The sequence below is a fragment of the Scleropages formosus genome, chromosome 23 (genome assembly GCF_900964775.1).
Source record: "Scleropages formosus chromosome 23, fSclFor1.1, whole genome shotgun sequence".
Classification (NCBI taxonomy): Eukaryota; Metazoa; Chordata; class Actinopteri; order Osteoglossiformes; family Osteoglossidae; genus Scleropages; species Scleropages formosus.
The window spans coordinates 18,161,023-18,305,201 of NC_041828.1; the positions used below are offsets into that span (position 1 = coordinate 18,161,023).

At 42.7% G+C, this 144,179-nt stretch overlaps 6 protein-coding genes and 1 long non-coding RNA gene across 16 annotated transcripts; all 7 read right to left on the minus strand.

Moving 5' to 3' along the window:
- Positions 1-14,137: 14,137 nt before the first annotated feature.
- On the minus strand, positions 14,138-23,950 carry LOC108919237 (uncharacterized). The gene is made up of 3 exons (XR_001964901.2): positions 23,521-23,950; positions 22,077-22,287; positions 14,138-14,441 (listed from the first exon to the last, which is right to left on the minus strand). It is a non-coding gene; the product is annotated as an uncharacterized LOC108919237 (long non-coding RNA).
- A 13,427-nt stretch (positions 23,951-37,377) lies between these two features.
- On the minus strand, positions 37,378-57,320 carry e2f3 (E2F transcription factor 3). Its single transcript, XM_018727132.1, has 7 exons — positions 56,836-57,320; positions 46,515-46,626; positions 44,052-44,271; positions 41,976-42,134; positions 40,813-40,927; positions 39,441-39,570; positions 37,378-38,541 (listed from the first exon to the last, which is right to left on the minus strand). Exons 1-7 carry the CDS (start codon positions 57,109-57,111, stop codon positions 38,282-38,284), a joined length of 1,272 nt encoding a protein of 423 aa, XP_018582648.1. The 5' UTR covers positions 57,112-57,320; the 3' UTR covers positions 37,378-38,281.
- Positions 57,321-59,447: 2,127 nt separating this feature from the next.
- srfbp1 (serum response factor binding protein 1) lies at positions 59,448-61,748 on the minus strand. Of its 3 annotated transcripts, none has more exons than XM_018727144.2 (3): positions 61,668-61,748; positions 60,833-61,322; positions 59,448-60,640 (listed from the first exon to the last, which is right to left on the minus strand). In XM_018727144.2, exons 2-3 carry the CDS (start codon positions 61,293-61,295, stop codon positions 59,706-59,708), a joined length of 1,398 nt encoding a protein of 465 aa, XP_018582660.2. In that variant the 5' UTR covers positions 61,296-61,322; positions 61,668-61,748; the 3' UTR covers positions 59,448-59,705. The 3 variants fall into 3 exon arrangements, with proteins under 3 accessions (XP_018582660.2, XP_029104244.1, XP_018582659.2); XM_029248411.1 differs by having other exon boundaries at positions 59,448-60,643; positions 60,833-61,347; XM_018727143.2 differs by having other exon boundaries at positions 59,449-60,643.
- A 6,940-nt stretch (positions 61,749-68,688) lies between these two features.
- On the minus strand, positions 68,689-88,378 carry tmem65 (transmembrane protein 65). 2 transcript variants are annotated; one of them, XM_029248443.1, is made up of 9 exons: positions 88,285-88,378; positions 88,035-88,200; positions 87,057-87,374; positions 80,633-80,677; positions 79,063-79,130; positions 78,566-78,620; positions 73,589-73,631; positions 70,984-71,089; positions 68,689-70,285 (listed from the first exon to the last, which is right to left on the minus strand). In XM_029248443.1, the coding sequence occupies exons 3-9, from the start codon at positions 87,331-87,333 to the stop codon at positions 70,169-70,171; spliced, it is 711 nt and encodes a 236-aa protein (XP_029104276.1). In that variant the 5' UTR covers positions 87,334-87,374; positions 88,035-88,200; positions 88,285-88,378; the 3' UTR covers positions 68,689-70,168. The 2 variants fall into 2 exon arrangements, with proteins under 2 accessions (XP_029104276.1, XP_029104275.1); XM_029248442.1 differs by having other exon boundaries at positions 88,035-88,378.
- A 3,228-nt stretch (positions 88,379-91,606) lies between these two features.
- Positions 91,607-96,432, minus strand: rnf139 (ring finger protein 139). Its single transcript, XM_018727133.2, has 2 exons — positions 96,138-96,432; positions 91,607-93,703 (listed from the first exon to the last, which is right to left on the minus strand). The coding sequence occupies exons 1-2, from the start codon at positions 96,301-96,303 to the stop codon at positions 91,851-91,853; spliced, it is 2,019 nt and encodes a 672-aa protein (XP_018582649.1). The 5' UTR covers positions 96,304-96,432; the 3' UTR covers positions 91,607-91,850.
- An 813-nt stretch (positions 96,433-97,245) lies between these two features.
- Positions 97,246-103,754, minus strand: tatdn1 (TatD DNase domain containing 1). The gene is made up of 12 exons (XM_018727125.1): positions 103,678-103,754; positions 103,269-103,334; positions 102,864-102,913; positions 102,096-102,159; positions 100,556-100,699; positions 100,153-100,195; positions 98,984-99,069; positions 98,844-98,884; positions 98,596-98,672; positions 98,356-98,426; positions 97,795-97,921; positions 97,246-97,452 (listed from the first exon to the last, which is right to left on the minus strand). Exons 1-12 carry the CDS (start codon positions 103,709-103,711, stop codon positions 97,350-97,352), a joined length of 906 nt encoding a protein of 301 aa, XP_018582641.1. The 5' UTR covers positions 103,712-103,754; the 3' UTR covers positions 97,246-97,349.
- Positions 103,755-106,125: 2,371 nt separating this feature from the next.
- Positions 106,126-143,238, minus strand: LOC108919309 (protein MTSS 1-like). Of its 7 annotated transcripts, none has more exons than XM_018727217.2 (14): positions 142,774-143,238; positions 139,640-139,701; positions 137,769-137,842; positions 119,216-119,300; positions 118,471-118,562; positions 118,253-118,327; positions 114,353-114,510; positions 113,962-114,069; positions 113,696-113,793; positions 112,821-113,031; positions 110,321-110,551; positions 110,004-110,168; positions 109,479-109,659; positions 106,126-109,291 (listed from the first exon to the last, which is right to left on the minus strand). In XM_018727217.2, the coding sequence occupies exons 1-14, from the start codon at positions 142,843-142,845 to the stop codon at positions 108,774-108,776; spliced, it is 2,130 nt and encodes a 709-aa protein (XP_018582733.1). In that variant the 5' UTR covers positions 142,846-143,238; the 3' UTR covers positions 106,126-108,773. The 7 variants fall into 7 exon arrangements, with proteins under 7 accessions (XP_018582733.1, XP_018582728.1, XP_018582729.1 ...); XM_018727212.2 differs by having other exon boundaries at positions 109,479-109,662; XM_018727213.2 differs by having other exon boundaries at positions 112,821-113,034.
- Positions 143,239-144,179: the final 941 nt, after the last annotated feature.

Below are 144,179 nucleotides of genomic sequence, written 5' to 3' on the forward strand. Positions count from 1 at the left end.
AGGGTGTTTCGGAGCTCAATTTACAGCAATAAAAGGAGGGGCTACAGTTTAATTCTTCAGTTGTCCCGGCAGGGGTCCTAGCTCACTTTTTCATGAAGAGCCACATGACAGGAGAGTCAAGCTTTCTGAAGCAGGGACACTCAACAGCACCCGTCACAGAGGAATGGCAGTCAGACCGGAGGTCTCTTTCCACTCTAATTGGACCTTCGCACCGGCTGCCTTTAGCAGACGATAAATTCCTTGCCAAGGTTTCACCAGGTGGGCGCGTTTCAACAGCAGACATGTCATAAATACTGCAGTACAACATCCAGTAACGGTCTGTCTAGCTGCAGTAAAGAGGGCACTGACGTTTCTACATTTACATTTATTTATTTAGCAGACGCTTTTCTCCAAAGCGACTTCCAACGAACTCTATGTAGTGTTATCAGCCCACCCACCTTATTCACCGTGGTGACTTACACTGCTAGATACACTACTTACACTAGTTCACTTATCCATACATCAGTGGAACACACTCTCTACATCACTCTCTCTCTCTCACACACACACACACACTGTGGGTGAACCTGAACAGCAGGTCTTTGGAGTGTGGGAGGAAACCAGAGCACCTGGAGGAAACTGACACAGACACGGGGAGACCATGCAAACTCTACACAGTTTCTTTAATAAAATCTTTGTACTTGGAATGACTGCCATGACTGATTGTGGCCACCGGCACTGATGACCCTAGCGAAGGAGATAAAACTAGAGGGCTGAAGTCAGGTAGGGCGCTAAGACTTTCAGCACCCCAAGATATGAAATCAGTGCAGCACCCCTTAGATTTCCACCACTGCATTAACAATAGGTACACTTAGCTATGTATGACAAATTACTCTTATTTTAGATACAGAGAGCCATACAGATGATGATGAAGAGAAAAATTGATTTGTAATTTAAATGTTGTTTATTATAACATGATTGTGATAATAGATGCAGAGAACACAAATTACATCTTAACAATAATAGGCTGAAAACTACAGCTATTTTCGACACTAAAGTTGGTCGAGGGAACAAATGGTTATACATTATTTACCGTGAGGAACCATGCTTTGTTTCAAATAAAATTTTACCTACAAAGCTGCAGGGTTGCGAAGACACGGGGCATCAGTGTCTCATGTGGTGTTTAAATAACGTACAGTATAAGGTGGCAGGTCTTCTAATAAAACTGTCTTTATTATGCAAGTTTTTTTTTTTTTTTTTTTTAATTAATTTCTTCCAAGATTATAATTTCTTTTTTATTTGAGTAGCACAATTTGGTGCCTGTGGGGTCTCGCCAGGACCAGTGAAGTTACAATAGAGAGTTCCAGCAAACGTAACAGAGAGAGGACAGCCCTCACTCCCCCTTTGCACGTGGCAAACTCTCTAAAGCTGGGGGGCTTATTAAGAGCAAACAATTTCGAACGGCTGCCCCACCCTCTTTTTCCTGAATGCCCCCCTTTGAAGAGGAGTACCTTCTCATCCCTTCTCATCCCAGCTCCTCAGCTATATGAACAGAATTCATTCACAGATCTTGCAGGAACACAAAGAGACACAAAACACTGTCCGCTGTCAAAATGCTGTCAATTAATGACTAAAACAGAACTTTCCCCCCCTTCAGAATGGCGGAGTGACAATTAAAAACAGCTCAAGCAAAAGGTTGCTGCCAATCGTGAAAATTATTTCCTTCGAACTTGACAACAGGGAGGTTTTAATAAAGATGAACGATTTCAGAGAACATACTCATGAGAAGCGAGGATGTTGCTCTTGGATTAAAGTGTTTCCTCTTCTTTTGTTATCCGACAGTTGTAGCACGTATTTCTTTTCAACGTTTTGTCTGGGAAGATCCGTTTGATGAAATATTCAAGGGACACAACAACTGCCTGAAAGCCCTTGTTCGGTCTGTGGTGTTTCGAGATTGCAAAGGCCAAGGATTCATGAGACCTTCCACGTGAGTGTTAGGACAATTGACCGGCTTTTTTTTTTTTCCCCCCAACAGAAACGGAGCCAAAAACACAAACGTAAGATCTAAAATATCTAAAACAAGACTACTGAATGTACGTTTGTCCGTCTTCAATGGATATTTGAAAGAAAATGACAGTGATCTAGTCTGAGAAATAAATATATATTTTATTTTTGATAACTCAGTAGTAATAACGACAGCTACCATTCATCAGATTAATACAAGTGTTGTTTTTTTCAGAGGAAGAAGGTCTTTCTTTCGATGGCTGTATTTCAAAGACAGGTGTGATATTGAAACTTTTGTTACCAACATATAGAAAATGTCAGTTATATTCTTATAAGGGCATTCGAAACAGTACCCGTATCAGTTAGTCATAATATATTACATTTATTTATTTAGCAGACACTGTTGTCCAAAGTAATTTCCAATGAACTCTATGTAGTGTTATGAGCTCACACACCTTATTCAGCAAGGTGACTTACACTGCTAGATACACTACTTACAATGGGTCACTCATCTACACATCAGTGGAACACACTCCCTCTGTCACTCACACACTATGGGGAACCTGAAGAGCATACCTTTGGACTGTGGGAGGAAACCAGAGTACCCAGGGGAAACCCACGCAGACACAGAGAGAACATGCAAACTCCAGACAGACCGAGTGGGGATTGAACCCATGTCCTCTCACCCCACCCAGGCACTGCGAGACAGCAGTGCTACTCACTGTGCCACCCAGATTAACCAGTATGCAGCCTTTGTGTAGCATTGGATGAGAGCCTCTTTAATCCCTCTTGCATCTGCTTTTACGATAAGAACAATGTCTGAAACATTCAGGTAAGTGGCATTGGGTTCATATTTAGGTAGATATACATAGCTGAAAAATCAAAATCATAATTATATAACAAAATGATTGGCATATTAGAAATCATGACATTAAAAAAAAAAAAAATTAAGCTACACTGCAATTTGTCATTTGTCAAATAACTGAACACAAAGTTCCTGTTAAACAACAAGCCTGTCGTCTGTATTTAGTCCTCTGCCAAAAATGACTAGCAAAACATTCTGTAATGTTTTCTGCATTCTGGTCCTTCCAGCTCTCTCTTTGTCCAGGCAGAATTTTTCTAGGTTATTCATACACTTTGCTTTGATTTTATGGACTTTACTGCTGGGCTTGAGCCTCACTGCTGGGTCAAAATGTTTGTTTTGTGTTGTTGTGATTTCTGTAGCATTGGATGAGAGCTTTGCTTCATGTCCACGTTGTACTGTCCATTTCTGGGGCAGCGTGAGTTTATTGGTAAAGGGAAACCAGTTATTAGCTCACATTTCCTGGAACGTGATGAAGTTTATGATTCCCCGTCTCTTAACAAGTACTGCAGGACCCGACAGCGCAGAAACATTCCAAAAAATAATGAGGCCCAAGTTACATTTTATTGTTTCCATGGGTGTTTTCTCACCATGAGCGCGAATATATATATATATATATTTATAACAAATGTTACTGTTCTCTGTGCAATGATATTGAAATGACAGCTTTTTTGCGTTGTAACTTTATCTTGCATGTCATTTACTCGGTGATAGAGGTAGGGTCAAGGATGCTTTGCTGATTTCCTCATTAGGAATAACAGACACATACTATGTGGTACTAAGTGATTTTAAGTTGAGGGTTTCAGCTAAATTTCACACTTTGCAGTGCACTGAGAAGTTGGCTTTAGAAAATTTCCCTACTACTGGATGAGATTTAAATGTAGACACTTGCCACCTGAGCAACTTCTGAAATTGTTTTATATCCACTTCTCATCCACCCACATCGTGCTTCTAAGCCAAGATTATATGCAAATTCACTTTTTTTTTTTTAAATTAAAAAATACTGCAGGATGAAGCCTGAGAAATCCAAGGGGTGTGTATTAAATGGTACCACCCAGTTTTATACAGCTTTTTATTTGTGGGAGCAAGATGTGTATATATCACATGTACCATACTGTATGTGGAAGAATAGTCCACACATGGTATATATAATATGAATATCTAGGCAGCTTTTACTGTATTTATTTACTTATGCTCCTCTTTTGCCTGTCATGTTTGGCATTTATAGTATCACATCACTACTTCTCTGTGCTAGAGAAAATTGTAACACTCTGGTACAGTTTCAGGGAGTGGCATTAATAATAATAATAATAACAAGAACAACAACAATAATACTGTTCAGGAAGGCAATCTTCTCAGCACCAAATTTCTTTCTCTTATAACTCCCTAATGCCAGCAACAGTTTTTTCCACTATCTCAAATCAGTATTTGTTTCAAAATCCTCCATCTGTCCTGTTGAAAACTGTATTGGAAAAAAAAGTGGTAAAAAAAAAAATCACAGCCATTTTTGTGTCATTATTTCAGCCTGCCTTATTTGGGGGTATTTACTGGACTAGCAGATGCAAAAAAAAGATGAAAATTCACTTTCATTTAAAAAAGGATACTACATATGCAGTTTTCTCATATTAGATTTTTCTCCATTCGAGGTCATGCTCCCATTATATCAGTTCAATATCAGTTTCAAAAATATCAGTACAATATCTGTTTCAGACCTCTGCCTGCCTGCAGCTTACAAAGAACAAATTCAGCTCATCTACAAATTCAATATTTAGTCCACCAAAGAGCGAGGATGCTCATGACCTCAAACCACTTCTGACATCAACAGCACAACAGCATTGCATAGTAGCCTGTGGTCTCTGTGTGAAATGCTGAGGTTTTTCTCTGATCCTGTGGTGTATTTGTTCTTGTAACTTGAGCATAACATGACACATTGCCACAAAAACACATTTAACTGACACATTACAACACCACCAATGTGCAAACAACAAGTTTGCACTATTCTAACTGCCTTATGGAAACACAGAAGCTACAATAATCTTTAGATAAAGCTGTCATAACAGCATTATTATTCTTATTATTATTATTATTATTATTATAGTAAAATCACCATCAAAGCTTTCACTTTGCTAACCCAGCAGGACATTCCTTCCGCAACAGAAGGTACATTTGCACATTTCTAATGAAAAGTAGTCCCTTTCATTGACACCAAACGTCACTGAAAGCAGATGTGCGGCCAGTGATTTTCCAGACACTTTTTCACTTTACAGTGAAAATTAGTTGATTATACCAAAGTGGGCCAAAATTGGGCCAAGAGAAAAGTAAGGATTTTGCTGTCTAGATCATACCCACCCTGCTTTGTGTGCCTAATTATTTAAACACAGAAGAAAAAAATTAGAAATAAATGGGCTTTTGAGAAATCTATGTCCTGTAGAAGGCCCAGAGCATTTAATTTTCTGTTGTTCTAAAGACAGACTAGATGAGATCTTCACCTCAAGACCCCAGGCATCCAAATGCTCTCATACTCTTTTCTACTGATTGTCCAGGCCTGCTGGCTCCACTCAGCTAATTCTTCAACTTCTTTTCTCCACAAATTTGAGAAGTTTCAGCCAAACCCCCATCCGTTTTTTCTCAGTCTGAGACCATCAGTTGCACCAAGTCTAAACAGAAGTTCCCTCATTTCTTCTATTCCACATTCTTTTCAGTATTCATTGGTGGAAGAGCAGAGGCAGAAATAAATCACTTGAAAGCCATCTTGCCAGAGTCTATAGAGATTCAGCATGAAGCAGAAAACCTGCACCATGTTCTGTCTACAAAGATCATGAACACATCCCTCAGACTTATACCGTAGGGTCCAGGCATTGAGTTGATACTCACAACGGCTCACGGACCATTACAGTAGCAAAACCAACAACTTCAACGTTAACATCTCATTAAAGATTAAGACAAATCCTTGAGCAGACGTCTGCAGGTTTGACATTTGCTCTTCCAAAAAGCCTTTTTTTTTAACCACTTTAAACATTTACTGATGTGATTTGCTTTTTTTTGCTCTTGGTTTCCTTCTCAGATTATGGGCATGACATTAAGTAAACCATCTGAGCTGTACATGTAGGACACTGACTGGCTGATCCAGAATCAATTTCAAACAAATCCACTTACACGTCCAACTAGCCATCTAATTTGACCGGGAAGTTTGGCAACTGAAAGGGTGAGACGAGGAGTTAACCAACCTCATAAACAGGTTCATATCCATCTTTTATTGCTTTATATTTACTAATTTACTTGACATTTCTCTCCAAAACAGCTTACAATTTCAACCTACTTACAATTATAAAGCTATTTATACAGCTTCGCTTTCAGGGTAAGTACCTTCCTGATGGGTACCTCAACAAAAGGTGGCATTCAAGTATGCAACCTTCAAGCCCAGGGCTGAAGCTCTAACCACCCACTGCACAATCCTCTGATTCAGAAGCAGATTTTCTTCTTCCACCTTTTGTAGGATGCCACGCACATAGGTGAATCTTCCCTGCAATACTTGCCCCCTTACATGAAGAAATATTTTGTGCCGGTCAGTCTACTCGTACATCTCCCATCCACCCATAACCTCTCACTCTGTTATGTTTACAGTGCAACAAATTCCTTTTTTTTGATTGATCATTCCATTTGTTGAAGCAAATCTTACTTACAGTGTACATAAAACAGACAGGACGTTAAGGTTATGTTTTCATTTTTTTTCCTCAGCCACTCTAATCACCTTATGAAATATTATGAATCAAATTCTCCATCGTGTTTTAAGGTCGGATTTCAGTCCATTTTTCACAGAATGAGCTACCAAAATGGTTCCGCTTCAAGTGAGAGAAACTTTGAGCGAGGCAAGACCCGCTGGCACCCTCGTGTCGGCGATTTCTCAGCACATGGACAGTTTGATGCCACCAGCGACGTTCACACCTAAAGTGTGAAAACACAGCCTCTTTAGAAAACCAACTGCTCTGTTCCTGAAGACAAATAATCAATCTGTGCTGCAAGACAGAGCTTGAGTCACCGTCTTCAAAAGACCCACTTTGTGATTACAGATAAAAGTCTGCAAGAGGGAAAAGTCGACAAATGATATCCAGAAAAAAAAAAAAAAAAAGTTGTTTTTTTTTAAAAAAAAAATCTAAAGTTTCTTAGTATTTATAATACTGTTTACTTTATATGTTCAACAAGAGTTGGCTGAGGTTAAGTCAATGTACTGCACTATGAGTTCATTATTTAAATCATCATACTGCTCACATTGCCAACACTGAGGAGAAATATCCTCTAAATGACCTGGGCGTCACAACAAAAGGTTGTCATTTCAAGTTCCAAAGTACATTATATAGTGCAACATTAAGGTGCAACAAATAAACCCAATTACATTTTGAATTCACTGGTAATGCTTATTATTATCATCATTAACAACCTTTGTTTAGCTTTGTCCAAAGGCAATTTCCCATGTTAGATAAGCAACCTTACAAATAACTACAATTATTTATTATAAAACGTGTACAAATGCAGGGTATTCAAGGAAAAACATTGGCAAATCCACTAAATTATAATGAGTCTTTCTCATCTCTCTTGCAGTTTCCTTGTTCAGTTTTGCCTGAGGCTCAAACTTAATCAGTGCTGACTCTGAAGAATATTAAAGTTAAAGTGCTAGGCCTGGAGACCTTAACAAAAATGGATGTTTAAACTGACAGGAGACTGATATGCACAAATAATGTGAAAAATAAGCATATGATGTTCGACATATTATTATTCAGTTCATGAGAAACTAATCGAAATAACATTTAAGGACATACAGCAAATTGGGACACGCCAGCGTGTTCATGGAAAGCTGCTCTTTCACAAGCCGGTCCAAAACCACAGGCTTTTGGCTTGCAGTGGCACCGAGGCGCGTTTGTAGGATGCAGGGAGAGGGCTGGGAACATACACGGCTTCTTGAAACAAAATATAAGCACTCAGAGGGAAGCTGTAGGATTTAGTGAAAGCTTTGCTTTGGAAGATTTGAGTTTTTCATGTTTTTTTTAAATATTCCTATGGTCTGTCTTCTGTACCCATGACAGGCCTTCTACAACGTGCTGAGATCAGTAACCTAGCAATCAAACGCACTCGTAAAGGAGGGAAAACATCACTTTGAAATGAAGCAAGATGAACTGTCTCTGCTGGCACTGAGGTGTGAACAGAGAACGCCCGGTGAACATAAACAGAAAGGTTTGCAATGCCGTCGTAGGTGTCAGCCAACTGGAAAGCAACGCATGTCCAGAGCAGAGGAAGGCTGATCTGCCATCCCACCCGAGGTGCCATCTCTCACTACTGTCCTCCCACCCTTGCATAATGACAGCCGCCCCTGGCACCTCACAAACGCTTCCGTAACATTCTGCAACCAATAGGCCACGAGGGAGCAACTCCTCTCCCAGCACACCCCACAGTCCTCAGCACGTGCTTCCAAAAGTACAAAATAGCATTCAGTAAATAATCGCTGTATCACTTTCAATGAGAAGGCAGTATAGGAACCCTAAACAAAAGCATCATTATTTCACTTTGACATTTTTTCAAGAGTTTATTTTTGCAATTCCCAATCCAAAAGATCAAAATCCAAATAAAAATTGAGTTCCAATGCTTCATTTTAAGTGGCCCTGAGAGCCAGGGGTGAAGAATAATGAAAGAACCATTAAAGGGCACGCGAAGCATCATTCATGAGATAAACACAAGTCCACCATATTGCAACATGTGTACATTCAGATCAGCCAGAACAGTGTAGATAATATTTGTGAATTTACAGAATAAATAATAAAGCTTTTAACTGTTTATTTATTTTGCACACTCTTTTCGCCAAAGCAACATACAACTACTATTATGTAATATTTAGCTGGCACTAAGGTGTCAAGGTGACTTACAGTGCTCAGTACCCTAGAGCAAACTGCCTACAGGCATTCTCAGCATAACCCACACACACTCACAACAGCAGCAGTTTACAGTTACCAATTCGCCTGAAACACACGTCTTTGGACTGTGGGAGGAAACCAGAGCACCTGGGGGAAACCCACATAAACACAGGGCAAAGAAGGATCTCCACATAGAGCGAGCAGGAAGCAAACTCCACACCCAGGCACTGAAAAGTAGCTGAAGTATCCACTGCACCATTTTTTTTCTGTAATGGGGTCCAAGCACTAGTGTAAGAATAAAAAGATTTAGAAGACACAGGGAGTTTTTAAATCAAGGGTATGGCTGCATCAGAATACATGCCATAATTTCCATCAGTAAATTCAGTGGATGAAGTTATAGACATACAGGAAATGTGTGAGGTGCTGACTTTCCTTAATAGGCTAACAAAAGGAAAAGGAAAAAGTAAAAATGCCTAGCGAACAACATCAGACATCACAACATATCAAAGGGAACAAACACTGTGCCAGCAGCAGGCATAAAAAAATTCAGAGGGAACTTTGAAGCATGTGAGGTCTTGCTTGAAAAAGGGAAGCTGCAAAGCTGGAAGCTTCATGGAACTTGGACTTGCAGAAGTGCCATGACGCGGCTGAGCACCGTGTTCCATAATTTCAGCTATTCCCTTCATCCAGATACAACCTCATAGTCCAGAGATGTTCCCAGGGGTTCAGCATGTAGATCTGCTAGGACCTGGTGAGACTCCACCAACACAAGCTGCAACAGCAGAAGCCATAGAGGCTTAGAGGAGCACCAGGGCAGTGCATGTGGCCAGGTGCTGAGCAAGATACTACAGCTCATTTGCATGGCAGCTAGACATTCACTCATCCGAGCTTCCTTTTGTTGGAATTTTGCCTCATGTACTGAATCGTATTGTTATTCAGAGGCACTATTTCCATATTCTCCACTGTTTATGCAAATGTGCTACCACTGCTGTGTTCTAGTGCCTTTCGCTTCAATCAAAAGGTACAAGACGGTAGGAGCATGTCATTCTGAAAATGATATTCAGACCCTCTTGGGAAATGAACAGATGGGAAGCCTTTTACTTTGAAATCAGGTAGACCGCAGCCACCTCCTTCCGAATCCCATAGGCAGAGGTATTGATATATTTAGATCAAGACATTGGGGATTACGATCAACTTGATCACAGTCTGGCACAGTTCATTATTCTTGGGGATAACAGAAATATGACATTCGTGAGGCAACAGGCTAAGTCATTTCTATGGATGCAGCCTTAACTTGAAGACACTTAATCATTTCCAATTAGCAGATCCCCGGTAAAAGGATTACTGTCAGAACCTAAAGAGATTACTGAAACTTTCAGAACAATCCATTTTTATTTAAGCACTTCTTCCCTTAATCGCCAACCCTGAACAATCTGAACCCTTGGACAATCTGGATGTCCACCAACTCTTGAACCAAGAGCCAGTTTTGTGCAAAGGAAGGAATTCCAATGGCTTAGAGACAAAAGATGTCCTTAAGTAATGAGCAAGGTGAAGCCCTGGGCACTGACTGGTCACTCTTTAGCTGGTTTTTGCCGATTTGGGATCAACACAGACAAATTATTCTTGACACACAACAAGCTGCCGTTGAGAAAGGATTAGTTCATCATGACCTTAATCTGGCTTTATTTCTTTAATCCTCAAACGGGAGAGACCTCATAGAACGTGTTCACTTTTCATCATCCTTTTGGATTGACTCCAGTATTTGAACTTCATGCTAAAAGCCTTGTGGTGCTGCCTTACAGAGGTGTACATGTATGCATCCTGATAAACAGGCTTTTTGAGAAGCTGTCACACACCTGATAATATAGGTCACACTGCACATTTTGGCGCATGGTGTGTGCTTAAAACAAGTACTTTATCAGCATTAACCAGGTTTTTATGATATAGTAATTCATCAGAGGCTCTGGGAAATAGAGAAGAGTTAACTGTTGCTTGTCCACCAACCATTGTGAGTTGTCTTTATTTCCTTAACATAAATTCCCATGAATACACCAAAAAAAAAAAAACAAAAAAAAAAAAACGCTCAACTGGTATCATGGGGAGGGGTGCGGTGGCGCAGTGGGTTGGACCGCAGTCCTGCTCTCCGGTGGGTCTGGGGTTCAAGTTCCGCTTGGGGTGCCTTGCGGCGGACTGGCGTCCCGTCCTGGGTGTGTCCCCTTCCCCCTCCGGCCTTACGCCCTGTGTTGCCGGGTAGGCTCCGGTTCCCCGTGACCCCGTACGGGACAAGCGGTTCTGAAAATGTGTGTGTGTGTGTGGTATCATGGGATTGGACTTGTTTGCACTTACATTTATTCATTTAGCAGATGCTTTTCTCCAAAGCAACAGATATCTCAGAGAAAATACAATTTGTGTATTACATTAGGAGAAAAAGACGTAGTTGCAGACGTCTGATTCTTAAATAAACTTAGTTTCTTTCCACTTTATGTACCGATGTTCATCACGCAAGTAGGTGCACAAACATTTGCGTACAATACAGGAGTAGCGGCTGTGTAAAGGCTTATCTGGGCATGATCATAAAGTTACGGCGCATGAACATTTACACCATACATGAACTTAAGAGATGATGGGCAAAGTGAGTCTGGAAGAGATGAGTTTTCAGACCCTTTTTTTTAATGTGAACAGAGATTCAGGAGTTCTGAGTAAGAGGGGGAGGTCGTTCCACTACAAAGGAGCCAGAACCGAGAACCTCCGTGCTTTACCTTTCGTGCGCGGGACCACCAAGTGGGCAGATGTGGAGGAGTGAAGCGGTCTGGTTGGGGTGTAGCGGTTGATCAAATCTTGTAGACATCTGGGAGCAGATCTGTTGATGGGTTTGACAGCCATAACCAGGGTCTTAAATTTGATCCGAGCAGCTACAGGAAGCCAGTGCGGAGAAACGAGTAGAGGAGATACATGGGAACGCTTTGGCAAATCAAACACAACTCGTGCAGCAGCGCTCTGTATCAGCTGTAGAGGTTTGATGGCAGTAGCAGGAGGACCAGACAGGAGAGAGCTGCAGTAGTCCAGAGGGGATGTCACCGTGGCCTGGACTGTTAGGATACTATCAATGTGTGCTCATGCATCCTTTCGCATACAAACATTTACGTGTGCACAGATGGAGGCTGGATGTTTGTGCTGCGTCCTGCTATCCCCCAGTTCTTTGCACATTGCAGAACTAGAAGTTTCAGTATCCCACCTCTGAATCCACAAGAACTAGTGCAAAGGGTATAGGACAACAAGGCTGTTACAAGAATAATGGGGAAGCAGGGAAGAAGAGCATGGTATGATTATTGTTCCTACTACAGAAAGCTGTTTCCACTATGGGGGCAGCAGGTAATGGTTAGAGCTGCTGTTCTTGAACTAAGAGCATAGGTTTGAATCCCTGCTGTTGTAGCACCCGCAATCAAGGTACTTACCTTAAAATGCTTATGTAAAATGTATCCAGCTGTGTAAATGAGTAAATCATTGCGAACTGCTTTGGAGAGAAGTGTCAGCTAAATAAATAAATAAATTTAAAGCACTTTTAACAGTTTTTGAAAAGCACAAAAAAAAACTCATTCAGTACAGAGTAAACAAAAACGAAGTCAGCAAAACAGAAGGAATTGCTAAATAAATAAATAAATAAATAAATAAATGAAGAAATTCAAGCATGAAGGTCAGTTTACCAGGCAGCAAAGATTTATCTGATTCACCCAAAAAGATGTAAGACAAGTTCTCTCAGCATCTCCTCCTCAAAATAAGACACAGGAATAAACAAGCAGAAGAAGGAACTCTCAGGCACTCACCTCGAATGACTCAGAATTGCTTCCATCCTCTACCCGGCAGTGTTTACTTCATGGGCAAACCACACGTGCCATGCTGCACGAAGAGCAGCACAAGTTAGCGAAATGACAACAACAACAAGAAAAATAACCGGAGGGGAGGAATACAGACAGGATTCTGGTAAATTCTCATCACAAAGCCCTAGAAATCAGTAGGCCTCATTGTAAGCAATAATGACAATGAGACCATACACTGATGTTAGCAAACGTGTGGAAAATCCCATGAGTCACTTGTGTTTGAAAATTATGCAGAAAAAAGTCCAGTTGGAAGATCAAAGCTAAAGATCCAGTTATAATTTATTTGTGTGTTCATTATTAAACGGCAGTGGGTATCACGATGCCATAGGACTAAAGGACATAAAGTTAATCCCATGAGGATGTCGTACCCAGCAAACTGTTCTAGAACATCCGGGAGTATGTAAGGGTACAGTTACGGCTCCTTGGGTGAATGTCAACGAAACAACAAAATAATTTATTTATGCTTTAGAAAACGATCGGGGTGATTGATGCAGCAAATGAATCACAGTGTCTTTTCTTTTGAAGGAAAATATGATTTACACAATTGTTAGACAAATGTTGGACAAACTACCCAGGAAAAGCAACTGTATAAGTACTTTCATGTGTGATCAACAACCACTAGATCAGTTAACTTTTCTAAGGGAGGTAGTGTTGTGGCCTCCATACGAATTGATGTTTATGCCATGGCCGGGCCGCTTCAGGGTACCTCCCACACAGAAAATACCAATAGCTCTCAAACTGGAATAAGATGATTGACAGTGGGTGTAATTTTGTGGATTTCAATCTATTATTTATTTCCTCCAAAGATGTTTCAGTTCAGACCAGCAGACCTTACGACTGTCTGGAGGCGATCTGAGGAACCACCAGGAACGACCGTCAATGAGACGCAGGCCTACAGCTCACATGTGTTCGTTCATGCAGCAGAGGGAGATGTAGTATCCTGTGTAGCTTCGCTGATGGAGTGTCAGAAGATTGAGGGAGGAAAAGTATACTCAGATTCATAAACGCTGAGTGTCAATGAAAGCTGTGGTACGTTTATCCACCAGCCTGGGAAAGACAGCATGTTTTTCTGCCTTAGAACATTGCGTCAGAAGAAAAGCAAAAAAAAAAAAATGTTAAGGCGTCAACATGATCTGGAATTTTGAGTTCACTCCAAAGGGTGTTGATGTGATTCATTTGCTGCATCAAACAGCAACGCCAATTTCCACAATGAGTACAAAACAGCGCTCAAAACAAAGTGATGTAAGTATGTGGCATTAAATTTCACACTGGTGCCATAATTAAGTACTTGTCTCGATAAATACAAAAAAAATGTCACCCTTCAAGAACTGAAGAACCTGTTATAATACATCATGGATGGTCCCTATCAACACCCAGACGCTGATGTTAGTCCTGAAGGCTCCCTGCTGTGACCCCTCGGCAGCGCAGAGATCAGATAGCTTCTTTACAGCTTTGCAGAGTCGTGAGCATGTCACCGTAACTCAACGAGACTGCTTACACACATTGGTTGGAAGGACACCCTCGATCAAAGTCACAGCAGCACAACAACCATATGAAGTAGGGGTGGGTGGTGGAGGGGGGAGACAAACCTCCTGGATTCTGTCCCAGCTACCAGGCCCATCAGTCCTCAAAAACCTCCAGTGAGGGGATCAGTCGGCCAGCCTGCCGTAGATCACCTAGCTCAGCAAAACAAGGCGCACAAACACCTCCCAGCTGTTGCCGTCAAACGTTCCGGAGAGGTCCAGCTGGCACGTTGCAGGACGCGAGGGTAGCAGGACTAACAGTAGTCAATGACATGGTCCACGGGTACAGGGGCTGTGCAAAGAGACAGATGTAGCATGGGAATAAATAGGAAACAGCAGAAAAGTAGGGAACATGACTTCGACTGTCTTTTGATGATGATCATGATGAATGGTCATCTATGTGAGCTAAAGTCTTCCCTGTATGTACTTCCAATCAGCTTCCAGGAACAAACCCTGAGGCTCATTCACAGAATCTGCTTCACTCCACTCTGTCTTCACAGGATGCTGCTGGGGACATTTCCAGCACTTTGTATTCTAGTATATGTGCGTGTGTGTATATATATATATATATATCTCAGAAAAACAAATACTAGGAAGGCGCTCAGGAATGAGGGGGGTGCGGTAGTGCAGTGGTTTGGCCGAATCCTGCTCTCTGGTAAGTCTGGGGTTCAAGTCCTGTTCAGAGTGCCTTGCAATGGACTGGCGTCCCATCCTGGGTGTGTCCCCTCTAGCCTTGCACCCTGTGCTGCCGGGTTAGGCTCCGGTTCATCGCGTGTGAGATCAGGAATCAACAATATTTGGATAAAGTCTTATGCAGCTACTCATGTGATGAACATTGGTTCATATGGTAAAAAGAAACTAACTGCACTTAAGAATCTGCATCTAAGTGTCTCTTCCTGCTAATGTAATGAACACACTGCATTTTCTATGAGATGTGCGTCGCTTTGGAGAAAAGCTTCAATAAATGAATACACGTAAAAGTAAATGGTACTGAGATAAGATACGAGCTCAGTGGAAGAGGGTTCACTCAACCTTTCAAAACACCTTTAACTAAAAGTTCAGTTTGTTCCCATATATTTTCTTATTACAACCCAAACTCCTTCTCTGATGGTGTCATGGAACTTGGTTTAAATGTTCATACATACACAACAAGGAAACATATTTTCATGGTACGGTCTCCTCCCAAAAGTTCTCTCTGTAAATATGCAAAATGTTCAACAATCTTCTGCAAGAAGGATTAACATTTGATCTGCATAATTCAAATCAATTCCAGAATGTCTGGACTGCCGTGCTGGAATTTTTTTAATGCAATGCGAGCAGATCTGTGAAGTATTGTAACCTTTTGACCCTTGACTCTTGTTTTATGCATGTGGACATACTTTAAATTTCTCACTGGACTGTCTCTGCGTGACTCAGCGCCGTTCATAAAACCAAAAAAAAAAAAAAAAAAAAAAAAAAAAATTAAAGTATGGTTCCACGCTCGTGCTGTTGCACTCGGAAAGTCCCTGCGCCTGTTCTCTGAACCTTTCCCTGACTGCGGGGAGGAAGAAACTCTTGATTTACATCCTCTACAGAGAAAAAGTCACTGTCCTGCCAGGTTCTTATGGTTTCCTTGGGGAATTTTATATTTTGCCCTGTTTTGTTAACTCGGTGTGTTCTCTTGGCTCATGCCCAACGTGTGACTCAGGCACAAACAGTAACTGGTAAATTATCTCGAGAAGCAGATAAAAACGGGTCCGAATGGCTTGCATCAGCCTAACGATCTCAACAGAAAGTCGTTCCCTGGTTATTTACATTACATCGACGTTCACGCACGTTTAACAGTCACTTTTCTCCAAAGTGACAGCGATGATTAGTTACCCGAATTCAGTTGACACTCGCCCAGGTGACTTACAGTGTAAGATACACTCCAGCAATGTAACACACTCACTCGCATATTCAGCTGTGCAAGCATGTCATGTCGAAACTCCTTCTGGCCAACCGTAACCCCTGAACAGAAACAGAAGAGCATTTCTGAGAGTCAAGGACACCACCCATCCCCAACCTGGTGGGTCTATGAAGCTACTTACCCTAACCGCTAACCCCAACCCCTAACCACCAGCCAGTTAATGCGTCTCCCCCTCGGTCAAACCATTTCTAATTTGTTCTGTCCCCAGGCAACCACTCCCAGACCACCAAGCAGCAAACCGCACCGTCCTAATTTGACTTGTGATCTGATCCCCGATCAGCTTCTACTCAAGAAGAATGCCTTAGTCAACTGGGAAACTTGTCCACCCCCCATCAAAAGATTTTCAGTTGAGGTCACTGTGTTAGTTTCCAGAATTATTGTAAGCAAGTCATGATTTGCAAATCGCTCCAGGAAAAATTATCCAGTTCTATGACTGAGTAATTCATTGTAAGTAGCTTACATCTGTAAGTTGCTTTGAAGAAAGGCATCGCATAAATTATCAAATGTGCATGTAAAGATGTTTACATGTTCCCCCAATGTTTGCATGCATTTTAGGTGAATTGGTGAGTTTCAATTGCTATTATTGTGTGTGTGTGTCTTTTTTTTTCTGTATGAAGGGGTAATGTAAGGAGTTGAGCATAGTGTAGTCTAGTATTCTAAGTTGGTGGCTTTTCTGAACATCACAAATGATCTGCGCATCTAAAACAAAGGTTTTGTGCTTGCTTCTCATTTACACTTAACAGAAAGGTTGCTTGGACCCCAGAAGAGACCGTGTTCTATAAAATCCTTCAGCAGAATATAAACGGAAAGGCATCTGAAATATCCAGCGATGCGAAAACACGGAACTCTTCAGCTATTCAAGCTTGCTGGAAAAATATACCTAAATTAGAAGGGATGAAGAGCTTGGAATCACCCTGAAAAGCCAGAGGTACCTGTGGATCATTTACTCACACAGGTACTCATTTGCCTGGGAGCACTGGCAGTAACGTGCCTCTGAACACGCAGACTAGCCGGAACAGGACCTCTCAGGACCTGGTTACCTCATCATGCTGGCGGCCCTCCACCGAAGCCCAGTAGTGACAGATTGATCCAGCCTTGTCCTCCCAGAACGTCTCTCAAGCTGGCCTAGACTGTGTGACCTTGGACTATAGCTCCAAATGTGATATCGACACTCCCCCCCATCCAAAACAGAGGATCAGATTTCACAGTGTCTGCATCACAAACACCTTAACCCCAGTTTTTTTACCTAACTTTTAGAACAGTTTGCAGACTCCTTCTTGGGACTTCAGGGGAAAAAAAAAAAAAAAAAAAAACTCATGTGATGACAGCTAGGAGCCATACTCCAGCTAAGAACATCTTCTACCCACCGCAGATGGAAGGGAGAACCTGATTTGTGACCAAACGCGTGTGTGGTCCGTCGGTCCCGGCCCTGACCCTCCGACGACACGTTCGTGATTTTAGACCGAAGCAAAAGTGAGTACGCACACAACACGAGAACAAAGAGTAAGGCGGATTGCTTCTGTTGTGTTTCCACGGCATTATCATTTCAAAGCCGGATCATCGTCCGGTCGACAAGGTTAACGCCATAAATGATTCCCCCGCATCAAGGACGTCCGTCTCATTAAACCGCCAACATTCCTCAACGCGATTAGCGCCCGAATGCATCCTCCCATAGTAAATGTTTTAATAAGCCCTAACGAGTAAGTAAATGTTCGTTAGTCGGCTTATGTTTACAAAATGCAGATTGAATTTGAAAATGCCACTTTCATTCGCCAGCCTGGAATGAGCCCACAGAAAAGGGCCCAAATGAGATAATCGCACTTTTTAAAAAAGCCACTTAAGGGACTTTTAATGAGTCTGAAGGAACAATTTGCGATCAAAACAATAAGCTTTTTTCTTCTTGTTAACCCTGGCAACTATTTTACAGTTTTTCTTTTTTTTTTTTTTTTTCTTCCCCTGAACACTGCACTTTTTGAAAACTTTAGGTCAACTTCTGATTTATGGCAAATTCTTACAACATAGTAGTTTTAATATTTAATTAAATTGTTAGTGCTCTCCTGTAATTTTGGTGCTGCGTACAAATTGAGAAACCAGGTGATATTGTTGATATAAGAGATTATGCTTTAAAACTTTTGAACAAATACTAGTATGGTACAATGTGAAACTGATAGTACAGACCCTACATACTATTGTTAAGGGCTATTTGGATGGATATGTAAGTTTTGAAGTATTACAGTGTAATACCAGGGGGTGTGGTGGGTCCTGCTCTCTGGCAGGTCTGGGGTTCGAGTCCTGCTTGGGGTGCCTTGTGATGGACTTGTGTCCCATCCTGGGTGTGTCCCCTCCAGCCCTGTGCCCTGTCCTGCTGGGTTACCCTCCGGTTTGTTGGGACAAGTGGTTTTAGACTGTGTGTATGTGTGTATATTGTAATAGTGGGTGGCACAGCAAGTGCGGAGTTCGCATTTTTTTTCTTATATCCACATAGGTTTCCACCCATCTGAAGACGTGCAGTTCAGGTGAACTGGTGATGCCTATTTGCCCATAGTGTGTGAATGGGTCAGTGAGTGTGTGTACAATGACCCAGCTGTATAAATGAGCATATAATTACAAATAGCTGAATATTCTAGGCTGCTCAGGAGAAAAGGGCAAACCAAATCGATGAATGTACTTCATCTAAGACATCGATGTGATCGCTACCCTGTACTCTCAACTAAATGAATAACATCAGAGTGAGGGCATCCCAGTCTACATTATTTTGCTGTTTGTTTGCTTGGGCCCAACCCAGGTGCAGTCAGACACGACTTCACACTCTGCTGTGAAAAAAAGCTCGTGCTGCTGTGTGGGTCACTTGCTGACAGCGAGTTAGGATTAGGGACTGGGTTAGTTTCTGAAAATTTTAAATCTCCCAGCATACATACACGGTCATTTGGAGGGGCTATATGCATGCTGCATGATGCACAGTTGACAATGCATGGTTTTTCCCCACCCCGAATACAGATAATTCCAGTTAATACTCCAGTTATTACAATTTCCCCGTTATCTGCTGAACGCACGCCACTATTGAGGGAACGTAAATTGAATGAAAATTCACATTGCGCTGCAGAAGGCGCGTGCCACTCTTCAAGGCAGCTGACGGTGTTCGCCCGCGTGACGTCGATTCGACTGCTGGTAAGGAGCCGGTCCGTTGACTGTGACAAATTGGTTCATTTGCTTCACGTTACCTTAAATTGTCAGTACAAGACAAATGCTAAAAGGCCGAGATCCATAAGGATCATGGGAATACCTATTAAACTTTACTGCTTTTGCTGACAGACTGCAAAACGCCACCTGTTCAACAAAAACCCATTAACCCCAGATAGTAGCGACACCGTTTATCAAAGACGGCGATAACGCTGTTTACATTTTTTGATAAAGTCGTGACAACAATGTTGGGGGTTTGAATACTAAGCAGAGAAAGCCGAGACATTGCTGACAAATATCTAAATGCTGTTTCGAAGCCATTTAAAGACATTGCCAGCTGGTCTTGCCGTTACACCGGTGATTAAGTTTTTATTTGCAGCCCATTGACAGCTTTATTCAGTGTCTGGAGTGATTTGAATGAAAGGCGCACCTGTCGGTTAGCTGGATAAACAGAGCACGCATTACATAAGGAGCCCAGCTGTTGCCCAGCAAAGCCGGTACACCCAGCGGCTGGAAGTGTTGGCAGGAGGCCTTGAAGTATTTATTATTGATGATGCTTTTCTGCAGCCATTTTTCCATTGCCCCATCAAAGGGATCCATGGCAAAGCAATATAATAGCTCACCAAAGGCTTGGTCTGTAAAAACTCATTATCATTATGCCATCACGTCCACCGATACTCTGACCTTCAAAGTTAATATTTTCCTTGTACGAAACAAAGGTGCACTGTCGTGTTTGGTAGCTTAGTAGCGGAAGGCCAAGGCTGGATTTTCTTGTTCATAGGCCTAGGCGTTTTCACTTCAGAATGTGCAAAAAGAGGGATAAATGCCAATTCAATTACTTTATATTTATGTGATGCACTTTTAACTATTCTGAAGTTAGACTTTATGACTGATGGAAAAGCAGAAGAAAAATCTGAAAAAAAGAAAAAAAGAAGGAAATGCCTAGAAATTCTGAAAACACATTTTTTAAATGGGTGCGGTAGCGATGCGGGTTCAGCTGGTGCCCGCAGGGTGGTGGGGCTCGGCTTTGAGCCCTGCTTTGGGTGCCTTGCAACGGACTAGCATCCCATCCTGGGTGTGTCGCCTCCAACTTTGGCCTTGCACCCTGTATTGTCGTGTGGGCTCTGCCTTGCCTCGGAACAAGCGGTTGTTGACGATGGATCTTTCTTAAATGCGATTTTGAAGTTTTGGTTGCATTAGCAGCTAAGCAATATGGAACCCTAAATGTCCAGCACTTGCAGTTGAATTTTTGTTTTTTTTTTCCCCCCTCTCCTTCAAAGCCCTAAAAACTTAAGAAGCACTGCACTTAAAGTGTCTAATAGATAATCTGCCACTGCAAAGGGTTTGTAACCAGAAGACTGCAGTTAAAACCCTAGGCCCTGGTATTTTTGTGTTACCATTGAGGAAGATACTTTCCCTATAATGGTTTAACTTCAAAGACCCAGTTTTATCACTGGGTGAAATACTTTAAGCTTCTTTGGTCTTGAAGTCTTTAAGCAACTGAGCACAGTGGTAAATTACTGGTACTTGTGGCCTAAGGGTTGCAGGTCTGAATGGGGTGAGGGGAGGTCAACACTTTATTGCCCAGTAATAGCGTAGTTCCCTCCACACCAGTCTTTGGAGGGTGCACAGAGGGCAGCAGGCCCCAGGTTATTCATGAGGAGCCGAGACCCTACAGAGGAGCCTCTCGCTCTCGACGTTCCTGCGGCCTCCGGTGGAAATCTGATCTGAATGACTGGGCAGCTCGGTTCCCGTGGCAAAGGAGAAGGGATAACACCACCTTCCGTGGGTAACATTACCAGCAGGTGCTTCATGGACTCCCTATTGAAGCAGAAAAACCGTTGGCCACCTGATACCTGGCCATGCCCAGGCTGCTCAGATAAGCTGCACTGTGGTTAACCTCCAGAAAGTGTGACTCATTTCTCTCAGTCAGAGCTTTGTCAGTTTAGGGCTCATTTAATTACAAGAAGAGCTGAATAGGCAGGACCAGGAAGTGCAATAGACCAGAAAGTAAAAGCAACTCAAGACATAACCAAACAAGTGAAAAAAACAAAATAGAAATTAAAAGCATTGTAAAAAAGACCACTATGTACAATGGCAATAATTTAAAAAACTGGGAAAAAAAAAAAAATTCTGCCAAATTCCATCATTGTTATTCAAACTGTTGAAAAAAAAAGACTATTTTAAAAAAAAAAAAAAAAGACAAATTAGGGTGTCTATCAGGAAGGATGAAGCAACTTTAATCCCCCATATTTGCATAACTGAGTACCATTGCTAATATTTTTACATTTATTCACTTAGCTGATACCCTTCTCTAAAGTGACTTACAATGTTAAGATAGAATAATTTGCCAGATTATGCAGCAGAGAATTTTTTTCGCTTCTTAAAAATAACTTAAATTGTACTTCTCTGAACATTTCTGTGTGGAAAAATCTAATGATTTCTATGTGAAAAAAACACAAGCAGTCAGTTATGAAGGTAAATATTTGAGTGCCGTTTCTCCTCCCTAGACACGGGTGACACAGCAACATAACAGAAGTCTGGTCTGAAACCCTGTGCAGCACTCGACACGGTGTAAAGGGTTCCCTGTGCCCAAGTACAGCTTCAACTTGAGAGGCCAGCATGAGCGCCTATTTACCGCTGTACCACAGTGGTACCACAGAGAGCAGAAAGCAAGGCAAGAAGAGTATATACTTTGCATTGCCATGGCTTCTCAAGTTGCGACGGCCTGCTCAGAGTAGTTTTCAGCACTTTAAATTCATTTCAACATAATCGTACATGTACATTTCAGTCTTTTACCTCTATTACCCAGTTTTGATGTTTTCTATATTTTCCACGGGGAGGCGCAGTGGAGCGGCGGATTTGGCTGGGTCCTGCTCTCTGGCGGGTCTGGGGTTCGAGTCCCGCTTGGGGTGCCGTGTGATGGACTGGCGCCCTGTCCTTGGCGTGTCCCCTTCTCCATCAGCCTTATGCCCTGTGTTGCCTGGTTAGGCTCCAGCTCGCTGCGACCCTGCTTGGGACAAGCGGTTTGAGACAGTGTGTGTATTTTTTCCATTAAATGGAACAACACTACACCTCTTTGCGAGTGGGAAATGCACAGATGAATAAAAAACGTGGACAGATGGTTTACAAATCATAAGCACATATACAAATACCACAGCTTCTTATAGTCTGTTTAAAATGTATCACATATAAGAAATTACTCATTGGACTGATAAAGGCTGGAGAATAGGTTTGAATGGAAAAGGCCTACAGGCTCTTCAAGCTCTTCTGCCCTACAGAGAAAGACGACCAAAGGTCAGTAGATGACTCCTGCCGCGCTCCCCCGGTTCTGCCTGGGAACTGACCCCTTGGCCTTCACACACTCAGAACTTGGCCTCAAAGACGGGATGCTTCAGAAGGCAACATTCTTCCATTCGTCCATCCATCGTCGACAACTTAAAATGCTATATTGGCTCGAGACGTTATGGATAATTCTTTGATAAGTGCGTTAAGTCAGATTAACTGTACCGTAAGAGGTCATCTTACTAAGGGAGCATTCAAGCCACACAGTCACGTGTGCAAAATGCACCGTGGCCCCATCTTCATGTGCCGTATATCAGCGCTGAATGTTGTCCAGCTCCTCTGAAAAGTCATTCTGGCTGAAAGCCGCCAGTACAGGAAATACCACAACCACGTCTGTTCGGCGCACAGTTTTGAAGCTAGAAAAATAACGTACATCCTTGTTCATTTAATATCTCAGAGTATTTATGATCATGTCAAAATTTACATAATTTAATTAATAATAATCAGGAGTTGCTCTGAGTTCACTGGAATGAAAGCAATTAAGGTCACCTAACCCTTCTCCCTAGACATGCAGTTCCCATGCAAATAAGATGCAAATTGGGCAAAACTGAAAACTAGTAATTTTAGCCTCTTGGCATTCCAAATGCCTTTAGGGCACTTATGCAAATTGAATTCAAATGCCCCACGCTACATTTATTTCTACATAAGGGGGCTTCAGCTCCCCAAACATTTGAGATTTGCATGCACTGCAAGAAATGGAGCAGGCACGCAATCTAGCAAATTCCACCAGGTCAGCCCGCCAGCGGGGCAGGGGGCTTCGGCTGACAATTGAGCTCGGGGCTCCGGAGGACCTGCTCACTTCTCCAAGATTCTCCATCAAAATCCTTTAAATCCATCAGAGTGCTTCTACAAGCAGGGCTCCGTGTTGTTCGGCGTGTGTCCCGTCCCCGGCCCTCACCTCTAGCGCTGCGCAGTCCACGCAACCGTCCCACCTCAGCAAGCATGAAACTTCTGGGAAAGGGAAGTCGTTTAAAGCTCTTTGAGAGATCAGGTTTTACTGTAAACAGCTATTGTGAACAGCAATTATCCTAGTAGGATGGCAACCGTTGCAGAAAAGCGAAGGGAGAGAAAAAAAGCTGAGCAAACAGTCAATGATTAAGGAGAAACGAGAAACTAAGGTGACCTTAGGCTGTGGCTGGCTGGCTGGCTGGCTGGATTAACCTCACCTTTCGTTTGGCAGCCGACACCTTCGAATTTGATGACGGCATTTACCGTCTGCTTGTTGAGATCCTGCCACGTACCTTAACGAGAGAGGAAATTTCAGCACCGAGTTGGGAACCGACTGCTGCTACAGATCTGCGTTCCCAGCCAGATTCTACCATTCGTGATGTTTGTTTAGTCTCGACGCACGTGTCCAACCCCCGCACAGCCCAGAGAACATCGTATTCTATGAGCAAGGAGAGCCAGAGCTCAGGATGTGAAAAACAAACACCACGCAGCAACAGTTGGCCTCTTGCATAATCACACTTATACCGCAGCAGCACCCGCCAATATTTTGAAAATATTTTGTTTCGGTTTCAAAAGGACAACTTTTGTCAGCATCTGTTTTAGCCATCACTGAAAATAAACAGCAGGGACTCCCGTGAGCCTGCACCGAATAGGTGGTATGACAGTCGATGTTCCAGTTTCAGCCCCAACAAGGTTGTTTGTGCATTCGAAGGATATAGCCTCCACAGCTTCACTTGAGTGGAATATATTCTAATTCTTACACTGACTCACAATTATAATCAGGCATGAGACTATAAAACCAATATATTCTGATCGCAGAGTCCAAGAGGTTTGTGTCCCAACCCTCTTCAACTGACTTTCTTTGCTGAACCTATTTAATACCCTTTCTGAACTCTTAATTGTGTAGGGGCAGTAGAGGGCAGAACGGTTAATGTTGCAAGTCGCTGTAGAGAAAAGCATGAGCTAAATAAATAAATGTGAATGTGTAAAAGGAACTGGAAGATGTGCTGTTCACACTATAATGCTTAAGGGTGGTGGCAGTCACTGGTCCTAGGGTCCCCAGAGGTTTGTTTTCCTCCTTACCTTTGCAGGTGGGCTTTTTGTTTTCATCTCCTCAGCTGCCAGCTGACTCATTCTATAATTCATTATAATTGCTGTAACTAATATTGGTTAATTTGCTGTAACTTTGTTCAGCCTTCAGGGTAACCGTTGAGAAGAGTACGCTATAAAAATAACCCTCTTAGAGCATGAGCTGAATAGCCTTGGGCAAGGAGAAAGATTTACACACCTTTTTAAGCTTTTCGTATAGTTTATATATATATGTGAAGAAGAGAATTTTGCCTCTAAAATTGTCCTGAGTGGTTGAGTGGACACAAGAGGGGGACTGAGGGAAAGTAAGCGGTTAAGGGGCTTGCTATTCAACACAGCACTGCGTGTTAAAACGGGGCCATGCTCAGAGAGGTAAAAAGGAGCCTGCCCAAGCTCCCCGAGAGACAGTCTCTAACAACAGGTTTCATCTTGCCCAAGGAAATACAAACTGATTAGTCCAAAGCACAGCTGGAAACAGTATCTGCTCTCCCGTGCCGTTAACAAGCAGGATTTTAACGTCCTGTTCCACCACTCCAACTTAATGCATATTTAAAAAAAAAAAAAAAAAAAACAAAAACACAAGAAAACAGACTCACATTCCATGATGCACTTCAGCTGTTAGAAACCGCAGATGGCACACCACCCTGTGGCATGACAATTGATGCTGACCTTTCATTCAATGTGTGTTTTTTTTTTCCCCTGCTGCAAAACCCAGATGGAGAAGATAATTGTCGCTGACTACAACTGAATTCTAATACGGCTCCAGTAAAAGGGCTGTTTCAGTTCGGAAACAAAAGCTGCGTTACTTATGATAGCCCGTGGTAGCTTCCTCCGCAGACTATGGAGAAAGGGCAAGGGCTGCACTAAGACCACTAGAGAAAAAGCAGTTAGTTGGAGATAAGAAATTTGTGCTGTGAATGCATCTGCTCAGTCCACTGAGCAAAGGCACGGTAAAAACTTTTATTCATAAATCTGTCAGCGTTTTACACAACGAGGAAGCTGGGTGATACCGGGTGACAGATCAAATCACGGGGGGGAAATATCACTGATGCCATTGTCGTTCTCGCTCCGTTAATAGTAGTCTGGAGCCTCTACTGACATATATACAGGCCAACATAGAGTGAGTCATTGTAGTGTTAAATTGGGTACGGGGGCCCCAGGTGGGGGCAGAGCTGGGTAGCTGGCACTAGGTGGTGAGGCAAGGTTGAGCAGAGATGAGCCGAGTCTCTTGGCTAATATGGTGATAACTTCCACTTAGCTCCAGATGGATGCCTTGACAACATGAAACCCTAAAGGCCCAGTACTCCATTGACTGACTGTGTATTGTCTTCCCCAAAAGGGTTGTTGGTTTCAATGTCCCAGAATGGTATGCAGTAGGAACAGGCGTCGAGCAAGGCAGGAAGGTAGAGCAGATGGAGGGTCAATTTTGGCTCCTCTGACACCGCTTGTTTCAGTCACGTTTCAGCCTAAACCAGAGTTTCTTGCTTCTCTCACTCTGCTTCTTCAGAAACACAAAAGACCTGATGTGAAGCTGTGAATGTAGCCAGGTATCAGTCATTAGACTGTAAAGCAGAGCTTAACCGGGGGTCCATAGCCCCATTGGGGGTTTGTGAAGGAAGAACATAAACGTCTAAATAAAAACTTTACATAAAAAATATTACAAGGCAACAGCAATCAAACGTTTCATCTCATACTTGAAGAGCATGGGTTCGAGTCCTTGTTCCTGCTATAGTATTGGGAAAGTACTTACCCTAAGTGGCTCAAAAAAACATCCAACTGTAAAAAACAGGCAAACAATTTTAAGCAGCTTTGAAGAAAATTCTAGCTAAATGAATAAATAATTACTAGTCTGTTACCATATGTGAAAATAATCACATATGAGGGCAATCAAATTTCTGCGAAGTTTACCTGTTACGATATTTTCTCCCATTTATTTATGGACATTTTTCCATGAGGGGGTTCTTAGCTTTCATCAAATTCTTAAAGGAAACCATGGCTTATAAAAGGTTGAGGACCTCAGCTGTAAGAAGTCATAACACCAAAGAGAGACGCAGCAGTAGTACTGTAACAAAGCTGGCTAGATGGGGCTCCAGGGTTTAAGCACTCATTAGGACTATATCACCTCATGCATGGGTTCAAGAAGGTGCTGTGGTGTCAGAAATAAATGTAGACATTTTAATGTTGCATGTTTCGGAACTTCAGCTATGACAGGACAATAGCTGATAAATCTATTCATCCACCCTCCGGTGCTGTCTGCTCATCCAACCCGGATCAGGGTGATGATCCAAAAACCAATCCCTTTAGTCCAAAGCCGTGATGCAGGCTGCATCCTGGCCAGAAAGCCTGGGAGATAATACAAAAGCGAGAAATCAGGGACATCAAAAATTCATTCTACAGACATTTTTATCAGAGGAGCAACAGAATGTGGGTCCAGCTTGCATGACCAACACCCTCCTGAAGGAAGAACATAGCATAGAGATTCTGAACTACAGTTCCTGCTGTCTGCTTACAAGTCATACAACTCATTCCTTTCATTCCTCTCTCCCCTCTGGCTGCTCTGCATCGGCTTTTAAAACTGCCCAAATCTTACCGCTGTTAAAGAAGCCTTCTCTCGACCCAAAACTGGTCCAGAATTACAGGCTGGTCTCTATTCTTTTCCTTTACAAAACTCTGCAGTATGCATCTTACAAAATGCTATCTACGTACTCTGCCCAGAATGATCTCCTTTATCAGTCTGGATGCAAGATTGATCATTCCACCAAGATTTCCCTCCTTGCAGGGTCACAAGTTCTAAGAGCAGCCATCCCAGGTAAGCCCCCTTACATTGCAGCTTGCCTCTCAGACATCGCTGCTTGGATGACTGACCATCATCACAGATCTAAGACCACGATCCTCCATCTTCCAGCAGGTTTATCCATTTGTTTGGAATGGTCAAACTGGACAATTTGTTCAGTTTATCTGCTTCATCAGTCAAGAGCATGAAGTAACAAGCGGGAGTTACAAGCCTCAAGTCTCTGCTTCCCCAAACACTTTCAAGCTATAACCTGATCCTGCAGATACCTCCTGTAGAACATCAGCAGGATCCACCCTTATCGCCAACTCAATCAGCACAACTTCTGGTCCAGGCCATGGGGGTATCCCACCTGGACAACTCCCTTCTGTCTGGTCTTCCATCTGCTTCCATTCCAGTAATCCAGAATATCACTGGATGAGTGGCGTTTGACCTGCTAAAGCATTCCCAGGCATGTCTCCTATAAGTTTTTCTCCACTACCTTCTTGTATTTGCCTGTACCAAGTTCAAGACTCTAGTTAAGGCCTACAAAAACATCAACAGATCTACTCCCTGATCACTCTCTACATCCCAGGAAGAGCATTATGCTCCTCCACCTCTGACCACTTGATGGTCCCACACACAAGAGGTCCAAAATCAAAAGTCTGTATGTTCTCAGTTTTGTCTCCACCGTAGTGCAAGGAGGACCCCCTCAGAACTGCTGCATCCTTTCTAGCACTCAAGAAGGGTCTAAGAATGCATCTCTTTCAGACCCACCTCTGTACTGAGCTGACATCAGCCAAATCATTTTGCAATCCACCATCTGTCACCACTGGAGAAAAGTGTCTGCTGAATGGATGAATGCAAACATAAATGCGCAGTGTACATAATGTCCATGTGAGGGAAATTAACTGTAAGTATTTTCATAGAAATGAGTGGTGTGCTGCCCCAACGCGAGACCAGGAAATCACTCAGCGTGTTAAATTAGTCAGTAAAGCCTATCTGTTGAGCTGTACATGTCTACTAACATAACTTCCAATCAATATTTTATTTCCTCTGCTGCATTTCCTTTCTCATGCTTCCCGCAGTGCTTCGGAACATTTAAAGCGCTTATTTAGAACATTTACAATTCTCCTCACATGTGGATGCGAGCAGAAAACTCACCTGGAGTGCAGTCATATCTTATCGCACCTTCTGCACGTCCATTTCCGGACAAGAGATGGATTTTTACGATTATTGTGGCCACTGATCAAAAATATTGACTGCCCCCGGAGCTTCTCCGTCAGCACTATTGCTGCCTCGGCATTTTCCTGACTGCTCTTTAGAGAAAATACCAGTGCCAAGATAAAAGCAGTCATATTAACGTAATGCTACACATTTGTGTTTGCGGGAGGGGGGGGGACTCCTCCATTAGCTTTGGAAAGAGCCAAAGGAGACAAGTTTAATGGGAGCCCAGTATGAAGTGAAGTAGGTTTACAAGGGAATTAATTTGACAAAAGCCTCCGAATGACAGTGGCATTATGGTGCGGCAGAGCCTGGGCCCGTCGAGTAATGAGGCCTCGCGTTTAGTGCCGAATCTCAAGATGCGGGTCATTACAGCAACTGTAAATGTCAGGGAGGAAGGCGGCGAAAGCCAGTCCCCAACACTTACCCGGCTCGCCTGCGGTGGGAGATCCGAGAGACGCCGTAAAATCTGGCAAAGCCAAAACTACTTCTCACGAGGAAGGAGGATGTTTACTTAACGGTGACGGGAGGGCATGCTTTGCGAACATTTCAAATAAGAGCGGTCGGTCAGGCAAGATTTACGGTACGATAAAGTATTGAGGCCCGACTGAGCCGCGACTGCAGCATGCGAAACGAGCGAAAACGAAATAGCTGTGACATTCCAATGTTCTCCTACAGAACATACTAGGCTCAAAAAACAGCGTTCGTCCCATTTCCGGCCAGCGGAATACTCATTCCATACCATATCGAAGCACGGTGTGGAGACCAGGATGGTAAGTTCTAAGTGGCAGCATCCATCACTGGACAGCGTTCAAGTCTCGCAGAGGAGCAGAGGAAGCCTCTCCAATGTACCGCCCAGTTTGAGGCATCATTCCAACCCTTCATTAATAAACGAGTTTTTTTCCGCTTTGCCTGAAAGATGGAGTCATTAAGCGGTCACAAGCGGCCAGGTTTTGGTGTCTGAAACTGGAAGAAAAAAGAAAAAAAAAAAAACAGCTTTGGAATCATATCCTTTCTTGGAATCCACCGTCTACAATGTGTCAGGTAAGTGTTCGAGAACAGTGAACGAAGGCACTTGCAGCCAGGAGGTCCAAGCCTTTCTCGTACCCCTGGGCCACCACCCAGGCTCTAGGCAAATTCAACAGCTCTTTGGCTGCGAGCCATGCTGAGATGAACAGCTTCCATTGTGGCCACACCGTGATCGTGTTTCGCTGCAGGTGGCGTCTGTCACTGTATGTTATATAATGCCAAAAGATCAGCTTTTACAGAGTTGATTAAAAAGGAACTGCTCCAAATAGTCATCGGACGTGTTCTGCGCTGCAACTTTGGGGCCCATCATTTTTGCTCCTTTTTTTTGGCATCTCGCTTTTACACGGTACATGGAACTCCAGAGGACAAAATACCCTCAACTCTGATAATCGGAATCGTGCCGTTACAGCATCCGCATTTTAACTTTGTGTCTCAGATGACAGAAATAAATAGTAAATTTAATTAAAAAAAAAAAAAAAAAAAGTTTCATATCTAAGCTAAGCACAAAATAGTAATTTTGATGCTGCAGATGAACAACAGCGTTTATTTCCTGTTATGCAATAGACACGCTGCGAGAAACGTTACATGTCACCACTAACTTTCTGTAGAGAAGATGCACACACGCTAGCAGACGCACCACACAGGGACCACCCTGTACGGACAAACTCCTCGTTCCTTTCGCAAAAAAGCCATAAGAAAACGAGAGGCAACCGTGGTCCAATCCAGCACTGGGAAGTGCAGCGCTACTCCTCTTGAACGCAGCCGTCAAAGCAGCTGCAGCCACAAGCTCCTGGGGGGGGTGAGGCCTCCACAGCACACCATACTGCATCTGCTGTACCATCGAGGGGTCGTCTTCACTCCATCGAAGACGAGGGGGCACGCGGCTCTCTGGCTCCTCCTACAGAGGCCTGCCTCTACGCTATTTCCTCTCCCAGGCCCCCTCACTCACTCGTCTTCCATCGTCGGCAGCTGGGGATGCAATGCGTGAGGTACCTGGCGCCGGGAGGCAAGCTTGGGGAGAACGCATAGCGAGCGCTCCCATTGGTCGGCCCCGCAGCCTGCGCAGCCTGCCCCTCAGCCACTCCGCTCTGTCCGACGCCACCTTTTTATGAATGAGTTGCAATGCTTCTGCAAGGTGTGCGCCTGCGCGCATTTAAAACACCGATCCTGTAACGCAAGGGCTCCTCTCTCAATGAACTCCCTGCTTCACTGCCACCGCTGTTGCTGGCCACGTGTCTCGGGGAAAGGGAGTCGGGCACGCACAGATACCGATATACTAAACCAGCTGAGAATGAAAACCTTACAGGAGGTTTTCTAGTAAAAATGCAGCACAAAGCATTTAATATATGGGGGGGGGGAGACACACATCCTGAGTACATGCTGGGTTCCAAAGGACAATCCACACCTATTATACCTCCAGAGTTGTACAAATCTACAGTCAAGGTGAATTTAACATTGAGCAGAAGCATTAATAGTAGCCTGATACTAATCTAATATGCAAGGTTCTCAATATGGAAAATAAAATACTGGTAAATCAATAACAACATTGCAGGCTTTGTTATGAACTTTTTTCTTCTGCCAGGAAAAGTAGGGAAATAGGTTAACCTTTCTAGTATCTTTTTTTATTGAACAGTGACATCTATGGACAGATAGTGGAACTGCACCAAAACTACATTACAACATCCATGGGCAAAGACTGTTCTACTGTATTCATAACAAAGAGCAATCGGTTATCAAGTCGTACTACCTTAAAACAGCTCCCCAAAAGAAGAGAAAACTGTATTCTTTGAATTAAGCTATGACAATTATGACATTTTTCATTTGTGATGCTGCCTCCCGCTGTGGTTAACTATGATAAAAGAAGATCAACGGCCAACCAGTGCAGTTTGCATGTGAATTCGGGGCGAGTGAAACATGCTAGTTTGTCACTGCAAAGCCTGAAGAGGAAAGGTCGGGGTTCTAGAAATCAGACAAATGAGCCATTTTTAAATGCCTTAAAAGCAGAAGCTTTGCAACCTGGGCCACTGATTGTTTCGGGACCTCAAGCTATGTTTGCCTGTGTTCCTCCACCTGCCCTTGACAACAGAACAATTCCTCCCCCCTGGCAACAGTAAAAGTTTCCTGCCGTTTAAAAAATCTGACATCATCCGATTCAGATGAGTTGTAAAATATTGAGAAATACTTCTCAAAATCATTAACTGTTTGTGTGGAAGTATGGATGCCTTCCTGGACTGCGAGTCAACAGTGCCACCTATTGTCCATATTGTGACATTTCATGTAAAGGTAAAGAAGGTTTCTAAATTCTTTTCCCCTCTTGGGTGTTCCTCATGCAATAAATACATTTAAATTAAAGGTTTCACTAATGTGTAGTTCGGCTGCGAACTGCTGCCAGGACAGACAAAATTATTTTCTTCTTGTTGCAAACAAAAACAACTGTCTTGCCATCTTCATGTGCCGAATGCCTGGCTTCTTGCTGAATCTCTATTCTTTGGCCAGTGAAGACCCACAGCGCAGTCATGCTCAGTTAAGCGAGTAATTACATGGTAATTACCACCACCACCACTTTCCTTTCACTCTCCTCTTATCCCGCGTCTTCCAATTATGAGGTTTGGTGCTGAAAGTCAGCTGGCGAAAACTCAAAGGGTGTATATTTTCAAATGCATATTTCATGAAAGTTCAGGCCAAAGGTATCTAAAGACACTTTTAAAAATCTGAAAGGAAGACCCACTTACTAGATTCAGGGGTTTCTTGGAATCTCCAAGAATCTCAGTCTTTGAAAGGCATCTCAACAGGAAGCCCAAATCTTCAAGGATGTCCATAAGTCACCTTCCCGTACCTCATCCAAGTGTTTGTTCCAACCTGTCACCATGGTCTTCTCCCCCACCCCCACCTGTTGGTACCTTCCTACTAAGTCTGAGGCTTCCCATCTCCTCCTTTAACCTAAAAAAAAGTTTTTAAACAACCACAGTTCTTGTTGAGAGGCCTGCTTCTTTATACTTGCAACAACCATAACTACCTTGAACAGGGTCATTTTGGAGCCCATGTTTCCGACTGCCTTCCGAATGCAAAAAAGCTCCTCGCTTCACAAAGTCGGCATCATTGCAAACTAGAACCTCTACTAGGTGCTCCCAGGATGCCATTAATACTTTCTAGAGCCATTCTGGTCTGTTTGGCTGTCTCTCCAGTAGCCTGATATAACTCCTGGTGTCGATCAGACAGTACCTTTCTTTACCTGATTAGTCACAGCATACAGCCTTCAGTGAGACGGCATCTACATTTACATTTATTCATTTAGCAGACACTTTTGTCCAAAGCGACGTATATCTCAGCAAAAGTATAATTTATGCATTACATTAAGAGGAGACATAGCTGCAGACACGAAAGTCTCAAGCAAACCTAATCTGTTCCCTACCACTTGCTGCACCGAGGTTCATCGTTCACGTAAGTGCATAAGACACAGGATAGGCAAATCCCGATACCCACACAAATGTTTTTTTATTAAATATTATAAGATGCACAAATGAGCAGTACAATACCAGAGTAATGGCTGAATAAAGGTTGTATGTGGGGATGCTTCCGGAGTTACGATGCATGAACAGTTACACCATAGGTGAGCTGTAGAGATCTTGGGCGAAGTGGATCTGGAAAATGTGGGTTTTCAGACCCTTCTTGAAAACAGACAGAGTTTCCGCAGTTCTGAGTGACAGGGGAAGGTCATTCCACCACAACGGACCCGGAACCGAGAACCTCCGAGCTTTGCCTTTCGTGCGCGGGACCACCAAGCGAGCAGAAGCAGGTGAGCGAAGGGGCCTGGCTGGGGTGTAGCGGTTGATCAAGTCCTGTCTACAAAGCCAACCGCTGGTCTAAGGTACCTCTCTGGTACCAAGACCGAGCTACTTTGTGCTTAAACATGTTTGTTACGGCCAATTTGTGACCAGCAGATGTCCAATAACCGCACTTGGGTTCCAATCAGGATGGCCATTTCTCCCCATTCCATCCGACCAGATTTCTGCATTCCCGCATTATCCATGCGTGCCACGAAATCTAGCTCCCACACGAACTCCGGCACCTTCCCACACACCTACCAGTGTGGTGACAACCAATACCCCCCAAGCCACACTCATTTGCATTTGTCTCAGCCATCGACAGCTGTCTCACCCTTTCAGTTTCCCTTGAAAAGTTCCACTTTGCAAGAGACTTGAATCACTGCATTCAAAATAAGGTTGAACGTTGGGAAACTGCTCTCCCGCCCGCCAAACTCATATACTAAATAACGTGGGGTGAATTTTCCGCCACCCAGAGATTTAGAGCTCCAGATGAAAGTTACTTTTTTTATTGAACAAATAAATGCACAATGGGGAGCAAGTTTTCTCAGCGTTAAATCTGCGTAACAACTGCGGGCACAGTCGTCCTGACAAGTCACGACGCTCTACTTCAGTGACGCCACCAGCAGGTTTTCGGATAACGTCCGCTACTGAACATTTTTGACTGCGCTACCATGGTACTCTAGTTAGTGTTACCAGATGATCTCACAACTAGGTTTCCCCATCAGCAGCGCTGGATATTCAGCAAAAAAAAAATAAAAAAAATCACTGCCTGCGTCATTATCTGTGTCTAAAGAATCCTATTCTGAAACATGCCTAATTTCAAATTCAACATGTGAAACATCCCTACCATCTTACACCCGATCCGCAGTATGTTTTGCAGCTTCTGCGGCACAAAACCGTAGGTCTACGGCCCATCAGTCAATGACCATGTATCAAAAAGGACATCGATAAATACAAAAAAAAAAAAAAAAAAAAAAAACTGAGACACGTAGATATGAAATGAAATTGTTCAGTTATGAAGCTGTGTGGGGGGGGGCGGATATTGGAAAAACTGGCACTGGGGTGTGAGCCCACCATAACTCCCATGTTAGGATATTTGAACCTGCACCCTTCCAGTAGATTGAGGTTATGGTTTTATCAGGACTACATGGAACAGGACAGGAAGCTCAGGCGTTTCTAGAGGGATCCAAATTAATGATCATCTCTGCCTGGCAGATATAGTACAAGCAGAGAAAAAGCAGCCCACTGTCAGTCTGGTCTTTCAAGCTTAAGCACCATGACAGAATTGAACGTTCTCCATGAAGGTCACTTGCTGGAACACCTCTCCTCTTCTCCTTGAGCTTTGGGTGAAGAGGAACCCATGAGGACAGAAAAACATGAAAACCAGACTATTGCACTTATTGAGGTGTCGAAGGCACGAGAAGACATCCAAAGGACAGTGTTTTGGAGCCACGGGGAACTGAATTTTACCATCTTCCCATCCAACACCAGGTGAACTTGGGGCCACCAGCAGCAACCTCTGGAACCCTTTACAGACTGGTCCCCCCACATCCCATCATCAACAGAAAAAAATGAAAAGGCTGAGGAACACACACTGGAAAGCTAGATTACATTTTTATTAAACAATTTAAACTATGTACAGGTCACACACAAAATTAACATTTTTTTCCCCAACATTCACTGAACAAAAAAAAAATAAAAGAAAAAGCTATTTCTTCCATGCATACAATCACATCAAAAAAAACAAACAAAACAAAAAAAAAAAAAAAAAACACAAACACACCCAGGTTTATTTCCTTTGGAGAAATGGTTTGAACTTCAGTACTCACTGGCAGTATTGAGTTTTCTTTTTCTTGAGGGGGTGAACTAAAAAACCTAAATCAAAGAGCCATAAAATTTGCTTTAAAGTACAGCGAACGGTTCAACCAAGGATTCTCACAATCCTGAACCCAGAGCATGTGGGGAAAATTTGGAGGGGGGGGGGACTCATTGGATGGGGCTAATATTTCAATTTTACTACTGTCTCCTGTTGTAAAAGTTGTCCAATACTTTTTGCACTGACAGTATATAGTGTTGGTATTTTATGCATATAAAAAATGTACATAAATACATTGCAAAAAAAAAAAAAAAAATTCAAAAGGCAGAATTTCACATCAGTGCAAAATAGTTCCCTCTCCACAAAGGACCTTACAGTGATCCAAGTAAGAGAGGCCTCTAAAAATCCTGGGGTGGGGTTCTGGACAGTGGCACAACTGAGCAGAGTCATGGACAGCAAAGGTTTGAAACAAATGCTTCATCAAGCGGTCGTCCAGAGCGAAAGAGCGACGATTCGCTCTGGAGTCTCGGCAGCGTCGCCGCACACGGATATTGAGATGCCGTTGCAATGCTGCAGAAGAGGTGACGGTGGATTAGAAAAATCAGTTACAAAACATTTAATAAAACCATCCTCGATATAAAACGGGACACGGCGAGTCCCCGGACACCCGCCTTCCTACCGTGTGCGCGATAAAAACATTAAAAGGGCAGAAGTGACTCGAAACGGGCCACGGCTGATGCGCTCAGGGAACCAAAGCGGGAACGTGGAAGCAAGGTGCGAAGCTGAAAGACGGATTTGCTTCCATCAAGAAGCAACAGCATAGTTCAGAACCAGACAGACATCATCTACGAAGTCCGCGAAACAGGAACACCTGTCAAGTGTTGCATCGCCCAGAGGTCGTACCCTATGTGTAGAGCGCGCACCCATGTCCTTTGACAGCTGCTTCAGATTTCAACTCGATCAGTGGAAATCTAAAGTTCCACCAGGGAAGGAAGAACCAAGTCACTGTAGGATCCACAAGGTAAAGTTGATCTTGGTGATCTGATGCTGACCCTACGATCACACTTGCGTTGCAGAGTCCTAGAAGTTCTCACAAAAGGGTCCAACCATCTCACGGTGCAGCCAGCTCCCATCACCTCTCAAACTTCCCAGAAGAACTCCTGGAAACCCTGTGTCAATCCAACATCTTCAAGCAATTCAGAGCTTAAAGAAACACTAAAAGCAAGCAAGCGCAGCAAGGGCGATGAGGAAAGTAAAAGCAGGGCGTGCTGCGTTCGCTCAAAACACCACATACGTGGTCGAGGCCGGTCAGCTCATCCTGGCCAGGACTTCTTTGAGAGCACTGAACACGGAGCAACCCGAAACAGTCCAGTCCACATTAGGGTCTGACCGAAGTTCAAACTCTAATACTCATAAGCGCTTTCATTCTTTCACCACTATGAAACTGAGATGATGGCCTCCTTCAGCCACACCATACCATCCCGCGTGTCTCATTCAAGATAGACGTGTTCAATGCAGACCAAGCAAAATCTAGCTTCACCTTATTTACGGTCAAAAGACATACATAATTACTTCTCAGCATTTCATGGAACGATGGGGGGGGATTTGTGCAAAAAAAAAAAAAAAAAAAAAGTGCAGCATGGTACATATCCCAGGAGTGCATCCATGCTAAATACTCATGTTCCACAGCCTTTTTAAAGGCTAAGCAATGAAGTTTTGTTGTGTCGGTCACAGTCCACTGATGGAACATGCTCACTTAACTGATGGGGTAAGACAGTATGATTTAATAAGATGTAAAGTGTAATATGGCAAAAATGGACGGTGGCAGCCAAAAACGAGTCACCTCACCCGGCGCGTAACCCGAGTAAGGACCCTTTCAACACCAGTCCTGAATGATGGCACCCTAACTAAGATGGATTTCTTATAAACCATCAAGAGCCAACTATAAATTATCTAGAGCTGAGGAAGGGCAAATTCAAATATTGGAAAACATTACTCACTATTACTTACAAATTAGCTATAAATAACTCTTCAAAACATGAAGAAGGGGGAAAAAAATTAAAAACTGTAAGGCTAATTTTCACAGGGTTCAAACAGTCACTGATGCAGGAATTCATTTAAAGCGAGAGCTTTTCGTGAAGTCTTTCCGCTTCGTACGCAAAAGTAGGCCACGGTAAGGTTTACGTGTGTGGATGTCGGTTTACTACAAAACGCGTAGGATTAAAAGTGCAGAGGGGAAGAAACACATTTTTACAAAAAAAAGATTCATCACACATACAAACGTCAGCCACACTTCATAACCCCCCCCGAAGAGGTTTCTTCTCTCGTTTCCATTTTTCTATTACAACTAGAAAAATGGCAGTTAACAGCTGTGGTGCAACACCAGTTTGTAAGTCCCGTAAAGTTTTCAGTTGTCAGCTAAAGTCTAGCATACAACACTTGTGTGTATTGTGCTACTATGGGTCCGAGGACTGGTTCTTGAGGAACACCTCGATCAGAGCAGACCCCCCGGAAACACCTAACGAGCACTCGTAAGGCCCCCCAGCAGTGGCGCAAACCTCGTACCGCTTTTCCATCTTCACGCAGCCTCTCCGTCATCAGATTACAGGGCCGCACCTCGAAAACACACAACGGCATACAAATACACGGCACGGTTTCTCCCCATGCCACCTCCGCAGAAAACACTCCCCTTAACTGCCACCGCGCGCTTCCAGCCGTCTGCCGACAAACCAGAAGAACCTGAATTTATACATTTACCTGCTTGGTAAGGCAGCTCATACATGGTTGGAGAAAACAAAAAGCAAATCAGGTGCAAGGCAACCCATTCGGCCCACGCAGATCCAAAGGGACCTGGGATGAGGCGCATCCAGATGCCCCTCTGTGAACCCAGAGAGCTGCCCCACCACCCCTGCACGGACAGCCTTTCCCTCCAGGCAGGACGCCGTCCCTATGAGTTTCACAGCACATCCTCCAGGGGCAGATGGTCCAAATCGTAGGCATCGAAGAGGTCGCAGATTCCTTCCTCATCGCCTAGACTCAACATGTAGTCCTCGTTGAGGAGTGGAGGTGACAAGCTGATGAGGGGACCCTCCAGCGCCGAGGGGAACTGGTCCTCTGTCTGCTGCAGGAGGCCCGTGAGGGGGGATGTGAGGGGCGAGATGTTCGTAACTGTCACAGGGCAGTCGGGAATATTGGAAACATCGCTGCTGGTGCCCTCTGGGGAACGGGGAGGAACGAGAAAAAGCGTTAAAGTGGCAATGTATTACCAAAGGACATCAGGCACCTATAAATACCATGTTTCATCAGTACAGGTGGTCCTCGCATTACGACACACGTGACTTACGCCACCCGGACTTAAGGAAAGCGGTTCCGCTACCTTTATTTAGTTTCGAGTCCTGACTGAGTCATAACCTCTAATGACGATCGCGGCATCTGCTGTACGACATCGTCAACTCGTTGCACTGGCCCAGGTCATCGTATCTTATCGTTTGGGTCTCTTCAGCATTTGGATTTACATCACCGAGTGCGTCCTTTACATTTTGTGTGCAATTCGTGATTTCCCTCAAGTTACCTTTCATTTAAAATAGCGAGCAAGCAAAAAAACTTGCGTTCTAGTTAAGAGGAAGAAAATAGACGTAGAAAGAAAAGTGGAAATAGTGCAGCATAAAAATAATTCTGTACTGTTCCTATACTATCTTTTTAATGGGAATACTCTGAAATTAAGGGGAAAAAAATATAGTAAAGGCCTGTTAATGTACCTGTTAATTGTTTATGTATCCTTATGGCTCATACAATATACAGCAAGGTAATTTTTGACTAGGTCGACTGACAGGGTCATCAGAACGGGAACCCATCGTTACCCAAGGACCCCCCGTAAAGCCCAAGTCTCAAAGCTGCTCTGCTACTGGAGAAGAACTTTAAAGAGCACAGAAGCAACCTTGACATTAACCAACACTAAGAATATTTTTTTTTTTTTTTTTTTTTTTTTTAAAGAAGTTTTCAAAAGCAAACTATTGATTTTTCAAATTAATGCAAGGAAACACCGCAAACCACACGGTCACTCGGTAATATCACTTCAGCAGAGGTTTTACACCATTTCTGGCGCACAAGACCACCTTGTAAGACTCTGACGAAGGGCGAGCCGTTTCCATTGACGTTTTTCGTGGGGCTGCTGGGTACGTTCTCGTCGGGACACAGGAAGACGTCTATGGGCCCCTGAGTGCTGGTCAGGTGAACCTGTAAACTCTGCACACGAGAAGAGTTCCTTCCGTCACTTACAAGGCCTGTGGAGGACAAGCCAACATCTCGGTGTTTCAGTCAGAGGTGTGGGCAACACCACGAGTCATCGGGCCACCACCCTCTAAACCCAAGAGTCTTACGTTCAAACTCAGGTATGCCACTGAAACTTGGAGAAACTTCCCTAGCTGCGCGTGACCAAACTGTCACAACCTGCAACGCCGTGAACTGGCTGCTCAGCTTACAAACAGTTGGGACCACAGGGCTGTTCATTAGGGAGCACAGTGGTTACAGCTGCCACCTTCGGATGCAAAGGTTGCAGGTTCGAATCCCACCTGCTGCTGTGGCGCCCTTGAACCAGGTATTTATCTTACAAATATACAGAACCAGGTATTCATCCTTTTTTTTAACCGTTAAAAAAAAACCTTTCTGTATAAAGGGGTTAATCACTGTATGAAGCTTAACATTAAGTCAATTTGGAGAAAAGCATCAGCTAAATGAGTAAAGGTCATGTAATTTATTGGTGGGTTGTGCTCTATAAAAGTCTGACCATGAACTTGTATTACTAATCCAACAGCATTAAAACTTAACTGGAAATGGATATTCGGTTATAAATGGATAAACTCCTATTCGGTGCGGGATGTTGTCCAATAGCATCATTTACTGACATGTACCGGCTCAGCACAAATGCAGGTGGCCTTTAAGTTTAGGAAAAGCGATTTAAAATAAACTGGCAATTGACTGGATATCTGAGATTTCAAAATGTGTCCATCTGTAACACAAGGAGTCGGAGTATTATTTAAAAGCCACCCAAACGTCGACTGGGCGCAAGGCCGGAGGGGGAGTGGATACACCCAGGACAGGACACCAGTCCGTCGCAAGGCATCCCAAGCGGGACTCGAACCCCAGACCCACCGAAGAGCAGGACCCGGTCAAACCCGCTGCGCCGCCGCACCCCCTCAAGTATAACATACTAGTAATCTAATTATTATAGTATTTATCATACTATGATAGAGCTTTTACTCTAACAGCAGCTGCAACACCAGTTAAAAGATGAGTGCAAGCTGAAATACAAGGAAGGTCAGAACCATTCGGTTTATCCCAATGGCGACAAATTCATTTTTAAGTCACAGCTTTTTCACAATTGTCATTTTCGCTAGAATATGGCTCAGCTATTTGGCTGGCGCAGCGAGCTGCGGGTCTAAAAGCTAAGCAATCCCATAATGCCGCAAGTGCGCTCCCTCCACTCACTTCCTGGGGGTCAGGCACTTCGAGTTTAGTGTCAGCTGGCGCTTTCACCACGATCACCGTCTGATCCTGGAGGCCCCGGATCTTCCGCAAGTCTTGGTACGTCACGTAGGCAAACGTGAGGGAGCGCAGTTAAGGAAACGAAGCCGCAGAGATACTCCCCCCCCCCCACTTCTTAATATGAACAAAAAGTCTGAAACACTACAAATCTGCTGCTCAACTTGGTACTGACCCCCAAAACGACCTGTGAACACCGTGGCAGCGAGTTGAACGAAAGCGGTCCGACACCCGAAAACCCCTTCCATTTGTTCTCGTTAAATTTCAAAAAAACGGAACAGCGAAGAAAACGCAATAAACCGTGAAAACGTTTGCATATTCAAAAATATGTAAAATGGGTGTAACGCGAGGTGCCAGGGTAATGAAAACGAAAGCAAGTCAACTTCTTCAAGCCGAGACCTCGACATTAAAACAAACTGCCTTCTACGCTGGACGCAGAACTTTCCGGAACCGCTAAAAGTATTACACGTGGAAATCCTGACGCGCAAAGGCAGCCCAGGAGGAGCGAAGAGGGAGGCAGGCAGGCAAACGCCAGGATACGGCCGCTGGCTCACTGCTGCACGCTCTCCAGTGCGATGCTTGGCACACACCACCCCTCCTCCCACACACCACCACACTCCCCAGAGAAACATAACAGAAAAAGCAACCAACTGTCACAGAAACAAAGTTTGAATTAGTTAACGAAGGGTTAAACCGGGGGATGCCCGACCCTTTCTGACCAAGGCTCACAATCACTACGGTAAACTGGTCCGAGATCCGCGCGTGTAAAAACCAACGTGACATATTGAACCTTAACCGCCTAAACTGAAAAAATTTTCCCCCCCCCCAACTGCATTTTATTTAGGTGCAGTGTGTGTTCAAGTGCGTATCAACAGAAATACTATTACGTGATTGACGAGGAAACACTGGCACATCCTCATATTAATCATTTTAAAAATGTTCTTGAGGGCCTCATTCTGTGGAACAGCGAGCAACACACAGCCCCCAGGGAAGACGCCGGACACGCCGGGGTTAAACGGTTCCCTAAGAAAATCACTGACTAAACCCAGAACTATAAAAAAAAAAAAAGGTGGAGGCAGTAGACACGTGGGCTGAGCTGCGAAGGATATTTTTGGTTGTGCGACTCTTCCGTCATCTGCTTCACATCCTGGGTGCAGCTTTTGATCAGCTCGTCCAACTTCTTCTCCTGCTGGCCCAGTTCCATCACCTGGCGGCCCAGGCTCTGGCACTGGTTGACGGCGGTGCCGTCCTCCGACAGGCTGCAACCCCTGGAGACACACACACACACACACACACACACACACACACACACACACGCGGTCAGATGCCTTGGAGATCCCAGAGCAACGCAAATAAAAATAATATAGGTGATACCACAGCGGCAGGAATAAAAATAACGTTACTGCACAATAAAATCACCACAATCCAGCCTGTGTACCCTGAAGAGCAACACTGGCAAAACTACTCTTCACTCTCGCACATAACGCGCTCCACTGATCTCAGGTCTTGCTATACTTCTCTTAAAAAGAGTCGAGAAAATATAAAAATTTCAGATCATAAAAAACGACTATGCGTAACACGCAGGTTCACTTCAAGGTTTCGCTCCACTACAACCAGCCTAGTAGAGCTATAATAACATTTAAAATGATATTTCTGATTTAAATACAGTTTTTCATAACCAAAATTTAGCAGTTTATGCAAAGCCATTAAGTCTTGATGTGCGGTTGCTGCAGCAGAAAAATTCAAGACAATAAAATTATGCTGAAGCCAACAGGAACAGGGCAGCAATACATGAATTTCAGAACACATTCTATGCCAGATGACTTCAGTAACCATTTCGTTACACAGTTGACCATTGAACAAGACGGGGGTTAGGGGCGCCGACCCCCCCGCGCAGTCAAAATCCGCGTATCACTTCTCTCCCCCCCCCCCCCGCAAAAAAAAAAAAAAAAAAAAATTGCTTGTTGTGCGGAAGCCTTACCGACAAGTCGATTAACACATATTTATGTTGTATGTATTATAGCTTACTGTATTACCACAAAGTAAAGGCAGAGAAAAGAACATGCTATTAAGAAAATCATGAGGAAGAGAAAAAAAATGTACTGTATTTATCGATATCGTAAGTTTACGTTGTCTGTTTACAAGATCAATCTCTATGTCAGTCCCTACATCAATATTGTCTTATATGACACAAAACACTGTAGATGTTATACGTATTACTAACACTAGACATCAAAAATGAAGAGATAATGTGAAAAAGAAAGTCAAATTTATTTACAGGTATAACGATTCATGCATTGATAACGAAGCGGCAGCAATTTGATCGATTGCTTCACGGTAGCTCAGCCTACACACTAAAGAATGAATTGTTATAAAATGTATGGCATACAGTATTAGTCATATTCATTATACATATATTTTATTTTATGCATTCATGACACAGCCTTTTCTTAAATTTTTCGATGTTTCTAAGCTATGCGGTTCACCTGCGAGTTTTTTTCCAACTGTCACAAATCTCAAATATTTTCCAATATATTTACTGAAGGGGGAAAAAAAAAAAAAAAAAAAAAACGCATAAGTGGACCCATGCATATATATATATATATATATATATATATATATATATATATATATATAAAGACTTATTTTAGATACTCTAATTTATGCAAACAGCTAAATTTCCTGTCCAATGTTACACCTTGATTTTTACAACCACAAGAAGGGCTGTGTCTGTTAAAATTAAGGAGACACAAACTAAATTTAAGGAGGCATATCTTAAAATTGTTTGCATTTATAAATAACCACACCACAAATATAAAAAAAAAAGATTCAGCCTTGCCAGCACGTAGCGGCAAAGCGACATTCACACGGTCAGCAACCACACTCTTTCCACCCAACAGTTCTGGAAAACGGTATCCTATTTATAGTGCGTACCTAGAATTTATAATTTGAATTTAAAAAAAAGTTATAAAAAAAACTGCAAATCATATACACAATTTTACAGTGTCGGAGGGGGGGGAAAAAAAAAAAAAATAAAAAAACAACTTGGACCCAAGGCTGTGTTTATTTATGAGAACATAACCAAAAGCCTAGTGTAAGTGCACCGGGGACAAAGAGGAGGGAAGACGGGGTGTGCGAGTGCGTGAGCCGTGACGTTCTCCGTCATTACGGCAACAAACACCTACATCCACTGGATGTTGTTCTTGGACTTCTTCTTGATGAGGTGGACCCCCTCCAGCACGTTGGTGATGTCATACAGGCGCCTCTTTTGGACCTTGAGAACCTCGGCGGCCCTGTTCAGGTCCACCACGCCGTCGGAGGACTGTCCCAGGAGCTGTACGAACTTCTTGGTGAGGAGGCCCAGCGAGGTGTCGTAGCGCGTCTTCTCCGAGGGCGACTTGGGTGCTGCGCAGGAAGGGAGAGGACATGGACTTTCCTCGGTTGGATGGAAGAGGATGATGTCATTTCCCACAAACCTGCCAGATTCCAGCCCCTCCCCACCTCCAGCTGTAATACCCTTGAGCAAGGTACTTACCACACACTGCTAGGTAAATTATTATAAGTAGCTAAACACTAAGTTGCTTGGAAAAAACCATCAATGTACAAATGTAGATATAGGACAGCGCAACTGGACATGGGTTTAATCCCCCAGGAGTTTGCATGCTCATCCCTGTGTTGATGTGAGTTTCCTCCAGGTGCTCTGGTTTCCTCACACATTCCAAAGATACGTTTCGCGTGGACTGGTGATTGTAAATCACCCGTAGTGTGCGCAAACGTGCGTTAAACTGCTCTACTGTGTAAATGTGTGAATCGTTGAAGTTAACTGTAGGGTATCTGACACCAAATCACCTTATATAAATAAATCATCGCATGTCACTTTGGAGGGGAAAAAATTGCTAAACGTAAATAAATGCAGCAGAAAATGTTGGCAGTGTCGCTTTTACGCAAATTTGCATTTATTAAAAGGACGTCTCCAATGACAACATGAGCTCAGCCTGCAGCAGAAGCAAACGCCCCCTCTTTTAGCCACATCTTTCGGCGCTTTTCCATTCGTCAACTTCATTTTAGCTGCGTTTTATTCGTTTGTCCATTTTAGAAAATGTTTGCCGCGCAGCAAATGTCACCTGCGCTCTCACAAAGCACTTAGCAATACCGCACATCCAGAGGAGGCATTAATGCTGCTCGCTCTAACTAGTCACTTCTCTCACCTACTGTCAGGATTGACTGGTACCGATCTGGTGATTTTGACTTCTGCTTCTCAACAATTTGAGAAACACTACCTATTTATGAAAAGAATCATCAACAAATCGGCATACAGTAATTTGCGAAGACAATCGGTGCTGTGGAGTCAGTCGGAAGTAACTGAGTTACTGGAGTCGGTAAAAACGTACCGACTCCGACTAAATGTACCGTATATGCTGGCGTACAAGCCGATCCATCATAAGCCGATCTCCAGAAATTAGAGGTGCAATATAGGTTTACGGTTATAGTCGCCGGGTAAGTCGACCCCCAAAATAATGTGCAACTTTTAGGCAGCGCCGTGGAGTCGGAAGCAATTATTCGGTTACTGGAATCGGAAAAAATGTACCGACTCCGACTAAATGTAGAGTACATACCGGGCGTGTAAATCGACCCCCAAAAATTAGAGGTGTAATGCAGGTTTAGGTCAATATTCGCCAGATAAGTCGACCCCCAAAATAATGTGCAACTTTTGGGCAGCACTGTGGAGTCGGAGTCATGGAACTGGAGTCGGAAGCATCTATTGGGTTACCGGAGTCGGTAAAAACTGTACCGACTCCAACTAAACGTACCATATATGCTGGCGTACAAGTTGATCCATTATATGTCCATCTTCTGAAATTAGAGGTGTAATATAAGTTTAGGCCTATATTCGCCGGACAAGTCGACCCCCAAAATAACGTGCAACTTTTTGGGCAGCGCCGTGGAGTCGGAAGCAGTTATTGGGTTACCGGAGTCGAAGGTTTTGTGCACCGACTCCACAGCCCTGAAGACAACGTTAAATATTTTCAGTCGTTTTCAATTAAACTTCGCTACAGTGCCGAGAGTATTAACGCGCACACATTACGGCTATATCCAAGACTTTTACAGAACCTACTCGGAGAATAAATCAAGGTCATTGTAATAGCAGGCGTTTTATCGAGACCAATTCATCATAGCTTCATCGGAAGTTTTTACCTCTTCCATGAATAAAACTAAGGGACAAGTGCATTATTAAGTATTCATAGATCGTGACATAGCAGCCACATTTACAAACTTACCTCCGGTCCCGACAGCGTTCATAAGTTGAGGATCCAGCGTACGTTATTTATCGAGCGCGATTCTCCAAGACGACAACGCTTACGTTTGTATACTAAGCTACGTACCATTATTCACCCAGCCATACAGCCGGTTCACTTCCCTGGAGCGATTTAGGGTAACTACCATGTTCTGGGGCAACTACAAGAGAAGCAGGGTCATCAGCTGCAAAGCAACGGCACTAACCGCTACGCCACCTGCTGCCTCAGGAACTGGGCTTGAGGTTCGGATGCTTTCTACAGCGAAAGGAAGAGATGAGGATGCAACTGGGAAGACACGCTACACTAAAACGTGCATCAGTCAGGGAAACCGCACAGAATATGAAGACTTACTTTTGGGACTCTTAAGGTTGGGGGCGGACACGGCACCCTTGCCCCGTGGGGTCTTTGCTCCTTCGCTGATATACTGGTGGTCGGTGCCATCCAGCTCCAGCCGCCGCTTTGCCTGGTAGAAAGGAAGAGATGGAAAGGTTCACATCCCTTTCCACGGTCGAACCCGTTTAACTCACGGACTGGAAGTTCACCACCGTTTGACACAACCGATAGACTCCCTTTAATAGAAAGTACTCAACCCCCCCATTAGTCGTCCTTCCAACGTCCGGTTTTTTTCACATGTCCAGTTCAAGATTAACACAACTTATCACAAACTGGTCCTGACTGTAACTTATTTGGTCTGCTGTGTGCCTTTCAACCTAGTCTAGGCAAACTATTGGCATAAGTTCACTTTTTGAATTTTTTTTTTTTTTGAAGTCTTTATCCAATTTCTCCATTAACTTGGAATTTGCAGTAGAATAAAAGGAAGTCAAACTATAAAGAAATACAACAGAAATTCACTGTATATACTTCCATTCCCAATGGAGAATTCAAAATTGAAATTAAAAAAAAAAAAAAAAACCCCAGAGAACGGCAAGGAAGCTCTCGAGACAGATTGCTACTACAACCATTCTCACTCACTCACTCACTCACTCACACACACACACACACACACACACACACACACACACACACACACACACACAGAGGCTGAAGCCACTTGTCCCAAGTGGGATTGTGGTGAACCAGAGCTCAACCTAGCAACACTGGGCGTAAGGCTGGGAGGAGGGGACACACCCAGGATGGGACGCCAGCCCGTCACAAGGCACTTTAAGTGGGACTCAAACCCCAGACCCGCCGGAGAGCAGGACCCAGCCAAACCTGCCACCCCCCCCCCAACCATTCACATTATTCAAAAAAAAAAAACAAAAAAACACACACACACTTTCAGAACCACTTGTCCCAGACGGTCACGGGGAACCGGAGCCTACCCGGCAACACAGGGCGTAAGGCCGGAGGGGGAAGGGGACACACCCAGGACGGGACGCCAGTCCATCGCAAGGCACCCCAAGCGGGACTTGAACCCCAGACCCACCGGAGAGCAGGACTGTGGTCCAACCCACTGCGCCACCACACCCCCGACTATTCAAAAACATTTTTTATAAAAAAAAAAAAAAATTTATTTTTTACAGGGAACAAACCATTAAAATGTTGAAATTTTAGTTTTATGCAATACGCTTTTCTTCTTTTCACATTTGTCATTTCGGGGAATTTTGGAAGGAATGGATGGAATTTTCCCCCATAAGGAATGAAGAGATAAGTTATTTTCATTTTCCCGATGTTGAAGATGCAGTTGGTTTTCAGGAAAAAAATTAAGACTGATTAACAGGGAATAAGCGTAAGGGCAGGCACCGAATGTCCGGCTACAAACTGCAGTAAACCTCCAGTTTCCGGCCATCAGTAAATTCTCTTCTCTAAAATCAAGGAGGCTCTACATCGGCTCTTTCGAGAAGCGAACAACTACAAGAGAAAAAGACGACGCGAATCCATTAGGGCTTCAAATTTACAGCCGCTCTAGTGCGGCACCTTGGACCTGAGCAGCGTTATAGGTGGAGCATGCGAACCCTACGAACCCAGCTCAAGTTGGGGAGATGTCCCCTACAAACCGGCGTGACGGTAATATGCCTCCTTTTCATAGAGTTGCTATTAGGGAGCTCTCCGCCACTTCCGAAGGAACGCAGCCGAAGACGCTCCCGAACAAGACGAACCGCAGGCATCTTCATCTCAGCATCGAAGACCGCAAGACTCCCTTCCGTCCGCGCTCATGTGCCGCCACGTCCCACGGCGGACCGACGCGGTACGCTGCACGCCCAGATCTGTCGGGGCCCCTCGCCGCAGCTCCCACGCCAACAGTCAAATGAATCGTGAAACCCGTCACCGTAAGCCTCTTCGAGCTCCTTTCAGTGCAAGAATTGCACTGTAACCAACCAAGTGAAGAAACCAAGGCAAAAGCATGCCAACAACAAGTATCAAAAAACTAAAAGAATGTAAACATGAGATTAAAGGGCACGGAAGTTTGCATGTACAAGGAATGGTGGGCACATCTAAAATACAGAGGAATTAATGGCAGGGTAGCTGCAAAATTTGAAGGTGAAATAAATCACATACAATATTATTTATGGCTTCAAATTACTGATTTTTCTTTTTTTTTTTTTTTTTTTTTTTTAAAGCATCTACAAAAGCTCCCATTCAATCGTTCTGACCCATGCCTGGTGTTCTTTAGCTTTGGGTCACTTTGAGCTTTATTATCCAAACAATTAATAAAAATAAATCAGGGCATTGGTTGTAAGAGTTATGCAACAGTCTTGAATATGGCTATAGAACATTTAAAAAAATAAAAAAAAGGGCCTCATTTTTTTACATTTTTATTAACTGAGCTATATCAAAATTTAAACATCCAAAATCATCAAAATACCTTCTGCATACAATTTACAAAAGGCACAGTACAATCATTCACACGGATGAACATTATCTAAACAACGTGGACACATATATTAATATAGTATTAATGTTATTAAGTATTAAAATATATTAATACTGTACATTATTTCAGGCAATACACTTACCAGTACAAACTTCAACCGTTTCAAAATTATTTTATAGCGGGAAGCTGTCAGTAGAACCTTGATGTTCATTCAATTGTGAATATGGATAAGGCCACATTTTTAAAAATAAATAAATAAATAAATAAATAAATAAATTGCAGTTCCCAAACCCGGTTGACCCTATTGATTCTTTTTGGCAGCGGACAGGAGTTTTTTTTCCCCATTTTGGACAAAATTTACATAATAAAAATCGAACATTTGCCTGCAATTTCTTAAGTGATAATTACATATCAACGGAACACTTGTGGCAAGGAGTACGTGTTTTATACGCCCACGTGCATCATAAGCAACAACAATGTTGGAAAGAGCTGAGTTCATGTCAATAATTTAATGAAAAATAAACTCACTCAATTTTTCACGTTAAAGCGAATTTGATAGGGTTCAATTCCCTTATTGCTCATACTAATTCTTCTATGCTGTTGATAAAATACACTCATGCGTTAATCAAAGAAACCATTTGTATATAAGAATGTTTCGTAGGAAAGTATTGTTAATATCATTGAAGTTAAGGCTGGCTGTTCCATCACATAGCTACTATTGCCAAACACTTTGCCGACATCCAACAAGGACCCAGCATATTAATAAAATATTCTGGTGGTGGCACAGAAAAGGAACACCTGTTTAATAGTTTTTAAAATTGATATTTTAACAATTAACGCCCTAAAAAGAAAACCGTTTTACCTACCCACCTAGACACCCTAATTTTTCAGCCATGTTACTGAAACCTCGACATTTTTTTTTTTTGGCCTTGTAATGTGCACATAAATTTATTTATTTAAATCAAACCTTAATTAAAAAAACACTCACTTGTTACATGTATTAGTTTAGGGGACATTCTCCAAAGCAGCTTACAAGTACTTACAATGATTTACTCTTTCATACAGCCAAGTCATTTTTATTGGAGCAAATTAGGGTGCGGGATCTTAAGAGGCGAAAGCTATAACCGTTACGTCACATTAACATAGTGCGCACGACACGTCGAATACAAAAAACCGAGCCTTGAAAATATTCAACGGCAAATTCCGAAATATCGAAGAGCCTTTTCCAGCCAATCCAGGAACTGCTTGTGCGCTCTACCGTTTCGCTCTAACCCAGACCTGAAAGCAGTCCCCAAACTGCAACACCATTGTTTCACAAGCAACGGAGCACTTTTTTATGTGGCGTTTCAACCGGAAAAGCTTGATTTCATAGTTTATTCAAAGATCCAACCGCCAACTTCCGACAAAACCTGTACCGTTTTATGTCCTTCCACCCGGGCAGGATAGGAGAAACTGGAAAATGCCACCTGTCTTGCCGTAACTATTTAGTTTATTTTAGTGCTCTTCTCACAAAGTGCACGGTACAACATGGAGATACAATACAGAAAAGCAGCAGCAGTCCTAGGAAACTTTTAGGAGACGCCAGCTGGCAGCTGAGGAGAGGAAAACAAAAGAACTCCCACTCAAAAGAGAGAAATGCCGGCCTACGCCGCTATCCGCCCTTCCGCTATCAGCATTTCTAGCATAACGCCTCTTGAAAATAAGTGCTTTTCTATGCTCTCCATCCTGCACCATCCTGCTATAACATCTTTTTGTCAGAGGGTCTGAAGAAAGATAAAAAAATGGCTCGCCCATAATGTAGATGTAAATACCTGTAGACATACCATTGTGGGGAATTAATGACTCCCGTGTTGTTCTGTGGTTCGATAGCTTATGGTGGTGGTGGTGGGGGGGGGGGGGGGGGGGGGGTGCACACTCACCGAGTGCTGCCGTCTAAGAATACGGAGGCACAATAAAACTCCTGTTTCCCGAGGCGTCTTTCTGTAACACCGCTGACAACGCGGTGAAGCCAGGTTGACATAGTATTTCTGGGTAACTTAAATATTGCTTAGTGTTCCGATGTACTTTATTACGATTCTTTTCATTTATCGTCCGAAGCGTATCGTTTTTAGAGGCATTTGTGAAAGTTAGTCAGGGTTTAAGGGATGCGATCGGAAGCGAGTGCACGGGTGGGGTTACGTTACGCGAAACTCAACGTTGAGTCGAAACTAAATCAAAAACACATTTAATACACCCAACCTACCGAACATCATAGTCTAGCATACATGGCTATGATCTTTGGTAGGTTAGGTGTACTACATGCATTTTTGCAGGTATTTTAGGTGTATTTTTTTTTACATTGCAGGGCTTGACGCCTTCATGATGGGCAAAATTATCTTGAGTTTCTCCCCCAAGACTAATTGCCCTCCTCTTCTTCTTCCCACCAGTAGCAGGTGACACCGATGGGCGTTTGTGACATTACGGATGCACGAAACACGACCGCGTGACCGACCGGGAGATGAGGAGCGCTGCCGCTGGCCAGCATCACGAGAGAGTATCGCTCCGTGCATCACTTGCTTGGGAAAGGAGGTGGAGGAGAAAAGGGAGGAGAGAGAGGAGAGGAAAAAAAAAAATCAAAAATGCAAAGTACAGTTTCCACTGAATGCCTATCGCCAGCTCACCATCGTAAAGCCGAAAAATCGTAAAGTCGAACCATCGTAAGCGGAGGAGCATCTGCAATACCTCCCATAAGGAACGGTGGGACCGGGCTCCCGCCAACGCCCTTTTCGTCGCCCACCCCGTTTTCGGGAACGCATTAAGCACGGATAGCGGGGCACGTTTGCGTAAACCTCAGGGGGGGGTTCAAGTATAAATTGCTACCGAGCCCTCCCGGGAATTCTAACGTGGTCACGGGAAAAATGTGTCGACGGGTCTAACGGACAAAGAGCCGACGGAGGCCGACGGCGCCAACGGAAGAGGTCAAGTCGAGAGCTCGCGCGCCAGCCGAGGAAGGAGCGGCTTCGCAGGACCAAGCGAAACGGTCTAGTCTTGAAAGTCCTCAAGCATCTAGCTGCAGCTGGTGCATCGCACTCGGAGGTCGTACGCTTCGTCGTAGCGGTTCATAGCGTTTCCTATCAACAAAACCTCATTGTGACGAGTCTCATTATTCACATCTTATGGAACCCGCATAAGACAAACGCACTTTCCCACAGTGCGACGGCACGAAATCTATACGTTGGCACAAAAATCTGCGGGTGGGGGTTTCAAGTAACAGTATATTTTATCATTTCCTATCATTTTGTTTAGAGCTTTGTGCAGAATTTCAGCTTTTTTTTTTTTTTTTTTAAAAAACTGTTTGAAATGTGGTTTGACAAGTATGGCATTTGTGCGATTTCTATTTTACATGTGATTCGTAAAGACCTTAGAATATATCTTATTAAACACTACATTGTGTTGTACTTAATTGATCATTTTAAATAAAGAATTTGATGTATAACCCATTGGCAATCTCAGTACTGATGGTTGTTTCAGATAAATATGCAGGACTCCAAATTATATTCAAACTTCGAGTGGACTGTGTTAAATCTGAGTATTAATTCTGAATATGAATTTACAGCAACTGCTTTTCAATGTGTGTTATACCATAACAGCTGGGGGGGGGGGGTATTGAAGGCGTTAAGCAATTTTTCAAATGTGCCACCGCTGCGGGTTCGAGGGAACATGCGAATGTGCACAGCTGAGGCCACACGTCACCAAAGTGCATCGGTGCCAAAACCACCGGACTTGCAAGACACTGCAGAAATGCAGCAGCAAGAAGAGCAACCCGCAGCCCCAGGGCCCACGGCCTGCCTGGATACACGACAAAGCACGAAAACAACTGCCGAACTTAATTCGTTAACGTTTTAAGTCGAGGCCTTTAATATTTGTCTTTTTAAGATATCGTACGAAAGGTGCGAGGTCTCGGCTGAAACACAAATTCTGTTCACTCGTTCCAAGCGAACTTTGCGAGAAATTAACTAACTACTAAAACTCACCCTCAAGGCTCACAACTGCTGTTCGATACTATGCAATTATGGCTTTTTAATTACAAAATCCAGATGTATTTTGAAGAGAAATCCTATTAACGTGATTCTACCTGACCTGCATTAATATCCAGCTCAACTTATATTAGCTGTCAAGAGTACCTTAGTAAAACTGTTTACATTTATTCATTTAGCCGATTCTTTAAAGTGACTCATGTTTCGATACCTACATTTACATTTATTTAGCAGACACTTTTCTCCAAAGCGACTTCCAATGAACTCTATGTAGTGTTATCAGCTCACACACCTTATTCACCGTGGTGACTTACACTGCTAGATACACTCCTTACACTGGATCACTCATCCATACATCACTGGAACACACTGTCACTCACACTATGGGGGAACCTGAACAGCATGTCTTTCGAGGGTGGGAGGAAACCAGAGCACCTGGAAGAAATCCACCCAGACACAGGGAGAACATGCAGACTCTATACAGACTGAGCAGGGATCAAACCCACATCCTCTCACACCACCCAGGCGCTCTGAGAGAGCAGCGCTACTCACTGTGCCACCGTGCCACCCAATAACTGACCCATTTACTACACTGCTGGGTAATTTTACATTAACAATTCAGGGTAAGGACCTTGCTTGGGGGCACTAGTTAAAGGTGAAACTCAAACCTGCATCCTTCAGGTCCAAAGACAGTAGGTCTAACTACTACACTACCAGCTGCCAACAATGAATTTGTCCATCACACAGACTGTTAGATGCACTGGTTCTAAATCCTGGACCCAAGCAGCTATAGCTGGTGCAGGATTTTGAGCCATCTTTAAAAACACAAAAAAGTACCGCAGCAATAGGAGAGTCTAAAGAAGACCACTCGGTGGTCCCACTAAAATCAGCAACAGTCCTAGTTCCAATAGGGTGGAATTATCTCCCCCTGCCCCTCAGAACTGCTGAATTCCTCACAACACCCAAGAAGGGTCTCAAAACACCTTTTAGACCCACTTCTCTCCTGATCCAACTTCCGCATAAAATTTTCACGATATTATGCAGATAAAAAAAAAAAAATGCACTTCCACCAGTTCTGTATGCATCTACTCATGTAATGTATGCTGGGGAAAAACAGCGGAACTGTACTAGTTGAGTGCAATTCAAAAACTGAGTCGACATTCCATCTCTCCATCTGCTGGCAAAACGCACTTCTAGTTACTCTGAACTGGACATCACTTTGGAGAAAAGCATCTGCTAAATGAATAAATGAGAAACTGTCCCACTGCAGCCTTCCAGGACCAATCCTGAGGATTTAAATGATTTAGCAGACGCTTTTCTCCAAAGCGACTTCCAATGAACTCTATGTAGTGTTATCAGCTCACACACCTTATTCACCGTGGTGACTTACACTGCTAGATACACTACTTACACAGGATCACTCATCCATACATCACTGGAACACACTGTCACTCACACTATGGGGGAACCTGAACAGCATATTTTTGGACCACTATACCAGGTGTACACCAGGGCTCCATCCTTTGACCCCCCAAGAGACCCAGACCACCTCATCCAAACTCCATGCAGCAAAAACATGGTTGAGGGAAAGCCAAGAGTTATACATGCCAGGTATCCCTACTGGGTAATATAGAACTACTCAGACTCATATTCATCAAACATGATAATAACTAATGTAACGTGACAAATAAGCTAAAATTAATTTTTTAAAAAAAATCATTTTTTTAAAAACAACTGGGAGCATAGTGGTTAGAGCTGCTACCTTCGAACCCAAAGGGCGCAGGTTTGATTGCCCGGTCCAGCTGTAGTACCCTTGAGCAAGGTACTTACCCTAAATTGCTCCAGTAAAAAAATACCCAGCTGTACAAATGGGTAAATATTAAGTACCTTAATATCATAAGTTGCTTCAGAGAAAAACACCAGCTAAATTAATAAGAGTAAAATGCATAGCTTTATATGACAAGAACAACAACCACTGTGCTTTGCATAAGTTGATCTTAAATGTGTTTATTGTAGCATATGGATACTGTTTGTTATTTTAACTGGAGCATGTGTTACGTTCCTGATGTACTGAATTATAAATTGTCATCTTTAGGTATCATTGAAATTTCCATCATATCAAATAATCTGTTTTGCTGCTGTATTTGGTTTTTTAAAAGACAAGTGATGAACACTTATAAACTTACCCCAAGCATAAGTGCTTTTGAAAGTGTGTGAACGGCATTTTATTTCAACCAGTGCAAGTGTTTCGTATTCAAAACATACTAATGTGCAGCATCTCCAATGCAAAAAAAAAACACTCCTGCACACTTTTGCACAACTCCAGAAGGAGCAATTTTCTTTCTTCCTTATAGGCAGATCAGCAGGTATTGTAAAAAGCTGGAAAATCCACGCTTATGGCTAGAAGCATGTCTCTCATGCTCACCAAAAGAGAGAACTTATGCAAGTGTGGCGTGAAATAGCGGGCAGCGGCATTTCTCAGGTTGCTCCAGCCTAACGTGACGCTGACGGCCTCGGGTTCGAACCCAGTTCCTGCTGCAGCACTCAAGGTACCCACCCTCCATGGACACAGGAACAAGACCCTGCTTTATAAATGGGACCCGCGGAGATGGACACGATGACACAGTTCCCTCCAATGACCGGTTAGTGTGTTGGCACACATGTGCACCTTCAGAAACTGCACTTTGAGGAAGCGGCAGAAGACTGAACAAACGCCGTGTGCGGGAAAATGAAAGCAAAGTCACTGGAGGAGGGTATTTCAGAATCACTTCATCACGACATCTGGGAACAGGACTAATCAACCAATGTACCATTACTATTACCATCACTTACCTTCATTAAATCGGACACCTTGTGACTCAGTGGTAGCTGGCCCTGATTTACCCCTTTATACGTTGCCCATCAACCGCGGTCAAGCGCCTTGATCGAGAGTACTAAAGCAGGAGCAGGATTCGAACCCACGTCCTTCTGATTAGACGGCAGAGCGCAAAAGCGAGCGGCACGTGACCGACCTGCACCGGGACACGTTGTCGCGCCTTCGCTTCAACAGTCTCCATATCGGCGCGCTCATGTGCGACTCGAGCCCGACCAATGTGGCCCCTTTTGCACAGAAGCAGCGCTGAAGCTGCGGGATGCGACGTGCGACGCGCAGGCGGGGCCTCGAGAGGCGTCTGCTTCGTCGCGTTTTGTCCACTCGCTCAACTTTGCGGGCCGTTTCCGCGGTGACAGCGGAGCCGCCGCTTGAGCTCCTTCTTTCCCCGGCGGGAGCGGCTCTCCGGCCGGCCGCTGGAGGGGGGAGTCACTGGGCGAGAGCAGGGTGTCTTTCCGGCGGGCGACACTGGGAGACTAAAGACTAAGAGGCCGCGTAGGACGTGTCCCGGACCCGTGTCCCCCCCCCAAAAAAAAACACACACCGACAGCGAGGCCTGCGGTCCTCCAGCCCGCCACGGTCACAAACACGGCTCGCTGTTTAACCCTCCCTGCCCGGTGCTCCCGCCCGGATCGGCGCGGTGTTGCGTCCCGCTGAACAAGCCGAGTGCAGCGCAGCCCAGCCGAACTGAACCGAACCGGCCGGGTGCCTGACAGCCCCGCTCCCCTCCACCTCCGAAGGCCCCCCCGGGGGGTGGAAAAGTTGCACAAACCTCAAGCCCCCCAGCAGAGCCACCACGCTGAAGCCGAGCAGCGGCGTTAGCCGAGTAGCTTAGTTAGCTCACCTGCAGCGCCGCCGGCCAAGTTCCTGCAAAACTACGAGTACTAACTGAGCGATCGGTCACCACTAACCACGAACCACCAACAGCAGCAGGCACCACAGCTTCAGCGCCGGACCCCGGCGGCTCATTACCGGAGGACGTCCGAGCGCAGGTCGCGGCGCCGATCCGAGCGCCGATCCGTGCGGAGTGGAGTAAAGGAGACTGTGCGCCGGGGGCTCGGGCACGCACACATCGGCGCTTTGGCTCCCGCAGGACGCAGGGCTGAAGATGTGGATGTAGGTGGCTGTCGGGAAATTGGAAGTGAGGCGATCGGACAGCGCCGTGAGAACGGTGGTTTTGTCCACGGTGGAGCCCCCGACCCCTGCTATGATCACTTTATCCGGGGCCGAGGAGATCCCTTTTCTCATCTTTAGAGGCTCCGGTGCCCTTTGTCCCTGCTTCACTTTGGAGTCGCTTTTCTCCAAATCCTGCGATATATGGTCCAAAATACTTACAAAAAGTGTTAGATAAGGGTTTAAACTATCGATACATCCGGTTCCGACTCTATATTAATCGAGAATAAAACCAGATGCAACGGATTAAAACCTGAAGCGGACGCTCGTCTCGCTGGCTGAAAATGGCTCCAGGAAGCTGACAATGAATGAAGGGATATAGTTTACGCGCGAAAGGCCCTCCCGCGAAACTCAGATTTCCCGCGAACTTTTCAAACCGGATTAGCATATGGCACTCTATTGGTCTTTCAGTTTGCCAATCGCTACCCTGACTTTGTCGCGCGCGTCTGCTCGTTCACCAATCAGAGTAGAAATACGCCAGCGAAAATAATAATTGGTTTGCACATAAACACAGCTGCCAATAGAAAAAGACCCCAGCACTTGCATATTTAATAACCTCCGCCGAATATCATTGGTTGACCCCTCTGGGATTCCCTTGTTTTGTAGTTGAACAGTCACAGTGTCTTTTCACTGTATTCGTTTGATACACCGAAAGGGTTTTTACTAAAAAAGCATGTAAATTTGGCACATTAAAATGTAGCCGGGAGGAGATTAGTCACGTTTAGTTACATTTGTTTTAGCTACGTCGGTTAACTTTTTAGCTTGCGCAGCAAAAACTGAAATAATTATGTGAAAAGAACTACTGTTTACGCGCGACTTGATGATGTCATAACAGCCTAGTGTGATCGAATGTGAAAAGTATCGATTTATTATTATTCTTATTATTATTGTTGTTGTTGTTTTTAATTTGTTTGTCTTAGTGATATGCATACTTTTAATTTAGTAAAAAACGAAGGTAACAGCAGTACCGGAGACTCAAGAGATTTAATTTAACGCTCAAACTAAAACGATCGCTTCGTCCGTTGTCGGGATAGCGCTGTGCTTGCGATGCCTTTCTTATACTGCGCAAAAGGAAATAAGTAGGTGAAGAGGTGTGCATTTCAAGAGTCTCGCTGCAAAGAAACGTTGAGTAAAACGCGGGTCCTTTTACCATCGGCGTATTTCCCTGCCCGGATGTCGGATGATGAGCAGCGACGCTGAGCGCAGGAGACACGTGGGAGGCCGCGGCACGTGGCCGGGTGTCAACCGGGAGCGCAGTGATCCATCACTTCTCAGTTTCTTTCCTCTACATATCAAGATATTGTGCAGTCCTATTCTTTTAATTATTGCAGACTTCCTAACAGATTTCTTTCTTTTGTTTGATGCAGATCCCATCTGTAACTAGTCATGATGGGTTAAATCATGATGTCATTCTTTGGTTTAAAATATACTTTGTACCCCTATTAATACAACTGTAATGTAATTGTTCATACTTTCAGTATTGACACACTGTGGAGCTACAGTGTAACTTGAGGATTTTGTTGTTTTGATATAGGTAATAATCCAAGGATGCACTGTCATTTGCTCATTTTTCATGCTGCTGCAAGTGAGGACAAACAAGACTAAATGCTCTAACATCTCACACACCCATTGACTGTAACTGCTTGTCCCAAGCGGGGTCGGGGCAAGCCGGAACCTAGCCCAGCAATGCAGGGGGCAGGGCTGGAGGGGACACACCCAGGATAGGACGCCAGTCCATTACAAGGTACCCTAAGCAGGACTCAAACCCCATATTATTGAACCCTTGGTGAAGGTATAAGTGCCATTCAAACCAGGAACCTGCAGAAGTAGTGCAACAGGAGCAGGGATTCAGGTGCGCAAATTAATAAAATCCCTAAGCACTAAAGTAACTGCTGTCCAACTTTACGAGGAGTAAAAGTTCACCTGAAGTAGATCTCTTGTTTACAACATTTAAAAGCTGCTGACTTAAAATGAAGTATCTATAATGAGTATGGAAGAAGAAAGTGTTCAATTAATTTTAACCTACAAGGTTATTCCGCAAACAGGTTTATCTACTTGTTATATCAAACTCTAATGTGTCTTAATTCCTCCTGTGTCAGCCTGGTAGAGGATCAAAAATATTAAGGGTAACTAGCTCTATTTTCTAATTATTTCTTTCAATTTATTAAAAAAAACTCACCAATATGATACATGGGACCAGAAAGCTGTATAATAAGAGTTAGTTAAAACATTCAATAAAGGTGAAAATTGTCAAAATTAAAACATGCACAACAAAGCAAAAGAAAAAAAAAAAAAAAAACCCAATGAGACCTAAGGAATTAAGACATCTTTAAAAGGATACAGTGTGTTAATAATTTGCAGCTCAAATACATTAACACTTAAGTAAATTCTGTTTGGACTGGTTTAAAATGTCTTTCAGGAAATACAAACATGTCTTTCAAAGTCATACAAAAACAGAGGAAAGACAAAACTAAGTGATTTTTGGTTTTCACTGCAAAAAAACAAAAAAAAAAAAAAAAACCACAAAAAAATAATTTTAACTGGTTAATTATTCATGTATAAAGTTGAACACGATGCAGCTATATATCTAATTTTTTTTTTTAAACCAAGAGTACTGATCGTTACAATTTTGACAAATTCCACAATAAATCAGCTCTTTTAGAAGGCCGTTAGTCATCATCAAACTTTATTTTCTTTCCTTGAAAGGCCATAATTTGGGCCTGCTGTTCCTTCCGTCGCTTGCTGGCCTCCCACGATGGATGCAGAACCTGCTGTGCATTCTGGGAAGGAGCCACACCCTTTCCTGCTGGTGCTCTGTGGCCCTGAGGATTCCCAAACTGTGCTCTCCCCTTACCTCGCTGTTGATCACTGTCCCACTGGTTTGTGGACAGTGCCAGTTTTCTGTTTAATGCGCCTGTCCTTGATCCCTGAAACCTGGAGGGTTTTGAACCTCCCCGAGCCGCTCCCAGGGGGGCCTGTCTGGAACCTGACAGACTCCTACAAAACACTGTTTCCAGCTTCACTGCCTTACCGTCCTGTTTCTCCTTCCCTTTGTATCCACCTGCTTCGTTCGTTTCTGCCAGCAGCTCAGCTGCCGAGGGGATGGAGTCGGACTGCTCTGGATCTGACTGCGTCCTCCTCTTCTTCTTGCCCTTGCTCACTTTTCCCAGGAAGAAATCGTCATCGCTGTCCTCGGACTGAGACGACTGCCTGTAGAAGCGCTCCTCTGTACTGTCATCAAAGTACTCCTTCACTTCCTCGTCATCAGATGGTTCAAGGTCACTCTCCTCATCCTTCTTGTTCTCAGGCTCTTTCACTGCTTTCACAGCAGGAAATGATGTCTTTTTAAGGTCAAACTGGTTTTCTGCAGGTACCTCTTTGCCTTTCTTGGGAAGTGCTTGGCAATTCCTCAGAGCGGCGGAGGTTTCACCGTTCCTCTGCTTGGCTTTGGAGTCAGAACTTCCTTCCAGCGGGACTGTGACCTTTATTTCGTCCAAGGGAGACAGACCTTCCTCTCGTGAAGATGTTTCAACGGTGACATTGCAGGTGCTCTTTGCTCCTTCTTCTGTGAGACTCTGGTCTTGCGTAGCTGCATCGCACATATCTGCTTTAGAATAGGATAGGACAATATTTCATTTATGACTCCAGGGAAACTGACAAACAGCAGCTCAACATGACACAGGACGACAAAGTGCAGTTCTACCAACAAAGATTAAAAATGGCAAAAATCAACATTTCAAAGCGGCAGATATTCAAGTGTCAAAATGAGAACGATCAAACCAGTGCAACAACTCACTGTCACGGTCCCCTGTTGCCAAGTTTTTCGGTTTTCCAACATCCTCCCCAGTGTGTTTCACAGGCTTCCCTGGGCCCTGGGTCTTCTTCCGCTCGTCATTAAATGCCTTGACGGCAGCTTTTAGCTCTTCGATCCGCTTGCTGATCTGCGGGTGTGAGGCGATCCGAGCCGTGGCCCGCTCCACCAGGGTAGACTTTGGGTCTTTGCAAACCTTTTCAAAGCAGAGGTTCTTCTGCAGCGCTTCCTTCGTGACGTGGTCGGGCTTCAAGTTCTTCATCTGGTTGATCTCCTCCAGAAGCCTGGCCACCCTCCTCTGGTTCTTCTGCACCTCGCTCTCACAGCCCTTCTTCTGCTTGAGCGCGGAGATCTGTCGGCTCACTTTCCGAATGATCAGCGCCCGGGCCTTCTTCACCTCCTTCCTCATCTTCACCACCTCGTTGTTTAAGTTTAAAACCTCAGCCATCTTTTTCAGAATAAGGGACTTATGAGCCTGAAGAGATCACATGAGAGTCAGTCTGCAACAGAATGATGAAGATAGGAAAAACCAACATTTGCTGCACACATCAGGAGGATGATCTGTTTAGTGTCTCGCTAGTAACATAGGAAACTATGTAACAACTGCAGTCAGAGAAACTTGTAAATAAGTCAACAACAATTCATTTAAAAATGAATGAAAGTTGAGGTGCCACACACGACACGTGTCGTGAGAAGCACGAGAACGTAAATACCGAATGTCGCAGTTCCAAAAGGGCGCGTTCGGTTTCTTAAACGCACTTTAACATGCGTATTTAACAAACGAACGAAATACAAGCAGAAAAAAAAACATTTTACAGACCTTAAAACAGAACTGCTACACCTTAAATGACAATTTAGTGCGGACCGGTTGCGCTAAAGGGCGCCGCCATCTTTGAACGTGTGAACGCGCACGCCGCCGTAAGTCACGTGACGAACGCGTGCGTGAGGGAACGCGCTCGTCCGTTAGCGATGGGCCTTTCAGAGAGAATCACCTGCACCGTCGTGCGCTTTTGTAACTTTTTGGCCAATACAAAGAATAAGAGTATTTAGTAGCTAAATAATTTGATAGCTATTATTGCATCGCCCTTTTGTGGTAAAAGCTGTAATATTGGATATGGGCAGCAGGGGGTACTGTAAACATACCGTTCTCTGCCTTCACTGTCTACAGAATTGTCCTTTCAAAATGTACAGTACAATATAGTATAGTACAGTCGTTCAAAATCAGATTTACTGCTGTAGTGATGCCAAGTGTGGGCCCTTTTGTACTTTTTCTACGATGCAGTAATAAACACTTAGACTATAACACTGTGATGAACATGGTACCTCAGAGATAAACTGGACAGTTGGCAAATGTGTTACTTACTGGTGTTTAATACATTGATATGCCCGTCCTGGGTGTGTCCCCTCCCCCTCCCTCCAGGCTTGCGCTGTGTTGCTGGGATAGGCTCCGGTTTGCTGCGACCCCGCTTGGGACAAGTGGTTTCAGACAGTGTGTGTGTGTGTGTGTGTGTGTACATTGATAAGGATACAGTACAAATGGTCAATGTGTGAAAAAAAAAAAATATATATATATATAAAATGCAGCACAAATCCTTAGGAAATGTAAGAATTCCCACCTGTGTTCATATACTGCACACAGTCCCTCTTTATTCAGGGAGACTGCACTGTACACCCTTGTTCAGATCAAACTTTCTTGGGATGTACATTGTTTTTACCTTGTAAATACATATATTGTGTTATTGGCTATTAAGATGTTGTATTAACAACAATGGGATGTGCAGTGTGAAACCTGAATAGATCTTGGGGATATCCACAGGATGAGAACTACCAACATCAACTTGTCCCAAGCAGGGTTGCAGTGAGCTGGAGCTTATCCAGGAAACACAGGGCACTAGGCTGAAGGGGCAGCGGAAACACCTTGGACGGGACGCCAGTCCATCACAGGGCACCCCAAGCAGGACTCAAACCCTGGAGCCATCACTCAGCGGGCACCAGCCAAACCCACTGCGCCACCACATCCTGTTGATAAGCCCCAATTCTGTTCAAAATTGTCCACTGACTTTTTTAATATGAAGAGGGGAAAATAATATTTTATTATCAACATACTTACTTATTTGGGGGTGTGCATCAAGGATAATTTATTTCAGAGATATATCTACAGTCAGAAATCTGGGCCAAACTAAAATTAGTCCAGCAGGCTCTCCAGTGCCCTGACCTCATATGGTTTTTACCATGGTGGTTACCTGTGTGAGTGAAACTGCTGCGGGCAAGGAGACCACAAACCAGCCTGATCTTATCAAATGCGATCATCCCATTAGGGAAGAATGTCTTTATTCTTGTCTTGTGGTCCTGGGTGCCCACAGCTTTTTATTCCCACTCCTTCGTAATGGATTTCAAACAATCCAGAAGCCTAACGTATCATCTGTACCAGATATTTAATAAAAAAAGAGTTCCGTTTTTTCCTTCCCTTGCTTTTTTCCCTCCTCAAATTCTGAAATTTACAGAACAGCTGAGAAGAAAATTTAGATGACATCCTCCAGATAAATCCTAGCTCCTTCTATCTAGGAGAGATGATCTCCTGCAGAGATGTTCTCCTGTGTCACATGAACTGCGGATCCAAGAAAAAGCATTCCCATGTATTTCTCCTCCTTATCTAGTAACACAGTTAAAGCTGTACCTGTAAAACCCAAATGTTGCTGGTTCAAATCTCAGCTGTAGTACCCTTGAGTAATGTACTTACTAAATTACACACACACACACATTTTCAGAACCGCTTGTCCCATACGGGGTCGCGGGGAACCGGAGCCTAACCCGGTAACACGTAAAATTAGCTACTGCATAAATGGGTAAATGATGCTCTGCTGCATGATACCATGCACAAAAGGTTCAAAAGAACAAAATCTTTCCAGGTCTGGCTTTTCACATGATGGAACAACCTCTCCCTCAGAACTGCTGAATCTCTCTCTCTCTACATTTAAGAAGGGTCTCAAAATTCACCTTTTTCTCACTCCCTTCTTCCCTGATCACATCAGTGATGAATGAACTTGTACTTGTTATGTTTTATAACTTTTAACAATTTGTTTAATAATGGAAAAGCCTATATGCAGTTATCCCTGTGATGTATACTAGTTGATATGGTGGTATGCGACAAATTAACTGCACTCAAGAATCACGTGTCTGCATCCAAAGCTCTGCTTCAGTTGATGCACTTTTGTATTGTTCTCTGATATTGTCATCGCTTTGGAGAAAAGCATCTGCTAAATTAATATATGCAAATGTTAATGTAGAGTTGCTGAGAGCCATTAAAGTCTTAGGCAGTTGTATCAAGGTCTACGTTTCTTCACCGCATTGCAGAAACCATCCCGGCCATTTCGATGCGACAAACAGACAGCAAAATTTTCATAGGATATTTATATTCGACTAGTAAAAAATGCCTCTGGTTATATAAATAAACCATTCCCTATTTTACATCACATTTTGTAATGCTTGCTCACGCTTAAAAATAAACATAAAACTAACAGATGGTGAAACGGATTATGTAAACGTCTGGGTCACACAGCTATGTTCAAGTAGCTGCTTTTAAAATAGCTGGGGAAAATATGTGTAAAGTTCTCTGCAGCAACACTGAATTTCCCTGATATTTGAAATCACTGTGTTTGAAAACCTATATGGAAAATTGGTTCATGTTCAGATTTAAAAAACTTCTGGAGCTGCAATAACTATAGAGAGAGTGAAGGAAAGTATTTAGAAATAAAAAAAGATTCCCAACCCTGAGTGATGTTCAGATGCAGAATGACAGGTATGGTCTCATCACTTTTTAACAAATCCTTGTACAAACATGCAACAATTTTTTTTTTTCTTCCAAACATGTAAGAATTTATAATTGTAAAACTGTACTTTTACCTTGACTTTGGGATGTGCCTGCAATGTGAGGACAAGGACCTGGTTACCACTGCTTGGTCATGCAGATCAGTATTCCTTAAATTTAAAAAAAAAATTACCCAGCTGTATAATTATATATATAATTATAATTCAATTAAATAACTAGAAGTAGCTTAACACCGTGAGTCAATCCGAAGAAAAGTGTCAGCTAAATAAATAAACGTAAACACAATTATTATATTAAGGTTGCAGGAAGCCAAACAATCGCTGAGAAATTTCAGAATGCAGCCCAGTGTGTTCAAAGCCTCACAAAGCCCACATAAATGTCCATTAATGACACTGGAATTACAAACCCATTAATAACAATATTGACCTCAATTAAAATTTCAACCGGAAAATTCAACGATGAAGTAACAAACACCCTCGCAAAAATATTTTTAATGTGCTGGAAATCTTAGATCGATAGATAGATAGATAGATAGATAGATAGATGACACTTTAAATTATTCACATGACATTCGCGGTGGAGAAATGTTGGGTATGGAATTAATGGAGCCAATTTTTGGCTGCTCAAAATGCAGAGATCCGGAAAGGGAAGATTTGCATCTTGCTTTTATTGCATTTATGTTGAAGGAAACGTTCACGTGGGATTCATCTCCTGCCAAGATCTTCCACATCTTTGATTTCAGCTGTCAGCGTAGAGGATGCCGAGATGCTGCCTTTGGCCACTAGTTATTTTCGGAAAAGCTGATATCAGGATATAATGAGGAGTTCTTTGGATGGCCTCCTTTAGTTCTGCTTCCAGGCCTGTTCATATTCATAATTCCACATTTGGGAGGCATTCTCGTCACCAAATATGCAAACCCAATTCCACAACGGTTTGCGTATTTGGTGGCAAGAATGCCACTCAAGGATGGAATTATGGTCGCGAACACGCCTCGAACCATCACCACACTTCACGCTATTAACAGATAGCGGACAAAAACGGATGAGTTTAATTATTTAAACACACTTTCCACTTCTCAATAGGAAACGCTATATGCCCTGCAGTGAAAAAGTCGTCACACTCTCCCCGCTATTATATGGCTGGACTACATTAATATGCATGAGTAAACTCTATGCTGCAACTGTGTGTGTGAAATTAAGTGCAATGAACAAAGCTGGTGACACAAATTACTATTTTCTCCCACAGCAGAGTTATCGCTTCTAGGGTTTGTATTCCACTGATTTATTATAATAAATATAATCATTTGTTGTGTTTGTTTATTGCAGATCCTCTCAGTCAAACTGATGTGGTTTCTTTTATGGCTTGTTCTTAATTACAAACCCGAATTAATAAGCCCAAAATTAAAAAAAAGAACTGTCTGTTGTATGTATAACATTATATTCCCAGGGATGATGACATATTGAAAACCCAGCAATGAAAAGGAGCTGGAATTTGGAACTCATAATCGCAAAGCCATATACACAGCTGGGAGTTACTGCTGTGCTATGGCACAAGGAGAGGGGAAAAAAAAAAAAAAAAATCAATATGCCATGCCATACTGCCATGTGAATGTATAAAAGTGCTTTATTTTAAAACACTTATTTACAAGCAGACGCATTCATATCAAATTTGAACACATAAGTAACAATCCGCACTCACACTTGTAACAGGCATTTGGAAAAGGTGCAACCGTAGTGTCTTTTTCAAGTGACGTCCATCTCGTTTTTGCATTGTCAATATTGGATCTGGAAACATCCTTAAAGCATATAACCTGTACATTTCAATCAGCTGAGCGAAAAATATACACTCCAGCATCGGTGCAACATTGATCTTTAAGCTATCTGACACAGCAATATGGACCCATATGCCATTGTGTCTTTTTTGTGTTACAAGTTACCACGTTTGGGTGCAGATGCACATCACGAAAACACAATATCAGCCACATTCGTGCTGACGGCTGAGCTAAAGTATCACAAGTTTCAAAAAAAAAAAAAAAAAAAAAAGAAGAGGTAAAATAATATACTCGAGACTTGCTTCAGAAAGGGGCCGCTTTATGAAAGAGCTGTTGCTAGGATACAAACCGGTACGGTCTCCTGTTAAAGAGGTGGAGGAACTGGACAATCTGGCACAAAACATGTTACGTATTGTACATTCTATATTGCATTTTACCCACACTGAGATTGCTCCTAGGATATTTTTATTCTTTTACAGTCATTCCCCAAGTACTTGAAAAGGCAATAAATTAGAAAATAAATTTAAAAAAGTATAATAGCATATCTTCTAGACAACTTAAATCAGTAATAAGACATTTTCGGATTTGGTGATCCGAGCACTGTCTAAAAGATAATCTTCATCAGATCACTTGTATCTCGTTAAAGTATGAGGAATATTGCTATGACCACAAAGGTTTGATCTTCTGCTAAACATGCTTAATTTCATAAGCTTCTAATAATAAAAAAAAAATTAAAAATTCTGAAACAATTTGCCAGTACATGCAAAGAACCTCTATTAATCTGCATTAATGTTAAATGAGAACATGCACTGAAAAATCACCTGGCTCCAGGTGCAAACGCTTAAGCAATGATGTCGTGTAATCGCAAGCACTCTCCAAGTACAACATAAATTCCTTAGACAAAGTGCAAAATACTGTTTTCCCAATTTTTTTTAGATCCCACATTTAGAAAACTGCAAGAAATGAGGGCACCAAAAAAAAAAAAAAAAAATTAACATACATCATTTCCTGGATGGTCCACTTGAAAAATGTTCAGAGTTTAAAAAACATAAAATAAGTGCACATAAGAGATGTCATCCTTCTATCTGATAAATTTTTGATTTGCCCTTGCAATACACAAAACATTGCTTATTAAAACCATCTAAGTCAGCGAAAACACTTTTTGCTGTTAGAAGTAAAATCCACATGCTATTTGCCAGTTTTGATGCTGCTCTGTGTAAAGAGGAAGGGGTTCGACCCCCCTGTGGTACGTGGTCTGGGCACTACATAGAGCAGCTTGTGAAATACAGAAATGCCTCGATTTACAAACTTTTTGTATCTTAAATGTCTGTGTAAAGGCTCTTGGGTTTTGATACCCAATTTTGAATTTCCAGAACTTAAAAAAAAAAAAAAAATCAATCAAGAATCACGAAATTTCTTGGAAGCATAGCCAAAAAAAATAAAAAAAGTCGCACATAGTGTGAGTGGAGCTGAAGTCTAGCATACTGTCGCTGGTACTAGTGTACGATGAGATGTTTTCTGTTGGTTTCCTGTCTTTTTGCTTTGGTTTGATGCGTTTGTGGAGAGGCAGTGCAAGAATGACTGCCAAGAATTTTCCCTCCTCCACCCACCACAACTCGCAACCAACTGTTCTCACCACTCCGAGTGTAAAGTTTGTTGCGGTAAACTGCCTTGTTTGTATATTTTGCTATCTGCACTTATTTGTACATAAATGCCATTAATGAATGTCCGTCGGTATTTACTAGATATGAGGAAAACTGATTTTGTCTCCAAAGCATACTATCTAGAAACATAGCGATTAATGACCACCTCACAAAGTGTTTGATGATGATAAAGTGATTCATGTGCATGCATCCAGATCGCTGCCTGTTGGAGTTGATGCACATTTGTATTTTTCCTGAGATGAACGTCACTTTGGAGAAAAACGTCTACAAAATGAAAACACGTAAATGTGTTTTATACAATTCTGAAATAATGGTCTGATATTTTTGCAGGTGTGTACAGTGCTTTAGCGAAATCTGGAAAAATTATTTTAGGGTTTTCAAATGGGATGGGAACACATTATTTTTTCCCCCCCATTTAAAATAATGGGAAATAGGCTTTTGGTATCCACGCCATTTTCAGGAACAGGTTAATTTTGTAAATCGAGAGATTGCTGTATTACAAAATGATACTGAATTAGCACAGTTATACAAAAAAAATCTAAAGTTCTCTCCCAAATGTGGTTCTTCAATTCTGCATCCTCCATCTCCTTCTAACATTAGACACACAAGTAGCCAAAAGTGCTTCATTTTAAACAACACATTCGGTATCTCAACCCAAGAAATACCGGTTAATTAAATCTGGTGTTATAAATCTTTAATTTTAGGTTTCAAGTCTCCAGAAGGTAACAAATGACCTAAACCCTGCTGTTATTAATATAGAATTAATTAAAATAGCTACTTGGCAGGATTATAGAATACAATAAAGAAATCTGAATGCATCACAGCACCACAACATCAGCAGCATGGCGGTACCTGGAGGGAGGGTCCTCCAGAAACAGGTGAGACTTATCTAAACCAGCTATCTATCTAAACTACCACTATGCCGACATCTTCACGGTCAAAACCACAAAAGCGGTTAGTGCAGTTGAACAAATCCAAGGATTGCTCATTTTTTAATGCAAACAGTCATTCTAACAAAATGTAAAAAAATGTAACACAGGCATCATCAGAGTACATGCTTCTGTTAATATGTACACTCATCCCTCGTTAATGGGTCGCCAGATATCCACGTTTTTAAACATCCGCTCGGACACGATTAATGCCACTTCCGGTTAATCGCTCCGAGCTTTCAAGTATCTGGTCTCGCGCATTTGGTCCAGCACGATAAGCTGAGACCACATCTGAAAATTGTGCAGAGCAGCTGTGTGAGAAAGAGACCCACTGTGCTTTAATTTTCTCATTATTCATTTATTTAAATGTGACATGTTGCTTTTGTCTTCCTCCAGCCAGTCCACACACACTATCACTGTAAGTTTACTCGAAATCTCCCAGACTATAAAATCAGTTTTTTTTTTTTTTCCTGTTTTATGTACATTATATCATATTATGAATGACATTTCTGCAAATAGCTCACTTTTGGAATGTGTGCTTTACAGGTGCCTCGTGATACCTTCATGATCAGCACCAGCAAGGGGGGAGGAAGAACATCTAAAAGTACTAACTATAAAATAACAAATTAACCAATTGCCATATTTATTCAGAATTTAAAAGTAGATGAAAAAACAATGAACGAAAAAGAAAATTCATTGTTCTTACCTCTTTTTCAAATGTAGACTTGAAAAAGTTTAAATAGTGAGGACGCTTTTTAGAGGCAGGCCCATAATTCTGTCTTATTCTATTAGTTCCTAATGATATTAAGCATCATTTAGAGGGATTTTGGAGTGAACTTGGAATGGGGTTGGAACAAACTGGTATTTTTGCCGATACAAAAACAGTGGATGGAATAAGTAATTTCGTTGTCCAGTTTTTCGAAATTGAGTTGGATTTCAGGAACGAATGAGGACCGGTTAGCGAGGGATCAGCGTACTGTTAATAACTCAGTTTACCTTGGTCTCTCAGAGCAGAGACAAACTGACTCGTAGTAAGCTGGAGCACTTCTGTAGTGAAAGTTTTCCCATCAATAGCACTTTCCCTTAAAAGCATCCGTTCGAAATCAAATGCTGGCGGGAGGGAGCAGTTCAATCTCCGCCGGCTTCTGAGGACTTGCTCTTCTGTTCCTCTTCATCGTTGTCATTCAAGAACAGCAGCGGGAACATTCCCAGGAGACAGCCGATAGTGACCCCAACAGCTTTGCCCTTTCAGACGAGGAAAACGTCAATACAGGTTGGCAAAAACATGAATCGCACGTGTCACTCTTACACTATCTGCAGCACAAACTAATTATTTCTACATGTTGAAAATTGTTCTGGAGAGACACTACATCTAAGTCTCTTTCTGTTGACGCAATGCACTCGTCGTACTTTTCTGCAAGATGTACGGCGTTTTGGAGAAAAGCACCCGCTAAAAGAACAAATGTAAATAATATATACATCAGATTTGATTATTGATGTATGTTGTACATTGGATTGCACACACACACACACACACACACACACACACACATTTTCAGAACCGCTTGTCCCATACGGGGTCACAGGGAACCGGAGCCTAACCCGGCAACACAGGGCGTAAGGCCGGAGGGGGAGGGGACACACCCAGGACGGGACGCCAGTCCATCGCAAGGCACCCCAAGCGGGACTCGAACCCCAGACCCACCGGAGAGCAGGACCAGGTCCAACCCACTGCGCCACTGCACCCCCCCATTGGATTGCAGCTGCAATCAAAGTGAATTTCTAACAGGGATTAATAAAGATCTATCAATTCATTTATTCAGTCATCCATTCTTTCAAAATGGGAAAGAAAAGTCCAAAACGGAGACTAACGCGCTTCAGCTGTGCTATATGACACGTATGCCAATGATGTGGAGGAGGAGGGGAATGAGAGGGTCACTCACCATGTGTGAACTGACTCGCGTCTGCCACATGTCAGCCTGTTTGGGTGTCAGGTCTGGGATCTGCATGCCCAGCCTGGAGGCCAGGGCTTCGACGTAACCTGCAAGCCTGGTCACGTCACCAGAGGAAAACCGTTACAAAATCACGATAAGGCTCATGCAAGTCTGCAGCACCGTATCACAGGGGCCCATGCTAGAAATATCCAAATTATAACTTATTCAATGAGCGTGAATTCATTTGCACAGTTTTTACTGATTTTTTCTGTCTTTACTGCTCTAATTTTTGCATTAAAGGTTGAATTCGTACATAAACAGAGTATCATATGTATATACAGTATGTACTGTATGCTTTGTTTGAGAGCGTTAAGTGTGTGGCATATGATGGCTACAAAAAAGCTCAACAAGAGCAGGCTGACATACAGTATTATAGAGAAATTAATGAAGGGAAACAGCACTGTTATACTGTTATGATAACTAATGTTAATTACTGAAGCAACTGTGTCTATTTTAATGGATTCGGTGACATTTTGGCATAAACTGCACAGCCGGTAACAAATGTCGCACGGTCACATCCCACCTCCAGCTGTAAAATCCTTGAGAAAGGAACGTACCCTAAAATTAGACCAGTAAAATTGCCCAGCAATATTTTGGTAACGAATTTTAGGTAGATTAACACTTTAAGTCACTTTGAAGCAAAGCACAGGGTAGTTTTGGGAGCTCAAGAATGCACACCAATTCTTACAATCGAAACCAATGGTAATAATCGCGAGTTATGGGAATCCGCCTCACGAAGGGTATTTCAGGAATGCGTTATTTCTGTAAGGTGGGGGCAAACTATATGCATTTATTAAGCTTCTACCTACCTGACTGGATAGAGGTGTAAATGAAAATTAAAAATTAAAATACTAATACGGAATTAACACGTAACTAATACGGAAAATTACTATTGCGCTTTACCTAAACCATCAAAATATGAAGAAAGAACCGAATGCCGAGTGACTGCCTGAACGCGACTGGTTTAACAAGACCGCACCATGCATCAACTTGGAGCGAGCAGGCGGGAATGTTATTGCAGGCAGCCCCGCCGCATTAGGCTTTGGCACGTTAAGTGCTGACTGTGACAGGATGCTGGCAGTCAGAGACAATCTGTCCCTCAGGACGGGGGATACGAGGTGTCAGTGTAAACGACCTAAACACTAACACATTTAGGATGATAAATGCATCACCACTTGCCAAACTGCTGCATTTTGAACCAAAGAATCGCAACTCTAACGTTCAAAACATAATTTCACCTACATTTACATTTATTTATTTAGCAGATGCTTTTCTCCAAAGCGACTTCCAGTGAACTCTGTGTAGTGTTATCAGCCCACACACCTTATTCACTGTGGTGAATTACACTGCTAGATACACTACTTACACTGGGTCACTCATCCATACATCAGTGGAACACACTCTCTCTGTCACTCACACACTATGGGGGAACCTGAACAGCATGTCTTTGGAGTGTGGGTGGAAACCAGAGCACCCAAACACTTACACTGCTAGATACACTACGTACACTGGGTCACTCATCCATACATCAGTGGAACACACTCTCTCTGTCACTCACACACTATGGGGGAACCTGAACAGCATGTCTTTGGAGTGTGGGTGGAAACCAGAGCACCCAAACACTTACACTGCTAGATACACTACTTACACTGGGTCACTCATCCATACATCAGTGGAACACACTCTCTCTGTCACTCACACACTATGGGGGAACCTGAACAGCATGTCTTTGGAGTGTGGGTGGAAACCAGAGCACCCAAACACTTACACTGCTAGATACACTACTTACACTGGGTCACTCATCCATACATCAGTGGAACACACACTCTTTGTCACTCATACACACCTATACAAACGATGACAGTCTGATCTCATGTTATGTGTTAAACCAAAGAACAGTTTTACGTTTAAAATATAACAATTTCATCAATACAAACTTCGTTTATTCCAGCACAGGGACTGGGAGCACTAATCCTGGAGAGCTGCAGTTCTACAGACTTCAGGATGTGTTGTTAATTGGTATTTATCCTGGCATTTATCAACGTTTGCAAATATCGGAGACCAGAAATACCCTCCGAGGAGCGGCGACTTACCACGCAAATAATTTCTTTGATAAAAGCAACTACACACGTTCTGTACACTTGAGGACGGAAACTGCCCAGTTGTGGTCTAAGGACATGGTCAATAAGTGTCCTTCGCATTACACTTTTTGAGGGTGGATCTAAAATTGTTTAAAGATATACTGGTGGTTTAAAAATATCGTGGTTTGTTTATAGAAACAATTGTTTTTGTTAAGTGAATCAGTCCATTTCCTGGTGAATGACTGATAATAACTGGCCCCCTAATTAACACATGGGCAGAAGACGTTCGCACTTTTGATTTCCTGTTACTTTCAAGCTCAGTCTGGGTCCTTCCTGTAGAACCCAAATAATGTTGACATTAAAGACATTTATTTGCCTAGAGCTGCAGCCAAATTACCCCAGGTTCTGAAAGACACCTGCAAGAACTCTACAACTTTGAGGCAGTGAGACAGAAAGGTAAAGGAGGTTCTCACCCAAGTCCAGCCAGGTCGGAGACCAGGTTCCCCAGGGCAGCCGCTGCAAACAACAACAAAAAAAAAAATATCTCCACTGTTGTCTAAACTCCACAAGTATTCTACAGGGCAAACCAATGTAAAATGGGGTCAGTCCAGCTAAATTAAGAACTTAAGGTCTCAACAGATAATCACGTATGATCAATTGAAAATGGGTGCTTAAATCATCTATTGGCATTTCACAACCTACGGCGACTTCTGCGAAGGAGACGTCCATGATGGACCTCCAGATGCTGTCCACGTGTGTGGGGATCGAAGTGATCCGAGCACTGAACCTGCCAGCGTAAATCAAACTCGGAGCTTTTTTGGGACTTCCTAAAACTGAGAAATAACTGGGTGAAAAACTGGTTTGTGGGACAAGAGGACACTGATTCAAGGATTCCGGATTCTATAGTCTTAGTCTGGATGAGGTGTCCGAAAGGAATCAGAACGGTTGATATCCGGTCCTTCTCAGTCTCTCACTCCTAGGCAAGTCCCTTCTCACGGTCAAACAGGAGCTTAAATATGGGAGTCGTGGCAACTAGGTGTTTGTTAATGATTGCCATATGTGAAACAGCTGGATATGGTAATGCATTATGCTGCACATTGGGATGCTCAGATATTTTCTACATATGTTTGTGGTTTGCCTTCCTGTATGCCACAAACTGTTAATGAATTAACACGTTAAAAATGACCACTGATATTTAAGGGAGCAGCTGACAGCACGGTAGTTAGAGCTGCTGCTCTTAGACCCAAAAGCCCACAGGTTTGAGTCCCACCTCAAGCTGTAGTACCTTCGAGCAAGGCACTTTTTTTGAATTTACCCAGCTGTATAAATGGGTAAATAAATGTGGGTAGCTTAACAGTGGAAGTTGCTCTGGAGAAAAGAGACAAATGAACGAAGGTAACATCTGGTTCAACGGTTAAGGTCTCAGTGCTGTTGGCGAAACAGAGGTGAACTGTGATCTCACAGATGAAAATATAGACTTACTCAGTCACTTAGATGGATGTAAAAGTTGATGTGACTGCCACACCAACTAAGCTTCCAGCAAACAGGCCACTTACTTGGCAAGTTACATTTGCATTTATTCATTTAGCAGATGCTTTTCTCCAAAGCGACTTACAATGGATACTATGTAGCATTCTCAGCCCACACACCTTATTCACCAAGGTGACTTACACTGGGTCACTCATCCATACATCAGTGGAACACACTCTCTGTCATTCACACAGTATGGGGGAACCTGAACGGCATGTCTTTGGAGTGTGGGAGGAAACCAGAGCAGGCATGGGGAGAACATGCAAACTCCACACAGACCGAGCAGGGATCGAACCCACATCCTCTCGCACCACCCAGGTGCTGTGAGAAAGTAGCGCTACTTGCTGTGCCACCATGCTGCCCTAGTTGTGGTGGCTTTACATGATGTGTCAAGAGTTGCGCAATCCCGTGGCCCCAAGTGGCTATTTTGTAAACATACTGTACATGGCCAACCAACCTAGGTGAATGAAATGAACATATCTGAAAATTTTCTGATTACTGTAACAGTGTACATTGTAAGATTGTTTATTAGATTTTTGCACGCCTTAAAAAAAGCAACACCTCAAAAATGCAAAGTGCTGCAGTGACAAGCTTTTTAGTCAGTGCACCTTTTTGTATTGTTTGCTTTTTATTAGTTACACCCTTTATGCCAAAGCACTACAAGATGAAAATGTTGCAATGTTAAATAATATGCAGCATAATATGAGCAAAACTTTAGTTTTTCATGAGGTGAAATGCCTCTAAGTACGGTTTTACTAGCACTGATGTAATAAGCTGCAGCTAATACTGACAAAACTGTAATATATTAACTTTGTCATCCCTTTTTCAGACATGGATCAGTCTGTGATAAGAACTGGGAAAATTTTGTTTTCTGTCAAGTTCAAGCCTTGGTATTTATATTTGACATTGAATGTCATTCAAGTTGGGGGGTGCGGTGGCGCAGTGGGTTGAACCACGGTCCTGCTCTCCAGTGGGTCTGGGGTTCAAGTCCCGCTTGGGGTTTCTTGCGACGGACTGGCGTCCCGTCCTGGGTGTGTCCCCTCCCCCTCCGGCCTTACGCCCTGTGTTACCGGGTTGGGCTCCGGTTCCCCGTGACCCCGTATGGGGCAAGCGGTTCTGAAAATGTGTGTGTGTGTGTCATTCAAGTTCTGAAATAAATTTCTCTAAATAGGTGTGGATATTAGTTGACTGGCCACAGAAACGGACAGGGAAAACTGGTTGCTCACCTCTGACGTACACGTAATGAAGCAGACAGTGTTTTGAAATAGTTTAAACGCACAAGCCTGGTGAAAATGCAGGTCATTCTCAACAGATGACCCTCGCAGACAAAGAAAATACACCCTAAAGAGCGCTGCATGTTGAACTGATAACTGGGGGGAAAAAAAAAAAAAATCTTCATCTACATCGAGTAAGAAATATATAAATAACACAAAAAACAAATAAATGCTACATCAAATAAGATTTTTTTTATTGTTGGATTAACTTCTCCAAGCAGAACTATTTAAACCATTATTAAGGTTTTTAATATCGAAACATAGCACCGATCATAGTAGGGATCAGCACGTTACACAAACGCATGACTGTTGCTGCCAGTACCGCCCCTACGTGTTGGACCAACTCCATTAACCGGCCCTTCTCTTATCAAATACAGCAAGACAAAACACAGTAAAAAGTAACCCTGCCAGCCTTCTGCTATTCAGTGGCTGCCGCTACCTTATGTTCCCTTGGACTGGCCAAAAATAGATCAGCTGCAGTCTTGCGATGACAGCCATAGTGCGGTTAACACTGTTCATGTTTCTGTTCACAGCACAGGCCAAAGGCACAATGCCTCCAAGCTATAAGTATCACATCAGTATTTCAGCAAATAATGGGCCAAACTGCCAGTGAAAAGTTGCAGGAAGCTCACTGAATGCTATAGGAAGCACTTGATTGCAGTTTCTTTGACCAAATACTGTACGACCAAACAATGAGTCTGTGGTGCCAATAATTTTGTCAATGCCATTTCTTTTTACTTTCTGATTTAAAGGGATATATTAAGTTCTGAATTTAAAGCAAAGTTTCCATAATATTAACATTAAAATAAAGAATTGTTGAAATTGACCAACGTATTCCACAATTTTTAGAGATATTTGCGAGTCATCTGTAGAAAGTGCAAGGGTGTCAATATTTTCGTTCATCTCCGTATGTTCAGGACAGACTCTGACAGAAGAATTGGAAAAATACATCCTTTAGGTTAGACAACTGCTTTAAAAATTGTGTGCGCAGCTTTGTGGCACCCTTCCTGGATTGGGGCCTTGTTGTGGCAGAAGGGTTTGACTGATCAAGGGACCTCCAGAGCTTTATCGTTGGGAGAAGTATGCTCCTGGTAGAGTGAAGATCCAGACTAACACGATCCAAAAAACCCCTATGGCGAACCTGAACAAGTCAACATTTACCCTGCTCGGAATAGGGTCACCAGGACCTACCCCTGGAGCCAGGCCTGGGGGTAGTGCTTCTAGGCAAGCGCCTGGTGGCCGGGCAGCCCACGTAACCCGGCCGGGCTCAGCACGAAAAGGCAACGTAGGGGGGTCATGTGGGCCCACCACCCGCAAGGTCTAACATGGGGGTCTGGTACAATGCCTTTCAGGCAGCAGGAGGGGGCAGGGTGCCGCATGGCGTGACGGACTCTTGTGGCAGAAACCGGCTCTTGGCACATGGAATGTAATCTCACTGGGGGAAAGGAGTCGGAACTAGTGCAGGAGGTTGAAAGATACCAGTTAGATTTAGTTGGGCTCACCTACACTCACATTGTATTGTTTGCTTTGGAACCAAACGCTTGGATAGGGGGTGGTCTCTCTCCTACTCAGCAGTTGCACGGGGTAAGAGGCACTGGGCGGGTGTGGGGATACTTAGTGCGACTTATGAGAGGGAAAACTCTTGACTGTTGTGTGTGCTCATGCACCAAACAGCAGTTCAGAGTATTCAGCCTTCTTGGGGAAGGTGGGAGGGGTTCTGGACAGGGCCCCACCTATAGACTCCATAGTCCTGCTGGGAGACTTCAACGCTTACGGTGGCAATGACTGAGAAACCTGGAGTGGGCTGACTGGGAAGAATGGCTTGCCCAATCTAAACTCGAAAGGTTAAATGTTACTGGACTTCTGTGCTAGCTATGGTTTGTCCATGACTAACACTATGTTCAAACACAAGGATGTTCATAAGTGTACTTGGTACCAGAGCTCCTTGGGCCAAAGGTCAATGATCGACTTTGTAGTTGTTTCATTGACTTGAGGCCACATGTTCTCGATACTCAGGTGAAGAGAGGTGCTGAGCTGCCAGCCGATCACCATCTGGTGGTGAGCTGGATCAGATGGCAGGGAAAACTGACAAGACAGATCTGGTAGGCCCAGGCATTTAATGAGGGTATGCTGGTATCGACTGTCGGAGGACCTTGTCCAGAATGATTTTAACTCCCACCTCCATGACAACTTCTCCCATGTCCCGGAGGAGGTAGGGGACATGAAGTCTGAATGGACCCTGTTCAAAACCTCCCTTGTGGAAGCAGTCAGGTGCAGCTGTGGCCAAAAGCTTGTTGGTTTCAGTCACAGCGGCAACCCAAGAGCCCGCTGGTGGATACCAGTGGTGAGGGAAGGTGTCAAGCTGAAGAAGGAGGCCCTTAGGGCTTGGTTGGGTCTGGGGACTCCTGACTCAGCAGTGACTGCAGTGGATGAAGCAAATCCAGAGCACAGAAGGAGTTTAGAGAAGCCATGGAAAATTACTTTTGGTCGGCCTCAAAGAGATTCCGGAGAACCATTCAATGGCTCAGGAGGGATTGGCGGAGCTTTGCTCAAGCTGTGCTCAGCAAAGGTGGAGAAACTCTGACCTCAAATGAGGACACTGTCAGGACACCTCCCATCAACCATCCAAATCAGAGTTGTACATACCTGCCATGGTTGATATTCCAAACACCACCCCTATGGACAATTCAATCTGTGTTCCCTGCACACAGGAACAAAAATGTTACTTTTCTTTGAGCATCATAAACTGCAATTAATTTAAAAAAAAAAAACTTGTAATATTTTTGCCAAAACAGACCAATGTAGTCTTATTTCATGAGAAAACAACAGTAGTGACTGAATTATAACTTGTCATCTTATGAGGCCCTGTTTCTGCACTCAAGAGCCATAATAAACATACCTCCATCAGTATTCTGATGAAACAATCATTTTAAAACTTTCATTTCAGATCAATCCTGGTTGTCACCAAATCGAAAATTTTAGGTAATGTTTCAAAAGGAAAAATAAGACTTGTGCACCAAATAACATACAATAAATCACTTCAAAATCAGCAGATGATTCCTCCTCCTTCAATTGGTAATGGAAAATAAGAACACCCATCAGGGCTGAGATAACCACACAAAAACTGCTCTCTTCTTACTTACTGCAGCAATCATGATGGCGTTGTCCAGGAAGCCAAAGCCGACGAAGGGAATCGCATTATGTAAAAGCACTGCAAGAGCAACATGAAATCAGAGTACAGCAACTCAGGGAAAAACAGAGTAAGCTAATGTTTTATGTAAAACATACAGCATGATCATTAAATGTGCTTCTTCAGGCATTGAGAGGAATCAAAATAGTTTAACACTGACATGAAGCTGCAAAGACAAAAAACAAACTATATATGCAATACATAATATGTTAATGTTAGCAATAATAGAGTATAGTAATATGTTAGTGATAAATTGCAATTTCTGGTCACAGGATTAAAGAAGCAATAATTCTCTTGGTGGGTAACAAGGTGTGCAGGGAATGCAGCTGGTTTCATAATTAATCAAACCTAATAAATTGCCCAAGGATGGGAAAATTTGGAGGTGCCACAGTAAAACTGAAAAAAAAATTGTAACGCTGGAAAAAGTTAACAAAAAACCAAGCGTAATAAAAAAGAAATAGTTTAATATACACTATACATATATACAGTGCTGCTTGAAAGTATGTGAACCCTATAGGGATGGTTGTTATTCTCATATTAAAATGAGCACATACAATCTAAATCTTAAAATAAGTGTTTAAAATGAATAAATGATTGTGATTTATGAACCTGATTCTACTTACCTACTTGGCTTAACCAGTACAACTCGGGATTCACTTAATTATGCCCCTGCACTACTTCCGTGTTTCTACCGCATACATGATTTTGTGGTAAAACTAAAAGACATGAGGTTCTCATATTTTCAAGGAGCACTATATGTATGGGTGTGTGTTCACCTTTATTAATCTAGAGAGGGAAGTCTAAGGGGTGCCAAGTGATTCTCGCTGAGAGATGCCAAAGAGCTGAGCACCGGCCCTGGCAGGAGGTTCTGCTGGTGCCTCTTAAGGCTTCGGGCTCGGTCTGTGAGGAGTCTGCATGTTCTCCTTGCGTTCATGTGGGTTTCCACTAGGTGCTCTGCTCTCCTCCCACAATCCAAAGACACGTATCTCAGGAGGGCTGCGTGAGTGAGTGTTAGCGGGTGTGACTGGTCCAAGTGTACCCTGCCTCACGTCCTGCGTTCTCCAGGATTGGCACTAGACCGACGCAACCCCGCACTGGAAAAGCGCTTCTGAAAAATCAGTAGATGGGGCAGCATTCCTCCCCCTGCTTCTTAAAATATTTGCAACGCCGAAGTCCGAGCGAAAGCGAGAGAGCAGCTTGAGTCAGCCCTGAATCGGAGGCGCTGACGCACCTCTCGGTATACAGGTACACCTGCAACCGTTCTGCTGTTTTTGGTGTGGGTGTCTAACTAAAGCTGTAATTTAATCATGAAATTTAATAGAATTTATTGTATTTATAGTACATACAGTACATATTTTACAATGTTTTTGCAGGCTTAATTACGTGAAACATCGGGCTGCATGTCGGACCCCCCCCCCCCCGCCCCGCCCCGGTTTATAGCGTGGGCTGAGAGTTCAGATGACTGCATTCCAAGGAGACGGGACTGAAAAGATCGGACCTGAAGACAAGGGCCACAATCTCACCGTATCTCAGCTGAGCAGCAGTCGGTGGGGCCACTTCCAGTTTCTCTGGAAGACAAAAAAAAAAAAAAAAAAAAAAAAACACTGGGGTAAGTGTGAGGGTTTAGCGGCTGGTGCAGTTGGTGCGGCCTATCGGAGGACCTGTTACCCATCTGGACATTTCATGAGATGTCTAACACAGTGGACACAAGCTGATACTGCACAGTTCTGTGGTCTCTGGGTATGTGATGCTGCCATAACTATGAGATGCAGTCAGAAAACCTCCCCGTGTCTGCAGCAGAGATGACGAACAACCTCTGTCTAAATTGAGTGCTGCAGATAATCCCAAATAAATGCCTGGGGGGGGGGGGTGAAAAAACCTCTCTCACGCTTTCATTCGAGGCAATAAACTGGCTTTTCCGACTGAAGCACGATCGGTTTCAATAACACGGAAATTCTCCCGAGGAAAAAAAAAAATGACTTTGCGATTTTCCTGCTGACAAACAGCCAGTACGACTTTGGCAAGGATGTTTATTTCTCAGCAGGATTTCCATATGAATAAGCAAAAATCCAGGCTTGCTGTTGAGCAGCGCATTCATCACCGGCGCTCTGCGTTTCAGCCCCCTGGCCGACACCGAGTAGGCTGCACTACACATCTTCTACACACATCCCACTACCTGTATCCATATAATCATAAGAAAAAAAAAAAAAAAGAACAAAGGAATTGAACGTTAGCTATATTTCTGGTTGCAAACTTCATCACGAGTAAATGTTACAATAACTCTTCGAACAGCAAACGTGACATTGGAAATTAATCAACCACAAATTCTTGACGTGAAACGATTATAATCATTCGAAACGGAAACAAGATCTTCGTTTTCAACGTTGGAAGATTGTTTCGAACTATTTCAGGTTCGAGGTCTATTTCAGCGACAGGTGGGAACGGAAGGTCTAACGGTAAAGCAGAAATTAAACTGTGTCTTAAAGCTGCGTAAACAGTGAGGGGTCAGTAGCGTAGATGTGGGGACGGGCCAGTAGATGGCGTAGCGGTTAGAGCTGCCACACAGGTTACAGGTTCAAATCCCACCTCCTGCCGTCCCTTGATCAAGGTACTCACCCTGACTTGATACAGTAAAAATTACCGAGCTGAATAAACGGATGAATTGCTCTCCGTAGCTTAATACCGTAAGTGGCTTTGGAGAAAAGTGTCTGAGATAAATGTAAAGCTAAACGAAACGGAAGATGAAGAAGTGGTTTACTGCCGTCCCCTTCCACGCTCTTGGGAGGCAGTAAACCTGGGGAGAAACTTGTAGACTCCACACACCCCGAGCAGCATCTCAACGACCATCTCCAGAACTGTGACCCACAGGCGTTACCCGCTGCACCATGGTGCTGTTTACCAAGTGCAAAACAGTGTGTTGCATCATTCTGCCTCTAAATAATAATCACCAAAATACTAAAGAGTGATCTTCATAGGAACAGACTTTTTTTGGACACCAAAAAAAAAAAAAAACCCCAAAAGTGATGCATTCCAGTGTCTGCAGGTTAACTACAGCAAGGATGAAAATTCTTTGTCCTGAACGCCTTTTGCAATGATCTGTCTGCAGACAGGCTGCTGAGGACCCTGTATGCTGAGCAAAGCTGCACAGAGCTGCTGCAGCAAAAAAATTAATTAATTTTAAAAAAATCCCACACGCTCCTTGCCGGTTCCATCGCACACCAGCAAAACCCGTCACCCCCAGCAATCGAAACATTAACCGACGGCCTCCGAAACGCTCCGCTCGCGGTTCGAAAAACAGCAGAGCTGTCGCTGCCAACCTTTTATCCGAATATCAGTGAAAGAGCATTTCCTGCCAATCTATTTTTCTTCTTATTTATAATTTTGGTTAGACATGTATTTATACACATATATGTACATGTCGTATGCTGTTGAAACTAAAGTGCATTTCCCTTCTGGGATTTATACAGGAATTAAAATAACTTGTACAACTTTTAATACTAAAATCTAAGCGTTATGTACGTTTTGATGGTAAAGAAAAGCACTGAATCACAGCCCAATATGTCTTCTTAATGTTCAGCACGTGATTTTATATTTATTAATTTAGATGCTTTTCTCCAAAGCAACTTACAAGATTAAGCTATCTATAAATATTTATCCATTTATACATTTGGGTAATTTTACTGGAGTAATTTAGGGTGGGTACCTTGCTGTTTGATGGATATGGGGTCGAAGCCCCGCTCAAGGAGCGCAGCAATTGCATGTTTCTCCCTGCATGTACCTCCCATAACAGAACTGAAGACAGAACTGGTACCCCCTCTGTTCCTCCCTTGCCATGAAAACCACGCGGGTGGTCACTGTGGGTCAGGCTTTACTTGATGGCATCAACAACAACAACAACCTTGCTGAAGGGTACTACATCTGGAGGTTTTGATTTTTTGGGATTTGAATCTGTGACCATTAGGTCCAAAGGCAGCAGCTCCATCCACTATGCTACCAGCTGCCCATCACCCCTCCCCAAGGCCATATTCATATTTACACAGTAGACAGGGTGCTAACGGGTTAAATTAAGCACAAAAACACGGCAGTACGGGGTAAGTACAGCGTTACTGAAGCTGCGTGGCGAAAAGCAGCTGTATCACTCAGACTTCATGCTGGTCAGAAGCGGGGATGCGATCGCAAGTCACGCAGACGGGCACAGAACACAGACAGGCAGGAGGAATACGGGGCCACCGGGGCCTAGTGAAGCACCCTGCTGCGTGGCCTGTTCACCCGCCGCTGACGATGGGGACTCAGGGGACCTGTCCACAGAGACCAGGGATCGAGTGTACCGGGACTTCTGGGATGCTGGAAGGTCAAGCACACAGTTGCTCACAGGAAAGCAGAGGAGAAGGTCACTGAAAGAGACACGACGAATGTCTTTCCTGGAAATTAAACGTGCCAACATGGATGAGTGAGCCTATAATGCAGAAATAAAAATAGACAAGGTGTCGCGAATACAAGGAGCGTGGAGAGAGAACAACAAATCACTGTAACGTTTGGCACAGTTAATGGTAGCGTGAAGAACCCCGTTGTTATAACGAACCTCAGAAAAGTGACTGAGTGCTTGTTTATTTCTTTACGAAATTCCTGGGAAGAGAATCCTTCCTAATGCCCTGTTTACTACAGACATCGGACTGAAAAGGGAGAAGACGGAGACCGGTGTGCAGCGGTAACCCTGAACACGGTACCGTGAGGTGGACGTCCCAATGTAGAGCTGAAGGACAGAAAGGTTGATGGGCGTTTCCAACTGGACGAATCGCACGACAGCACCAAATCCCAGAGAGCGATAAAAATTATTTTGATTAAATTCATTGGGGGGGGGCGCAGTGGGTTGGACTGGGTCTTGCCCTCCGGTGGGTCTGGGGTTCGAGTCCCGCTTGGGGTGCCTTGCGATGGACTGGCGTCCCATCCTGGGTGTGTCCCTTCCCCCTCCAGCCTTACGCCCTGTGTTTCCGAGTAAGACTCCGGCTCCCCGCGACCCCGTATGGGACAAGCAGTTTCAGATGGTGTGTGTGTAAATTCATTTGGAAAAAAAGGCCTAAATTGCTTTGTTGACCACCTCTTTTTTTCTTTTTCCTTTATAAAAAGAAAAGAAAAAAAAAAATTAAACAAAACAAAACAAAATTAACGATGTTCTCTGAAACATCATTAGACAATAGGTGGTCCTCAAATTACAACAAATGACATATGCAGTCAACAAGCACCTGGACTTACGACAGCTGTCCCATCAACGTTATTATATTATCAGCGGTAACGTCCAAGGACAGCCGCTCCACATGTCGCACGATAACGTCACCAGTCGTCGTTTGGGAGTCCGGCAGCAACTGCATTTTGGTTACAGAATTTCTCATGTGTGATTCCGTTTCATTTGCTTTTTATTTGAAAAAACCAGCGAGTGAAAAAGTAAGTGTTCATTACTCATGAGTACTGTTCAGTATTAACGACAGTATTAAGCTGTACTGTGTATCTTTTTTATAATTACCTTGCTGTATATTATCATCGTACATTAGTACTGTTTTAAAATCCAAAGCATACGATGCAGCGCTCACGGTACAGTTAACGGGAGGGTTATGAGAGCGGAACCCTGTTGTAAGTGGAGGGCCTCCAGTAATCGGGTGGACCGAGTTAAGGATAGTTAATGAAATGAGTATCGTTGGATTAGATGTGGTGTCAGTTACCATGGAGATCCTCACCCCCTTTTGACAGCCTGCGGTACAGTAACCAAATATCCACAGGTCCTGTATGTCAGGGGCTAAAAATACACCCGGTGTTGAGGAGCGCTCTGATCCCGACCCAAAGCGGCCAACGCCAAACTGTTTCAGTAGGCCGATACGAGCTGGCAGCGCGGGGCCTCGGTCTGATGACTCACCACAGCTGGATGGAGAACCTTAGTCAGACAGAGGGTTAGGAGCTGTCTGCACATGACGCCCAAGTTCAACACGTACACGTGACTCACATGACAGACTGATGGGAACGATCTCTGCAAGGAGGCAAATTCTGAGACGAAACTTGCAAAGTCAGAGCCATGGACAGAGGACAGAGCACACCGAAAACTGCCCAGTAAAGGGGTTCAAATCCTAAATTCCACAAAAGGAGACAGGTGACACGTCTCACTGAACAACACAACAGACCAACAATCAAATATGAAAAAACCCCAAACTGTGCACGAGGAGGTCACAGGTTCGAATCCCAGCTCCTGCTGTGAAACAACTGAGCAAGGTACTTATCCTAAATTACACCAGTCAAAAAAAGTGGAAGTGTACACTGGGAAATGTAGTTCCTCACGCTTCTGGATTAAAAACACACATTACTTCCGGACAGAAACTGAAATACTGCAAAAATATAAGCTATAAAATTTAAACTGGGGGGCAGCTGCTGGCGTAAAGGTAAGAGCCACCAGTTCGAATCCCACCCAGCTGTATGAATGGATAAACCATTGCAAGAAAGTGAACGTACTAATATTATACATTAAAATTAATGTACAGGTGGCCCACAATTTATCATGGCTCGACTTACGATTTTTTTAAACTTCACGATAGTGAGCTGGTGACAGACATTCAGTAGAAACCGTACTTCGAATTTTGATTTTTTTCCCCGGGCAAGCGATTTGCAGAGCGATACTCTCTCGCGATGCTGGGCAGAGGTGTGTATTAGGTGTATTAAATGCATTTTCGACTTATGACGGGGTTACGTTTTGCGAAACCCATCGTAAATCAGGGACCACCTGTATGCTTAAATCGCAGCTAAAGTAAAAATCCATCCAGCTATTCATAACAGTAAAATAATGAGATATTTTTACATTCAAATTTATTCATTAAACAGATTATTTTCTCCAAAGTGACGTGCATCTCAGAGAACGATACAAAAAGTACATCAGCAGAAGGAAAGATTCGGATGCAGATATGTGACTCTAAAGCACAGTTAATTTGCCACGTTCCACCATACGTATGAACCAGTATACATCACACCAGTAGCTGCATAAACGTTTATCCATTATTCAGCAATTTCTATTTCTAATTATTTTTAATCACAACATAAACAATTATATGTTTACCATATGCAACATATTTTACTTCCACAGACACAGTAAATAGTGCTGCATCCTGAGACAAAGGCATTTGCCCAAGTGTCTGAGACTTTGCCGGCACACAGAGTAGGGTTCTGTTCCAATGATTTTTAATTTGCTATAAGTCGCAAATTACCCTATACTGTATCATATGATGGGGGGTGCGATGGTGCAGTGGGTTTGGACGGGTCTTACTCTTCGGTGGGTCTGGGGTTCGAGTCCTGCTTGGGGTGCCTTGCGATGGACTGGCGTCCCATCCGGGGTGTATCCCCTCCCACTCTAGCCTTACACCCCCACGACCGGTTTCAGACAATGTGTGTGTGTGTGTGTGTGTATTATATGAGCCACGAGTATACATAAACAACTACCATGCATATTTGCTACGTTGTATAATAAGGCTTTGTTAAAATCTTCACCAACTTCACACATTATTAATGCCAAAATAATAGTAATACAGAACACTAAAAAAATGTACAGTGCAGGATTACAATTATACTTTTGTGCTGCACAATAACTTTCACTTCCATTTCTCAGTCTTATTTTTTGCTTTTTCTTTTCAGCAACACCAGAACGCTCACTTTTTTTTTTTTTTTTTGGCTTGAGAACCATTTGAAACAAAAAAGCGACTTGAATGGAATCTCAAACAAAAAGCTCTGCAAATAAAAGCCAAAGATTAACAGACACGGGAGCTTCATAGCAGCACGGCGAGTCGGTGTTACCGTACAGCAGGTGGAGCATTCAAGTCAGACATCGACCACAGCCGGACTCAGAAACAATACATCACGGTTTACGGGGCAGCCTTTGTCAGCTGAAGAGCATCGGCCTTCGCTTGAAGCCCCTACCTTGAGCAATGGCCATGGATTCGAAGCGGTGCAGCTCCTTGAGGAGGCAGCTGCGCTCACTGGGGTGCAGGCTATAGATGAAGTCCCTGGCCCCCCGCGGAGAATTTAGCGGCTCCATGGGCTCCTTGTGAGGATGTGTCCCCAGGCGACGGCTCAGCACAAACGTCAGGGGCAGAGGCGCGCGCGCTGTACTTGGCTCCCCTCGAACCCTCACCCGGGATACCCGGGGCGTCATCACGAAGGCGCACCGCATGGCTTTTCGCAAACTAGGCAGCATCGTTCTGGAGATGGACGAAAAGCCGGCATGGACCAGAAAACCTACAAATTACAAACAGGTACAAATTAAAGAACGCTACATAATGTCTTCAGACAGTAAACTCTGCACTTTAAGGTCTTCTTTATACTCTCAGTCTGGACTGATCACATGGCTGGTAAATACCACTGATAAATAAAAATCTCATTTCTTTTCTTCCTATTCATTCATGAGTAATGTACAGTATTACCTACAGTATTTGTAGTTAAGTTGTACTGTATTTCTTTTTATAAAGCAACTTTCAGCAGAAACACCCCCTCCCCCCCATCAATCATATGCCTTCCACTAAGACAGGACTAATGGAATAAGACTGCAGTTTCTGAAGTGAACATCTGCAACTGCATTTTTTCCCCTCCAGCTACTGCTGTAGGCTTGCAATGACTATCTGGGTTAGGGCTGCCATTCTGAAGGCTGATGGTTCGAATCCCACTGCTGCTGTAGGACCCCTGATGATCAAAGGACTTAGCCTAACTGACAGAGTAAAAAAAAAAAAAAAAAAAACTACTCCGATGGAATGAGGAAATCTCCACGATGTGATAATCTATATCAGAAGCTGTTAGAAGGGGTCCGATATATTATATTTAAATTATACTGCGGCAGAACACGCGATCCGATCGTGCGGAGAACTTCAGTTCAGGACTTGACGCATCGCATCCCGTACAAACCTCCAGGTGGACGAACTCCACAAGTACTGTACAGGTTGACAGCTTCTCGTACTGGGTCGTAATAAATAAGAACGCCGTCCGGGCTGATCGGGCTCTGACCGCGATCGTAAACACTTCTTCTTCGAGCCGCGTCTGGCAGCCACTGCTTCCACCGCACGAGCTCCTTCTGAAAAAAGTGACAGCGATTTTATCGCGTCCAGTTACTCTATACAGCCACTCACTATAATGTCTTTTTTGTTTTATTTTTTACCAATATTCGTTCTTAACTTCGGCAATGTTCTTCCACTAGTGTAACGTCAAGCGTGACCATTCCCGCAACACGAGCTATAACCGCAGCGAAGCGTTCAAACACGCCCAAAGTCGAAAATGTAGAGGAGTTCTAGGAGTTGTAGTCTTACATGTCCGTATCTCGAATAGCTCACGGTAAAACAAGTCTCTTAAAAAAAACTACACTTCCCAAAAGACATCTAAAACGAGCCGGAAGTGCACACTTGGAAATGTAGTTCCCCCAATCACTATATCGTATACAACATAATCATTATTATGGCGTACAAAACATGCTATTTCTGGGTGGAGGGTGAAAGTTGTCCAAAAAATATGAAAAGTTATGAAAAAAGTACGCGATATAAAACTAAATTCACCAGTCTCTCAACAAGAGCCATACCGATTTTAAACTCAGCGGGAGACTTGGTGCAATGGAAGTGATTTCCTGCCATCTTCTGGTGAACACAGGAACTTAGCACATCTCCGCGTCAAAAGCTTAGCACGTTTTCTGTACTTCCTAATTTAAAGCTAAAGCTTAGTTGCTTCCTCTCATTTTGATTTAATTCACTGCGCTCCAAACTAGTCATTGTACACCCCAGACGACACACCAGTCTATCGCTGCATAGCCACACAGACAATTCACCTGAACATCATGTCTTCGGACTATGGGCGGAAACCAGAGCACCTGGAGGAAACCCACACAATTAAGGGCAGAACATGTGAACTCCACATAGACTGAGCCAGATTCAAACCTACGCCTGGACAGCCCAGATGCTTCGAGACAGAAGGGCCAGCTGCTACGCCATTCAGTTCAGGTCCCTTCCCAACACAATGCTGCAGAGCATTTGCCAGAGAACCCATACACATCTGGTAGCGAACAACAACAGGAGCGTTCAAAGCCAGACCAGAAAAATCCAGAACAATACAGTGGAAAGGGGTGGGTGGGGATCTTCTTGGGGTCCAAGCCCAGCCGGCTGCCCACCCCAGCACTATGTACAATTAAGACAGCATCCGTTCTACGAGTCGCTTGGGCGCTAGTCAGATGGTCAACCGGACACCCTGTTTGGTCAGCAGGTCATCTTCGGTGGTTCATCCAGTACAAGCCAGGAGTATCAAATACCTTCAGCTCTACAAACAGAAACACAGCGCAGATGTAACACACCCGTTTTCACATTCAATAGAGTGGAACATTCTTCCCACACAAGCACCAGGTGGACTTCATGGAAAAATGAAAATGCTTTTTTATCTATGTAATATGTGATGCCTAACAACTAATCACCGTTATACGGATCTGAAGAGCCCAGTGTTCACATAACCTTTATCAACTTCAACTCACACTTTCTCCCTCTGTCATATACCGTACTGTGCACTTGGTTGGGGGGAAAAGGCTGTAAAGTGAGAATGCTTCCAAAAATAATGCTCTTAATAAACTTGCTACAAAGCTTAGTGACCATCCATCATCAACAGCTGTTTGTCTCGAGTGGGGTCGCGGTGGGTCTGGGGTTCTGATCGGGGTGCCTTGCGATGGAGTGGAGTCTCGTCATGGGTGTGTCCCGTCATAGGTGTGTCCCCTCCCCCTCCCGTCTTGCACCCAGTGTTGCCCGGTTAGTTTCTGGTTCACCACGACTCCGTTTGGGATAAGTACTTTCAGTGTGTGTGTGTGTGTGTGTGTGTGTGTACTTTGTCTTTAACGACATACAAAACCCTTACTGTAATACTGCAACTTTTTGCAAAGGGAATGCTTGGAAATCTAAAATACGCTCTTTCCCACTGCCACTAATGCAGAACAAATTAACCATCTAGAATATTTTTGTGAAACATCTCAATGCCTCAGACTTTTGCACAGTACTGTACATACATACAGTATATATCACACGCACGCAAAATCAAAAATCTAAAATGACATCTAACACATTAAACTTCGGATCTATATCTACTGTAACACACTGGCTGCATATGCAATTGTATTTGATTTGTAACTAATTTAAAACGTAAGCAAAAACCATTACTTTAAGATATTTAAGAAAAATTAAGTCATACAAAAAGTGATGCGTCCGATGATTGTGTATAAAGCCTTCCTTAATGCCCAAATAATGACAAATTAAATGAGACATTGCCGTTATCATCTGGGAAAATAATCTGTACTTATTTTTTATTATTAATCAATTTTTAAATAACAGTCTACAAAATTATACTTTTGATCTTGTCACATAATTAAATATTACTCACAAATCAACTATCTACATTACAGTTTACTTTCAACATTTTACAAAATTGTCACTTTAATGTAACATGACATTTAAAGCATGATCTGAGATTTTGGAATAGCTAAATTCCAACTTCTAAGAACAAAAAAAAAAAAAAAAAAGAAAAAAGAAAAAAGAAAAGACCTTTGTGTATATAACCCTTCAAGATATATATGCGATGCTCAACATCTGGTGAGTTTGAACCATCAACTTAAATACTTAGCATGGCATCAAAAGAGAATCACCACGAGATGATTTTATTTACATAAACTTTAAACCAAGACAAAACAATTAAAAACCATATCTAATAATTACAATCCTTCATTTCAAAAGAAGAAACAAAAAGCATGCTTATTCCCTGATTTGAGTAACCCAATCATAGGGGGTACCGTCATTTCTTATTATAAAAATATACCTTTTGAACGTACTTTAGTAGCATATATATTATTTTCAGGAACCACCTCTAGAAACATGTAAATTTAGAAGACTTCAGCTTTTGGACCAAATACTTCACATATTAGGTCAAGTGCCACTCTACAGCAAAACCTTCATGTCTATCAGGAACAAATCAGGTATTCTATTCAAAGTGCCAAAACTACGAACCAATAAACACACTGCCTTGACAACCAGACGACCCACGAGGCTGCCGAGGGTTAATGACCCACCACTTTAGCTCTGCAAAACCCCCTCCAGATGTGTTTATCCTTTTCAAAACACTCAGCTGAGTAACACCTTTCTTTAAAGGAAACTGTAGTTTATTACATGTACAATAATGTACACAATCTCAGAAAGGTCGCACAAGAGACCAGTAGTAATCATGAGAGGTATATATGTGGTTACAGTAGCACATCACATCAAGTTAAACCTTAAACCCAGACACTGAGTTCATCATCTGCCATATTTCACAATGTGCTCATTTCTCTAAATACTCAAGAAGAACCTGCAAAGAACACATTGATTTCATTTTCAAAAGGAAAAGCTCAATGACCAACAAGTTCATAATTAATGTACAACTTCTCAAAATATACATTTTTCTCCCATAATCTCAGCAAACTGGCGGGGGGAGGGGGGGGGCGACAGCATCCCTATATGCTGCAGGAATGTCGCTCGCGCTGGACACTGTCAGCCATCCTTTCACACACTTGTAACACAAACATGTTCATAATAGTTATATTGTAACTTCTAAAAGCCCTTGGAAAATAAACCAATTTAAAAAATAAAAAAAAAAAAATCAAAATGTGGGGGGGAAAAATCCCTGATGTTAATCTTTTTTTTTTTTAATTATTTTTTAACAAAAACACTATGGTCAATCCTCACTGGAGTCCGTGTCATCGTTAATGTATTCCTCCTCTATAGGTGTGCCAGCGTTCTGAGTGCCCCATTCGTCCTCATCGTACTCAATACTGTCGTTGTCCTCCAAGAGTTCGTTCTCTAACTCGGGACCCCCGGCAGCGGCGGCGACGTCGGCTCGACCCGCTTCACCAAACTCGCCGGCATTTGCGTTGGGCGCCACGTAGCCGTTGTTGTTAGAAAAGGAGGCGCTGTCCCTAGAGTCCTCCTCGATGTAGACTTTCTGGTGGCACATGGGACACGTGTCCTGGATGTACAGCCACTTGCGCAGGCAAAGGGCGTGGAAGTAGTGGTGGCACGGCGTGATGCGCGCAGACGTGGCAAACTCCTGGTAACAGATGGCGCACACGTCCTCGATGCTACGCAGCTGGCTGCCGTTCACCTCCGGTAGCGAGTTGATCTTCTTCACCGCAGTCCGTCGGTTAATGAACGTCTTCCAGCCATTCTTGGCCTGCAGGTAGATGTTGAAGTAGGCATGGAGGCACATCATGCATGCCCGGATCTTGCTCCCCGACTCGAACATCATGGTGTAAGCGCCGTTCCCGAACATGATGACTCCGAAGATGAACTCGATGATGTTGCCGGTGGAGCGGACGTAGTACACGTAGTCGTCCAGCTTCTCCCACAGCACACCGTAGTAGCTGTCCACCATGAAGAGTCCGTAGACGGTTAAGGAGACGACGACCTTGAGGCAGAGCTCCACGCAGAAGGCGGTGACAGCAAACAGCCAGGTAGTGAGCTCGTAGTGATTCCACAGCACGATGCTCAGCAGGACGGGCAGCACGAAAAGACAGAGCGACACCAGGAGGACGGGGAAGTGCCGTCTGAAGGACGATATGTGGGAGGCACTGAGAGACATGAGGACCGGATCCGTCATCCCGTGGATGAAGTGCAGGATAGCCGTGAGCAGAAGGCACATATTGCGGCTGAGGCGTACCAGCCTCTCCTCCGGTTCCAGGCCGCTCAGACCAGTCTGGAGAGCAAGGATGAAGAAGAGGACGGGCGCCACGAAGCCCAGCCTCTTGTCCTCCTCCTCTGTGGAGCCGATGAAGGCCAAGATGCTCAGACCTAAGTAATGTGCTATCGAAGAGATGACCGCGCTCATGCCAAGAACGGTCAGTGTCGAGTCACAGCCGCTGATGATCAAGTTACTGAACAAGTCCCAGAATACATCCCAGGTTATGTAATTTTGGTCTCCGGTTTCATTGCTCACCACCTTGACCACGTAGACCAGAATGATGGCCTGGGCGGTCATTCGTGTCAGCCAGAAGACCCGGAGCACGTCCGGAAATCGGATCCTCTTCCACGTGTCCTCCACCAGGAGCTGGATGCCGTAGATGCGGTACATGTGGCGCAACAGCAGGTAGACGTAGCGGCAGGAGTAGTAGAACCACTTGAGCTTCAGGGTGAGGTACACAGCAGTGTTCATGGCCAGCAAGAGCCCGGAGGCAACAGCCACCATCTGCCGCGTGTCAGCGGGCAACTCAACAATCAGCCCCCAGATAGGGATCAGGACATCAAGGACGACCAGCACAGCACACACGGAATGGATGTTGAGCAGGACCACGTACCCAATGCCAAACATGAGCTGCACCATAGCCATGGCGAGCCATAAAGTGGGTCCGTTCTTGGGCAACAACCTGAAGCCGAGGGCTGCCCGGTAGTAAGCGCTGTAGAAGTCTATGTGTGATGTGGCGTAGTAATTGACGAGCACAGACGCCGCCCCCAGCAGCACTGCAAAGAAGAGCGTGTAGAATCGGAAGAGCGCCTTCTGAGACAAGACCAGCACGACACCGGACAACAGGACACCTGCAGGTGAGTGAGAGCACAAAAAAAAAAAAAAAAAATTAATTATTCGTATTTTAAATATCATTCCTTTCCAGGAGACATGTGAAGGAGACTATATAGCGCAGGTACCAAGTACGGGTGGTCCCGTCCCAATGACCCCGTCATAAGTTGAAAATCCACCTATACTATCAGAGCATTTAAGATACTATATAAGCAATTAATGTGCATGAATGACATGTTGTATAATAGGGCTTTGTTATACTTTTTGCACTAATCTCATACATTATTCATGTTAAAATAACACTAAGATTAATAATACGGTACAGTATAATTGTGTTTTCATTCTGCACTATATTCGCTTTCAGGTCTATACCCATTTTCTTTTGCTTTTTTTTCCCGTACCACCAGAATATTCACTTTTTCAGTTGTTAGCTGTCGTAAAAAAGTAACCGAACATCGGGACTCAAAATAACAAGATTGATGGGTCAGCTGTCCTAAGTTCGGGTGCCCCTGAGTCGAGGACAATCTGTACAGTACATTGTAATGTTTATTGTTCTTTAATGTCCTTATTATAATTATTATGTCTTTATTCATTCATCTGACACTTTCCTAGAAAGTGACTTACAATGTCAGGCTTTTACAGTAAGCTACTTACAATTTACCTGTTAATACAGCAGGGTATTTTTATTGTATCAATTTAGGCTAATGACCCTGATCAAGAATAACACAGCAGGAGGTGGGATTCAAACCAAGGTCTTCCAGCTGCAACATCACAGCTCTAACCTGTGCTGCTAGCTTATGATTTACATTACACCCACATCATTTTGTATGTATACAAGGGTAAATCAAAGTAAGGAGCTTGCTGTAGAAAACCAACTCATTTGCTTTAGAGACAAACATACAAACATAACAATGTACACACCCAGCAGTGTGTCTTTTGCTCCACTCAGGACAGTGAGACTGGTGTATGCAAAAACAGAGTAAGAAAGCACTCTCCACAACTGCTTCTCAGTCTCTTTCTAATAAAGTTGGGGACAACCAGCAGCACAGCATTTAGCGCTACCGCCTTTAGACCCAAAGGGTGCAGGTTTGAGTCCCACCTCCAGCTGTTGTACCATTGAGAAAAGTACTTAAATTGCTCCAGTAAAACTACCCAGCTGTATAAATAGCTAAATAAATGTTTGGACCTTAACACTGTAAGTTGCTCTGGAGAAAAGCATCAGCTAAATTAATGAATGTAAGAAGTGTGTAAAGTTAGTGTCCTGCCTCGGGGCTGCTGCTTTTCAGCCTGAAGGTTTCTGGTTCAAATGCCACTCCTGACACCATAGGGTACATCATTCTGAAAACTGGACAGGTAATTGTGGTGATACAAAACAGACTGCTTACCACTTCAACAACTTCACAATGACTTGGAGGTACATTATTATTATCATCATCATCATCATCATCATCGGTAACAACCTTTTTTAGCAGACACCTTTGTCCAGAGTGACTTGGCATGATTGTTAACTTTACAGCGATTCGCCTGTTGATACATTAGGGTAGCCTTACTGTATCACAGGAGAGATTGTTGACCTGTCCAAAATCCTCAAAATGATCTGGAAATACATAATAATAACAATGTTGTTATAATGATCATCATCAACAACATTTTTGCAGAGACGTTTTTCCAGGGTGACTTACATTTACATTTCATTCAGCTGATGCTTTTCTCAAAAGCAAACTACAATGTTGAGCTACTTACAATTATTTACCAATTTACAGCTGGGTTATTTTCCTGGTGCAATTTAAAGTAAGTACCTTGTTCAAGGGTATTGCAGCTGCCAGGGTATGGAACCTGTAACCTTTGGGTCCGAAGACAGCAGCTCCAACCACTACGCTCCCTGCTGTCCCCACAGCTTAAGGTATCAGTTAACTTTAGAGTGATTTACTAATTGATACATCAGGGTTTCCTTTAACTTAGTGTATCGGTTCTGGGTCGAAGGAACAACAGCAGGAGTGGGATCCAAACTGGGAACCTTCCGTTTCCAAGGCGATCATAGCCCCCTGACCAGCATGCCACCAAAGCACTGCCAAAAAACTGCCCTCTTCCAGAAGGCATGAAACACACAGCAGGGTAGGAAGGGGCTGGACAGGTAGTTGGGCAGGGGCAGGGCAGGGCAGGGGCAGATCCAGTCAACTACTGGTGCTGGAGCACCACTGGCTCGGTGACGACTACAGAGGAGGGCAGGACAGGAGGGAAAGGAAAGGACAGGAGAGGAGCCGTGAACAGCACGGATGGGCTCAGTGAGTGACGACTGACCACACACACTCACTGACTGACTGACTCACACTGCGCGCCTGTGCGGGACGGTGCGGTGGCGGACAGCCGCTGAAACGCCGAGCGACCTGGTTTGGGCAAGACAGCCGGCTAGCAAACAGCGCTTAACAGCGAACACATGCGCAGTCGCCTTACCGACAAATCTGAACAAGATCCTGGCAGCAGCCTCGGCCCAGCCGGACATGGGGTCGTAGTAGTAAGAGTTAAAAATGGCGTCGATGATGAAGATACAGGGCACTCGGAATACTACATCCAACACAGCCAGGGCCTGCTGGGTGATTCGGGTGTAAGGGGACGCCATGGCAGCGCAGCTGGAGGACTCGGTCTGCCCGCACGGGATTCAAACCCTCCGCTCCCACACTTGTTAGCTGCTTAAATCGCAGTGCTACTTCACGGGTTCCGCGAATTCCGCCATATTCACTCTCCTCCCGTCGGTATGCTGGGAACGCGGAAGTAAAAGGAGCTCTAACACGTCATCACGCCTCACGTCACCCAATGCGTCACGCTACGTTACGTTTAAGATTACATGTCAGTGTAGTATTTTGTCTCAGTGGCGCCGTCTCGCTTAGTTTTGCTCAGTTTACATGCGGATTTTTAAAACTATTTAGTATATAGTTTTAAAGCATTCATTTCTACCAAGGGCTGAAAAACATTTTCTGTAAATAGCGTAGTGGTTAGAGTTGCTGCCTTTAGACCTAAAAATCACAGGTTCAATTCCCACCTCCAGCTGTAGTCACCCTGAGGGAGGTACTTACCCTAAAAATGAGTTTATGCACCCACTTGTGTGAGGAACATCGATGCAATGCATAAAGTGGAAAGAACCACAGTGTTTACTTAATCACATCTGCAACTATGTCTCGCTTTCTCCTAATGTAATGCACAAATTGTATTTCTTTATATTCAATGTAAATATAAATTGCTCTAGTAAAATTACCCAGCTGTATGAATGGGTAAATAATAGGAGGTAATAATATTGTAAGTTGCTTTGGAAAAAACGGTCAGCTAAATGAATAAATGTAAATGAATCCACTTCCTGATCCCTGAATAATATTTACATGTGGCTTATGTAGCAGTATTGGGCAGTATGTCAAATATTTATGTATCCTTCATTAGCCATTTTGTAATTTAAGCTTCATTATACTAAAGATAAAATACACAGAGACAGTAAAAATATGTATCAAAAATGTTTATTAATGCTTTCAAGAAACTATCCAGGTACAGACCCGAATGAACATACTGCGAGCCATTTCACTACGATGCCAGAATTAAGGTTGTCATAAAACAAACAGGTCCGGTAAACAATAAAATATCAGAGTGCACTACACTTTGACAGCGAGTGTAGTAAAATTAACTTCCAGGGAAGAAAACTTTCATAGTGTTATTGAAAATAGTGTCTGCCAGCTCCAAAGGGTCCTCATCTCGAGCTGCAGCCATGACTTCTAACACTTGACTGCAAGGAAAAAAGACAAATTAATATGCCTTTTTGATAAGATTACACTAATACAAGCAAACGGCCAATTTTCTTTTGTGTGTGTGTGTGTGTGTGTGTGTGTGTGTGTGTGTGTGTGTGTGTGTGGTATATATCTACACACAAACACACACACAGGCTATTTAATTGGACACAGATAACATTTATGTAATTCTCAAGCTGTAAAATGACAGCTTGATCCCTGTTTGTTGTTATTTATTTGTGACGGGGTCAAGGACTTTCAGAGCAGTTCTTCACTACATATGTTCGAGATTGTGGTCGTGGACTATTTGAATGCAAGGAAAACGAGTGCTCATAACATACATGATGTGACAGGGTTCATTCCTGTCCTTCAGACAATGACCTGCCTCCCATTTCTTCTTGGTGGGAAATGTCGTTCTGACATATTTGGAGCCAGTGTGTGTGTTCTTGATCCCGCACCATGGAGCATCTTGCAGAAAAAGGAGACGTTCACAATGCAACCACATCTCAAGGACGGGCTTTTTTTTCCACATACTCTTCCCATAATAATGCTGTCCATCTGACATAACATATTCATGCTATTGACAGCTATACCTCAGATAATAGTCTTCCCGAAAGACATATGTACCATGTGAACACACATTCATCATATCTATCAATCAATGAACGTAAGAAGAAACTCAATGTACGTCACCAATAAAAACAAGAAATACCATCCCAGCTGAAAAACTGATAAATGTACATAACTATTAAAATGAGATTCAGTTCAAAAGTTATTCCAGGTAGGCATATTGAAACTTAACACCTATATGGAAATATTGTCAACAGTCTATAATACTGTAACTATCATTTCTGTTTAAACAATAAATTTACAACTGGCTGTTATGATGTGCATGAACACACCTGTTTCAATCATCAGCCTCTCGCTTGGAATGGACGTCATTACATCAAGATTTTCCGCTGTTTTTAAGGAGCTGAAATAAATTGAAATGACTGTCGGGGTCCCTTATTATGATCATAATTGTTTAATAATAAAAAAAATTAGGGCATTAAAAAAAAGCAGAGAAAGTGAAAAAATACTGTTACTATTATTAAACTTGTAAATGAACCCCCCCGGAGATAAACAAACACACCAAAACGCACCATCCATTGATGCCAATATAAAGGTCTAAGTCAATAATCGCCGCAGCATCCTCTTTGCTTCCATCAAATGAATGCACCTGTGATATTACAGAATGATAATCTGTGTGAAAAATCTGCGGTCACAGAACCAAGACTACAATCAATCTGGATAGAGAATATCATACTGTGCACTAGTTCATATTGTGATGTAAAGAAACTTCTGCTATCATCCAGAAATATCACAATATAATGAATTCAGAAAATCTTACCACCCCACCAACACATCTGTCTCTGTTCCTTTTCATGATATCTGTCAAAAGGACAAAAAGTTGAATGGCTAAAGTCTAATCTTAACACTCACAGGAACCACAGCCATATTCTTTACACAAATTCCACGTTGAGGACTTACCCAAAAACTCCTTATGTGAGTTTCTGCAGTGAAGGAACATGGGCAACTTAGTCTCCTCAGCCAAATCAAACTGCTTCTCAAAAAATCTGTGAAATAAAAGCACAGCTGATATAGACCAGTCATACATTTAAAAAAGATCAATTAAAAATTAATGCCTCAAGTCCGGTTGTTAAGGCATTCAGTGATTTCTCTAGAGATTGTATCAGAGATATAGAATAAGCCTAGAAAGAAGCCTATCGATGGACAATTGTACACCCATCCCTCTCCTAAGAGGTTAAGAAATCAAATTCCCACTGTGAGGGGTTCACAGTAACATTATTTCTTCTGACAAAAAATTATCTGTTCCCAGATTTACAAAAATAGTGTCACTCAAAATTATTTAAAAGGGTAGAAAAAAATGATTAAAGGTAAAAAAAGTAATAAAAGGTAGTCTGATGCAAGTCAAGGACACCCGCAACATATTTATAATATTCCATCAAAAATGATCATTCAAAGCATGTCATTTAATGGTTTAATTCATTCATTAATTATCAATAACCTCTTCTCCAGTGCTGGGCCGTGGTCATCCAGAGCTGACCTCACGAGCACAGGGGCGACACAAGACGACACTTCATAATTTGGCTGTTTATTATAACGTTAATGTATATGATATAAAGAGATAAAATTCGCAACGTCACCATCTCAATCACTCTGCAAAGCACACGGACACGACGAGCTACTAACAAATGTGTGATGCCAGACAATCGTCATTTCATTGCGATATTAAGGCTTTACTTTCGCTGGTTATTAAAGCTGTGTTTGTGGCTGTGCTTTCCATGGGCACGCAAAAATGTGGCTGTAATGGAATTATAAAGGCACTGTGTGAAACCGGAGTACAACATATACTTTCGCAGCCATTATATTGATTTTTCATTGTATAACATCCCCTTATGTGAGGGATGGGTGTACTCTCCTGGATACGAGTAAAAAATTTAAAGCAAGGTGAGAAATTAACTTCCATACAAGTGGCTCCCAGCAGCTGGAGGATTAAATGCCAGCTGGGGTGGTCCTTCTCTCGCCGAAATCAGCGTTAAAACAGGCACAAACCCCCACAAAAATGTTCCTCGTGGCATTCTGTGCTCATGTACATTTCATGCATTTTGAGTAAGAAGCACAGTCAATGTTCTCACGTAAGCTGAGTCTCTTTCGGACAAAACTCCAATCTGTCAAAATCTGAAAAATTAAAGGAGAAAAGTGTGAGACAGGGCTCTAAACACTGTGATTCAACAGCAAGGAAATTAAAACACGAATTACATGTATTCATTCAGCTGATGCTTTTCTCCAAAGCGACATACATCTCGTAGAAAATACAATGTGTTCGTTACATTACGAGAGAGATGGATTCGGATGCAGACACATGATTCTTGAGTACAGCGAATTTATGACATATCACCATATGAACCCGTGCACATCACACGAGTAGCTGCATATCGACTTTTCCATTATGAAACAAACTGTTATCGACAATTATTAAGCGTAAACACTGACAAGTTTATCATGCGCTTAAGAGAAGAGGAGAGAAGTGAGTGCTACCTAGGCCGCATTCCCCTACTGCCACCACTTTGCTCTTGTTCGAAACGGCCAGCTCTCTCAGGGCTCTCAAGTACTGTTCCGGCCCGTTTTGCTCAAACTCGCCGCAGCGTGTCGGGTGGCAGCCCACCGTGCTGAAGAACTCATCTGAAAATGGAAATTAAGTTCAGCATCTGTTGCGCGACTGAAGGACACGGATGAAGTCATCGTTCACTTTCCTAATGGGGGTCACCACGGTGGAGCAGAGCGGAGCAGGCAGAGCGAGACCAAGCCCTTGAGGGATAGAAACCTCCGAGGCATCATTCCTCCCAGTGGGGCGTGCCCTGTGCAGCTCCAGTGGCCATTCTCACGACACGACTAAAGCACCTCCACCCACTCCTGCAAGGACCTCCCACGTCACTGGACCCCATGAGACAGAGCGAACCCAGGGATCCCAGGGAGAATCCTCCTTTTGCGGCCCTTGAGCCACGATCCCCTCCATTCAGTCTCCACGTCTGTTCATTTATGTGACGCTTCTCTCCGAAGAAACTCGCAATGTGAAGCTACAATTACATACTCGTTTAGACAGCGGTGTCATTTTTACGAGAGAAACGTAGAGTAAGCGTCATGGTAAGAAGATGTAAACCCCCACCCCTCTGATCTGAAGGCAAAAGCTGTAAGGACCAAGCCATCAGGTATAGTAAGCGGGGGGGGGGGGGGGGGGGGTGACGTACCGCACTGTGTTCCTGTTTTCTTGGCTTTTGCACCTTTTTCACAGTAAATTTAAAGGTACCACAGAGCACGGTACACATATATGCGAGTGTGATGACACACACTGCCCCCTATTTCATTTACTGCTGCTCCTATGGCTCACACCACTGTCTCTAGACTACCGTAGTGTTTTACTGTCTATAATGCTACAGTGTAAATGACATGTCCTGTACACTTTCCTTTTTTGTATTGTATATTATGTGTACATCTTTTTTAGTATTGTGTATACAGTATTGTGTGTGTATCTTGAACATGGTGTACATTATTTCCAAACTCTGGCCTGTGTCCTGTGCTGTCCTGTATACTATATGTAATATGTGACATGGGGCTCCAGGAGAGAGGAAATTTTGTGGTCCTGTAGGTGTCACTAACCTCTAGGTGCAATGGCAATAAAGTTCCCTTTGACTTTCAGAGTAACTACTGTGTTATTACTGGTTACTCTGTAATTACTGTATGTCTGATCAGTATTTCTTGAGCACCCCCACATTCCTAGAGCCCGTTCCCATGACCAGGGTCCAATCCGTCCACGTCCCTGTCACTTATGCCTGCTGGGACTGCACTGGACCCCATCACTCACCTGGCAGCTGGTGGACCCACAGACATCTCCTCAAGGTGGATCATCACCTTGATGGCTAAAAGAAGGGCCGAGCTGACACCTTGAGATGACCATTTACAACTGCAGTTTTAGTGACATTTCACACTTGGCCCTGATGTTGTCATAAAGACAAAAGGAAGCACATGTACACACATGAAAGAATAAGGAGGAGCCCTGGAAACACATTCACACACTCACCCCGAGTCTCCGCCAACTTCAAGGCTCCTTCACTGTCCTCAAGATTCCCTCCAGTGATGATCAACTGCAAACGAGAAAACAGCTGTCCGCACTGGGTTTTTTTATGTGTGTGTATGTATTTATATATATTTTTTAAAGGGTAAATTAATTTGGGAAAAAAATATCTGATATTAATGTGGACGAATACAAATAATACATACTATTATTAACATACAGGTGGTCCCCGATTTACGATGGTTCGACATATGATTTTGTTCGACTTTATGATGGTGAGCTGGCAATAGACATTCAGTACAAACCGTATTTAGAATTTAGAATTTTGATTTTTTTTCCCGGGCAAGCAAGATGTGATGCGATACTCTCTCGTGATGCTGGGCAGCAGCAGCAATCCGCATCTCCCAGTTTGTCACGCAGAGGTATGTGTTAGGTCTATTAAATGCATTTTCAACTTCCGATATTTTCGACTTAGTATGGGTTTCGCGGAACATAACCCCATCATAAATCAGGGAGCACCTGTACTAATATAAATTAACATGAACCCCAAGGTCATAAGGGTACTACAGCTAGAGGTGGGATTTGAACCTGCGAATTTGCAGGTTCAAATCCCACCTCCAGCTGGAGTATCCTTGGGACCTTTGGGTTCAAAGGCAGCAGTTCTAACCATTACACCACCAGCTGTCCCATTATACATATATGCATGTATGTTTATCTATGCTTCAATTCAGAAGAGCTCACACGTGTGAGAGAAAAACAGGAGACAAACAATACCTTCTGAACTCCAGTCTCAAGGGCTCTTCCAACCATTTGCTGGAAATCATCTGCAGAAGAGCAACAGAAAAAACTGCTGCAGAACAATTCAATGTCCAGCGCACCAGTACAACATTTGTTATTATAAATACATCACATACAATTTTAATGATTAATGTATTCTATAACACTGAGAAAAAAACTTAATATCACTGCAGTTACATTAAGTTGTTGTCTTTTCTCAGTCTTTTTAGTATTATTAACACGTTTTGTGACTTTGAACGGGGGCGACAGGCGTGTGAAACTACGTACCGAGCGAGACGTCATAACTCATAGTGTTACGTCATAACCCCTCATTACAGTGTAACAAGTGCACAGATGAGATGAGCGAAGAACGAGAGCCCTGTGCCATTTACTACGTTTCACCTGGATGTTTTCGATTCCCACGGTAAATGCCCCGGAACATGGGGTCTGTCAGATTCACCCCGATGTCTGTAGAAAGCAAGAAGAAAACGGCACACATCATGTGAACAACAAGACAACCAAAACAACCAGTCACCGCGCTCAACACGCCGTACACGGACATTTTGCACAATAAATTAATATTAGTTAAATTACATAACGCTTCGGAGGGCAGAGGGACGCCGGAGACATGATTTTTGTTTGTTTCGTTTAATTTTAATTGTGTTATTTGTCCTGTTCAAACTCTCTGGGGGATGGATGGAATGTTCGTTAACACTCAGTCTGAAAACCGTAATCCGTGTTTTTACACCAGTTTCTGAAATTGTGCGGGACAACCATCGAACTATTACTACTGACACTGTGCAGCTCTTACCGATAAACTTAAAGCTTCCCATGACCGTCTTCATGCAGCTGCGGGAATATATGCCACATGCAAGTCTCAGCGATCCCATAATGCCACAGCAAAGTCGTAAAACATGTAGGAGCACCGCGAATTAAACCGCTCAACGGTGTCCATATTCGTGTGAAGCTATTTTGACCTAATAAACCAAAGATAAACGCACAACATAAAATAGCGGAAGACAAAAGAATATATACTCATACGGTACAGTCAACTATGTATGCCTCAATGTCTGTGCCACCCGGTTAAAGCATGTACCAGTGCAAGATCTGGTGCGCATTTTCTCAATGCTGAGAGGTAGTCTGTACTGTGCGTGAAGCCTTACTGTATCGCCTTGAAGAAGGCGGGGCTAGAGGCGCAGACCGCCCCGCGCAGTCAAAAATCCGCGTATAACTTTTGACTCCCCAAAAACTTAACTACTAATAACCTACCGTTGAGCGGAAGCCTTACCGATAACATAAACAGTCGATTAACACATTGTATGTTATATGTATATATAGCCCACTAAGTTTTCTAGAGAAAATAAAATGTTTAGAAAATCATGAGGAAGAGAACAAATGTAGTGTACTGTATCTATCGATATCGTAAGTTTACGTTGTCTGTTTACAAGATCATCTGTCTGTCAGTACCTACATCAATCTAGTCTTATATAATGCGATAAACGACCCGCGGTACTGTGTTTTGGCGGGAAATGTATGTGTTGTGATTGGTTGGACTTTGGTGGCGTACGGGGAATATAAGGAGGTGTTTGGGGCTGCCTACAGCGAGAAAGAAGAGAGATCTTGTAGATATTAAGCAGGCCAGGGAAGCTGGCTGGAAGCGCAGGTCCTGAAGGAAACGGGGTTCTTCGGCCGAGAGCATTATTTCCCCGTGTTCAAATAAATGTTCGAAATAAACGCTGCCTCAGCATACTTCTTCGACCCATCCAAACCCACGGCGCTGCTCGCCACGTTGGTGTCAGAAGTGGGATGGAGCAGGACAATCAGAAGCTGAACACCGAAGACGAGGAAGGGGAAACTGGCGCGAGAACGAAAGCCAGCGGTCCGGCAAAAGAAGAGTTTGCGACGGTGGTGGTCGAGGCGGAGAAGCTGGTGGAGAGCACGGGTGTCCAGGGGGACCGGGGGGGAAGTGCACGCTGTGACGAGGACGGCGGGGAAGAGCTGTGAGATGCCGCTGAAGACGGTCGAGAGGGGTCTCTCCGCGCCCACAGTAGGAGCGGGAGGAAGAGGCTGCGAACCGCCGCCGAGCGCGGGGGCTGAGGAAAGCCGCGACGCTTTCCCGAAGAGGTCGGACGACGCGGAGGAGCGCGAACCCGCCAACGCAGATGAAAATTTCGCCGCTTTTACGAAGACAGCGCCCAGTCTGCCGCGTGGAGCACCGACGAGCTTTTTAAAGTTAGAGCGGCGCGGCGTAGAAAACGCGCATGCAGGAGGGCTGCACAACAAGAGGGACCTGGTCTCCCGTGCGGCGAGGCGACAGAGGCGAGAGCGGCAAGCAGGGCGGCTTGCCCGGGTCCTCCGTCGAAAGATGGCCGAGTGACGATACGGCCAGAGACGCAAGAGGGGTGCTTGCCCCTGACCACGGTGCTGGAAACTGCGACATTTGTGGGGCAGGCAGCAGCGGGAACGCTGCTATTCTTTTTTGACTGGGGGCTATGTAACGATTTGAGTTACTGTGTTTTGGCGGGAAATGTGCTTGTTGTGATTGGTTGGCGTTTGGTGGCGTACGGGGATATAAAAGCAGGTGTTCGCGGCTGGCTGGAAGCGCAGGTCCTGGAGGAAACGGGATCCTTGGACCGAGAGCATTATTTCCATACCTGCCCATGTTCTAATAAAACGTTCGAAATAAATGCTGCCTCAGCGTCCTTCGCCCCATCCAAACCCCCGGCGCTGCGCGCCATAATACAAAACACTATGTTTTATACGTATTACTAACACCAGACATTAGAACTTAAGAGATAAAGTGAAGAAGAAATTCATATTTACAAGCATAACGATTCATGCATTGATAACGAAGCAGCAGCAGCAATATGATCGATTGCTCACGGTAGCGCAGCTAACGCTAATGAGAATCGTTACAAAATTTATAGCATGATACACAGTAGTCATATTCATTATTATACATATATTTTATGTATTCATGACATACCCTTTAAATTTTTTTCGATATTTCTAGGCTACGTGGTTTGTCTGTGAGGTGTTTTTTTTTTTTTTTCAAATTGTCGCAAATCTCCAAAAAAATTTCCAATATTTATTGCAAAAAAATCCGCGTATAAGTGGACCCGCGCAGTTCAGACCCGTGGTGTTCAAGGAAAGGGTCAACTGTAACAGCAATAAATAATAATAATAATAATAAGCATTTCCACTAGACGCCAGAATGACTTTGCCTGGAGGAAAAAAAGACACAGAAGAGAGAAAGGAGCCCGATAACTTTTCTTTAATATTAGCTGAAGCAATTTTTACATAAAAAACATAGACTTTATGGTCTACAGCTGATAAAGAACGACAGTATGTTTCACAATATATAAAACACTAGGCTTTCAAGTATTGATATGGTGGTCATGAAAAAATTAATAAAATTGTAAAATAAAAAAAAGCACCTGCAGAAATGTGCTTTTGTGCAGCAGCATTTTATTACAGGCTATATAAACAACTCTGCAAAGACAGGCTGGAACCACACAATTTCCGATTTATATTCAGACCATATAAACTACTTGATACTTCCAGATTTACAGGAAGACTAACCGATTTTAAGCTGCACCTGGGTTTCCCATTTCCACCAGTTTTCAGAGGGAAAGAGTAAGCTTGCGTAGGAAATTCTTAAAACAAGTTATTCTTGAGCATATTGTCTATGAGTAGCTTGTATACTTAATTCACATTTAACTGAGTGTGTCGATTGATTCAGTTGTCTAGGATGTGTTTTTTTGTCAAAAAAGATGGTTACATTTATTACAGGATATCAGATAGTAAATCTCAGTAATTGTGCCACTGAGGTAAAATGAATCTTTCAGAAAAAATATTTCTAAAATGAACTTGTGCTGATGTGCGGAGCAGCATCTCACCACAGTTTTGTATTGAACCTGGACAGCATGGCATGCAGTCAGTATGAATGTAACTGTTCCAATTACCCTACTTAATGAAGTATGAATATATCGATTCATGAATATCTGCTAATAATGGTTAATGTGCCTAATGAACATGAATTTGTTCCTGTAAAGCCATTTTCAGGCATTACTGTGTCCACAGGAACATGCAGAATGGGGTTGTTTTGGCAAATGTAGGACTTTTTCCAGGGTGCGTAGAGGTTGGTAAAGGTTATTATTAAACACGACGAACAGGATTTATTGTCTATGGTCATACAGCATAAGAAAACCCTGTTCTTAGCACAGGAAAATAATCCGTGCCTTAATATTTGCCAATATTTTAACTGGATGCAAATAAAATATCTAGCATGTCTAGGAGTGCAAGGCATGACTGAGGATCAGACCACACAGTTGCACTGATGCTTTTCAGTAGGTATTGGATCAGTGGTCCTGACCAGCACTGTACGAACAGAGCCTGCGTGATGCAATTTGTCAACAGCTTCTGTCCACTGACTTGTTTCGAGAGTCTTGTGTTATGTAAATAGAACAAGGAGACACATCCTTAAGTACACAAATATTACTATGCTATGTGGAAGTGAGATGCTTCAACATCTGTAGAGAAATTTATTCTATATTTCTGGCATTAGATTTAAGCGATGGTTTTGTTCCCAGTCACAATGAACTAAATGTCTAAAGTAGGTGATCCAGCTCAGCCTTTCTGCTAAAGCTTCCAGAGCCCAGCCCTAGTTTTGGAGAACCCCATTCAAATGCTTATATGATATTATAGCATGACTGGTTATTAAAGAATAAATATACTGTGGTGGGCAACAGTAACTGACAATGTAACACGACCACCGTTTCAATTACTTTCTAATACATATCTTTTCTGAACCGACAGTGGCTATGACTATTAGACCCTCGAATCAGATCAGTTATATTAAGGTTCTCCAAACCCAGGGCTGGAAAACCCTTACTACAATAAGTAAAGACAATCAGTATTCTCCCAGGTCTCTCCAATAAAAAAGGAAATGCTTCCTCCTTCATACGTAAATAATGAAAACCATATTTTTCACTTCATGTAACAGATTTGCAGTGCATGGAGAGTTCAATTATGTTGTGGTGAGTATTAAAAAAATGTCATATACCAAACAAGAGAAATCACATTTGTGTTTCCTGTTCAGTACTTATATATTTACAGATAGACAACGCCAATTTCAGTGCTCTAACTAGACCCAAATGTACTTTTGTTTAAATTTTAAATAACATTTATAAATTACATGTTTAGAATGAATACAAGAATATTTTTTATGCTGAACATTCAAGCCAAAGTTTACAGCGTGGAGTATATGTAAGGCTTACAACATGCAGCGTGATAAATCATTCAGTGACTAAAAACATTTTTAAACTTCGCAACCAAATGACAAAATAAACTATCTTTTGAGACATTTCTGCTTATTTGAAGCTGACCTTTATGCTCCTTCACATTCCCTCATTACCACCTAAAATGAGTTTTTAGTCAAGGCATGCACCTATTTCCAAAAGCAGGTATTAAACAGTGTTTACACACATATAGAAGTATAGTGCTCACTATTGACTGATGTGTTTACTCAGCATTGAATCCCTGTAATACTGAGTGCTATTTAACTGTGTTGGCCTGTGTGTGCTGGTGCAATCATATACACAAAAGTTTACGGAAAGACTTTCACACTTTGGTGTGAATTTTGTCCAGAAGTCACTATTCAGGAATATAATTTAACTCCATTGCGTATAATTATGTTCAATTGCTTCAAAACACTTGGCACTTGAAAAGCTACATATAAATGTTTTATAATGAAAATATTTAAACATTTTAGTCCCACACCCCAACATACCATTATTTCAGATCTTTGTAGAACAGGAGGGAAAAAAGACCTGTTCCTCTGTCAATAACTTGAACAGACATAACCTCACTGACCTATTCTACAAGCTTCTTGCCATAGCTTTGGCTTCATGCAATGCGTGGTGCCGACCTGTCGTTGGTCATTGTCTTCTTCAGCCTGACTCCCCTTCGAATGGTGAGCAGCATGTCCTCTCCATTAGTGTGGACAGAGTCACCCTCTTCCAGTGGAGTGTCAGGGCCCTCAGAGAGCTGTTCGTCCCACTGGGGGCTCTTGACAAAGGATTCTGGATTTGGTGGCACCACACCCCCTACTCCGAGGACATAGCCCCCTGGCAGGTCGGGCACTGTGGGTGTCCTCACTGGGACAACAGCTGTCTTGATGGGGATAGGTCCCCCTCCCCCAGGCACCCTCCTCACTGAGGGCTTGGTAGAGGGTGTGCGGCGGATTGTGGCCACGCCTGGAGTGACAATGACGGAACTTGCCGTGGACGCTGGCCGCTGGGCTTGGAGAACCCTGTGGAACAAGTGACCAAAGTCGCTGCCACGAGGGACGGTGGATGATTTCTCAAAGTCCTGCTGGTCATGTTCCTCATCCCCTCTGATACAGAAATAATCATAGTCTGAAACTGTGTTGGAGACAAACCAGAAAATCTGGTTAAAAACCAGTTGCTACTGAGAGATTGTGCTATAACTACTTTCAGATGTTTTTCTTGATGAAGTTTTCAGTGTACACTGAGCGTATGAATTATTACTATCCAACTGCCTAGTTTTAATTAATCTCTCCCACAAATTCATTAAGTGATAAATGTTTACCTGGCTCTGGTGTGACCAAACTCGGGGTATGGATGGCATCCTCAGAGCAGCAAGGCGTGGTACTCTGGGTGCTGTATCCGCTGGAGCCCTGCAGCGAGTCCCGGCTGGAGCACTGTGGGTCCAGAGGCAATCCTTGGGCCAAGGCTAAGGCTAGCTCCTCATGAGCCTCCATGTCTTCCACCTGCTAATGACAGCACACAACACTTGTACCACTGGCTAGACCTGTACGCACTGATAAACTTCTGTTTTTTTTCCTCTGTTTTGTACCATGCCAAGAAATTTTTTCTGAATGTTATTATGTGGAATACACTGGGGATTCATAAAGTTTTCTAAACTGTTTTCTGGTTACAAAGGTAAAAAAGAACTCATACGCAGGTATCAATCAATATCTTTTGTAGCAGCCATCCATGAAAAAGTGTTGCCTGTGTCAGCAGGTTTTTTGTGTGCATATGCATGTTTTGTCTGTCTGTGTGTATGCTTTGTGTATATTACGTGAGTGTCTGTGCGTTTGTGCACTCCCCTTACTTTATTGGTGCTAGAGATAGGGTTACTGCATGTAGCATTCCTGGAGGTTATGATGCCTTCGCTCTGGGGGACAGATACGTTGTTTCTGGCTTCCTGGTCATGATCCTTGCGTTTCTTCAGCGTGTTCGCCACAGGCTGGTCATAGGGCCCCGGCCTGGCCCAGTCCTGCAGAAAAATGTTTCAATAACCCCTCCATCACCAAAGACAACAAAAACTAGCTATCGTTACTTATATTAAAGCAACATGGAACAAGATGAAGTAAAAATGTAACAAACTCATAGCTGGGAAAACAGGGAAAAAAAATATGAATGACAAACCTTCCAGGTGGGGACCTTGGAAGAGGGGACCATGTCAGGCCCCAGCGTGCAGTAGGGTGAGTAGGCGGGGAGTAGGGCGGGGCAAGGCCGAGACCATGCCAATGAGGAGGTGGAGGAGGAGCAGGAAGAGGAACAGGATTGCGCTGGGAAATGTAGCAAGGGCTTTACAGTGCCCATCCCAGGCAGTTGTGGGGGATTGAAGGGGCCATACTGATTGCATCCGTTTGACAACTGAACATGAGCAGATGGAGAACACAAAAAAGAAACAAAAATGGGAACCTTCATAAATCATCTTTAAATAAGGTTTTAAAACAAAATAAGATTAAAAAAACGTTAAGGAGAAGACTAAACATCACAAAACAAAAATCATAACATAAATCATGAAGTATCTGGTGACATACTTAAATACGAACCCCCACATCACCAAGTTTCCTTGTATTGTGTAAAGAAAAAAGTCCGATGACTGATGCTCAAGTTCAGTGAAACACCCTGAGGGTAAATGAACATGTAAAGCAGACAGACAGAGAGGAGCATGTGCAAGCTGGCTGTGACAAAGACAAATATAGTACTGGAACAGGGTTGTTCAACTGTTAATAGCCATTGCTATTTATACCATTGTATGCTCAAAAAGGGAGTTAGCAAAGACAGCAATTTGAATCCAGCGATTTGTAGCCCACTATGGCAGTGGAACTGCATGTGCCAGAAATAAGAGCAGCAAGAGTGTAGGTAGGAAAGCAGAAGACAGAAAACTGAAGACTACTGACAAGGAAAAGAAAACAGACATTCACAAAATACAAGCGTGAACATAATCTGGTGACTCCAGCTGCTGTCAACATGCAGCTAGTGTTGAGCATGACGCAGATTATATGGTCAATTCCCGAGTGGCTACTTTTACAGGCTACATCAGAGGCTTTATTAATGCATCCGTGAGAATCCTTGGTGGAACGTGAACAGAAAATATACAGCAGTAACCTATGAAAACTATTATAATTAAGCTATCAGACAGAAGACTTGACTTTGTGACAAGTCACAAGAGAACATTGCTGTGGTGACAGAGAACACATATATATACTCAGTGCTCCGATTATGGGGTAAATTTGTTCTGTAAGGTCAACTCATTAAACAAATTCTCATTGTGAGGATGTCAAATCAACTATATCAACAAATATTCACAACTTTTTTGTGGGAGAGGAATAGATTCCAGACAAAAAAATAATTCCAAAAACTCAAATAAATTGTATTTTTATTCATTATAATAACGACATCAACAGCATTTTTAATACCGATAAAAAATGAGCTTCTCGTGTTTTTCTAATCTTCTAATGTTATAATTTTATTAATACAATCATTATCAATAATGGATTGGTTGGAAGCCTCCCTTGCATAGCACTGGGTGTGAGACAAGGTAAACATACGAAGGATAGGGAAATTTTAATGATTTGGGTTGGGTGTGTTTAGGGTACAAAGAAATTAAGCTCCCATGAACACTGCCTATGTCACTCTATAAAACACTTTGACACCGTCATTGGAGGGGCTGTGCAGCATTACTGAAAAATGTCTGACAATAGGTCTTCATTTTTCCAAGACATTAAGGCTCCAATTAGACAACTGTAAGGCTATTCAAGTTATTAAATCTTTTCATATTACTGCGGTGCACGTGGGCAGCTTCCCCGGCAGTATCACGGACAAGAACACCAGAGAGATCATGTCTTCCCAGAGAGAATCCATTTCCCAGACGTTCCCCGTATCAACTCCCTCACTGCTATCCTTCATCAGTCAGCATTTCCGTAAATACTATGAATAAAATAAATTCTCCAGATGCTCTAATCTGTCCTCAGTCCTACTCACAAAGACCAGCACCTCAGTGATTTAAGTGACTGCGTTCACAGTTAGATGTTGATTAATATGAAGACTCAAAGGACCCACGTTCAAATTCCACTCCTGCTCTAGCAGCCTTTAGCAAGGTACTTACCATGAATTACCCTGCTGGAAAATATTGGAAAATAACCATAAGAAGCTTAACATGAAGTTGCTCTGGATAAAAGCATTAGCTAAATGAATAAATAACAGGAGCGAATCTGCTCTTGTTTCATAAGACTGACATTAAAAAATGATTGACTAGTTGAGATTGTCAGTAATGAATAGTTAAAAGAAATTGTGTCAATTATATATTCCAATAAGTGTTTATTCCACCTTTACTTTGTTGACGGTGTGACAACCAAGGATTGAAGTTGTGTTGAGTAAGGTACACAGGATTTGCCGCACAAAACACACAAGAGTAAGATTAAAATTTCAGAGTAACGGGAAAATGGTGTTTTACTAAATTATAACCCCAATGTATGAAATAGAGTTAATTTTCACATGCTGTTTTAGCGATTTTTCATTGTATGCGATGTTATGATGTGAGGGATGGCTGTATTAACTACAGTATGTACAAAATGTCATTGATCGCTGTAAGACTAAAAGATTTTACTGAGCTGAGGGGGGTTGGCTCCTTTACCTGTGCTGTGATCTCAAGAGGCATTGGTGAGGGGGATTTGGACTGGAAAGCATCCTGAGAGATGAAGCCCGAATCGTGGGAGGAGACACTGGACAGACGTCCGGTGGGCTGCGGGGGTAGCGTGCAGCTGCGGTAGCGGCAGTGTGAGGAGGGGGAACGTGAGCGTGAACCACTGGACCGCGAGTCACTGCTGTGCACACTGTTCAGGCTACTGCTGGAGAAAAAGCAGGGTAGAGGGGAATAATGTGATATGTGGTGAGGGTGGAGCATAATAGGCAGAGGAAAAAATGCATTGAGTTGAGAGCAGGGCAAGAGCAAAGAAGCAGAGCAAGATGTGGGGTGGGGTATGGGACAGGGGGTACAGTAAAAGGAGAGCTTATTTGCACCCATCACACAAAGCCTGGGGAAACTTTAAGCTCTAACCAGTCAGTTAGCACAAGCAAGCTGTCTCCAAGCCACTTACATGGTTTAATACCAGTCATTGTGAAACCCAGTACACTAATTTCCTGAGGTCTGTTAGGTGTCTATTCAGTCCACATGACACATTACAAAGAGTTGCTTGCATCACACTGAGATTGTACCAATCCACAGAAATCTAATACATTTCACTGTGCTGCTTTCAATGCTAATCTAACACTTTCCCCTTGAAAGTCAAGTATTTTCAGGGTACTTTGTGTTATGTTTTTATTGCTTAAATAATTTTCGGCATTATAAAAATGAATTAATATTTTTTTTTTCTGTTTTTGTCTAACAAAGAAATATTTCATGTCTTTTCAAAAACAGATTTTCAACATTTCTTTGTAACATGTATTTTCTGCCACCATGTGGCGCAAAGTGACAAAACAACACAATAATCGCACTGCGGGTTTGCCTACCTGCACATACTGGATTTCCGGGATGCATTTGTGCTGGGAGATGATGGAGGCGTCTGGTAAGACCAGTTGTAGTCTGAGCCTTTCAAGTCAAGGATAACCTGCGGTAGAGAGTTATATGTATTCAGCTAAGGAAGGAGTGTTCCACAAACCTGTCTGTTCATCTTTATTCTACCTGCTTGGCAAAAATAGATCACTTATATGAAAGCAATCATGGAATGCTCTCTTCAGAAGAGTTCAGCTCAGCTGGTGTCTGACTGCTCCATCACCTGCTCACTGGCTGGTGGCAACTTATGAGGGTCCATAGTCAAAGCCTTCAGGTCATCTGCAATGGTCTGCAGGTGGGTGATCTCCCCCAGCATTGAGATTTCTTCATCCTTCAATGCAAGGAGAAGACACACCTAAGCAACATCACCATCAACATACAAATTGCACATGTACGTCACTATGACCGTTAGTCATAATTTGCAAAATGGCACACAGTATAGACTCTGCTAGTATTTCAAGAGATCTGGGAACCAACGTGAATGAGAAATAACATAATGCTGAAAGCAAGTCATAAAGAACATAGTTTTGTATATCCAGCTTCCTGAAAACACCCAACAGTTTGATACCAGTTCAGTGTGACATGTTGTATTATGGGAGGGCATGTGGACCCACCACGACGGGCCGGAGCATGGACACAAAGGTGCAGAAGCGCCCTCTCTCCTCGATGAGTGCCCTCCGAAGTGCCTGCTTTTCCGTTTCCTCCAGCAGTATGTACTTGTCACTTACGTCCTGCAGGGCGTTATCCAGTCTTGGCTGAAGGTCCCCCTTTCCTGCAGGAGAGCACAGCTTTACCATAATTGCATGCATGCTTGCCCCCACTGACACTCTGCTATCTGAGATTTGCATTGCTCTGTGTCTCACCATTACAGAGGTCAAGGTACTGCAACATGTAGAGGCCATACCCTGTTCTGAGGGTCATACTTACCCGTGTGACCCTCTGAAAGTCTCTGCTCACAGCCAGGTCTCACAAGCTTCCCCAATACTCACTAGCCTTAGATAAGCTACATATACATGTGCCAAAGCCACATCCACCTCATGATGCCAGTCACTCTTCATACACAAACATACACACACTGAGTTGGGCTACAGAACTGGTTTGTATTCAAACAGGGCTGCACGCTAACAGAGTTTCTGTGGAAAAGTTCAGTCGGCGGCCGTGCGCCTTTGGCCTAAGGCTGTGTACACAGAACCAGAAGGTTGTTGTTCTCGTGACTGTGCTTTCATAACCTGTAAAGCAGAGTCAGGTTTACATCTTGCATATGAAGATTCATAATATGTCAGGGCCACACAAAGCATATTTTTCCACTCTTAGATGTTACTTTTGATCTGTATTTTTTGTTTTGGCATTCCAGCTAAATCATTTAAACACTATAATTACTTTCATGTCAGTTCTATTATAAATGAATAACATAATCAAAAGAGATCAAATAACTAATCACATAGAGGTGAAATGGGGGTTAATCGAAGAATAATGTGCTGTAATCCAAGAAGAGCTTCCAGAATAACAATGCAAAAGTTTTGAGTTTCCTGAGCTGCCCAGCCTAGGGTGTTTGCAAGGGAGTACTGCAATGGTACGTCTATCCCTGGCCACAATATGGTTTGGTCTCCAGCAGTATTTGCCAGGGGCAGAGAGATGACATTTCAGTCTAATAACACATGATGTTTAGATTTTCTACTTTCAAAACAACCAACTGTGAGGCTATTCAACTGATCAGCAATCACTGGTCTCTATCAGAAACTGCACTGATGACATCTAATAGTTACTAATCACAAGTCACCGAAAAGTCTTCTGCAAAAGCGGAGATATGAATGGTTACTTAGAGGTGAGTTTTAAGTTCCAAATAAAAACCCATTTTAGAAATAAAGACATATACCAGTCTCATAAAGATTTGTGATTTATATTGTTAAATTATTTAACATAATTAAATAATTATGAAATACATAAATAAAAAGTTACTTTTACCCCCAAAAATGATGACAAATACTGAATAAAAAAAAGACTAGACAAAACAAATGCCAAACATCAGAGTTCAAATCTCCACATCAGCCAGGATGGCGTGGCTCTGAAAAGCATCTGCTACACTTCTGCAGGAGCATCCTGAGATTCTTCCATGAGGAAATCCTCTAATTCTCCTCAGACTTCTTTTAAACTTAGAATGTAGGATTCTTTCAAGGCAGACATCCGTACAGTGAGTCATCTGAAGGGTCAGCGCAAGCTTCTGTTATAGCCATTTAGGAAATAGCATTGCTGAGCCTTAAGATGCAGGATCACCCAAAAGTACACTCTACTAAGCATTGGACAACTAGATGTCAAATCAGTTATTTCTGAAAAACTAATAAGAACTTAATACATTTATCTGATGCATTTCTCCAAAGCGACTTACAATGTTAAGGTTAGCGTTATCACAAGGTTACAATTCTTCATTCATTTATATAGCTGGGCAATTTAACTGGAGCAATTTAGGGTAGAGACTTTGCTCAAGGGTACTACAGCCAGAGGCAGGGATCAAAACTGCCGCCTTTGGATCTAAAGGCTGTAGCTCTAACCACTACACTACCAGCTGTCCCCTCATACAAACAATAGATTAACTCAGCCATGTGATACTTTATTTGTGCTTCTCATCCAGCTATGCTTGTAATCAGGTTTTTGTTGGAATGAGCACTCTAACAAGACACATGCACTGACACCCCATTAAAGCAGCAACACTTATGCATTGTGGGGAATAGGCATTTTTGTAGAATTTACATGATTTGTGAGCAAAGAGAACACTGACAGGACAATAGTCACAGATGCCTGAATATATTCAGGTCAGGGCTAAAATGTGGAGTCAAAGTTAGTTTTTTGAACTGAGAGTGAGCAGCTGGTGAATAGAATAGGAGCCTATCTTGAGGAACCACTCTCATTGGCCCATGATGGAGCTGCCGTAGAAAACACCAGGAGCCAAAAGACGTGACTGCATGGTGGCAAGAGAACGAAAAGATAACGGATTGTCACTGACTTCCAGTAAAACAGAGGTGGTCACACCCCACTCCACACCAACGTGCGGAAATAGAAGCTTCAGACTCCTGGGCATCCAGCTCTCAGGCTCCTGCTCATGGACTCTCAAAACCAGTAGTGTCTTCAAGAAGGCACAACAGAGATTGTTCTTCCTCTGGAGGCTAAAGAGTTTCGGGGTGGGGAAAAACACCCTGGTGAACTTCGAGCACTGCATCACTGAGTGTCTTGACACGATGCATCATGGTGTGGTTTGTACCATGACTGCCCAAGACCTGAAACTACTCAAAGGACTATCACCACTGCAGCAAAAATCAGCCATCTAACTCATGCACTCTTCTACCCTCTGGTAATACTGGAGTATCACTACACAAACCCCACACTTCAGAGACAGCTTCTTCACACAGGCCACCAGACCACTGAACCACCAGCGAGCCCCCCCGCACCCCACTCACATCAAACTGTGTATCCATTGAGATGTTACTGCCAAACTGCAATGCGAGGACATTTTCTACTGTGAACTTGCATACTGTCATCTTTCACAACTGTACGAGTTACCTGAATGTAAATATCCATTCCCTGTATTACATCCCCCAGTACTGTGAATTGTACTATTTTATTGTTTTGTCTTCTAGACTGTTTTGCTTCTTCTTGTTTCTTGTTGTGTATATCATACATATACATTATACATAATGTACAAGGTATGTTACTGTAGGAAGAGAGACATGTACACAAGAATTTTACTGTATCGGTTGAGTACACATGACAATAAAGACTGCTTTCTACTCCAGTAAATTAATACACCCATAGCTCACTTAATGGGGTTAATATATTTTGTGACATCATCTCATCACACGAATTCATATTCAGAGGGCTGAATTACCACCATTTCTTATGGAAAAAAGGTAATTGGTTCCCAGACAAAAAAATAAGTAATCTATAATAAATTACAATACCAAAACAAAAAGTATTTTCATGCCAACATCAACACCTTTACGTGTACTTCCCCAAACTTGCAGTGGACAAGCACTTAATAATAATGAATGATTGAAAACAACATTAAAGGACAAGCAAGAAACAGTTTTTGTTACAAATAACATATATTGGTACTATCACTGCATAAAAATACCTTTCATTTTGGAAATTTCCTTTAGGTGACTTTTTTGATCCAGAAACCCATTATACAGATTTTTTTTTTTTTTTTTTTAAAAACCATTTCCATTAGAAATTATGGCAATGTGATTCCTTGACAACAGGAATTTGCCTTTCTGGATACTTTCATGCAACAAATCAACCCTGTTATGGGAGGAATGGGTTACAAAACTGTATAAATGGAGAAACTATAATAAGCTTTAAATGCTGCCAGCTCAGCAGGGAAGTGTAGTTTGGTGTAAATAGTTACTTATAAACCCACTTAGATCAATTACGTAATTGGTGAAGTCCAGTCACAGCCAGTGGTCACAGCCATGTAGATGGACTACAGTGTGTTCATTCACAAGGTCTTGGTGCCAGATTACCTTTCTTTGCCTTTTTCTGAAGTTTCAGTGTATCCAAGGATCGCTTCTTGATCTCCTGTCTTGCTTTTTTGTAATCTATAGAAGAAAAATGTCATGTTATAGATTTTCTGAAAACTGTTCTTTTGCTAAAGGGAATGTCAGCATGAAATACCCATTGACTCTCTGTATCCCCGTCTCTATATTTATATCTGCCTCTCCTCTAATTGAAACACACTGACCCTTTGCATGGTCCTTGTCCAAAGTATTCACCCCCTTCTTCCACTCCTCCATCTGTTCTTGCAGGGGGTTGATCAAACTATCGATAAAAACCCTTCAGAAGAGAATTAAATGCAGAGGGGTTAAAAAAAAAAAAAAAAAAAAAAAAAGCAAATAATAGAATATACAAATGAATCAATGCAGGTTCAATGATTTATAGATGTGCTAGACACAGACGTGTACTTTGGTGGTAAATGCTACTGTATTATTTTAGGTAAAAGAACTTTTGGAGAAAACGTGATACAACGAGATGTTCCTGTGGGACTGAGATAATCATTATGTTTTAGCCCACAGCAATATTAATAAATGCTTGAACTTAAGTCATACTTAACTTCAGATTTATTATGGCCACTAGTGGTAAACTCTGTTTGTGCTCAGGCTGCTGAACCTCTTGATTTAATAAGAATTCCTATGAGTTACAACATAGCAGAAAACACAGAAATCCCTTACAAAACAGGAGGGAATCACCCATCCTTGGTAAACTGAGACTTTTGTCCAAGTAGACTCAAATCATCCAAGTGCAACAGTTCATTTGTTGCCTTCTTCAAAACAAAGTCCTAATTTGGATTTATAAATAGTAATTTGAAAATAAACATAAAGGCAAAATTTCACAAACAGAATTTTCCAGATTCTGCTGTATGCATGTATAACATTACTGATGAGAGGAGAATCTCAGGTTTGATGAGGGAAGGTTAGACGTGAACTCACGAAGACAGCTGCCGCAGCCGGGCCTCGATGCTCCTGTGACGCATGCACATCCTGGTGAGCGCGGAGCCAATGTCTCTGGTGCCCCCTAAAACAAGAGAGCGCTGACATTATTCTGTCTCACGCACATACACAAACACACACGCACACAAAGTTGTCTCTGGACACAGGAGCAGCAAGCATCTACTATCTTAATGTGAGGCTTTGGTGTGGACAAAACAAAACTTATGACCTCATCTCCCAGACGGGGGAAAAAAAATGGCACAGGGAAGTATGGGGGGGTGCTGAAGTGCCAAAACATATTTCAAAAATTCTTTCAGTGATAGCTCTACAAAGACCCTGGTCCTCCCTGAGGTACAATCCACTGTTCCCATCCTAATTCTCTCTAGCAGCTGTACAAACCTCAGCTGAATATCCAGTCATATTATCCCCGTGACAGAGACCCCCTTCCTGGGTCATTGTTCTCCTGCAAACACTTACACTCCTCAGTGGGACGGTCCCATTTCACCAAACTGCCTGGCTGCTCCATGGGGCTACTGACATTCTGTTGTAGTCCTGAAGCAGAGGTTCTTTCTCATACTGACAAAAGCATCCATGGTATGAATAGGGATGTGCGAAGGTCCTTGTCTTACTGCGTCAAGCTCAGTGGAAGTGTGGACAAACTCATGCAGGTCAGGTGCAGCAAATGAGCAAAATTCGAAAACACAGTAAGTCACCACTAAGGGACAGGCCACGGGACTCCACATCGTCACTGGCCGTAACAACGCAAGCAGCAATATCGTCAATTGCTTATGTTAGTTCACTTTAAACTGAGCAACATTTAATTTTATTGTCAAAAAAGAACTACACTGTATGGATTGAGAGAGCAGAGTCAGTCTGTGCTTTGTCCCAAAAATTCACAGTAAAGCTAACACACTCTGCTTTTCTGGAGAGACATGTCCACTGAGAGGGAAAAAAAAAAAAAAAAAGGAGTATTCTGTTCTCCAACAGTCACCTCTTTCTTGGTTATCCAACAACTATAAAAACAGCTCTGTATATGAACATCCCTTCCTATTCTGTTAACTTTGGCATTGATTATGTTCTGCATAATCCAAAGGGGTCAGGGCTGGTGTGGTAAACCACAGACTTCACTTTTAGAAGGCTACTGAAATAAAAGTAAAACGTTGTGGCAGTTAAAGCTGAACTCTGTCTGACTGCTAAATTCTGGCCTGGGCTACAGCGGGCAAATAAAGGGACTTTACATTTCAATAACTGGTATGGCGCTGCGGTGAAAACCAACTATTAATCTACAGCAACATCATTTTTTCTGGAGCCTCGGCAGGGAAGGCAAACGCAGTTTTTAGCCTTTCTGCTTCTTCTCTTATTGAACATTCAGTCTCACCTGTATTTCACCCACCTCTTCTTTTCTTTTGCTTCTCCTCTTTATACACTTTCTCATTTATAGTCCAAGTCTCTTCTAATCCCAGCATTTGAAGGCTTTAAGACTAATCTGGTCCACAAGTGGTTTTTGAGAAGTGGGCTTTTGAGGGGTACTGCAACCAGGAACAGCCCTTCTTATGGACTTGATTGGGGTTTCTTGCTGCTCTTCTGATGCTATTTCAATATTGGGTCTGTGCTCAATTAGGTTCATTGTGACATCTGGTTCTGATGAAAGTGAACTAGCTTGAGACAAAAGTGAGCGTGAACTTTTTATCAAAAAACAAGTCGACAGGAATCATTTTTATCAGCTCTATGAAAAGAAAGGAAACTGGATCTGCACTTACATTTCCATTCATTTATTTAGCAGACCCTTTTCTCCAAAGAGACTTCCAGTGAACTCTATGTAATCAGCCCACGCACCTTATTTACCACGGTGACTTACACTGCTAGATACACTACTTACAATGGGTCACTCATCCATACATCAGTGGAACACACTCTCTCTCTCTGTCTGTCACTCAAACACCATGGGTGAACCTGAACGGCATGTCTTTGGACTGTAGAAGGAAACCAGAGCACCCGGAGGAAACCCACACAGACACAGGGAGAACATGCAAACTCCACACAGACTGAGCGGGAATCAAACCCACATTCTCTCGCACCACCCAAGTGTTGATACAGGAACGCTACTCGCTGTGAGCTGTGCCACCTACTTCAATCAAAACATTTTATGAAGGTGAACTACTGTATGTGGAGAGAAAAAAAAAAAAAAAAAAAAAAAGTGTGACATGCACTTATTTTCATCTTTAGAAAAATACATAGAATTCACCCCAATGTATTTTATTCTGTAAAATGACTAGGATGCTACTGAGGTAGCTTGCACTGAAACATTGCTACTATATGTAAATTCTGTAGATATTTACCAATCAACTGATAAAATTTTATTTCATATTGGATTAACATTTTTACAGATATGATAATGAAATCCAGTAAACTGTGCAGAAAAAAGGTAAATCACTAAAGGTGAACGATAAAGCCTTACATCACAAATCTAACATTAAAATTTTAGTTCTCAGTCCAAAGCTCCTTTTGACTTCATGATTATGTTTTCATGGTCTGAAGAAAAGTCAGTCTCAAAGGCATGAAGAGAAGGTTACATGTATCTGTCAGCACTACCTGTTCCATTCTGTGCCATTCTAAGCTGAATTAACTCTGTGGTTGTTTACTCCTCTCAACTTCATACTTGGCAGCCCCAATACCCAGGCTGACACTCTGACCTTGACTTTTACTTTAGGTGCTGCAAATTCACTAGTCTTAGCAAAGTGGGATCTTGCAAAGAAGCAGAACAGGAGTATGGAGCAGGAGCGCTTCAGTGAGCAACAATGCTTACTTGTTTCTATGGCAACAGCTTTCTCATTATCACACTAACAGCTACATTAAAGTCTTTGCTTTTCCTCCCCTAAGCACCTCTCAAGCTCACAAAAGGCTGCTCTTCATTTTAAGCTATTATTTGGAAGGAAACATTCTCAGTTGTGCGCTGTACTACCCTTGGCAGCAAAATTGCTGGTGAGAGTTGCAGATAAAACAAAAGATTGGACAAACCAAGGAGTTCCTAAACACATTAAACATTAAGACTGTAGTTCCACGCTTCACTGTTTCCCCACTCACAAACACTCTTTGTTTTCCTGCTGTCTCCTATCTAAAGATGTCTCTCAAGTGAAAGACTTAAACCCACTGACCCCCAATCAAACCTATAAATATCCCTGGCACTGCAGGTTGTTTGCCTGGATCCCTCTTGAAGGGTTGATTTATGGGGAGTGCACACTTTAAATAGCTGTGATGGAAGTGTCTAGGAGCAGTCTCTCCCTCTCCCCCCACCCCTCATCATTCTGCACGGTGTTGGAAGCCTCCGAGCAAGATGGCAAAGGCGATGAAAGCAGGAAACTTCATAATCGACACCTGATCTGGACCCATCCTTGGGTTTAAGGACTCTGTATTCATTTTCTAGCTAGCTTTTCCATGCTGTAATCTTTCCAGAGCTATCACTAGGAAGGAAAGAACTCCACTTTTAGTAGGTGCTGTCTTGCAAGGAATTCAGGTGCACACACTGACGGATGAGTTCATGGGCTAACTGCAGCACAGGAAGGGATATATCTAATTTTAAGACTAGATTTTTAGTGAACAGTTCCAAATTAAACTGAAAAGGGAGGCACAAGTCAGTCTGAACCTTAATTCTTCAAGAACAAGAGACTTGTGGGTAATGAGTAAAGTCACACTGCCCACCAATAGTACCAGTATACAGGCTCATTAAGCCAATGTCACTCTGACATTGAAGGAGAAATTTAACATTTGTTTTCATAACTCAAAAGAAACATATGGTTCTGGTGTCCTTTGTACATGTGAACGGCTTGATTGTAGCTTGTAGTAGGGAGTGGGAGCAGGAGGGGCAGCAAGTACTACAGTGGTTAGAGCTGCTTCCTTTCGACTCACAGGTCACAGATTTGAATCCCACCTCCAGCTGTAGTACCCTTTGAGCAAGGTAATTACCCTGAAATTACTTCAGTAAAATTACCCAGCTGTATAAATGGGTAAATAATTCCAGGTACCTTACCACTGTAAGTTGCTTCTGAGAAACATGTAAGCCAAATGTAAATAGTATATGAATTAAACATGGTAAATAAAAATGTTAAAATCCATTCTGAACACCCAATCACCCCCAATTTGCTGCCCTGTCACACAAAACTTACTGCAGAAAGAGTGATTTTTAAAGTCTAATGCACAACTCTCAGTAACTATCAGTCTGGTAATGCACATCTGTGAGCTACATCATTGGATGTCTGATCACCACCAACTCAACCGCTCCAAAACAAAGATCCTTCACCTCTCAGCTGGCTCGTCTTCCTGTCATGATCTCTTGATCAAACTGGACAACTCACTCATTTTACCTACCTCCTCAGCTAAGAGTCTGGGAGTGATGACTGACTCAAGTCTTTCTTTCAATCTAGACCTGCAGATACTGTACGTCCTGCATAACATCCGCAGGATCCGCCCTTACCTCACAACAGACTCTGCCCAACTACTTGTCCAGGCAATGGTGACATCCCATCTGGATACTGCAACTTTCTACTGTCTGGCCTTCGTGCTACTGCCATCAAACCTCTACAGCTGATAAAGAACGCTGCTGCACGAGTTGTGTTTGACTTTCCAAAACACTCCCATGTATCTCCTCTACTCGTTTCTCTGCACTGGCTTCCTGTAGCTGCCCGGATCAAATTCAAGACCCTGGTTATGGCCTACAAATGCATCAATGTAAATAGCTTGGAGCAGTTCTAAGACATGATCATTTGCTACATGTCAACCAGACTGCCACGCTCCTCCACACCTGCCCATTTGGTGGTCTCCTGCATGAAAGGTAAAGCATGGAGGTTCTTGGTTTTGGCTCCATTGTGGTGGAACAACATCCCTCTCTCACTCAGAACTGCTGAATCTTTATCCACATTTAAAAAATGTCTTAAAACTCACCTCTTCTAGACTCACTTTGCCTATGACTTCTTAAGTTCATTTAAGGTATAAATGCTCATGATCATAGTCAGATCAGTTCTTTACTCAGGTACTCCTGGAATGTAACGTAAATGTTTATATGCATCTCAAAAAAAAAAAAAACTCCCGGAAGGTGATTAGGAATCATCAATACTCTGGTAAAGTTTTATGCAGCTACTTGTGTGATAAACATTGGTGCATATGGTGAAGGAAACTAACTGTACTTAAGAGTTACACATTTGCAGCTATGTCTCTTTCTCCTAAGGTAATGCACAAATTGTATTTTCTATGAGATGTACGTCACTTTGAAGGGGGTGCGGTGGCGCAGTGGGTTGGACCACGGTCCTGCTGTCCGGTGGGTCTGGGGTTTGAGTCTCGCTTGGGGTGCCTTGCGACGGATTGGCGTCCCGTCCTGGGTGTGTCCCCTCCCCCTCTGGCCTTACGCCCTGTGTTGCCGGGTAGGCTCCGGTTCCCCGTGACCCCGTATGGGACGAGCGGTTCTGAAAATGTGTGTGTGTGGGTGTACGTCACTTTGGATAAAAGCCTCTGGAAAATGAATTAAATGTAAATGAAATGTACATCGTTGTGATTTTGTGTTGCGTGGAGGTTCCCTTACATCATTTCCAAAGGTTTAGGTAACTGAAATGACTTTTTGGGGTGAAAAATGCATCCTTAACCAAAGCTGATCTGGAAGAGAAGACCTGGATGATGTTCATGGAACATGCTAGACACAGAGAAGAACCTGTCACTGCTGCCATTCCACAGCAAGCAAGTGAGCAGGGGAACTAAGTAATGGTGACAATCAAGGTCGGGGTCACAGATTCTGAATTGCCTGATGGTGAGATTGAAGAGTCGCAGCAACCTGTTTTAATCCTTCAAAACCTCTAAACTCTTCACCAACCAGAGTCGTACAGAGGTTTGTGAGCAGTTTAAATAGATATAGGTGGGTGTGTGTGTGTATATATATATATTAAAAAGCCATATTAAAGAATACCATATGAACCATAGGGCAGGCTGGAAATCTGGGCACTCATAAGCACGCACACACACACACACACACACACACACACACACACACACACACACACACACACACACCACACAGTCTACAACCGCTTGTCCCGCGAGGGGTCACGGCAAGCTGGAGCGTAACCTGGCAACACAGGGTGCAAGGCTAAAGGGGGAGGGGCCACATCCCGGACGGAACGCCAGTCCCCCACAAGCCACCCCAAGCAGGACTGGAACCCCCACCCGCCATAGAGCAGGCCCCAGCTAAACCCGCTGCACAACCGCGCCCCCATGCCCCCCCCCTTCTGGGCACTCAAAAAAGACTAAATGAGCAGACTGGATGGAGCACTGGGTGGAAACTTGGAGACCATGAAAAGCACAGAGATGAATCCCGAGGACCTGGAAAGAAGGCAGACTAGACCCTAAGCAAACTGTGAACCATTGGGAAAGACCCTGTAGACTAACTGAAGGGTTCATCAGGTTAGGGCAGGGCATTTGTTGAGATGCTGAAGACTACATGCTGACTCAGACAGAGTGTAATGTCACTGCCTCTGCTGTCATCTACATACAGCTGTTTATTCTCTTCAGGATGTTACGGTTAGCTCAGTATCTGTTTCAGGCTGCTCAGACTCATCACAGCGCAAAATGCTGTAGAAAGTGATCTTCTCCAGTTGCTATCGGCTGCTGGGGAAGACAGGTCTAGAGACAGGCACAACAGCTCATTACCTTCCATCAGCTGTTCAATCGTCTGAGTTATTTAAGAGTTGTTTCACGTATGCGGATGGTATTAAATACTACATTTTGGCTTCACACCATAGAGCCATAAGTTTGTTATACACTTTTGTCTAATGCCGTTGGAATGTCTCACATGAAAGATGTTGGGAGATTATCTTCACAGAAAAAACTGATTGAGTCAATCACATGATTATGGACTTGACAGCTGCCTCCTCTCTATTGCCTGTCACCAACTGTCTCCCCAACATCACACTTCTGCTTGATCCCAAGGTCTATTTTAATCTCACATTCTTACATTGCACCATACAACAAGGTCAACGGGTGCAGAGTAAATAACTTCTGAAAACTATTCAATTGTTCTAATTGGTTCAAATCAGACCAAAAAAACTAAGAAAAACTAATATTGACAGTCTGCTGAATACCACAGTTCTACCTTTTGTTGTACTATGATACAGTAATTCTAACATTCATAAGATCTACTTTAATTTATGCCATAAGCACTTTTATGTCATAGGCCTATTTAAAGAATGCGCTAATTAATGGAGAACCAGTTAACAAAAGCTAAGAGATTAAGTGAATAGGAAACAGGATGGTCTATATGCTCTGTGTACTAAAAGTCCCTTTGTACCAACTACCCACCACAACTTCTGCAGTTCTGCTGTTTAGAAGGCATTTCAATTAGGGAGGCTCCTACTTATCCAGAAAGTACAGCGTGTGACCATAAGGTGATGTTCTTTGACAGCACACAGACACTTGCACTCAACTAGAAGTTTGTTTGACTTCTATAGCACTGTCCTCTGGCTAGAAGAACTCCAAAACTCCCACTATTACCCGGAACTCCATAATTCATGGTATCTTTAGAAAGCAGCTCCCTGCAAAAGGAGCCCTGTCATTCCTGGTCTGCAGACGTGAATTAGAGATGGAGCAGGAAGGAGAATCTGCAGCCACATCTAAGAGTGATTCAGTGCGACACGACCTCTCTTGACAGCCGCAGCAAATGGTCTTATTCTGTATTCTTCTGACTGTGAGACATGTCTGTTTAACAACCCATACAGGTCCAGCAGGAACCTAACAATAGAGGAAAATCCTCTTGTATAGGGAACAGAGAAATTGGTAAGGACCAAAATAATAGCCAAAAAAAAAAAAAACACCACATTTCCCCTTGTCCTGTAATAAACTTTGTATCATACACCACACAACTAAGAGTAATGGGACACCTCTCTGACTTCAGAAACATGGGAATTTGGGATTTTGGACACATGGGTGGAACCTAGCAATACTTCAACAATGCACTGGCCAGAACAGGACCCCAACCTCAGTTTTGCAGAACTTCTGTGCAATGTAATGAAGCTCAGAACAGACATACAGTGCTGCAGTGAGTGAAGTATGAAGTTAAAGTGGCTAAATCCTGATAAATGTAATGCAAATTTGAACCCTTAACAGACTGATAAGATTTGTACATAACCCAAAAGCTCAAGCCTCCTGACCCTTAAATTAAGGTCTAACAATCCAAACTGCATCAGTAAAAATATGCAATTGCATAAACAAGCAAATATACCACTGTAGTAGTCCCTTTAGATTACATTGTTTAACTCCGTTCACATGTCTGCAAAATAATAAGAGATACAGTTCTTAGATTCACTTCAGTCAGACTCAATATAATACGTACATCATGTGCAGTAAAGTATATGTTGTGTTGACTATAACATGCTTTTTTTTGAGAACATCGAGATTTAAAATGTTAGCTGAGAAATTGGCAAGAATGTGGCAGTTAAAATGGGGTTTTGGCCAGGTCTTTAACATCAGGAGAACATGTACTCATTCGTCCATCATTGCATCTGAGATCACTTGACCTTTTACTTGAGCAGATGGGTGGTGACACTGCAGTGCAACCCTTGGCAAGAAGTGAAGAGTTGGGACCATGTAGAGTTTGAGCATTGTTCTCACCCAATACTGCCAGGACACATTTGCTGCTTTATTTAATGACAACTTTAATAACTTATTGCAACTGTCATTTTCCTACATGCTCTGAAGTGTCACACCAATAAATCAATCACCTTAATTTCAGCATTTTGTATTTTATACATGAAAAATAGACCAAGGCAAGAAAACATACACTAGATTTTCTTTAAAAACACATCTTAGAGTTCCCTCTGAAAATACACACAGGAAACTTGGAGACATAGATCTTCTATTAAAAATCTGCACCACAATTGTAAGGTTTACACACACACACACACACACACATTTTCAGAACCGCTTGTCCCTGATGGGGTCACGGGGAACCGGAGCCTACCCGGCAACACACCGCACCCCCTCACTGAAAATACATTCATACTTTACAGTCCACTGCAACCCTGACCATCATTAACAACACGAGGGTATCTCATATTTTGCAACTTAACTACATTGCAACAGTAAGAGTTCCAGTTGTTTTATCAGAACTAACCTGGCCACTGAATGGAATTAAAAGTTTAGCGATTGTAAGGTTTATTGAAACTTAAGTTCTGGACCCATGAGAAAGAAAAAAAAAAAAAAGATTGGCCTTAGAAGCTGAATCAATGGTTTTTTTTTTTTTTTTTTTTTAAATCTTATGTTAGTTTTTTCTTCATTTTATAGTCTTTGAAATTAAACTGCTTTGCAGCAGTCCTTTAATTAGTTTTTATTAAATGTAATGCTTCAGGTGGTTTCCCTGTGGTACAAAGGAGTAGATGCAAAAAAAAGGAACCTGACCACCATCTCTGAAATTTTACATGAAGCTCTGCATACAAAAATGGGTACTGAATCTCCCAGATTTCATAGTCTTATTTCATATCAACTTCTAATCTAGGCTATGTGCACATGTGCCTGTGGAAGGGTGGAGTGAAGTAGGTCACATCCACTAATTTTATAGTACTCATCTGTACTACAAAATGAGCTGAACTGATGAAGCCTAATACATATTTAGTCAAGTTCAAAGCCAGGCTGTTGAGGTGGAATCACCACAGAAGTTTCTAGACTGCAGGAATTTTATTTTGCCTGGATGGATACTGATAAACAGAAGGGAACAAGCCTGAAGGGGCTTCTGCCAGATGAAACTGCACTCAATACATAAAATAGCTCATACATGCAGGGCTTCACACACCAAAACTAGACTTGAACCCACAATCAATTTATAGACACAACAGAATGCACAATAGGAAGCAGAAAGTGGCTACATTTCAGTACAGTACATGGTACACTAGCTCTGCATATTAATTTGAGTTATGTACTACAAAGCTAGAAAAAGTACTACAAAATAAGACCAAAAGCTTATTTTAGTATGTAAGACTTAAGTACATCTACATTTATTCATTTAGCGGACGCTTTTCTCCAAAGCAACTTCCAATTAACTCTATGTAGCGTTATCAGTCCACACACCTTATTCACCAAGGTGACTTACCCTGCTAGTTACACTACTTACAATGAGTTGCTCATCCATACATCAATGGCACACACTATCACTCACATACTATCGGTGGACTATGGAAGGAAACCGGAGCAACTGGAGCAAACCCACCCAAACACGGGGTGAACATGCAAAATCCATCTTTTAGTCTTACAAAGTACTTTTATTTAATGCTACATCCAAAGCTTTTATAGAATCTAACCCATAAATAATACATTGAAATGGACTGGCATCCCATCCAAGATGTACTCTGACTTACACCCTATGTTTTCGAGATAGGTTCTGAACCACCTAAACCAGCTGATAATAGATGAAAGGATGGATGGATGAGCAAAAGTGTAACAGATCAGTTTTATCTGAGGTTTTCACAGAACCTAACCAATGAATTGTGAATTAATATAAATATTATTGCTGCCCATTGCTGACCTTGTGCATCAAATAAGTTTTTAACAATAAGAAGGTATATCATGGCTAGATAGCAGATGCAGTTATGGAATATTATAAAGCAATGCAGTAAGGTATACAACACTGTAGAGAAAAAGGACAACAGAATGAGAAATTTTTACACTTCCTTAAAAAGCAAACAGCTTCAGCAGGATACATGGGTTAAAAACGTATTTTGTATGAGGCAAATTACATATACATTTGAGGCATCAGAAACACACCAGAAGAACACATCCAGAGTATTCCACACAAGGAAACCTGTTCCATTCATCAAGCATTACTTGTGACAGTGACAGGGATATTCTACCTGCCTTCTGCAATTTCAGCTGGATGATAACATCCATGGAACTGTGGACAAGATACTGCATTTTCTTGTCACCTTGCGCTATCTGCACTCATGACAGCACCTGTCTGAGCTCAGAAGTGCCCTGGGGTAACTGTCACAGTCTGTTAATCACTATAATTGGTGAATGTTTTTGAGGGCTCTGTCACCAAAAAAAAATTATTCTTGTGAGTGTGAACCAAATCACATCATCAATTCGTCTGGGGAAAAAAAAAAAATTAATGGGAAGGTAAAAGAAACACTGCAAAATCCAAACGTTATACTTAAGAGGTTTTTTTTTTTTTTTAAAAAGCAAAAATGCCTAAGCAAATTTGTACTTTTGTACTGCAAAGGTTTTGTATTCGAATGTAAAGCCTTACGGTTTAGGTAGCATACTGGGATTTAATAAATTGCCAGTCTCCCCACAGAGAAACCAAATCCATCCCAGAACACATACATTAGAGTCAGGAGCTGGTTTCCATTCTGAAATGACAGAGCCATTTTCCAGAAAAGAAAAATCCTTTTCCATCCAGGCCACAGGATTCCATAGATTGTATGCAAATACTTCAGTCTGAATCAGTACTGTTCTCCAGTGACTGAATTCACAGACACTAAAGGGATAACTTAGCCCCCTTTCTGACCACGGTGACCCACCTGAGCTGGACACACTATAACAAGGCCAACAGACACCAGGAAGTTGAAAGGGGTGGAAACAGGCCAAACCTCCTAGGCTGCGGACAAGGGACTGATTTCACTGGAGATGCCCTCTTTCCTAACTGTGCCTCTTGAACCACGAGGCTGTGTGAGCTCTCGTCCTTTGATAGGATGACAGAGAGGCTCCGTTACCATGGCAGATGGCTGAGCAAAGCCATGGGCACAGACAGCCTCATGCTGAGCCAGGTGGGGGTGTTCATTACACTTATGAGGAGGGTGTCCATTTCACAGCATGTTAAATACCAGAGAGATATTAAATACTTAAGTGGGCATTAGTGACATCAGCAACGCAAAATGTGAATGACTTCTTTTCAAAGTGGTGAAAATTAAACGTAACAAATCTAACTAAACAATCAAATTCAACATAACTATGAGGGAAAAAATTAGAAACATTTAACTTATTTGCCTTAAAAGTGAATTATGAGAGAACAAATTTCATGGGAATATGGATTTTGGATGCATATACTGTTATTTGCTTCTCAATTTGAACACCCTGAATGGAAACAAAGTTCTTTTGCTGGAAATGTAAGAAAAAAAGGAAGCAAATAAGGCAATATTTTTGCACTTCTATTCAGAAGAAGTAGTTACATGGCAAAACAGTTAATCATCACAAGAAGCGTCAGTGAGTAGGCCATTTATTTATTCCTAAAAGAGTTACACTGGTTGCACAGACTTTAATGGTAAAGGACCTAGAGTAACAGTCGCCAGCTAAAATCCCCAGTCAGATCAACACACACACACACACAAAAAACTTTGTGTACTAAACACTATGAGAATAACATGACTTGTCAGGAAATTCATGTTGCCAAGGTGATCTAGAGACAGGGTGCGTTTGCTATTCCTCGCTGGCTTGTCCGAGACATGGTGGGTGACCTGCTGCACTCCGAATCTTCCTTTCATCAACTCTTATCTGTATTTCTCCCCCTCTACTCAAGGTGCTGCTTTCATTCCACAAATGTGGTAAATAATGCTGTTTGATGAGCACAAATGAACACAGGCTTGTTGGTACTGTAGACTGAAGAAACACAGATTCTTTCAATGTTTTTGCCTGCAGAGCAGTGTCATTTAATAATTCAATAAATCAGCTTCGTGCTGAGCTGAGGCTAGCTGAGCACTGCCTGAGAAAGTAAACTTATACACTAAGAGAAAAGCATCTGCAATAAAAACCAGTTAAACTCTACTAGAAGACACCACTCCTTTCTGAAGCAGAGATGTTCTCACCAATGTCTAAACCACACACACACATACACACATTTTCAGAACCGCTTGTCCCATACAGGGTCACGGGGAACCGGAGCCTACCCGGTAACACAGGGCGTAAGGCCGGAGGGGGAGGGGGACACACCCAGGACGGGACGCCAGTCCGCCGCAAGGCACTCCAAGCGGGACTCGAACCCCAGACCCACCAGAGAGCAGGACTGCGACCCAACCCACTGCGCCACCGCGCCCCCATGTCTAAACCAGATTACAAAAAAAAAAAAAAAAAAAAAAAAACTTACAATTTGAACACCCAACAACCATTTTAGTTCAAAGCGTAATGAAAATGCTGTTAATTGTTTTGTGGAAAACTGAACAATTTAGTTTATTTTGTCTCTTTTAAAAAAAAAAAAAAAAAAAAAATATCAATACAGGAATTTTAAAGTTTACAATTTTTTTGAAGTATGAGGAATTCAATTCGTGTCAGTGCTACAACATAAACAAGACAGATGAGTCAGTGGTTAGAATTTAGAAGTTACAACACAATGCAAATGATTACACTGGATGGGCACCGGTGACTATATAGAACAAACAGGTTTTCCCTGACCTGTGTTCACCTGCTTCGTGTTTGGGCTCATAGAACTTGGAGACAGTAGTGTAGTTGAAAATCAGGTAAACATTTTCATACCTCCCTGCAGAGTACTGTAGTCATGCTCGTTAAATCACCTATCACATCTCATACATCTATACTAGGGGGTCATGTAAATGTAAACGAGGACCTGCAATAATTTATTTAAAATATTACATGGCAGCATGATGGCACAGCAAGTAGTGCTGCTGTCTCACAGCACCTGGGTGGTGCGAGAAAACATGGGCTCGATCACCCGCTCAGTCTGTGTGCAGTTTGCATGTTCTCCCTGTGTCTGTGTGGGTTTCCTCCAGGTGCTCTGGTTTCCTCTCACAGTCCAAAGACATGCTGTTCAGGTTCGCCATAGTGTGTGAGAGACACAGAGAGTGTGTTCCACTGATGTATGGATGAGTGATCCAGTGTAAGTAGTGTATGTAGCAATGCAAGTCACCTTGGTGAATAAGGTGTGTGGGCTGGTAACACTGCATAGTATCCATTGTAAGTCGCTTTGGAGAAAAGCATCTGCTAAGTAAATGTAATACAGATGCTGCACTGATTATTTACATTTTCATGAAATTTGATTTCTACCCATTGTAGTCCAATGGTTTACTGTACCCTGATTTGTTCTTAATACCTCTCACGGCAGCTTTCTTGTCAGAACTGCACACTAATGTCTGTTGACACTGACAGTCCAGGGTGGGAAAAATCCTGGGCAGACATCTGCACGTAGTGCTGGTTTGTCTCAGTGGGCTGTGCCCAAACAGGCACCCTTGGCCCCTTCCTGCCTCCCTCCAGCTAGTTTTTATAAACCCACTAGGAAGCCAAATCCTCAGGTCCTCCACAGCTTTAATATAATCTCATGTAATAACCGTAGGGAATTAAACAATGGGATGGCGAAGGACTTCTGATTTGCACGCATGTTTATTACCTTTTATCACCACTGGCAGGATGTTCTACACATCTCTACTATCAGAGACTGGAGAAAGGGGCCCAACCTTCAGTAGTGCCCCTATTGCACCATTCAAATGCTATGAAAAGGGGGTATTTTCAGGCATGGGGCACCATGGTGACAGAATACTCAGCCAATCAGCGCCTGACTTCTCTGTTCTGGCTGCGTACACTGGCAAAGCTTTTCCCTCCGCGTTGCTGATGACAGAAGGCTGAAACAGGACGGGCTACAAAGGTTTCCAAAGCAGGCAGGGGCTACATACTGCATCTCTGAGAGCCAATGACATCACTCCCTCTCACCATAGCAACACTCAGTCCTGAGTAATACATCTCTGTGATTTAAGGGAGAACTCTGCTGTTCTTTCATCTGCTCAAAATTTAAAATTTGGGGTGTTATAGTTAATACATGACTCTACCAAACATTTCATTTCAAAGGGTGGAAATCTGAAGAGACAGTCATGCAAAGGCAAGTCAGCTATTCCACAATTTCCATAATCTTCCCTGCAGTGAAAACCACACATTTTAACGTCACTGTATCAAATTACTGATTACTGTTGCCTGAAGGAAATGTAAAGCGACAAATCCAAAGACACTGATATGGGTTATTTCACATTTCTCCAGTTTACTTGCTGCATACAACAAAACTAAATTTGAAATAGTTATCGGTTCTTAAGGGCAGAATAGTGATGTGCCTCCCTGAGGAAATCCACCAATATTTTGTATTTTTATACATTGCGTGTGTTTCTTAGTAGTGGCAGCAATTCACACCAAATGTCATAACTATAAAAATCAGGTTTACATTACACAGTTCCCACTGAAAATTTTTTGAAGGCATCTAAACTTCTGCTTTTGTTGTACTGAAGATCTCCAAATACTCAAACGCTAGAAACTCAAGGTAAGTGGCACAAGTCCATTCCTGTTGTTCCAAACACCTCAACATACACAATATACTGTACACCAAAATATTTTAACAATCTGAATGTAATTTAAAAAAAAATGGGATGCAATACATCAATATTGACATAACCAAAAAAAAAAAAAAAATCCAAAAAAGGCATCAATGTGGCAGGCAATTATGCTTTTTCATAAAATTCAAGAACTGTTTAATTTTCACACACACACACACACACACACACACACACACACACTTTAGGAACCGCTTGTCCCATACAGGGTCACAGGGAACCGGAGCCTACCCGGCAACACAGGGCGTAAGGCCGGAGGGGGAGGGAACACACCCAGGACGGGACGCCAGTCCGTCGCAAGGCACCCCAAGCGGGACTCGAACCCCAGACCCACTGGAGAGCAGGACCTGGTCTAACCCACTGCGCCACCACGCCCCCCTCAGTTTAATATTTATTTTAGTACATTTTCTTTGTGTGTATGAAATGACACACCTGACAATAAACAAACCCTTTCAGGCAGAAATGACCTTGAATCGATTCATAACTCAGGTGTTTCACAATTAACTGAAACCTCCCCTCATCTCACACACAAAGGGGAATAAACAGAGCAACAGAGAAAACAGTCACGTCACTGCCTTGTACAATCATCCTCTGAGAAGAGCAAAACACTATCGCGTGTGGAAACGCCCCATCTGTGGCACATAAAACAGGAACAAAGCCGAGGGCAAACAGACGTCAACAATGACATGCAGTGGGTGTCTGCATAACACATCCTCACAACAATAACAAATCCTTGTGACAGACAAGGCCACGCTTGCCCAGAAGCTCAACTTGCAAGAGGCTGACTCACAGAAGTGCAGTCAGTGCTACAGGAGACAGAGGAAAGGGTGGTGGCATCTCATTTCAGACAAACGTCAAAGGAACTCAGCAATGCCACAGCCCTGCCTCTATGCTTTGCGTGCTTACATGAAAATCCAACCTGTTGCCTCATGTTCCCTCCCATTTCTTTGTGAGGGCAATAACAAAACAGAAATAACAGCATTTAGGCAAAAAGAATAAATTAAACCACCTATGTTTTGATGCATGCTCAGAGTGTTTTGTTTTCTCTCAAACCCTGTCTCAAGTACTTTTGTGTTTCAACATGTCCTGCTAGCAGAATATTGTTGCTCTTCTGCACTAAATATGACTTGGGAAAGTGATTACTTTTTTGGAATGTACTTATTTTAAAACCTTTTTCACTCTACTGTATTACTATTTACACTTGTTTACTATGATTTACTTTTAATTATTCTTTGATTCATAACATTTGCACTATTTATTCACCAGACTCTTCTCCAAAGCAACAACAATCTCAGAAAACAATACAAAATTGCATCAACTGAAGTAGAACTTTGGATGCAGACACATGATTCTTGAGTACAGTTAACTTGTCACATACCACCATATCAGCTAATAGACATCACAGGAGTAACTGCATATAGGCTTTTCTATTATTAAACTAATTGTTATTAAACAAAGATGTACAACTTTATATCGTATCATTGACAATCAGGGAAGAAGAGATTCAGAAAGGTGAGTTTTGAAACCCTTCTTAAATATAGAGAGCGATTCAGCAGTTCTAAGTGGGAAAGGGGTCATTTCACCACATGGGAAGCAGAACTGAAAACCTTTGTGCTTTTAATTTTGGACCACTTATGCGTGGGACCAGTAAGCGGGTGGATGTGGACGAGCATAGAAGTCTGGTTGGCATGTAGCAAGTGATGAGCTCATGTAGATATTGGGGAGCAGATGTCTATTCTTGAATCTTCAGTATATTATTATTGTTACCGTTATTTACTGTTATTAGCACTACTCATTGTCATCCTTATCGTTTTGTTTTTTTCTGTGTGGCGTTTCTATTGTTTTTGCTCATAGTCTGCGAAGAAGCATTCAAGAACAATTTCATGATACTTGTACACGGTACTTGTATCTATGACAAACTTGAAACTCGAAACTATTCACCACAGGGTATTCATCTTCATGCTTTTTCTTGTGTGCCTAATATATGGCCTGCTGTAGACAGTTCTAGCGTACAAAGAACATCAAAATTGGTAACTTTCCATAGAACTAGGGATGGGAAGCTAAAAGGCCTTCACTAACTTTGTTTTAAGAACACACCGATAAGTAGGTTTCAGGCTTTATTAAAGTACAGAACAGCTGTTGGGGGTGAAGGCAAGTACAAGCATGCAGGACACATGGGGATGTTAACATCAGCGTGGCCATACATCCTTTGAAAATCTGGGCACATCTACGATGGGTAGCATCTGGTAAGAACTAAAATCAACTTTTTAAGCTTCCTTGTACCTTGCTGCTGAAACCAAAGAACCTTCTATTGAAAAAATATCAATTACAACACTTCACAAAACTCTTCTGGAGAATATCCAGATAACTGCACACAAAAAAACATATCCATGATTAAGTTAGTCAAATTACAAATGCAGGTAGATAAGCTGTAGTAGTTTTCTTCCCCCCTGACTGGAGAAATGAAATGGAGGAAAGGTGCCTGTAATTAAAATCTCTTCCACTTGCAAATGAATGACATCCACTGTCACTGTTAAAGGCTGTTTCGTTACAGTAAAAATATGAAGCCACTTGAAATGTAATGCTTGCAACGCAGTTAAAGTTATTGAAAACCCATTACAATATAATTGTTTAACAAACTATCTGAAATCATGCAAATTATGGTGAATTTATGCTAGAAAACCAAAAAGACCAAAACTAGCCAAATATTACCCACCAAATCAACCTTCTCCTCTATGATCGACCATGAGGAGAGCTGAACTAAAGGGATCATTATACCTCACTTTATCTTGTTACTGTAGCTGACAACAAAAGGGGGGGGGGGGGGAAAGAGTCCCTCAGGCCTAGTCACAGGATATGTCCATGAGACAAAAAATCCTGTACCACCTTCCTGCAACTAAAATAGGGCTGCTGCCCCTTACTATTTCATCCTCACATTCATATATGCTCATATAAGGAAACATACACAGACCAGTCTCTCTCTCACACACACGCAAAGAAACTCACAGCAATAAAACTGAACACAGAACAGATGCTGAAACCAAGCCTTTGCACTTTTAATCATTCAGACAGATCTAAATTTTAAAAACAGCACTTTGTTTTTTGATGTTCATCATCACATGGCATATTACGGTTTACAGTAAAATTCGTTGAAGAGGAAGGTAAAACATGGACATAAGTATATGCAGAAATACACATTCATAACCCACCTCGTGTGCTGGTGGCCAGGTCTGCCACTTTCTGGAAAGCATCCAGGAAGGCAGCAGCTGCAGCCACCATACCTCTGAAATGATAGTGAAAAGGGAGACGACGTCAGAGAAGCAGAATCTCAACCTCACACACAAACACACACACACAGGTACACATGCAGTGGTCATTCGGAGTTCAAGAAAGTGGGAGACAGCTCACACTAAAATTAATTTAAACTCAGGTTAGTATTTATATTAGTTATAAAAAAACAAATTATATTAGTATTTATATTATTATATTAAGTTGCCACAGTGATGGCCTGTTGGTGAATTGCAAGTCTGCACATATATGTGGCCTAAACAACGATTCTCTGCAATCTGGGTAAACCTCACAGTAGAGCCACTGCTCCTCCATATTGAAAGCAGTCAGCTGGGGTGGTTTAGATACGTTGTAAAAATACGCTCTGGTCAATTCCCATTGGAGATACAGGGCACATCTAACTGGAAGGAGACCTTAGGGCAGTCCCCGGACACACTTGAGATCTTAACTCTCCCAGCTGATCTGGGAATGGCTGCAGATCCTCCAAAAAGGAATTGGAGACTTGCTGAGGAAAGAAGGCCTGGGCCTGTCTACTCAGCTAGTTACCATAACTACCCTGACCAGGGACAGCAGCCAGAAGAAACAGAGAAACCGGGAAAAATGAGTACAGCTATAAAAACTAAATAAAAAAAACTGAAGAACTAATTGAATAACTGTTGAGGATCACATTCATTTTAGCACAGGAAATGATAAAACCAGCAACATTAAGAAAATATTTCATATCAATAAGCTGAAGAGAGAAACATTTTAAGAATCACAGGTTACGCTACAATGATTCAATGGTACTGACCAGCGGACAAATCCAAGTTCAGCAGAGTCACTGAGCCAGGTTTATATGCTCTCATGAGCAGAAAGTAGGTGGTGTGAGATTAATCCACACAACTTGGGGAAGGAGAATGGAATGTAATGAGGTTGTTCCCAATTTACAGTGCTCTAAATGTGGACAGGTTTGTCACACAACAATGCAGAGGCATTGGTAGCCAGGGGTCAGCAAGTTTACCTGGAATAAAAGTGCAATTCATTGCTGAATGCCTGCTTATGAAGAGAATTCCCATACAAAGAACTTATCCTTAAGATAAATAAGAATGAACTACATCTCTCTGAATCACAAAAGGCTTACACATTTTTCACCAAACATGCAAAATTCCCAGTCATACCTTTGAATTATATTTTCTGTGTTTTAAATCTAAATCTATAATCTAGATCCATAATCATCTGTTTCAGGCACAAAACAAATGATACTGGGTCAGTCTGAAGTTCACTACCACAAGATCAAAAATGCATGACAGTTTAGGGTGGTTATAGAAAGATTTGCTCTACAAACACATCCTGTGCAATACATTGGAAGTTTTCTGTGCTGCTCTAAGAGATGGAAGTCAGCTCATATTATTCTGACTCATCTACACAAGAAAAACATTACTGACCAAAGACCAGACCTTATAAAATAGCCCTAAAACAGATAGGTGATTTGCTGTAATAATTTTAAGGAAAAACAGCAGCATCTGATCTGACCATTCATCTTAATTAATTAAAGGTAGACTCAAAATGAGATATCTGCCAAAGTTCACTCACTGCATAGAACCAAGTGCCAGGCTGAATTAAATCAGTCTGTGACAAGGCAAGTCAAAATGAGATGGTATACAAATGAATGTGTTGCAAACTTCAGCATGATTGTTCCTTTAAGTCAAGGGCAGCTCCATAATGGTTTCATGCCAGCTTACATCATTTGTAGATACTGAACCCGGTTTTGTCAGACTAGCGAGGACAAGCTTGTGTGGCAGTTATAGTTTACCTGAGCTGAGACTGCAGCTTTCCAGCCTTGCTGATGAAGTCCTCCCATACTGGATAGCTGCTCTGAGGAGAAAAAGGGATGGTCCTTCAGGTCATGCCATCTCCACCCTTCTTTCCATGCAATGAACAATTTACACTCACATACCTGTATTACAGAACCACTGATACCATAGAGCGCAAGGTTTAAACTAACAGAGAGGGGGGAAAAAAAAAAAAAAAAAAAAAAGTGGGCAGCATGGTGGCACAGCAAGTAGAGCTGCTGTCTCACAGCACCTGGGTACTGAGAGAGGATGTGGGTTCAACCCCTGCTCAGTCTGTGTGGAGTCTACGTGAGTTTCCTCCAGATTCCTACCACAGTCCAAAGACATGCTGTTCATCTTCACCCATAGTGTGTGATTGACAGAGAGAGTGTATTCCACTGATGTATGGATGAGTGACCCAGTGTAAGTAGTGTATATAGCAGTGTAAGTCACCTTGGTGAATAAGGTATGTGGGCTGAGAACACTACATAATGTTCATTGGAAGTTGTTTTGTAGAAAAGAGTCTGCTAAATAAATAAAAGTTAAACATAAAAAAAAGGAACAATGTACTGGAATAATCGGATAGCCCCAGAAATAGCAAACTTCTCAAATATAGTGTCAGATGAAGATACTGCTCTCTTAGACTATCAGCAGTAAAACTCACTACCTCACAAGCCAGTTTAAACTGAGGTACTGTTTAAGCAGAGCAGCATCCTGAGTAGGATGCTGCAACTGCCTGCTAGTTTCATATGCTCAGGGAGACTAAAAGGGTGACTTGAATAATTGAGAAACCAACCCCAAGCTTGAAGGCTATTTGGAGACACTATGAGTGCATTCATTTGCAACAAGTACATTTTTAAATAGTCTGTATGTATACCTACCTCCCTATATAAGCAGTGCATTCACAAATGACTGACAAAAAACAGGAAACACCACACATTTGGCAAGGAAGCCAAGGAAACACCTGTCAATGAGGGGGGCCTGGGATGGTCTAACAAACCCAGGAAGAGCAGGAAGACCAGACAGACTGAGCAGGTCGCTCACCCCCAAGTCTTCTGGAAACGTTATATAGACAACCAAATGCTTCAGGGAGTTATGCATACATAACCCTGACAATAAATGCTTCTCAAATAGAACTGCAAAACAGAAAGGCAACATGTACTAACCAACTGAAAAAGAACAACCAATCAGATTCTAATTTAGATTTTTATTTTATTTTTTTTTTTTTTTTTTTAAATCAAATGTGTTGCGTAAAACACATTCTAATCATAGAAACTGCTGACGACAAAAATGCCTGACAATATTTTGCTCCATAACTCAACAGAAGATGAGGTGATAAAACCAGAGTCAGAGATGGCACAGTGCACACATTTTTAAAATCACCAGTCCCTTTCCAAAGTTAAGACACATGAATCTCAGTGATACTGCTTCAATGAATAATCAACCCAATTATATCAATGAATTTAGGCATTTTTGGCCTTGCCATCTGTAGCAATTAACACTACATTTAATTTGCACAAGATAATTACACAAGTGACACTCCATGTCACAATGGCTCTGCAAGTTCAATTTTAACTTAAATAAATCTCTCTAGATTTGCTTATTTCTTAAGTTCTCTATTATCTAGAAAGGAATACAATCACTGAAGTTTTAGTAATTGTTAAGTCTTGTGAAAAATTGGTGTATCCAGTTTCAACATATTTCCCTTACAATCTGGACTGAACAAATATGTTGAAGAATAAAGATGTTTTACAGAGGTGAAAAAAAAATTGTCTCAATTAGCATTTTAATTTTTTTTAATTTAAAAAAACAATTCAAAACTCACTTTTTTAAAACAAAAGGACGAGCAAATAGATACAAAAGACTCGCCTAATTTGCAGAAATGCAAGTTCATCTGATATGTTGAACCAATAATAGTGTCACTCAGTTTAGCAAACTGGCACATATTAAATTAGCATGTACAATTTTTTTTAATCTTAATGTAGAAGTATACTAGGTATTAAAGTTATAAGATTACAGCCAAATACTAAGGAAAATTACCCAGATGTTAACCCAAAGGGATCCATGTATTCATCCAGTATCATCTGACAGCAAAGTGAAAATAATGGATTTAATAGAGCTGCTATAGATCCTGTTGTCAGATAAATTCCATAGCCGTTCTTGCTTTTGATCACAACAGAACCATCCTTACATATCACTTAAGCAGTTCATTGCCACTGGCAGCAAAGTGAACCAGAAGAAACCTGACTTTAACTTTAGTTTCTCACACACACACACACACACACACACACACACACACACACACACACACAGTACTCCACTACAATCCTCAGCCTGAAACAAAAACAGTTAAAGCATCAATGGTAAAATGATGAGGTATATCCCAGACAAGCAGTATGTGAGCAGTAAAGTAACCTTTAAACCACATTTTGTCTTTCCAAAGTACACTTCCACACACACAGGACCTCATTTTACTTCTAATACAATTATGGACCTCCACTTGACTTGAACATCAAATACTACTATACATCTACACCGAACTGGAAAACATTCAAAGGCCAGACAGAGGAACTAGTAGGACAAATATTAAAAAATAAATAGCATGAATAATTTGTTAATGAATGAGGGATAAAAGAAAAGAAAGAGGAACAAGGAGAAACATAGAGAATGAGAAACGAGGAAATTACTACTGAAGAATAAAACAAGAATGAGTGAGAATATGAGGAAAATGAATAAGAGAGGCGAGGAAGAGGAACCGGCGATGAGGAATAATAAAAGAAATAAGTGACAAGAAGGAAAGGGGAGGAATAACGGAAGAGTATGGGAGATAAGGGGGAAATTCAAATAGGTGTACGTGAAGAACGGATGCGGAATAGGTGAATGTGAGAGAAGAACCGGCGAGAAATACACAGTAACAGTTGTCTCTGAGGCCGGCCCGTGCGGACATATTCATTATGATAATGCCATCGTGTTTTCCCACCTTTGACAAAATGAACATTTTAAATGCACCGGTACTGTGATAAGACAGTGCCTGTGGAAAAAAGAGCAAAGTTCTCCTGGGGTCCGTTTACTGAGCGCTTCAGCCTCAGCAGGTTCTAACGCTCCACCTCCTTACCTTCATGTCGCCGATGACGGTGTGGAAAAGTGCTCCGAGCGCACTGCACTCCTTCTCCATAACCGCCTCCATCTTCCACACGCAGCTCCCTGTGTCTCCCCGCCGATCTCCTCTCACGGCAAAACAGGAAAATGGGCAAGAAAAGGTCCGTCTTCTGAGCCCTATGGAGCCTGAGGCGGCGCTCAGCGCGGACACGAGACGCGTCAGCGCCTCAGCCTTCACCAGAACACCGAGAACGAGCTTCTTTTCCTCAGCGAATCAAACCCCATGTTCACGACCAACTCTATTAATGACAATAAATTAAAAATAGCCGCAATTTCGCAATGTTTGTGTACTTGGAGGAACAATTAAAGTGCTCCGTCTCCAGAAAAACTTGACGACAGGAACTGTGCGACGCGACTATTGCGCTCGCGCCACAGCTCACAGCGCGCGTACGTTTGTCCGCACGCGGCAGCCCCGCCCCGCTTCGCCCCGCCCCCCAGCGCAACGGCTGGAGCGCAACACGGCACAGTACAGTAAAAAGTACTACAATGCGGTACGTTGCAGTATAGGTCAATAGAGTACAACATGAGCAGGTTATTAATAAAGATGATTATGAGATTGAGTTTTATGGGCCAGGTAGGTGTGCTGACGCACACAAGGCATTTTCTGTTGTTCTTGCTTCCACTATAAATTACAGACAACAAAACAGTAAAACAGCGTCAGCGGACCCAGAATTACAGAATAAATAACATATTTACAGAGTGTACAAACACGAGCGTATAAGTAGTAGTATAAATACAAAAAACGTAAATAAATAAGAAGAGGTGAATTGCAAAAGCGATGCGATGTTGCACTGACAAGAGACGGTGTTAACTGTTCCTGAGAGTGATGGCCTGGGAAAAACTGATACTGTTTTCATAAAAAATTATGATAACACTATTGCTACTAGTACTGCTGCTAATCATAATAATAATAAGAAGAAGAATTACATTTTATAACTGTTTCCGAAATCTTACAGTGCCAAAGTGAGAGAATGACTGGATTGTTGATTCTGGGACATGTCATAAAGCGTGTAGCACTGCATATTATTGCTAACTGCATTATAATAAAATATCATCTCTACGGAGTTAATTTTTCACAACTTGTACCTTCTCCAGCTGTCCAATTCAAATGATTCAAATTCTCTGTACGTCGCTTTGGAGAAAAGCGTCTGCTAAATGAATAAATGTAAATGTAAATAAATGTAAATGTCTCCCTCCATCCATCCTTCCATCCATCCATCCATCCATCCATCCATAACCACTGGTGCAGTGCAGGGTCGCGGTGGTCCGGAGCCCATCCCAAAGCATACTGTTGTGAAAGACAGGGCGCAGGGTACTCGAGAAATGAAACACAGTAACTAATACATTCGCAGAGAGATTCTG

Excerpts from the sequence above, each read along its gene's own strand:
- tmem65 (XM_029248443.1), bottom strand. The coding sequence starts at position 87,333 with ATGCTGCCTAGTTTGCGAAAAGCCATGCGGTGCGCCTTCGTGATGACG. Across the intron at positions 79,131-80,632 it reads TGCTGCTCAGCTGAGATACG|TGCTTTTACATAATGCGATT; the intron begins GTGAGATTGTGG and ends TTGCTCTTGCAG. Across the intron at positions 71,090-73,588 it reads TCCGACCTGGCTGGACTTGG|GCTTGCAGGTTACGTCGAAG; the intron begins GTGAGAACCTCC and ends TGACGTGACCAG.
- e2f3 (XM_018727132.1), bottom strand. The coding sequence starts at position 57,111 with ATGAGAAAAGGGATCTCCTCGGCCCCGGATAAAGTGATCATAGCAGGG. Across the intron at positions 42,135-44,051 it reads AAGAACAACATCCAGTGGAT|GGGTTGCAGCCTGTCGGAGG; the intron begins GTAGGTGTTTGT and ends GTGTGTCTCCAG. Across the intron at positions 39,571-40,812 it reads AAGTGCCTGACCCCCAGGAA|AGTTTACAGGTTCACCTGAC; the intron begins GTGAGTGGAGGG and ends TCTCGTGTGCAG.
- tatdn1 (XM_018727125.1), bottom strand. The coding sequence starts at position 103,711 with ATGAAGACGGTCATGGGAAGCTTTAAGTTTATCG. Across the intron at positions 103,335-103,677 it reads GGGAAGCTTTAAGTTTATCG|ACATCGGGGTGAATCTGACA; the intron begins GTAAGAGCTGCA and ends TGCTTTCTACAG. Across the intron at positions 99,070-100,152 it reads CCGAAAGAGACTCAGCTTAC|ATTTTTTGAGAAGCAGTTTG; the intron begins GTGAGAACATTG and ends TTTATTTCACAG.
- srfbp1 (XM_029248411.1), bottom strand. The coding sequence starts at position 61,295 with ATGGCTGAGGTTTTAAACTTAAACAACGAGGTGGTGAAGATGAGGAAG. Across the intron at positions 60,644-60,832 it reads GGCAACAGGGGACCGTGACA|CAGATATGTGCGATGCAGCT; the intron begins GTGAGTTGTTGC and ends CCTATTCTAAAG.
- LOC108919309 (XM_018727211.2), bottom strand. The coding sequence starts at position 142,845 with ATGGAGGCGGTTATGGAGAAGGAGTGCAGTGCGCTCGGAGCACTTTTC. Across the intron at positions 137,843-139,639 it reads AAGCTGCAGTCTCAGCTCAG|AGGTATGGTGGCTGCAGCTG; the intron begins GTAAACTATAAC and ends CTATCATTTCAG. Across the intron at positions 109,292-109,478 it reads TTTGGTCACACCAGAGCCAG|TTTCAGACTATGATTATTTC; the intron begins GTAAACATTTAT and ends TCTCCAACACAG.
- rnf139 (XM_018727133.2), bottom strand. The coding sequence starts at position 96,303 with ATGGCGTCCCCTTACACCCGAATCACCCAGCAGGCCCTGGCTGTGTTG. Across the intron at positions 93,704-96,137 it reads GATCTTGTTCAGATTTGTCG|GTGTCCTGTTGTCCGGTGTC; the intron begins GTAAGGCGACTG and ends ACTCACCTGCAG.